This window comes from Astatotilapia calliptera, chromosome 11 (assembly GCF_900246225.1).
Source record: "Astatotilapia calliptera chromosome 11, fAstCal1.2, whole genome shotgun sequence".
NCBI classification, from domain to species: Eukaryota; Metazoa; Chordata; class Actinopteri; order Cichliformes; family Cichlidae; genus Astatotilapia; species Astatotilapia calliptera.
In genome coordinates this window covers 9,115,810-9,254,064 of record NC_039312.1, presented here as the reverse complement: position 1 = coordinate 9,254,064, position 138,255 = coordinate 9,115,810, and the positions used below count along the sequence as shown (strand labels likewise).

At 38.9% G+C, this 138,255-nt stretch overlaps 2 protein-coding genes and 1 pseudogene across 3 annotated transcripts; 1 reads left to right on the top strand and 2 right to left on the bottom strand.

The window, feature by feature from the left end:
- The first annotated feature begins 274 nt into the window (after positions 1-274).
- Positions 275-3,132, top strand: LOC113032059 (pentraxin fusion protein-like; annotated as a pseudogene).
- Positions 3,133-3,168: 36 nt separating this feature from the next.
- LOC113032058 (uncharacterized) lies at positions 3,169-9,387 on the bottom strand (the record flags this gene model as incomplete). The annotated part of the gene is made up of 17 exons (XM_026184711.1): positions 9,256-9,387; positions 8,869-9,151; positions 8,497-8,642; positions 8,110-8,392; positions 7,740-7,885; positions 7,353-7,635; positions 6,980-7,125; positions 6,593-6,875; positions 6,220-6,365; positions 5,833-6,115; positions 5,450-5,595; positions 5,063-5,345; positions 4,690-4,835; positions 4,303-4,585; positions 3,931-4,076; positions 3,544-3,826; positions 3,169-3,319 (listed from the first exon to the last, which is right to left on the bottom strand). Coding segments are annotated over exons 1-17 (3,525 nt in total), but the record flags the coding sequence as incomplete, so codon positions are not given.
- An 18,071-nt stretch (positions 9,388-27,458) lies between these two features.
- LOC113031504 (uncharacterized) lies at positions 27,459-76,808 on the bottom strand. 2 transcript variants are annotated; one of them, XM_026183632.1, is made up of 30 exons: positions 76,733-76,808; positions 39,501-39,565; positions 38,929-39,211; positions 38,680-38,825; positions 38,293-38,575; positions 37,909-38,054; positions 37,522-37,804; positions 37,273-37,418; positions 36,886-37,168; positions 36,637-36,782; positions 36,250-36,532; positions 35,866-36,011; positions 35,479-35,761; positions 35,096-35,241; positions 34,709-34,991; positions 34,460-34,605; positions 34,073-34,355; positions 33,689-33,834; positions 33,302-33,584; positions 33,053-33,198; positions 32,666-32,948; positions 32,282-32,427; positions 31,895-32,177; positions 31,646-31,791; positions 31,259-31,541; positions 29,256-29,401; positions 28,869-29,151; positions 28,486-28,631; positions 28,099-28,381; positions 27,459-27,873 (listed from the first exon to the last, which is right to left on the bottom strand). In XM_026183632.1, the coding sequence occupies exons 2-30, from the start codon at positions 39,562-39,564 to the stop codon at positions 27,693-27,695; spliced, it is 6,105 nt and encodes a 2,034-aa protein (XP_026039417.1). In that variant the 5' UTR covers position 39,565; positions 76,733-76,808; the 3' UTR covers positions 27,459-27,692. The 2 variants fall into 2 exon arrangements, with proteins under 2 accessions (XP_026039417.1, XP_026039418.1); XM_026183633.1 differs by lacking the exons at positions 28,099-28,381; positions 28,486-28,631.
- Positions 76,809-138,255: the final 61,447 nt, after the last annotated feature.

The following is a 138,255-nucleotide window of genomic DNA, read 5'->3' as shown; positions in this document are numbered from 1 at the left end:
TCTTTCTATCAATATTGAATATGATGCAACTTTTCAGAGACTAATGTTGCCAGACTTGGACAAGTGGCTCAGTCTTCAACGTATGGGAATGCCAAACCCGAAAATGCCATTGATGGGAATCGTGCCAGCAACTACAACCAGGGATCCTGTGCCCATACAAACAACGACTTGAATCCATGGTGGAGACTTGACCTTTTGAAAGACATAAAAATCAACACTGTAACTATCACCAACAGACAAGACTGTTGCTGAGAGGATCAATGGAGCTAGATCCGCATTGGAAATTCACTTAATGACAATGGCAATGCGAATCCCAGGTAAATGAGCTACTCATCTTTGAAACTTTGTCATAACGTCATATATGTGGCAATCATTAATAATGTTTATAAAAACAAATGCTACTTCTACACCGTTTTTTAGTTAAGTCCACAATACAATTTCGAGCGCATCTAACTATCTGAGAGGGACATTTATACAAATTTTTGTTTTACATTAGTCTTATGTTACTTGTTAATCTTTTTTCTTGTCATTTGTTTTCAGATGTGCTGTAATCTCATCTATCGCTGCTGGGGCATCACAAACCTTTGCATGCAATGGAATGGAAGGTCGCTACATAAACATCGTTATTCCTGGGAGAACAGAATACCTGACACTTTGTGAGGTGGAAGTTAATGGTACACTTTCAGGTAAATCTTGTCCAATTCTTCTCGTGTGTTCCACGTTTAATGAACACATAATGGGTTTTGAAGTTCTTCTTATCATATTATTGCTAATATTTGCAACTTTTCAGAGACTAATGTTGCCAGACTTGGACAAGTGAGTCAGTCTTCAACGTATGGGAATGCCAAACCCGAAATGCCATTGATGGGAATCGTGCCAGCAACTACAACCAGGGATCCTGTGCCCATACAAACAACGACTTGAATCCATGGTGGAGACTTGACCTTTTGAAGAGTATAAAATCAACACTGTGACTATCACCAACAGACAAGACTGTTGCCCTGAGAGGATCAATGGAGCTGAGATCCGCATTGGAAATTCACTTAATGACAATGGCAATGCGAATCCCAGGTAAATGAGCTATTATCTTTGAAACTTTGTCATAACACGTCATATATGTGGCAATCATTAATAATGTTTATAAAAAAATGCTACTTCTACCCCTTTTTTAGAGTTAAGTCCACAATACAATTTCGAGCAGCATCGTAACTATCTGAGAGGGACATTTATACAATTTTGTTTTTACATTAGTCTTATGTTACTTGTTAATCTTTTTCTTGGTCATTTGTTTTCAGATGTGCTTAATCTCATCCATCGCTGCTGGGGCATCACAAACCTTTGCATGCAATGGAATGGAAGGTCGCTACATAAACATCGTTATTCCTGGGAGAACAGAATACCTGACACTTTGTGAGGTGGAAGTTAGGTACACTTTCAGGTAAATCTTGTCCAATTCTTCTGTGTGTTCCACGTTTAATGAACACATAATGGTTTTGGAGTTCTTCTTATCATATTATTGCTAATATTTGCAACTTTTCAGAGACTAATGTTTCCAGACTTGGACAAGTGGCTCATCTTCAACGTATGGGAATGCCAAACCCGAAAATGCCATTGATGGGAATCGTGCCAGCAACTACAACAGGGATCCTGTGCCCATACAAACAACGACTTGAATCCATGGTGGAGACTTGACCTTTTAAGACATATAAAATCAACACTGTGACTATCACCAACAGACAAGACTGTTGCCCTGAGAGGATCAATGGAGCTGAGATCCGCATTGGAAATTCACTTAATGACAAGGCAATGCGAATCCCAGGTAAATGAGCTATCTCATCTTTGAAACTTTGTCATAACAGTCATATATGTGGCAATCATTAATTATGTTTATAAAACAAATGCTACTTCTATCGTTTTTAGAGTTACGTCCACCATACAATTTCGAGCAGCATCTTAACTATCTGAGAGGGACATTTATACAATTTTTGTTTTACATTAGTCTTATGTTACTTGTTAATCTTTTTCTTGTCATTTGTTTTCAGATGTGCTGTAATCTCATCCATCGCTGCTGGGGCATCACAAACCTTTGCATGCAATGGAATGGAAGGTCGCTACATAAACATCATTATTCCTGGGAGAACAGAATACCTGACACTTTGTGAGGTGGAAGTTGATGGTACACTTTCAGGTAAATCTTGTCAATCTTCATCTGTGTGTTCCACGTTTAATGAATACATAATGGGTTTGGAGTTCTTCTTATCATATTATTGCTAATATTATGCAACTTTTCAGAGACTAATGTTGCCAGACTTGGACAAGTGGCTCAATCTTCAACGTATGGGAATGCCAAACCCGAAAATGCCATTGATGGGAATCGTGCCAGCAACTACAACCAGGGATCCTGTGCCACAAACAACAGACTTGAATCCATGGTGGAGACTTGACCTTTTGAAACATATAAAATCAACACTGTAACTATCACCAACAGACAAGACTGTTGCCCTGAGAGGATCAATGGAGCTGAGATCCGCATTGGAAATTCACTTAATGACAATGCAATGCGAATCCCAGGTAAATGAGCTACTCATCTTTGAAACTTTATCATAACAGTCATATATGTGCAATCATTAATTATGTTTTAAAAAAAATTCTACTTCTACCCCTTTTAGAGTTACGTCCACCATACAATTTCGAGCAGCATCTTAACTATCTGAGAGGGACATTTATCCAATTTTTGTTTTACATTAGTCTTATGTTACTTGTTAATCTTTTTTTCTTGTCATTTGTTTTCAGATGTGCTGTAATCTCATCCATCGCTGCTGGGGCATCACAAACCTTTGCATGCAATGGAATGGAAGGTCGCTACATAAACATCGTTATTCCTGGGAGAACAGAATACCTGACACTTTGTGAGGTGGAAGTTGATGGTACACTTTCAGGTAAATCTTGTCCAATTCTTCTTGTGTGTTCCACGTTTAATGAATACATAATGGGTTTTGGAGTTCTTCTTATCATATTATTGCTAATATATGCAACTTTTCAGAGACTAATGTTGCCAGACTTGGACAAGTGGCTCAATCTTCAACGTATGGGAATGCCAAACCCGAAAATGCCATTGCCCATTATGTGTTCATTAAACGTGGAACACACAAGAAGAATTGGACAAGATTTACCTGAAAGTGTACCATCAACTTCCACCTCACAAAGTGTCAGGTATTCTGTTCTCCCAGGAATAACGATGTTTATGTAGCGACCTTCCATTCCAGTGCATGCAAAGGTTTGTGATGCCCCAGCAGCGATGGATGAGATTACAGCACATCTGAAAACAAATGACAAGAAAAAAGATTAACAAGTAACATAAGACTAATGTAAAACAAAAATTGGATAAATGTCCCTCTCAGATAGTTAAGATGCTGCTCGAAATTGTATGGTGGACGTAACTCTAAATAACGGGGTAGAAGTAGAATTTTTTATAAACATAATTAATGATTGCCACATATATGACTGTTATGACAAAGTTTCAAAGATGAGTAGCTCATTTACCTGGGATTCGCATTGCCATTGTCATTAAGTGAATTTCCAATGCGGATCTCAGCTCCATTGATCCTCTCAGGGCAACAGTCTTGTCTGTTGGTGATAGTCACAGTGTTGATTTTATATGTCTTCAAAAGGTCAAGTCTCCACCATGGATTCAAGTCGTTGTTTGTATGGGCACAGGATCCCTGGTTGTAGTTGCTGGCACGATTCCCATCAATGGCATTTTCGGGTTTGGCATTCCCATACGTTGAAGATTGAGCCACTTGTCCAAGTCTGGCAACATTAGTCTCTGAAAAGTTGCAAATATTAGCATTAATATGATAAGAAGAACTCCAAAACCCATTATGTATTCATTAAACGTTGAAGACACAAGAAGAATTGGACAAGATTTACCTGAAAGTGTACCATCAACTTCCACCTCACAAAGTGTCAGGTATTCTGTTCTCCCAGGAATAACGATGTTTATGTAGCGACCTTCCATTCCAGTGCATGCAAAGGTTTGTGATGCCCCAGCAGCGATGGATGAGATTACAGCACATCTGAAAACAAATGACCAGAAAAAAGATTAACAAGTAACATAAGACTAATGTAAAACAAAAATTGGATAAATGTCCCTCTCAGATAGTTAAGATGCTGCTCGAAATTGTATGGTGGATGTAACTCAAAATAACGATGCAGAAGTAGCATTTGTTTTATAAACATAATTAATGATTGCCACATATATGACTGTTATGACAAAGTTTCAAAGATGAGTAGCTCATTTACCTGGGATTCGCATTGCCATTGTCATTAAGTGAATTTCCAATGCGGATCTCAGCTCCATTGATCCTCTCAGGGCAACAGTCTTGTCTGTTGGTGATAGTCACAGTGTTGATTTTATATGGCTTCAAAAGGTCAAGTCTCCACCATGGATTCAAGTCGTTGTTTGTATGGGCACAGGATCCCTGGTTGTAGTTGCTGGCATGATTCCCATCAATGGCATTTTCGGGTTTGGCATTCCCATACGTTGAAGACTGAGCCACTTGTCCAATTCTGGCAACATTAGTCTCTGAAAAGTTGCAAATATTAGCAATAATATGATAAGAAGAACTCCAAAACCCATTATGTGTTCATTAAACGTGGAAGACACGAGAAGAATTGGACAAGATTTACCTGAAAGTGTACCATCAACTTCCACCTCACAAAGTGTCAGGTATTCTGTTCTCCCAGGAATAACGATGTTTATGTAGCGACCTTCCATTCCAGTGCATGCAAAGGTTTGTGATGCCCCAGCAGCGATGGATGAGATTACAGCACATCTGAAAACAAATGACAAGAAAAAAGATTAACAAGTAACATAAGACTAATGTAAAACAAAAATTTGTATAAATGTCCCTCTCAGATAGTTAAGATGCTGCTCGAAATTGTATGGTGGACGTAACTCAAAATAACGATGCAGAAGTAGCATTTGTTTTATAAACATTAATAATGATTGCCACATATATGACGGTTATGACAAAGTTTCAAAGATAAATAGCTCATTTACCTGGGATTCGCATTGCCATTGTCATTAAGTGAATTTCCAATGCGGATCTCAGCTCCATTGATCCTCTCAGGGCAACAGTCTTGTCTGTTGGTGATAGTCACAGTGTTGATTTTATATGTTTTCAAAAGGTCAAGTCTCCACCATGGATTCAAGTCGTTGTTTGTATGGGCACACGATCCCTGGTTGTAGTTGCTGGCACGATTCCCATCAATGGCATTTTCGGGTTTGGCATTCCCATACGTTGAAGACTGAGCCACTTGTCGAAGTCTGGCAACACTAGTCTCTGAAAAGTTGCATATATTAGCATTAATGTGATAAGAAGAACTCCAAAACCCATTATGTGTTCATTAAACGTGGAACACACGAGAAGAATTGGACAAGATTTACCTGAAAGTGTACCATCAACTTCCACCTCACAAAGTGTCAGGTATTCTGTTCTCCCAGGAATAACGATGTTTATGTAGCGACCTTCCATTCCATTGCATGCAAAGGTTTGTGATGCCCCAGGAGCGATGGATGAGATTACAGCACACCTGAAAACAAATGACAAGGAAACAGATTAACAAGTAACATAAGATTAATCTAAAGTAAAAGTTTGTATAAATGTCAATTTCAGATAATCAAGGTGCTGCTCTTTATTGCCTAATTAACTTAACTCTAGAAAAACAGAAGTAGAAGTAGAAATCTATTACAATTTTAATTAATGATTGCCACATATATGACAGTTATGACAAAATTTGAATCAAGTATAAGGTGAATAGCTCATTTACCTGGGATTCGCATTGCCATTGTCATTAAGTGAATTTCCAATGCGGATCTCAGCTCCATTGATCCTCTCAGGGCAACAGTCTTGTCTGTTGGTGATAGTCACAGTGTTGATTTTATATGTTTTCAAAAGGTCAAGTCTCCACCATGGATTCAAGTTGTTGTTTGTACAGGCACAGGATCCCTGGTTGAAGTTGCTGGCAAGATTCCCATCAATGGCATTTTCGGGTTTGGCATTCCCATACTTTGAAGATTGACTCACTTGTCCAAGTCTGGCAACATTAGTCTCTGAAAAGTTGCAAATATTAGCAATAATATCATAAGAAGAACTCCAAAAACCATTATGTGTTCATTAAACGTTGAAGACACAAGAAGAATTGGACAAGATTTACCTGAAAGTGTACCATCAACTTCCACCTCACAAAGTGTCAGGTATTCTGTTCTCCCAGGAATAACGATGTTTATGTAGCGACCTTCCATTCCATTGCATGCAAAGGTTTGTGATGCCCCAGCAGCGATGGATGAGATTACAGCACATCTGAAAACAAATGACAAGAAAAAAGATTAACAAGTAACATAAGACTAATGTAAAACAAAAATTTGTATAAATGTCCCTCTCAGATAGTTAAGATGCTGCTCGAAATTGTATGGTGGATGTAACTCTAAAAAACGAGGTAGAAGTAGCATTTGTTTTATAAACATAATTAATGATTGCCACATATATGACTGTTATGACAAAGTTTCAAAGATGAATAGCTCATTTACCTGGGATTCGCATTGCCATTGTCATTAAGTGAATTTCCAATGCGGATCTCAGCTCCATTGATCCTCTCAGGGCAACAGTCTTGTCTGTTGGTGATAGTCACAGTGTTGATTTTATATGTTTTCAAAAGGTCAAGTCTCCACCATGGATTCAAGTCGTTGTTTGTATGGGCACAGGATCCCTGGTTGTAGTTGCTGGCACGATTCCCATCAATGGCATTTTCGGGTTTGGCATTCCCATACGTTGAAGATTGAGCCACTTGTCCAAGTCTGGCAACATTAGTCTCTGAAAAGTTGCAAATATTAGCAATAATATCATAAGAAGAACTCCAAAAACCATTATGTGTTCATTAAACGTGGAAGACACAAGAAGAATTGGACAAGATTTACCTGAAAGTGTACCATCAACTTCCACCTCACAAAGTGTCAGGTATTCTGTTCTCCCAGGAATAACGATGTTTATGTAGCGACCTTCCATTCCATTGCATGCAAAGGTTTGTGATGCCCCAGCAGCGATGGATGAGATTACAGCACATCTGAAAACAAATGACAAGAAAAAAGATTAACAAGTAACATAAGACTAATGTAAAACAAAAATTTGTATAAATGTCCCTCTCAGATAGTTAAGATGCTGCTCGAAATTGTATGGTGGACGTAACTCTAAAAAACGATGCAGAAGTAGCATTTGTTTTATAAACATAATTAATGATTGCCACATATATGACTGTTATGACAAAGTTTCAAAGATGAATAGCTCATTTACCTGGGATTCGCATTGCCATTGTCATTAAGTGAATTTCCAATGCGGATCTCAGCTCCATTGATCCTCTCAGGGCAACAGTCTTGTCTGTTGGTGATAGTCACAGTGTTGATTTTATATGTTTTCAAAAGGTCAAGTCTCCACCATGGATTCAAGTCGTTGTTTGTATGGGCACAGGATCCCTGGTTGTAGTTGCTGGCACGATTCCCATCAATGGCATTTTCGGGTTTGGCATTCCCATACGTTGAAGATTGAGCCACTTGTCCAAGTCTGGCAACATTAGTCTCTGAAAAGTTGCATATATTAGCAATAATATGATAAGAAGAACTCCAAAACCCATTATGTGTTCATTAAACGTGGAACACACAAGAAGAATTGGACAAGATTTACCTGAAAGTGTACCATCAACTTCCACCTCACAAAGTGTCAGGTATTCTGTTCTCCCAGGAATAACGATGTTTATGTAGCGACCTTCCATTCCATTGCATGCAAAGGTTTGTGATGCCCCAGCAGCGATGGATGAGATTACAGCACATCTGAAAACAAATGACAAGAAAAAAGATTAACAAGTAACATAAGACTAATGTAAAACAAAAATTGGATAAATGTCCCTCTCAGATAGTTAAGATGCTGCTCGAAATTGTATGGTGGACGTAACTCTAAAAAAGGAGGTAGAAGTAGAATTTTTTTTAAACATAATTAATGATTGCCACATATATGACTGTTATGATAAAGTTTCAAAGATGAATAGCTCATTTACCTGGGATTCGCATTGCCATTGTCATTAAGTGAATTTCCAATGCGGATCTCAGCTCCATTGATCCTCTCAGGGCAACAGTCTTGTCTGTTGGTGATAGTTACAGTGTTGATTTTATATGTCTTCAAAAGGTCAAGTCTCCACCATGGATTCAAGTCATTGTTTGTATGGGCACAGGATCCCTGGTTGTAGTTGCTGGCACGATTCCCATCAATGGCATTTTCGGGTTTGGCATTCCCATACGTTGAAGATTGAGCCACTTGTCCAAGTCTGGCAACATTAGTCTCTGAAAAGTTGCAAATATTAGCAATAATATGATAAGAAGAACTCCAAAACCCATTATGTATTCATTAAACGTGGAACACACAAGATGAATTGGACAAGATTTACCTGAAAGTGTACCATCAACTTCCACCTCACAAAGTGTCAGGTATTCTGTTCTCCCAGGAATAACGATGTTTATGTAGCGACCTTCCATTCCATTGCATGCAAAGGTTTGTGATGCCCCAGCAGCGATGGATGAGATTACAGCACATCTGAAAACAAATGACAAGAAAAAAGATTAACAAGTAACATAAGACTAATGTAAAACAAAAATTGGATAAATGTCCCTCTCAGATAGTTAAGATGCTGCTCGAAATTGTATGGTGGACGTAACTCTAAATAACAGGGTAGAAGTAGCATTTGTTTTATAAACATAATTAATGATTGCCACATATATGACTGTTATGACAAAGTTTCAAAGATGAGTAGCTCATTTACCTGGGATTCGCATTGCCATTGTCATTAAGTGAATTTCCAATGCGGATCTCAGCTCCATTGATCCTCTCAGGGCAACAGTCTTGTCTGTTGGTGATAGTCACAGTGTTGATTTTATATGTCTTCAAAAGGTCAAGTCTCCACCATGGATTCAAGTCGTTGTTTGTATGGGCACAGGATCCCTGGTTGTAGTTGCTGGCACGATTCCCATCAATGGCATTTTCGGGTTTGGCATTCCCATACGTTGAAGACTGAGCCACTTGTCCAAGTCTGGAAACATTAGTCTCTGAAAAGTTGCAAATATTAGCAATAATATGATAAGAAGAACTCCAAAAACCATTATGTGTTCATTAAACGTGGAACACACGAGAAGAATTGGACAAGATTTACCTGAAAGTGTACCATTAACTTCCACCTCACAAAGTGTCAGGTATTCTGTTCTCCCAGGAATAACGATGTTTATGTAGCGACCTTCCATTCCATTGCATGCAAAGGTTTGTGATGCCCCAGCAGCGATGGATGAGATTAAAGCACATCTGAAAACAAATGACCAGAAAAAAGATTAACAAGTAACATAAGACTAATGTAAAACAAAAATTTGTATAAATGTCCCTCTCAGATAGTTACGATGCTGCTCGAAATTGTATTGTGGACTTAACTCTAAAAAACGGTGTAGAAGTAGCATTTGTTTTATAAACATTAATAATGATTGCCACATATATGACGGTTATGACAAAGTTTCAAAGATAAATAGCTCATTTACCTGGGATTCGCATTGCCATTGTCATTAAGTGAATTTCCAATGCGGATCTCAGCTCCATTGATCCTCTCAGGGCAACAGTCTTGTCTGTTGGTGATAGTCACAGTGTTGATTTTATACGTCTTCAAAAGGTCAAGTCTCCACCATGGATTCAAGTCGTTGTTTGTATGGGCACAGGATCCCTGGTTGTAGTTGCTGGCACGATTCCCATCAATGGCATTTTCGGGTTTGGCATTCCCATACGTTGAAGACTGACTCACTTGTCCAAGTCTGGCAACATTAGTCTCTGAAAAGTTGCAAATATTAGCAATAATATGATAAGAAGAACTCCAAAACCCATTATGTGTTCATTAAACGTGGAACACACGAGAAGAATTGGACAAGATTTACCTGAAAGTGTACCATTAACTTCCACCTCACAAAGTGTCAGGTATTCTGTTCTCCCAGGAATAACGATGTTTATGTAGCGACCTTCCATTCCATTGCATGCAAAGGTTTGTGATGCCCCAGCAGCGATAGATGAGATTACAGCACATCTGAAAACAAATGACAAGAAAAAAGATTAACAAGTAACATAAGACTAATGTAAAACAAAAATTTGTATAAATGTCCCTCTCAGATAGTTACGATGCTGCTCGAAATTGTATTGTGGACTTAACTCTAAAAAACGGTGTAGAAGTAGCATTTGTTTTATAAACATTATTAATGATTGCCACATATATGACGGTTATGACAAAGTTTCAAAGATGAGTAGCTCATTTACCTGGGATTCGCATTGCCATTGTCATTAAGTGAATTTCCAATGCGGATCTCAGCTCCATTGATCCTCTCAGCACAACAGTCTTGTCTGTTGGTGATAGTTACAGTGTTGATTTTATATGTCTTCAAAAGGTCAAGTCTCCACCATGGATTCAAGTCGTTGTTTGTATGGGCACAGGATCCCTGGTTGTAGTTGCTGGCACGATTCCCATCAATGGCATTTTCGGGTTTGGCATTCCCATACGTTGAAGACTGAGCCACTTGTCCAAGTCTGGCAACATTTTGACCTTAATATTTAAAAGATAGAAAGATGCACAGAATTACCAAATGTAATTACCAGTGGTGTAAGTAATTTCACTAAAATATCTACAGTCAGCTTCTTTAATTGAATTTTTCTTATAATCTTTTTGAAAACACTTTTTCACTGATCTAATTAAAATATATAATTAAATGTGAATTCTTCAAATCAGTTATTTACTTAATATCTTTTCGTTTGTTAAATTAACCAAGTCCTAGAATTGTAATGAATTCACGTTTACTTATTATATTTCTTAGATACATTTTTTAATCTCACCCAAATTTCCACTCAGCTTTCCTAGAATAGACAACAAGACAAATATTCCAGCCGTAGTCAACATCCTATAGACAAAAGAAAACATTATTTCAGATAAAGTTTATCATATTTAATCTGGAGTAGAGGATTTTACAATTTTTGTTAATGGTTTGCAATTTGCAATTCCTTCTAGAGTAATTTTTTAAATACAATTGTAAATTTTTAAATTATAACAGTAATTAAGACTTGATAAGGTAGAATATTTCCAAAAATATATTAGTTTGACAGTGGAAGGTTATTAATGATATTACTGTCACATTTAAGTTAAGTACTTTTTTTGTTTTTTTCCTTTGGTTTTTTGTTTTCTTTTTGTTTTCTTTTTTTTCTCTTTTCTGGTAATATATATATATATATCTATATAGATATATTTTACAAAATACATGGAAAAGCATCCTATTCTACCAAGGAATTACCTTCAGTTGTAGTTAGGAGTCTCATAGGAGGTTCAATCTGCATTTTCACAAACTGAGCCATTATTATATATTCTTACAGTGATCATGTGATCATGTGACATCATGTTCAAATAATAAATGTTATTTTTGTAACTTTGCTTAGTTTCATATACACCCTTGTCAAATACCAGGTGACTCCCTTTTTCATAACAGTGCTGTGCATACAACAGAACTTTTTGTCACGGACCCAACCAGACAACCTCACTTACTGTATTTCTCTATTCTGAAAACATCATGGGATGTCATGTAATAATTCAGAATTTCCTAGTTGTTGCCAGAGGCGGAGCCAGACATTTGAAACACCCGGGGCTTAGCCCTAAATGGTGGTATGCATGTGGGATTTTTTTTTTTTTTTTGGGGGGGGGGGGGGGGGGGGTAGAAATGACTGAAAGATTAATTGGCTCTGTTTTGAGTTTTGTTCAAGAAAGAATGACTCCATATAGGGAAAAATATATATCACATGTGCAGGACACCTAAAAGTAGTTTTTTAATTAAGGAGCAAGGCAGAACAAGGTCAGGGCTGTATCAAGACACGAGGACTAAACCCCAATTCAACCAGACCCAGAACTGATCCAGAATTAAAACAGGACTACAACAGTTCAATATCAGGACTACTTAGGACTTAACCAAGACGGAATCAGAACTAGATGATAGTAGCACTAAAAATCATCATAGACCTGCACTACACTTATTTTTTAATTCTACCAAAGTCCACTATTTAGATTGAGAAAAGTTTATATAATTATTTAGCCTTGTTGTGCAAAAAAGCCTGCATAACTTAATAAATGTAGAATTTGAAAAATAGCAAACCTAAAAAGAAACACTAGGTACGAGATACATGCGTACCTATGATACGGTGATACTTTTGGTAAACAACCATTTGACTAACATGTGTGTCTCACCTGCTCTTGTTCCATCTCTGTTCTGTCCTCATTCTCCTCTCTCTCTCTGTTCCTTTCTCTCCCTCTTAGGCAAGGCAAGGCAAGGCAAGTTTATTTGTATAGCACAATTCAACAACAAGGTGATTCAAAGTGCTTTACAGAGACATTAGAAACAAGAACAAATAAAAACATGATTTAAAATTGATTAAAACAAGCAAATAAACTAACTAACTAATTAACAAACAAACAAACAAACAAACAACAGTATATAAAATCAAAACAGATAAAATCAGAACAGTAGATAAAATCAGTAGTTAAATGTAAGTTTTGAAATTTAAGCTTAAAGTGTGGATTTGGTGCTTTATTCAAATGCAGCTGAGAACAGGTGAGTCTTCAACCTGGATTTAAATAAACTGAGTGTTTCAGCTGATCTGAGGCTTTCTGGGAGTTTGTTCCAGATATAAGGAGCATAAAAGCTGAATGCAGCTTCTCCGTGTCTGGTTCTGACTCTGGGAACTGATAAAAGACCGGATCTTAGTGCTGACAATCATCAAATATACAGTTGAAACCAGATATTTACAAACTCTTCAGATCAAAACACAAACACTTTTTTAATTGTAACATCAAATCAGACTAAATGTTTATTTTTTTAGATTGATAAATATAAAAAACATATTTGTTAACTTTAAGAGTAAAGAGATAAATTGTCTGTATTTCTTAATTGTAAATGGCACCAAATTGTATTCAAAACTGAGCCACACTTATGGAGCTCCACAATTATTTTCCTGGTGTTTTGGTTGACATCTCTTGATTTTCCCATTTCAAAGAAACAGGCTCTGTGTTTTGCCTTATATGCATCCACAGTTGTGCCACCAATTTACTCAGATGGACTCTACTAACCTATCAGAAGCTTCTTCAGCTCAGAATAGAATTGTCTGGAGTTTTCTTATTAATTAACAATAAACTTAATGTACATGTACTCCTAAATTTGATCAAAGTGATAAAAATACACAGCTCTGTCTCTCTTTATTCTGACATTTAACTAATTCAAAAGATATTTCAATATTTATTTATCCAAAACAAAACAAGTTTACTCTAAATTGATGTTTAACAGTAAAAAAAATGTTCTTGTGTTTTCCATAAAGTGTATGTAAATATCTGGTTTAAACTGTGAATATACTGCTGTGTATTGAAGTTCCTCTTGTTTTGCATAGAAATATACTGAACAAAGCATAATATATAAAATACTACCAGAGTTTTTTCTTTGAAAGAAGCCCCTTATGTCCATTCTTGTATATCAGTACATTACTGAAACCGATTTATTTAGCTGTGGAGGGTAACAACTAGAAGTGGGAATCGCCATACATCCCACGATACGATATTATCACAATACTTAACGCACGATACGATATTATTACAATTTTTTAAAATATTTTGCGATATTCGAATTCTGTACATAAAGGTAAACTTTATCAATATTCATTTTATCTAATATCAAAGTCTCACACTCAGTCTTTCTCTCATTTCAGTCAGTTTTAATGTTGACAAACTGAACGGTTTGTATTACAGTCTAGTCCAACTTAACTGAATGCAACCATCTGGTACAATTATAGCTATTCTGAACTATGCAATTTTTGAAAACTATGCAGCCCCTTCAGCAACTGAAGAATTTGAAAGTAAATTAAAACAAAATATAATTTTACATTAAATAAAAAAGTTTTAAACTTAATTAAAATAAAAAAAATGTCTTAAATTAAAATAAGTAAACTGTCATGTTTATTGCTGCCAAAAAAAAGTTAATCTTTTGCTCAGAAAAAGGATCAACATGCTCTGAAGTCAGAGCATGTTCCATTCCACAAAAACTTTTTTTGTAACAAAATATCGATTTCTGCTGTCCCTGTATCGATACATTATTAGAAAACAAAATATCATGATACTACACAGTATCGATTTTTTCCCACACCCCTAGTAACAACTGAAAATATGAAATAAACAAACATGTACGCTAAGATTCTCTAAAAAAACAGCATTGTTGTTCTTCAGCTTTTCATTTCGCCATTTGTTGATTCACTTGAAGAGCAAGTAGCCTAACGTAATAATGGGTCAAGTGATCAGTTTGATATCTTTTGTGATACACCTTCATATTTACATTATTTGTACAGTATGAATGATTTGCTTTGGTACCTGGTCAAACTTCAGTTCTCCTCTGTCTGCCTGGCTCCGTTTCTCCAACAGCGCACTCGTAGTCAGCAACTGCCCCACCCCACTTAGTGCCTGAGTTCAGATCATACCATTATTAGGGGGGATTTACGCACAGTCGTAAATTCCCACAGTGTGCACTATGTGCTTCGAATATTGTGTGTAGTTTTTTGTTTTATACAGTTGTCAGCCAGGCATCTAACTATGAAAAAATTACCCCGGGCTTCTGAGAAAACAACCCGGGCTTAAGCCCAGTAAGCCACCCCCCCGCTCCGCCACTGGTTGTTGCCATAACTATTTGCCTAGTTATAAACTAGTTTAAAATATATTGATTAAATGTTTTGAACACTTACACAATTTAAGGAGTAGATTTAAGGGGAAAAAATCCCAACAAGAATAAAATTTGTGCAAAACTGATTTTTGTCTCGTTTTTAATTTTCTTGTTCTTTACCAGTACTACAGTGTTTTTTAAGGTCTGTCTTTAACACACTTTATTGCTATTCCTATACCAGGATACCGGACAATGTATGCATTGTGGATGACGTCAGTGCTGAGGAGGATGTGTGGAAGTGCTTCAAAAAGGTGAATGCATGCAAAGCTACTAGTCTGGATGTGAATCCCAGCTGTGTCCTCAAGTCATGCTTGAGGTCGAGCTGGTTGGAGTGTTTCCACACATCTTCAACCTTTCCCTCTCTCTGTCTGTAGTCCCAGCCTGCTTCAAAACAGCCATCATCGTCCCTGTACCCAAATCCTCCACCATCTCATCACTGAATGACTGCCGACCAGTAGCCCTGACCCCCTTCGTGAGCAATACTTTGAGAGGCTGGTCAGGGACTTCATTTGCTCTGGACTACCCAACTCACTGGACCCTCTAAAATTTGAATACCACCCCAACAGGTCCACTGATGATGCCATAGCCCTGACACTACATACTGCCCTCTCGCACATGGAGAAAAGGATGCTGTTTGTAGATTACAGCTCAGCATTCAATACCATCGTTCCCTCGAAGCTGGACAGACAACTGCAGAACCTAGGATTGAGCAGCTCTCTCTGCAGCTGTCTGACAGATGCCACACACATACTGGTGCTCCACAGGGGTGTGCACTGAGCCCTCTCCTATACTCACTCTACACCTACGACTGCACGGCCACTAGCAACTCCAACACCATTGTGAAGTTGGCGGATGACACAACAGTGGAGGGTCTTATCACCAAAGGTGATGAGACAGCCTACAGGGAGGAGGTCAGCGCCCTGACACAGTGGTGCCTGGAGAACCATTTCACCCTCAAAGTCACACAGACAAAGGAGTTGATAGTGGACTTCCAGAGTTGTAGAGAAGCACACACCCCCATCACCATCAACGGCGTTGCTGTGGAGAGAGTGAGCAGCTTCCATTTCCTAGGTGTACATCTGGCAGAGGATCTCACATGGTCTGTTCACATGAACAAAACAGTGAAGAATGCGCAGCAGCACCTCTTCTTTCTCAGGAGACTGAAGAGATTTGGCATGAGCCCCCGCATCCTCAGGACCTTCAACCGCAAAGCTCTTCAGAGAGTGGTGCGGTGTTCTGAACGGATAATTGGAGGTGAGCTTAGCCCCCTCCAGGATGTCTACAAGAACTGGTGCCTGAGGAAAGTGGGGAAGATCACGGACCGGACACTTCATAGACACCTTACCTTCACTTACTGCAACTTTGACCTTTTCAGCCTCAGTCTTGCCTAACTTTATGTTATTGCTGTCACATTTAAGTTGTACTGCTTTTTTTGCTTTTTGTTGTTGTTGTTGTTTTGTTTTGGGGGTTTTGTTGGGGGGAGGGGGTTAAAAATATATATCCAGTATAAAATACGTGGAAAGATGGAAACATATTCTCCCACGGACTTACCTTAAAGCATAGATATGTGTCTCAAAGTAGGTTTGATCTGCATTTTCATATACTCAGCCATTGTTATATATGCTTACTGTGATCATGTTCAAATAATAAATGTTGTTCTTGTAACTTTGCTTAGTTTCATACAAACCCATGTCAAATACCAGTTGTCTGCCTCCCTTGAAGGTGACTGTCACTCCACATACATGTTGTTTGTAACCCACATACAATGAGGGTACCACTTTAAGGACTGATATGAGGAGAGATGGACAGCCTGCCCAACCAATCGAAATGCACAGGTCCCAGTATGCTTTGACCAATGGCAGAGCAGCCTGCCGCTGTATGTCCCACCCATGTGCTCTGTGTTCGCTGCTATGTGTGGAGGTAGTTGCATGCTGGCAGGAGAAAAGAGAGACTGAAGCTTTTGAGCAGGAAAAAGTATTAGATATAAGTTGCAACCAAGTTCGCTGGTTATCAGCTACCTTTCATGTTAAAAGAAGCCACAGTGAGTAAACAGGCGAATGCTGCAGTTTTCTGGCGATTTTAGAAAGTACCGTGTGGAGCTAAACTGTTAGCCTTCATTAGCTCTAGTTGTTATCAACTGCCTGAAAGTTCATCTCAATCTGCTTCCAGAAGTAAGGTAACACTTGAAGCGCAACTTATGTTTATTTTCCTTCACGTCGTATTGCAGTTATTAAAGAGAAAAACAACATGTCCTGTTACGTTATTTAGAGCCCCGCATACCATTGTATTCGGCCGTGATGCACTGAGATCGGTGAGCACATATTGTATGTCTCAGTTAAGTCTGTTTTGCATTTTATTGTTGAGAAACTGAATTTATCTGAATTGTTTGATTAATAACTGTCGTATATGCACTGACTTTACTTGGTTTAATGCATAGTTTGTGTAAGAGAGATGTTTTATTTTTGCAAATTTGAGTATTTTAATTGCAAATTGATGTTGAATGTGATTTCAACAAAATCCTAAATTGTGAATTATAGCTTGAACAGCATAATTAATATTTGAATTGCTCTTCTGACCCTGTCTGTTGACAGGTCAGGGTTTGAAATAGATGGCGAGCCTTCCCACCTGGACGTAGAGAGACTGAGATTCACTTCTTTTCCACTTGATGATCTGCTGCACCTTGCTGTGTGGTAGGACTGTATCACTCTGTTGTGGAAGTTTTCCATTTAAATAAAGCCTGCAGACAAGCGGTGAGTGGTAGCTAACATTCTTTAATCCAAACACACAAAGAACAGAACACCAAGCTTGTGGAGAGCCTGCATGACCGCAGGGCAGGGTCAGCAGAGTCTCACTGAGCCTAGCATGGCTGTCAGTTAAATACCTTCTTCAGGAACAAAAGGCAGTACACAGCTGTTTCACACCTTAAGGTTCACACTAAGGCTGGGCGATATGACCCAAAATTCATATCTCGATATTTTTTAGCTGGATGGCGATATAAGATATATATCTCGATTTTCTTTTTTTTTTTTTTAAGCCATAAGTTAAGAACAAAAAGAGAGTTCTTAGTCACGCTGTGTCCCAGATGTCACACGGGCACTTTTATTTACATACAGCGTAGATGTACATGAAGAAATTACTCAAAAATAAATTATCAGCATTTATTAAATAATCATGGTCCATAAATAAAAGAAAACAATGTTGTTTTTGTGCATAACAAAAAGCTCACAATTGTGCAGTCAAAATGTAAACTAATAGACGCTGAGCATAATAACAAAGAGACAGATTTCACAGCTGCACCACGTCTCTGAACAGGTGCCATTTGTGGTCCTTATACACACACAGTACGTATCACTCCGCGAGGCTCCTCCTCGGTAGCCGTAATCCTCCGACAATCCATCAAGCGGTGCAGCTCCGTAGCTTAGCAAAGTCATATTAAAACATTTTTTGACAGATTGCTGAGCGCTGTGTACCACATAAAATCGGTTCGCGGTCAGTAAGCACAACCAGAATTCATACATAAGGCGCACTGTCGATTTTTGAAAAAATGAAAGGATTTTAGGCCGTGCCCCTCCGGGCTGCATGTCGTTAGCGCGGTTAGCTCGCTAGCGCGGTTAGCTCGCTAGCGCGGTTTGCTCGCTAACACGTTGACGCCATCCAGCCCCACGCACGGTAACTCGCTAACGGAGATTTTCCGCTTTCATCTTGTCATTGCCTGCAGGTGAAGCTATGGGGGAGGGGGAGTTGTGTTCAGTGAAGGAGAGGTGAGGCCGAGTAACGTTGCGTAGAGACAAAAGTGGACGAAAGAGAGGCAAACCTGCGGCTCCACAAGTATAATTATAACGTAACATAGACTATATTGATATAAACGATATTGTCACATCTTATATCTCGTATGAAAATATATCGATATTTTTAAAAAACTCGATATATCGCCCAGCCCTAGTTCACACTCGCTGGCTACTAGGGCTGGGCCATATTATACCGTTCACGGTAATACCGGTATAATGTTAGGCAACGATAGGAAAATGAAATATCGCGATAGAATGGGAGTAAAACGCGCATGCGCAGTGCCTTTGTTTTCATACGCACATGGCCGATTGTTGAGTGAAACAGATGAACCAGAATTGGTTTGTAAAAATGGTGCAACTTCCGTGATGTGGAACTGGTTTGGTGTTTGTCCGTCAGATACACAACAAAGCACATTTTTTTGCAGAACATGCAAGCGGCCGTCGTTATTGTCGTATTTGTCGGACTAAGATGCTCTTAAATCTGGGAGTAATCTGGGTCCTAAACTCCGTATGTTTCAGGTCAAACAACACTGCAGCATCACTTAGAGTTAAAAACTGTCTAAATTCTTTCATCTTTAATAAAACGATCAGCATTGCTGCTTTACCAGGTGTAACTATAAAGTTTAACTTCCAGGCATCCATGAAAACAAAATGTATTACATTTAACGGAGTTAGAAGTTAGCAGGAAGCTAGCGGAAGTTAGCTCGCTAGTTTCGCTAGTTACCTAAGCATGATATAGCATGTTCTGACTGAGAGATTTCTGAAAAAAATCAAACGTACAGCTCTGCTATCACTTCCAACATAAATGAAGACAGGAAACTAAACAGCAGTGACGTTTGTAGGGTTACTGAAATTGGGCTAGCTGGTATATAATGATGTGCTACGTGATCGCTAGCGACACAGCTATGTTAGCATAACATAAACAGTGAAGCTGGAGGACGAACACTAACACTTTTCCACTTATAAAAGTTAACGTGAAGGTTCTTCATGGTTAGAGACAAATGCAATCGCATGGCAGGATACTGTAAACGGACCAAACTTCAGTCAGGAGAACAACTGAGATAATCCATCCACAATACAAGGTTAGTCATTAATATACTGCAACAACATGGGAATAGAGCAGCTGCCAGAGAATTCAACATTAATGAATCAATGGTACAGAAGTGGAGGAAGCAAGAAGAATGAGTTTAATAAAGTTTGATTTATCTGACTGCTTTGTTTCGCTTAATGTGCCTTATAATCCCGTGCACCTTATGGTCCGAAAAATGCGTACTGCACACTGCAGTTTAATGTTGCAAAGCACCTCTTTTTAACTTCAGTGGATATTATACATGGTTATGCTCAGGATATGTCAGCTCATTTCTACTGGAAATGCCTTTTGTTTAAACTTTCAGCAAGGAATTTGCATTTGCACTGTTACATTTTTATAAAGCTTTAATGTACATAAAAACCAGCTTCTTGTTTAAGTGAAAATAAATGGAAGGTTGTCTTTTTGCGCTAGTAATGTTGTGGAGTTGTATTTTGTCTCGCATCAATTATATCGTCGGTTATATCGTTATCGCAAATTTTCAAATATATATCGTGATAAATATTTTTGGCCATATCGCCCTGCTCTACTGGCTACCTTCTTGAAGTCCTTGAAGAGACAAAAGACTCTTCGTGTGGAGTGTCTGCTTCCCCCCAACTTCCTTACTAGACCCCCACCATTTGTCTTGCGGTATGTGTGTCAGACATGTTAAAATCCAGTGGCACCAAGGCATTATACAATAAAATAATAATAAATAATAATAATAATAATAAAATAAGTGTTAATACATAAGTAAAAGAAATTCCTATACACACTCACACTTTCACGCACAGCTGGTTATACATAAGACCACTGACTGACATTCTCTCACCCCTATTTTCTTTCACACCCTGGGAATTTTTTGGACACTACCCCTTGGACATTTTTTATTTGGGACTTTAAATAATGAGCTGTTGTGTAGAACATTCTCCACATGTAAAAAAGAGTGTGAGATTTTCATTTGAATGTACATTGGATTTGTGTAACTGTTTCTATAAGAGTTAAGGAGTCATGTTACTAGGGTGCACCCGAACATTGAAACCCGAGCATTGAAACCCGGACATTGAAAACCAAAAGTAACACTTGGCCAAGTCATTGCTTTAGTAGTTTATGTGTTTTACTTTTCTTTTAATTTTTGTAAGCTTCCTTTCTACCATTGTAAAGTGTCTTTAACCTGTGCTTCTCAACCTTATGGTTTATTTCACTAAAGTTGGCTGGTTCTTTTGAGTTACATTCTTGTCTCTGTGTCTCATTTAAACTCACCCGTGTGCTCGTATAGTCGAGCCTATTGGCCCATTGATATATTCTTTTCAACAATTCCCCTTACTGTGTTACATTTGCTATATAAATTAAACAACATTACAAAAAAATAGATATATTATACTGAACATGTTTATTTATTTGCATTGCATGCCTTCACTCTGCTCTCCATCTCGATTAGGCTTAGGTCAGGTGGCCAACATGGCACCTGTGTGTTTGGCACGCCATCTATTGCTCTCTTTTATTTATTTATTTATTTATTTTTTTATTGCTTTTAGTCAATTTTGTGCAACATGTCAGCCCTACATTGTTTTATGATCGCCAGACATTATTGGAAATAGGCTTATCTACCCAAGCTTTAGTTCGGTTTGGAAATGACAACCAAGGCTTTCTGCCTCCCGATTTGGAAGTAACACCACCACACTGGCGTTCCTTACCACTGCCACTGGATGTGCGGAAGCGACGCAGGAGACGGGGTAACCGTGGAGGTCGCCTCGTCAAACTGAGATTCCACGCCACAGCAGCAGCAGACGGGGCTCTCAGTAGCGCAACAGCAGCTGCTACAACGAGACTATTTCCAGCGATCCGGAGGTAAAAGACTTTGTTTCATCTGCCTTTCCGGTGCACGGGACTATGTTTACATCGGCTATTAACCCCTCCTCTGACAGTATAAGCATGGTTAGTTCCGAAGAAAGAAGCTCAAAGACTGTTGGTGCATCAGCTGATCACACTTCTCTAGAGTTTGTAAACCCTGAAGGTGGTGCTCTAGTGCCTGTAAGCTACAGCTTTAGCACACTTAAATCTGCGAGGTCAGAGCACTGTTTCTCATCCGCTCACTCAGGGCAGGGAATTAATCTCTTGCAGACTGTTCTTTCTAGGGCCGCCTCCCAGGCCCCTTGTGCTCTAGGGATAGCTGCGGCTCAGCACTCCCCTGCACCTGCCTCAGTTCCCCAGGTGAGGGGGGCTGGCGCCCAGCTGTTCCCTGTTCCGGTTTCCGGATCGGCTGAGGCTCTGCTGGTCCCTGCACCCGTATCAGCTCCTCGGGTGGGGACAGCAGCCGCCCAGTCCCTGCCGAAACCTGTGCCAACCCCTGAGGTGAGGCCCGCCAGGACCCAGCCGATCTCTGCACCTGTACCTACTCTTCAGGTGGGAGCGACTGGTGTCCAGCAGGTGCCTGCACCCTTCATCCGCATTGCAGGCTCAGGGGAACCTACACCACCACCTGTCCTACATCTGCTCCCACAACCATCACTACACTCAGCTGTTTAGGATGCTCCTCAGTCAGTCATTCAGCCTTCTCCCCAGAGCACAGTCCAGCCTTCTCCCCAACCGCCATTACTACCACTCAGTCGCCCTTAGCTCCATCATCCACACTACCACCTGCTTCTCTTCCACCACAACCATCACTACACTCAGCCATTCAGGCTGCTGCTCAGTCAGTCATTCAACCTGTAGTCCTGCCATTAATCATGTCAGCACAGAAACAAGCTTTGAACACAAGATCCATAGAGGCTGTGTAAAGATGCCCCTGAGACAATCCAACACATAACAGCAGAGTGCAAGATATTAGCAGGCAGGGCATACATGGAACACCATAGTATACAGAAATATCTGTGCTGAGTATGGCCTGGAAATCCCAAGGTCAAAATGGGAGACGCCCCCTAGGGTGGTTAAAATTGACTTCCAGATACAGACGGATAAAATGGTGATGGCTAACCAACCAGATATAGTAGTGAAAGACAAGCAGAGGAAGATGGCAACAGTGATAGATGTAGCAATACTGAATGACAGCAACATCAGGATGAAGGAACACGAGAAGCTGGAGACATACCAAGGGCTCAGAGACAGTGGCGTTTCCAGCGGGGTGGCCTGGGGGGGCACAGGCCACCCCCCCAACCAGACTGGCCACCCCAGGTTAACATAGCTGGACTGGCCATCGGGCATACCGGGCATATGCCCAGTGACTTATTTTTTATTTTTTTTTGTAACGGCATGAACAATGAGAGGTGGTGGATTGGCCAGATGCAGGTCGATGTGTAAAAATAACTCAGTTGTTTGGTGGTGGCTATGGCGGGGCTTCCACAGAGGCCAGCAGGTGGATGAGGGAAGGGGAGGCAGGAGGAGAGCCCCGAGGCAGCCGCCAGTCCGAGTGTCAGGTGAACTGAACTTCAGGTAAGAAGTTATGGCCTGCAGTCTATCTGGGTCAGATATAAACCAAGTTCAGGTGGAGTTTATTTTCGTTGTGCTGACTTTTTACAGTCAGTTACAATAACTCGTACTGCTACTAGCTAGCATGACGGAGTTTCTATACAGCTGGGTGGGTGCTATGATGTTACTGATAGTGAACTTTATTTTATTCATAAGTTTAGTTAGTAGAGTTGCCAACGGCTCCTTAAAAAAGTGGAATGGTCCCTCATTCAGAGAAAATATTATGCGTTTCGTATTGAGCTGAGAAGAGACACAGTTTGTCCCGTACTTTCGCTATAATGAAAAAAAGGCACAAAGCTGGAGTTATTCTGTCGTTACGCTGCACAGCTGCATCTTCTTCTCTCATTCTCTCCCCCTCCCAGCTGATCGGCTTTTCTCTTTTGTTTGTTTATCGCCCACTTTGCGCCAGAAAGAGGAAACCAGCAGATGTCGCGCTAAACAATAGCAGGACGTTTAAGCTTGATCAGCTGTTGTTAGAATTTATTTAATATTAATTTCTAGTATCAGCTGATGTTTGCTGGAGCCACAGCTGTAAAACTGCTGGTCATGATATCGGTTTGGATATGTGGTGAGAGGGAAACATGAAACCAGGAGATGTCCTTACTGAATCATCAGAGCTGAACAGGTGATGGAGAAACAGGTTTACCTTTTAGGTCACATGAATGAGTTGAATGGAAGTTATGAACTGTTTCTGAGAGACGAATAACACCAGCATCCTTTTCTAAGCAGCTGACAGCTGGTAACTGTGTAGGGGCGGGTCTAGGAAAGTTTTGCCAGGGGGCAAAACGTTCCTAGATCCGCCCAGGGGGCCAGGTAGGGCATTAACAGGGAAAGGGGGGGGGCCACAAAGAAATACCGGCTCTACCACCTGGCTGTAGTTCAGGTCAGCCACTAATCAGAAGGTCGGTGGTTCGATCCCAGGCTGCCTCCTGCCTGCATGCCAAATATCCTTGGGCAAGATACTAACCCCATGTTTGCCTACTGGTGGTGGTCAGAGGGCCCGGTGGCGCCAGTGTCTGGCAGCCTCGCCTCTGTCAGTGCACCCCAGGGCAGCTGTGGCTACAATGTAGTTTGCCATCACCAGTGTGTGAATGTGTGTGTGAATGACTGAATGTAGTATGAAGCGCTTTGGGGTCCTTGGGGACTAGAAAAGCGCTATAAAAATGCAGGCCATTTACCATTTACTTTCTTATTCTCATTTAAAATATCTAGCTTTTATTAAATAATTATCTAAATCTTACAACCAAAGTTTTTATCTGACTTAAAATGTATAGAAATCATACATATACCAACAAGACAGTGTACATCACTGTCACAACAGCGTTTGTTTTCATTCAAAGGCTTTATGGCTTTAATACCTGGTGGGCCGGTCTCTAGTCAAAATGCCCGATTTTCTGTCCCAGTTAATACTGGCAGTGTTACCATGCCAGCTGACTGTATTTCATCATCAGCCAGTGTTGTTCTTTATCAATATTACCAAAGCTTACCATAAGGCAGCATAGAAAGTATTTACTTGCTTTCAGGTTTTATTCAAATGTTAGTCTTTTCAGTTGTTTCCCCACTTTTTTCCTGTTTCAAAATCAAACACCAGTTTGTGAGAAGATTATCTTCTTTTTTTAATAGGCAGATAAAGTTTTACATTGGCATTGGCTAATTTGTCAATTTGTTTGTTAGAGATGTTTGTATTTTAATATTCAAAAATGTTTTTGCCCAAAACATATGTGCACTATATGTCAGTAAAAATACTATGCAAATATTGCTGTCCTTGAATGCTGAGTAAACAGTGACAAAGCACTGATTGTATCTCTTGTACTCTATCAACATAGTATCTAAAAACTTTGCACCGTAGTGGTTAAAATCTCATTCTAATAAGAGTTAAAAGCGCATTCGGTTATTAGGTTTATAGGGTTATTAAATTATGGTTAACGGTTGGTAGAATGTTTTTTAAACATTATCTGCCAATTACATCTGCCACCCTTCTCCAAATCTGTGCCCCTACCTGGCCCCCCCAACAAAAATTTTCTAGACACGCCACTGCTCAGGGAAGAGCTCAAGAAGATCTGGAGTGTGAAGGTAACAGTGGTCCAAGTGGTAATTGGAGCACTAGGTGCAGTGACTCCCCAACTAGCTGAGTGGCTCCAGCAGATCCCACGAACATCAGGAGCGCAGTCCTACGAACAGCTAAGAAACTTCGCAGGACCCTCAAGCGCCTGGGCCTCTGGTAAAGGACCTGAGCTTGAAGGATAGACCATCTGGCTTTATGTCAGGACTTCTTGTTTGTAGAGGACGAGTCTGAATTTGAGTTCTGAACTAGTCTGCCAGATATCTGGACAATTTACCAATTCACCAACCAAAATCGATTTGAGCATGAATAACTCGATATCGATTCATTAAAATCCTGAATCAATTTGTAAATATAAAATTATTTTCCCCAAAACTCCAGAATCTACAGAATCCAGGTCAAACCTCACAAAATTCCAACAACCACCAAACAGCTAAAACAGTAAATGAGAGCAGGAACACGGATTCTGCACAAAGACATAAACACAAAGTGCGGACCCGGTGACGCATCACAATCAGTGAGATGTTGGCTTTCTCACACGGACACGCTGTTGGGGCTAAAAGCCGACAGCTCACAGATTCTGATGTTTTGCCGGGTCTGCGCTTTGTGTTTACGTCTTTTTTGCACTAGATTCGGAAGCTCCAGGTTTCATCACTCTCCAAACAATATTGACTGAACCAGCAGCAAAAGAAGATCCATTTCGGTTCACATAAACATTGTCATGAATTCCCTCTTACTTTTGCTGTTGCTTCCACCACGATAAAATGACACTTCATGTACAGCTCTTTCTCTGTCTCTCTCTGTGTACTCCATCTAAAAATCTGTTTTCTGCATTATTCGCTTGCTTATTAACCACCAGTCTACCATTGTTTACAGCGCTGTCAGCCGCTGGTTTTTTTTCTTTTTCTTTTTTTATTTAACTGACTTCCGACAAGTAAGTCTCAATACTGAATAAATGTAAACTTTTTAAAATTATGCGAAACTGCAAAATGCTTGGCTGTGTCTCTAATAAAACCTCTATAACTTTGCTCTGCTTCACTTCAGCAGCACCAGGTAATGTTTATATGTTGATTTATGGTTTTCTTCAGTTTTGTTTGAGTGCAGAATATTTTTAAGGTTATCTGATTTAAAAAGCCAGGCCAGTAAAATCTCCTTCATGTTTTTCTGTTTTATCCTCAGTTACTTTGACATCTGCTGTGATGCTTACACCTTTGATAAAGTCTCACAAGTGTCAGCTCTCTTTTTATAGATATAAAAATCTGAATTATAAAATAATATTTCTGGCTGTCTGAGGCAAAATTTCCTCGATTCAAATCAAACCAAATCGAATCGAATCATGGATTGAATCGATCCATGTGAATCGGAATCGAATCCATTCTAAAGATCAGTGACGATACCCAGCCCTACTCTTGAGGTTTATAAAAAGGTGAAATACATGGGTCACTTTATTACTGATCAAATGAATGATGACGATTAGATATATATATATATATTTATATAGACAATGTTGTAAGCTCTATATCCAGGCAAATACCACTGCATGTAAGTTCAGCTTCTGTTCAGTGGCTTTGCTTAAAGCAGTGGTTCTTTTCTCAATGAGTACCACCTCATAAAATATATGGCTCTTGAAGTACCACCCTCATAACTGACATTAAAGTACAGTAGTATAGGTCTATTTAACTCCACATACAGTTTACGGGAGACAATTTTATTTCTTATATGAATGTTATATATTTCAACTGTCATAAAGCGGATGTGACAAATGATGATAATAATAACAAATGTACTGGATTAAAACATCCACGCTTTGTACATTAATGCTTTGTATTTTGTTCTATTTAATCTGAACAAGAACCTAAAAAACAGTCAGTGATCACTGCTGGCCTCTCTTGGTTGAGAACCACTGGCTTAAAACGTATTGCACAGCACTATATACTGCTTCCTTGTGGTCATCTTACAAGCAATGCAGCATCCAGAAGCTGCATGTTGCATATAATGATGCAATGAGAATCCTGCGTGGGATACCTAGAGGGGTAGTGCCAGTCAGATGTTTGTACCTGTGGGTATTTGGACCTTTAACAAAGTTAATGTTCACGTTTCGGGAACGACAGAATGGTGGTTCTCTAAGGATTGATTGATTGACTGATGGGTAGAGCAAAGGATTCTAACCTTTCAACTATTTCTCTGCAACGGGAACGAATGACTCTTCAAACGTGTGCTGCACCAATATTTATTTGGTGTTTAAACATGTGCATGGAAAAGAAACAGAAAGTGTAATATGTTTTGTAAAATATTACATGTGATACAACAGATAAAGGTAAAATTTATTTATGAAGTCATATATGAATGGAAGCATTCAGTAAAAACTGATTGATCTAACTAAATGACCCTTATTGTCACACACCTACTTTAGAACTTAAGGAATACTAGAAGACTAAATAATTTTGTTTAGACCCAGCCACACTCAGATTCATAGTAAGAATCGAGTTGTGTACCATCAACTTCCACCTCACAAAGTGTCAGGTATTCTGTTCTCCCAGGAATAACGATGTTTATGTAGCGACCTTCCATTCCATTGCATGCAAAGGTTTGTGATGCCCCAGCAGCGATGGATGAGATTACAGCACATCTGAAAACGAATGACAAGAAAAAAGATTAACAAGTAACATAAGATTAATCTAAAGTAAAAGTTTGTATAAATGTCAATTTCAGATAGTTAAGATGCTGCTCAAAATTGTATGGTGGATTTAACTCTAAAAAAGGAGGTAGAAGTAGAACTTTTTATAAACATAATTAATGATTGCCACATATATGACTGTTATGACAAAGTTTCAAAGATGAGTAGCTCATTTACCTGGGATTCGCATTGCCATTGTCATTAAGTGAATTTCCAATTCGAATCTCAGCTCCATTGATCCTCTCAGGGCAACAGTCTTGTCTGTTGGTGATAGTCACAGTGTTGATTTTATATGTCTTCAAAAGGTCAAGTCTCCACCATGGATTCAAGTTGTTGTTTGTACAGGCACAGGATCCCTGGTTGTAGTTGCTGGCACGATTCCCATCAATGGCATTTTCGGGTTTGGCATTCCCATACGTTGAAGACTGACTCACTTGTCCAAGTCTGGCAACATTAGTCTCTGAAAAGTTGCAAATATTAGCATTAATATGATAAGAACAACTCCAAAAACCATTATGTGTTCATTAAACGTGGAACACATGAGAAGAATTGGACAAGATTTACCTGAAAGTGTACCATCAACTTCCACCTCACAAAGTGTCAGGTATTCTGTTCTCCCAGGAATAATGATGTTTATGTAGCGACCTTCCATTCCATTGCATGCAAAGGTTTGTGATGCCCCAGCAGCGATAGATGAGATTACAGCACATCTGAAAACAAATGACAAGGAAACAGATTAACAGGTAACATAAGATTAATCTAAAGTAAAATTTGTTTAAATGTCAATTTCATATAATCAAGGTGCTGTTCTTTATTGCCTGATGAACTTAACTCTAAAAAAAACAGAGATAGAAGTAGAAATCTATTACAATTATAATTAATGATTGCCACATATATGACGGTTATGACAAAATTTGAATCACGTATAAGATGAATAGCTCATTTACCTGGGATTCGCATTGCCATTGTCATTAAGTGAATTTCCAATGCGGATCTCAGCTCCATTGATCCTCTCAGGGCAACAGTCTTGTCTGTTGGTGATAGTCACAGTGTTGATTTTATATGTTTTCAAAAGGTCAAGTCTCCACCATGGATTCAAGTTGTTGTTTGTACAGGCACAGGATCCCTGGTTGTAGTTGCTGGCACGATTCCCATCAATGGCATTTTCGGGTTTGGCATTCCCATACGTTGAAGACTGAGCCACTTGTCCAAGTCTGGCAACATTAGTCTCTGAAAAGTTGCAAATATTAGCATTAATATGATAAGAAGTACTCCAAAAACCATTATGTGTTCATTTAACCCAGAACACACGAGAAGAATTGGACAAGATTTACCTGAAAGTGTACCATCAACTTCCACCTCACAAAGTGTCAGGTATTCTGTTCTCCCAGGAATAACGATGTTTATGTAGCGACCTTCCATTCCATTGCATGCAAAGGTTTGTGATGCCCCAGCAGCGATGGATGAGATTACAGCACATCTGAAAACAAATGACAAGAAAAAAGATTAACAGGTAACATAAGATTAATCTAAAGTAAAAGTTTGTATAAATGTCAATTTCATATAATCAAGGTGCTGCTCTTTATTGCCTGATGAACTTACAGTGGGGCAAAAAAGTATTTAGTCAGCCACCGATTGTGCAAGTTCCCCCACTTAAAATGATGACAGAGGTCAGTAATTTGCACCAGAGGTACACTTCAACTGAGAGAGACAGAATGTGAAAAAAAAAAAAAAAAAAAAAATCCATGAATCCACATGGTAGGATTTGTAAAGAATTTATTCGTAAATCAGGGTGGAAAATAAGTATTTGGTCAATAACAAAGATACAACTCAATACTTTGTAACATAACCTTTGTTGGCAATAACAGAGGTCAAACGTTTACTATAGGTCTTTACCAGGTTTGCACACACAGTAGCTGGTATTTTGGCCCATTCCTCCATGCAGATCTTCTCGAGAGCAGTGATGTTTTGGGGCTGTCGCCGAGCAACACGGACTTTCAACTCCCGCCACAGATTTTCTATGGGGTTGAGGTCTGGAGACTGGCTAGGCCACTCCAGGACTTTCAAATGCTTCTTACGGAGCCACTCCTTTGTTGCCCGGGCGGTGTGTTTTGGATCATTGTCATGTTGGAAGACCCAGCCTCGTTTCATCTTCAAAGTTCTCACTGATGGAAGGAGGTTTTGGCTCAAAATCTCACGATACATGGCCCCATTCATTCTGTCCTTAACACGGATCAGTCGTCCTGTCCCCTTGGCAGAAAAACAGCCCCATAGCATGATGTTTCCACCCCCATGCTTCACAGTAGGTATGGTGTTCTTGGGATGCAACTCAGTATTCTTCTTCCTCCAAACACGACGAGTTGAGTTTATACCAAAAAGTTCTACTTTGGTTTCATCTGACCACATGACATTCTCCCAATCCTCTGCTGTATCATCCATGTGCTCTCTGGCAAACTTCAGACGGGCCTGGACATGCACTGGCTTCAGCAGCGGAACACGTCTGGCACTGCAGGATTTGATTCCCTGCCGTTGTAGTGTGTTACTGATGGTGACCTTTGTTACTTTGGTCCCAGCTCTCTGCAGGTCATTCACCAGGTCCCCCCGTGTGGTTCTGGGATCTTTGCTCACCGTTCTCATGATCATTTTGACCCCACGGGATGAGATCTTGCGTGGAGCCCCAGATCGAGGGAGATTATCAGTGGTCTTGTATGTCTTCCATTTTCTGATGATTGCTCCCACAGTTGATTTTTTCACACCAAGCTGCTTGCCTATTGTAGATTCACTCTTCCCAGTCTGGTGCAGGTCTACAATACTTTTCCTGGTGTCCTTCGAAAGCTCTTTGGTCTTGGCCATGGTGGAGTTTGGAGTCTGACTGTTTGAGGCTGTGGACAGGTGTCTTTTATACAGATGATGAGTTCAAACAGGTGCCATTCATACAGGTAACGAGTGGGGGACAGAAAAGCTTCTTACAGAAGACGTTACAGGTCTGTGAGAGCCAGAGATTTTCCTTGTTTGAGGTGACCAAATACTTATTTTCCACCCTAATTTACGAATAAATTCTTTACAAATCCTACCATGTGAATTCATGGATTTTTTTTTCACATTCTGTCTCTCACAGTTGAAGTGTACCTCTGGTGCAAATTACTGACCTCTGTCATCATTTTAAGTGGGGGAACTTGCACAATCGGTGGCTGACTAAATACTTTTTTGCCCCACTGTAACTCTAAAAAAAACAGAGATAGAAGTAGAAATCTATTACAATTATAATTAATGATTGCCACATATATGACGGTTATGACAAAATTTGAATCACGTATAAGATGAATAGCTCATTTACCTGGGATTCGCATTGCCATTGTCATTAAGTGAATTTCCAATGCGGATCTCAGCTCCATTGATCCTCTCAGGGCAACAGTCTTGTCTGTTGGTGATAGTCACAGTGTTGATTTTATATGTCTTCAAAAGGTCAAGTCTCCACCATGGATTCAAGTTGTTGTTTGTACAGGCACAGGATCCCTGGTTGAAGTTGCTGGCACGATTCCCATCAATGGCATTTTCGGGTTTGGCATTCCCATACTTTGAAGATTGACTCACTTGTCCAAGTCTGGCAACATTAGTCTCTGAAAAGTTGCAAATATTAGCATTAATGTGATAAGAAGAACTCCAAAACCCATTATGTGTTCATTTAACCCAGAACACACAAGAAGAATTGGACAAGATTTACCTGAAAGTGTACCATCAACTTCCACCTCACAAAGTGTCAGGTATTCTGTTCTCCCAGGAATAATGATGTTTATGTAGCGACCTTCCATTCCATTGCATGCAAAGGTTTGTGATGCCCCAGCAGCGATAGATGAGATTACAGCACATCTGAAAACAAATGACAAGGAAACAGATTAACAGGTAATGATTCCCACATATATGACTGTTATGACAAAATTTGAATCACGTATAAGATGAATAGCTCATTTACCTGGGATTCGCATTGCCATTGTCATTAAGTGAATTTCCAATGCGGATCTCAGCTCCATTGATCCTCTCAGGGCAACAGTCTTGTCTGTTGGTGATAGTCACAGTGTTGATTTTATATGTCTTCAAAAGGTCAAGTCTCCACCATGGATTCAAGTTGTTGTTTGTACAGGCACAGGATCCCTGGTTGAAGTTGCTGGCACGATTCCCATCAATGGCATTTTCGGGTTTGGCATTCCCATACGTTGAAGACTGACTCACTTGTCCAAGTCTGGCAACATTAGTCTCTGAAAAGTTGCAAATATTAGCATTAATATGATAAGAAGAACTCCAAAAACCATTATGTGTTCATTAAACGTGGAACACACGAGAAGAATTGGACAAGATTTACCTGAAAGTGTACCATCAACTTCCACCTCACAAAGTGTCAGGTATTCTGTTCTCCCAGGAATAACGATGTTTATGTAGCGACCTTCCATTCCATTGCATGCAAAGGTTTGTGATGCCCCAGCAGCGATAGATGAGATTACAGCACATCTGAAAACAAATGACAAGGAAACAGATTAACAGGTAACATAAGATTAATCTAAAGTAAAAGTTTGTATAAATGTCAATTTCATATAATCAAGGTGCTGCTCTTTATTGCCTGATGAACTTAACTCTAAAAAAAACAGAGATAGAAGTAGAAATCTATTACAATTATAATTAATGATTGCCATATATATGACGGTTATGACAAAAGTTGAATCAAGTATAAGATGAATAGCTCATTTACCTGGGATTCGCATTGCCATTGTCATTAAGTGAATTTCCAATGCGGATCTCAGCTCCATTGATCCTCTCAGGGCAACAGTCTTGTCTGTTGGTGATAGTCACAGTGTTGATTTTATATGTTTTCAAAAGGTCAAGTCTCCACCATGGATTTAAGTTGTTGTTTGTACAGGCACAGGATCCCTGGTTGAAGTTGCTGGCACGATTCCCATCAATGGCATTTTCGGGTTTGGCATTCCCATACGTTGAAGACTGACTCACTTGTCCAAGTCTGGCAACATTAGTCTCTGAAAAGTTGCAAATATTAGCATTAATGTGATAAGAAGAACTCCAAAACCCATTATGTGTTCATTTAACCCAGAACACACAAGAAGAATTGGACAAGATTTACCTGAAAGTGTACCATCAACTTCCACCTCACAAAGTGTCAGGTATTCTGTTCTCCCAGGAATAATGATGTTTATGTAGCGACCTTCCATTCCATTGCATGCAAAGGTTTGTGATGCCCCAGCAGCGATAGATGAGATTACAGCACATCTGAAAACAAATGACAAGGAAACAGATTAACAGGTAATGATTCCCACATATATGACTGTTATGACAAAATTTGAATCACGTATAAGATGAATAGCTCATTTACCTGGGATTCGCATTGCCATTGTCATTAAGTGAATTTCCAATGCGGATCTCAGCTCCATTGATCCTCTCAGGGCAACAGTCTTGTCTGTTGGTGATAGTCACAGTGTTGATTTTATATGTCTTCAAAAGGTCAAGTCTCCACCATGGATTCAAGTTGTTGTTTGTACAGGCACAGGATCCCTGGTTGTAGTTGCTGGCACGATTCCCATCAATGGCATTTTCGGGTTTGGCATTCCCATACGTTGAAGACTGACTCACTTGTCCAAGTCTGGCAACATTAGTCTCTGAAAAGTTGCAAATATTAGCATTAATATGATAAGAAGAACTCCAAAAACCATTATGTGTTCATTTAACCCAGAACACACGAGAAGAATTGGACAAGATTTACCTGAAAGTGTACCATCAACTTCCACCTCACAAAGTGTCAGGTATTCTGTTCTCCCAGGAATAATGATGTTTATGTAGCGACCTTCCATTCCATTGCATGCAAAGGTTTGTGATGCCCCAGGAGCGATGGATGAGATTACAGCACACCTGAAAACAAATGACAAGGAAACAGATTAACAGGTAACATAAGATTAATCTAAAGTAAAAGTTTGTATAAATGTCAATTTCATATAATCAAGGTGCTGCTCTTTATTGCCTGATGAACTTAACTCTAAAAAAAACAGAGATAGAAGTAGAAATCTATTACAATTATAATTAATGATTGCCATATATATGACGGTTATGACAAAAGTTGAATCAAGTATAAGATGAATAGCTCATTTACCTGGGATTCGCATTGCCATTGTCATTAAGTGAATTTCCAATGCGGATCTCAGCTCCATTGATCCTCTCAGGGCAACAGTCTTGTCTGTTGGTGATAGTCACAGTGTTGATTTTATATGTTTTCAAAAGGTCAAGTCTCCACCATGGATTTAAGTTGTTGTTTGTACAGGCACAGGATCCCTGGTTGAAGTTGCTGGCACGATTCCCATCAATGGCATTTTCGGGTTTGGCATTCCCATACTTTGAAGACTGACTCACTTGTCCAAGTCTGGCAACATTAGTCTCTGAAAAGTTGCAAATATTAGCATTAATGTGATAAGAAGAACTCCAAAACCCATTATGTGTTCATTTAACCCAGAACACACAAGAAGAATTGGACAAGATTTACCTGAAAGTGTACCATCAACTTCCACCTCACAAAGTGTCAGGTATTCTGTTCTCCCAGGAATAATGATGTTTATGTAGCGACCTTCCATTCCATTGCATGCAAAGGTTTGTGATGCCCCAGCAGCGATAGATGAGATTACAGCACATCTGAAAACAAATGACAAGGAAACAGATTAACAGGTAATGATTCCCACATATATGACTGTTATGACAAAATTTGAATCACGTATAAGATGAATAGCTCATTTACCTGGGATTCGCATTGCCATTGTCATTAAGTGAATTTCCAATGCGGATCTCAGCTCCATTGATCCTCTCAGGGCAACAGTCTTGTCTGTTGGTGATAGTCACAGTGTTGATTTTATATGTCTTCAAAAGGTCAAGTCTCCACCATGGATTCAAGTTGTTGTTTGTACAGGCACAGGATCCCTGGTTGTAGTTGCTGGCGCGATTCCCATCAATGGCATTTTCGGGTTTGGCATTCCCATACGTTGAAGACTGACTCACTTGTCCAAGTCTGGCAACATTAGTCTCTGAAAAGTTGCAAATATTAGCATTAATATGATAAGAAGAACTCCAAAAACCATTATGTGTTCATTTAACCCAGAACACACGAGAAGAATTGGACAAGATTTACCTGAAAGTGTACCATCAACTTCCACCTCACAAAGTGTCAGGTATTCTGTTCTCCCAGGAATAATGATGTTTATGTAGCGACCTTCCATTCCATTGCATGCAAAGGTTTGTGATGCCCCAGGAGCGATGGATGAGATTACAGCACACCTGAAAACAAATGACAAGGAAACAGATTAACAAGTAACATAAGATTAATCTAAAGTAAAAGTTTGTATAAATGTCAATTTCAGATAATCAAGGTGCTGCTCTTTATTAGCTAATAAACTTAACTCTAGAAAAACAGAAGTAGAAGTAGAAATCTATTACAATTATAATTAATGATTGCCACATATATGACAGTTATGACAAAATTTGAATCAAGTATAAGATGAATAGCTCATTTACCTGGGATTCGCATTGCCATTGTCATTAAGTGAATTTCCAATGCGGATCTCAGCTCCATTGATCCTCTCAGGGCAACAGTCTTGTCTGTTGGTGATAGTCACAGTGTTGATTTTATATGTTTTCAAAAGGTCAAGTCTCCACCATGGATTCAAGTTGTTGTTTGTACAGGCACAGGATCCCTGGTTGAAGTTGCTGGCACGATTCCCATCAATGGCATTTTCGGGTTTGGCATTCCCATACTTTGAAGACTGACTCACTTGTCCAAGTCTGGCAACATTAGTCTCTGAAAAGTTGCAAATATTAGCATTAATGTGATAAGAAGAACTCCAAAAACCATTATGTGTTCATTTAACCCAGAACACACAAGAAGAATTGGACAAGATTTACCTGAAAGTGTACCATCAACTTCCACCTCACAAAGTGTCAGGTATTCTGTTCTCCCAGGAATAATGATGTTTATGTAGCGACCTTCCATTCCATTGCATGCAAAGGTTTGTGATGCCCCAGCAGCGATGGATGAGATTACAGCACATCTGAAAACAAATGACAAGAAAAAAGATTAACAAGTAACATAAGATTAATCTAAAGTAAAAGTTTGTATAAATGTCAATTTCATATAATCAAGGTGCTGCTCTTTATTGCCTGATGAACTTAACTCTAAAAAAAACAGAGATAGAAGTAGAAATCTATTACAATTATAATTAATGATTGCCACATATATGATGGTTATGACAAAATTTGAATCAAGTATAAGATGAATAGCTCATTTACCTGGGATTCGCATTGCCATTGTCATTAAGTGAATTTCCAATGCGGATCTCAGCTCCATTGATCCTCTCAGGGCAACAGTCTTGTCTGTTGGTGATAGTCACAGTGTTGATTTTATATGTTTTCAAAAGGTCAAGTCTCCACCATGGATTCAAGTTGTTGTTTGTACAGGCACAGGATCCCTGGTTGTAGTTGCTGGCACGATTCCCATCAATGGCATTTTCGGGTTTGGCATTCCCATACGTTGAAGACTGAGCCACTTGTCCAAGTCTGGCAACATTAGTCTCTGAAAAGTTGCAAATATTAGCATTAATATGATAAGAAGTACTCCAAAAACCATTATGTGTTCATTTAACCCAGAACACACGAGAAGAATTGGAAAAGATTTACCTGAAAGTGTACCATCAACTTCCACCTCACAAAGTGTCAGGTATTCTGTTCTCCCAGGAATAATGATGTTTATGTAGCGACCTTCCATTCCATTGCATGCAAAGGTTTGTGATGCCCCAGCAGCGATAGATGAGATTACAGCACATCTGAAAACAAATGACAAGGAAACAGATTAACAGGTAATGATTCCCACATATATGACTGTTATGACAAAATTTGAATCACGTATAAGATGAATAGCTCATTTACCTGGGATTCGCATTGCCATTGTCATTAAGTGAATTTCCAATGCGGATCTCAGCTCCATTGATCCTCTCAGGGCAACAGTCTTGTCTGTTGGTGATAGTCACATTGTTGATTTTATATGTCTTCAAAAGGTCAAGTCTCCACCATGGATTCAAGTTGTTGTTTGTACAGGCACAGGATCCCTGGTTGTAGTTGCTGGCACGATTCCCATCAATGGCATTTTCGGGTTTGGCATTCCCATACGTTGAAGACTGACTCACTTGTCCAAGTCTGGCAACATTAGTCTCTGAAAAGTTGCAAAAATTAGCATTAATATGATAAGAAGAACTCCAAAAACCATTATGTGTTCATTAAACGTGGAACACACGAGAAGAATTGGACAAGATTTACCTGAAAGTGTACCATCAACTTCCACCTCACAAAGTGTCAGGTATTCTGTTCTCCCAGGAATAACGATGTTTATGTAGCGACCTTCCATTCCATTGCATGCAAAGGTTTGTGATGCCCCAGCAGCGATGGATGAGATTACAGCACATCTGAAAACAAATGACAAGGAAACAGATTAACAGGTAATGATTCCCACATATATGACTGTTATGACAAAATTTGAATCACGTATAAGATGAATAGCTCATTTACCTGGGATTCGCATTGCCATTGTCATTAAGTGAATTTCCAATGCGGATCTCAGCTCCATTGATCCTCTCAGGGCAACAGTCTTGTCTGTTGGTGATAGTCACAGTGTTGATTTTATATGGCTTCAAAAGGTCAAGTCTCCACCATGGATTCAAGTTGTTGTTTGTACAGGCACAGGATCCCTGGTTGTAGTTGCTGGCACGATTCCCATCAATGGCATTTTCGGGTTTGGCATTCCCATACGTTGAAGACTGACTCACTTGTCCAAGTCTGGCAACATTAGTCTCTGAAAAGTTGCAAATATTAGCATTAATATGATAAGAAGAACTCCAAAATCCATTATGTGTTCATTAAACGTGGAACACACGAGAAGAATTGGACAAGATTTACCTGAAAGTGTACCATCAACTTCCACCTCACAAAGTGTCAGGTATTCTGTTCTCCCAGGAATAACGATGTTTATGTAGCGACCTTCCATTCCATTGCATGCAAAGGTTTGTGATGCCCCAGCAGCGATAGATGAGATTACAGCACATCTGAAAACAAATGACAAGGAAACAGATTAACAGGTAACATAAGATTAATCTAAAGTAAAAGTTTGTATAAATGTCAATTTCATATAATCAAGGTGCTGCTCTTTATTGCCTGATGAACTTAACTCTAAAAAAAACAGAGATAGAAGTAGAAATCTATTACAATTATAATTAATGATTGCCATATATATGACGGTTATGACAACAGTTGAATCAAGTATAAGATGAATAGCTCATTTACCTGGGATTCGCATTGCCATTGTCATTAAGTGAATTTCCAATGCGGATCTCAGCTCCATTGATCCTCTCAGGGCAACAGTCTTGTCTGTTGGTGATAGTCACAGTGTTGATTTTATATGTTTTCAAAAGGTCAAGTCTCCACCATGGATTCAAGTTGTTGTTTGTACAGGCACAGGATCCCTGGTTGTAGTTGCTGGCACGATTCCCATCAATGGCATTTTCGGGTTTGGCATTCCCATACTTTGAAGATTGACTCACTTGTCCAAGTCTGGCAACATTAGTCTCTGAAAAGTTGCAAATATTAGCATTAATGTGATAAGAAGAACTCCAAAACCCATTATGTGTTCATTTAACCCAGAACACACAAGAAGAATTGGACAAGATTTACCTGAAAGTGTACCATCAACTTCCACCTCACAAAGTGTCAGGTATTCTGTTCTCCCAGGAATAACGATGTTTATGTAGCGACCTTCCATTCCATTGCATGCAAAGGTTTGTGATGCCCCAGCAGCGATAGATGAGATTACAGCACATCTGAAAACAAATGACAAGGAAACAGATTAACAGGTAATGATTCCCACATATATGACTGTTATGACAAAATTTGAATCACGTATAAGATGAATAGCTCATTTACCTGGGATTCGCATTGCCATTGTCATTAAGTGAATTTCCAATGCGGATCTCAGCTCCATTGATCCTCTCAGAGCAACAGTCTTGTCTGTTGGTGATAGTCACAGTGTTGATTTTATATGTCTTCAAAAGGTCAAGTCTCCACCAGGGATTCAAGTCGTTGTTTGTATGGGCACAGGATCCCTGGTTGTAGTTGCTGGCACGATTCCCATCAATGGCATTTTCGGGTTTGGCATTCCCATACGTTGAAGACTGAGCCACTTGTCCAAGTCTGGCAACATTTTCACCTTGATATTTAAAAGATAGAAAGATGCACAGAATTACCAAATGTAATTAACAGTGGTGTAAGTCATTTCACCAAAATATCTACAGTCAGCTTCTTTAATTGAATTTTTCTTATAATCTTTTTGAAAACACTTTTTCACTGATCTAATTAAAATATATAATTAAATATGAATTCTTCAAATCAGTTATTTACTTTTACTATCTTTTCGTTTGTTAAATTAACCAAGTCCTAGAATTGTAATGAATTCACGTTTACTTCTTATATTTCTTAGATACATTTTTTAATCTCACCCAAATTTCCACTCAGCTTTCCTAGAATAGACAACAAGACAAATATTCCAGCCGTAGTCAACATCCTATAGAGAAAAGAAAACATTATTTCAGGTAAAGTTTTTCATATTTAATCTGGAGTAGAGGATTTGACAGATGTACAATATTTTTTTAATGGTTTGCAATTTGAAATTTCTTTTAGAGTAATTTTTTAAATACAATTGTCAATTTTTAAATTATAACAGTAATTAAGCCTTGATAAGGTAGAATATTTCCAAAAATATATTAGTTTGACAATTGAAGGTTATTAATGATATTACTGTCACGTTTAAGTTAAGTACTTTTTTTGTTTTTTTTCCCTTTGGTTTTTTTTTTCTTTTTTCTTTTTTTTCTTTTTTTTTATTTCTGGTAATATATATCTATATATATCTATATAGATATATTTTACAAAATACATGGAAAAACTCATATCATCCTATTCTACCAAGGAATTACCTTTAGTTGTAGGTAGGAGTCTCATAGTAGGTTCAATCTGCATTTTCACAAACTGAGCCATTATTATATATGTTTACACAGTGATCATGTGACTGACAGTTGTTTAAAGAATGAAAATTTATGTTCAAATAATAAATGTTATTCCTGTAACTTTGCTTAATTTCCTATACACCCTTGTCAAATACCAGGTGACTCCCTTTTTCATAACAGTGCTGTGCATACAACAGAACTTTTTGTCACGGACCCAACCAGACAACCTCACTTACTGTATTTCTCTATTCTGAAAACATTATGGGATGTCATGTAATAATTCAGAATTTCCTAGTTGTTGCCATAACTATTTGCCTATAAACTAGTTTAAAAGATATTGATTAAATGTTTTGAACACTTACACAATTTTTGGAGAAGATTTAAGGGAAAAAATTCCCAACAAGAATAAAATTTGTGCAAAACTGATTTTTGTCTCGGTTTTTAATTTTCTTGTTCTTTACCAGTACTACATTAAATATATATATAATATAAAATACATGAAAAACTGGAAACATATTCTACCAAGGACTTACCTTAAAGCATAGGTATGTGTCTCAAAGTAGGTTCGATCTGCATTTTCATATACTCACCCATTGTTATATATGCTTACTGTGATCATGACTATGAGTTGTTTAAAGAATGAAAAATCATGTTCAAATAATAAATGTTGTTCTTGTAACTTTGCTTAGTTTCATACAAATCCATGTCAAATACCAGGTGTCTGCCTCCCTTGAAGGTGACTGTCACTCCACATACATGTTGTTCATTAACGTAACTACAGATTTGCATTATTTCTTTGTCCACAATCTTATTTTCCCATTACATGACATATTTTCTGTCTGCCTTTATGCATTAATTTCTTGTGCAGTTCCTTTGGCTTTTAGCTACAAACTACATCCTAACTGCAAAAGAAACAGACATAGTTCAGGTCTGCCATTGCAAATATGCTATTTATCGTGATGCTATTAGCTGGCAGCCTGATTGTACTATTGTACCATTCTGTCAGGCTGCCATATCTGATGACATGCCTTGTATTAGCATGGTGTCTGTGCAGATGTTTGAGAGCTGGAGTTCTCCTAGAAGTACAGTGGGGCAAAAAAGTATTTAGTCAGCCACCGATTGTGCAAGTTCCCCCACCTAAAATGATGACAGAGGTCAGTAATTTGCACCAGAGGTACACTTCAACTGTGAGAGACAGAATGTGAAAAAAAAATCCATGAATCCACATGGTAGGATTTGTAAAGAATTTATTCGTAAATCAGGGTGGAAAATAAGTATTTGGTCAATAACAAAAATACAACTCAATACTTTGTAACATAACCTTTGTTGGCAATAACAGAGGTCAAACGTTTACTATAGGTCTTTACCAGGTTTGCACACACAGTAGCTGGTATTTTGGCCCATTCCTCCATGCAGATCTTCTCGAGAGCAGTGATGTTTTGGGGCTGTCGCCGAGCAACACGGACTTTCAACTCCCGCCACAGATTTTCTATGGGGTTGAGGTCTGGAGACTGGCTAGGCCACTCCAGGACTTTCAAATGCTTCTTACGGAGCCACTCCTTTGTTGCCCGGGCGGTGTGTTTTGGATCATTGTCATGTTGGAAGACCCAGCCTCGTTTCATCTTCAAAGTTCTCACTGATGGAAGGAGGTTTTGGCTCAAAATCTCACGATACATGGCCCCATTCATTCTGTCCTTAACACGGATCAGTCGTCCTGTCCCCTTGGCAGAAAAACAGCCCCATAGCATGATGTTTCCACCCCCATGCTTCACAGTAGGTATGGTGTTCTTGGGATGCAACTCAGTATTCTTCTTCCTCCAAACACGACGAGTTGAGTTTATACCAAAAAGTTCTACTTTGGTTTCATCTGACCACATGACATTCTCCCAATCCTCTGCTGTATCATCCATGTGCTCTCTGGCAAACTTCAGACGGGCCTGGACATGCACTGGCTTGAGTGACTTATGTATGTATGTATGTATATATATGTATATATTGTACTATTCTTAGTTAGCGTATTGTCTGTCTTGTCTTAATGTTGGTTTAAAATGGAGCACTGTAAAAAAAAATAATTTCCCCCAGGGATCAATAAAGTATTCTGATTCTGATTCTGATTCTGATTCAGCAGCGGAACACGTCTGGCACTGCAGGATTTGATTCCCTGCCGTTGTAGTGTGTTACTGATGGTGACCTTTGTTACTTTGGTCCCAGCTCTCTGCAGGTCATTCACCAGGTCCCCCCGTGTGGTTCTGGGATCTTTGCTCACCGTTCTCATGATCATTTTGACCCCACGGGATGAGATCTTGCGTGGAGCCCCAGATCGAGGGAGATTATCAGTGGTCTTGTATGTCTTCCATTTTCTGATGATTGCTCCCACAGTTGATTTTTTCACACCAAGCTGCTTGCCTATTGTAGATTCCCTCTTCCCAGTCTGGTGCAGGTCTACAATACTTTTCCTGGTGTCCTTCGAAAGCTCTTTGGTCTTGGCCATGGCGGAGTTTGGAGTCTGACTGTTTGAGGCTGTGGACAGGTGTCTTTTATACAGATGATGAGTTCAAACAGGTGCCATTCATACAGGTAACGAGTGGGGGACAGAAAAGCTTCTTACAGAAGACGTTACAGGTCTGTGAGAGCCAGAGATTTTCCTTGTTTGAGGTGACCAAATACTTATTTTCCACCCTGATTTACGAATAAATTCTTTACAAATCCTACCATGTGGATTCATGGATTTTTTTTTCACATTCTGTCTCTCACAGTTGAAGTGTACCTTTGGTGCAAATTACTGACCTCTGTCATCATTTTAAGTGGGGGAACTTGCACAATCAGTGGCTGACTAAATACTTTTTTGCCCCACTGTATAATGCTGTTGTGTCTGTCCTCGATGCAGTTTCCATTTTACCATAATGCACTTGTCCTTTTGTGCAATAAAAATTCAAATACTGTACATATTCCTGCTGTAGACAACACCTCTATTTTCGTCCTCGATGACATGAACTGAAATCAGCTGGTTATAGTGCAAGTGCAAATGGAACCGATAAACAGAATCATTAGGCAAACAGACTAACAAATCAAAGGAACTACACAGCTCCATCCCTTATAGACTCCAATTTGTTCATATAAATGGGAGGTCCTCTTTTCTTTATCGATACATGAAGCCAGATAACACACACTGTAGGAAAGTCTTTTAATTTCATGCTTCTAAATCCAAATAAATTCACTAGAAATATATTGTCTAACCAGGTGTTTAATCTGGATGGCAAGCATCTGGTGCCTAACCAGACAGACCATGGCTTTCACTCTTTGGCTCTGTCAAATTGGGCAGATTGACATTGATATAAGTTATACGGTGTGATTTTTTTCCCCTATTACCTCAACCTGATACTGCTGGAGACTTCTTCTTGTCAGAGGGGAATTTTTCCTTCCCACCAAGTACTTACTCAAAAGAAGGTTCCTTTGATTTGGGTTTTTTTCTCTGTAATATTGAAGGATCTATACCTTGCGATAGTGCTTTAAAGTGCCTTAAGGTAATTGCTGTTGTAATTTGGCACTATCTAAATTGAATTGAACTAAATTGAATTGAATTAAAAAGTGACAACATGTGCATTGGACAGGCAATAACAAGGCAACTCCCAAAATGGAACGGTTTACCAGGTGGTGGCTACAGTTCATTGCTCCTTCTACCTCCTGACTGATTTTTCTTCCACCCTCTGAGGTTTGTCGAGAAGGGAAATTATTTTACTGCTATAGTTAAATAATTGTCATCATTACCATTGCATTAATAATAAAATCTGGAGGTTCTTGATTCAGGGGTAGAACAGTGTGTGTCTTTCAGAAAGGCTAAAAGTCACAGGCTGACAGGAAACAGGCTTGCAGAGAGTTTGCACAAGCAGGAAGTTATTTTAAGCAACAGTATGATCATTGCTTTAACAATGTAACAGATAGCTTTAAGAAGGCCTTAAGCAGTTATGACTATTTCATACACAAGGCATATCTGTGCTTATTAAAGAGTTGGAGCTCGGTCAATCAATTGGGGGTCGGAAGCTTTGTTCGGCGCGATGTTCGGACAATCTATTGTGCAAGTGACTTGGAGCCATAGAAGGAATCGCAATACATGCTTACAAAACACTTATATCAGGTCATTTTATATTAAGGTTTTAGTAGAGGTTCTTGGTTAAAACATTTATTTAGTAGAAGACATACACATAGTCTCAGTGAGCTTCTGGTCTGGTAAAAGGTCAGAAGTGCAACAGGTGAATTGAGAAAGAGCATTTGAGGACGAGACACAGACAGTAGGTGAAGAGGTGACACAAAGAGCATGTGAGGTCAACACACACACACACACACACACTTTAAATTAGATTTATTTAGAGGAGAGGTTAGTTATGTTTGGCTGTAACTGCAAAATTGTCTTGGTAAAAGAGGAACCGTTTCTTGGTGTCTCGGCAAGAAAGAGGAACAAGACAAGAACTGAAAGGTACACAGAAAGTACCAAGCCATGAAAATAGAAGATGATTTTCTGGGTGAAAAGTCATGATGATGTTGATCTGATCTATGTATAAAATGTATCTGTGACGCATGAAGGGGCGTCAGTAAATAAACCCTGATGCTATAAAATATCTGTTCATGCTTTGATTAAGTCGAAGACTACTTCCTGTCTGCGTACAGAGTTGTCTTCCCACGCGTGTATTCATTAAAATCATCGTTTGACTTCACCCGGCCGGATCGGTGTGGTTATTCTTCGATCACCTCTTGTACCCTTCCTCAATATTGAATCTTAACATTTGGGGGCTTCGTCCGGTTATTGAGGAGGGAGAGTTGGAGGTTTGGACGGAGAAATCCGGGGTTTTAGGTGGTCTGACGGGCAGACAGGAATTCCAGTGGTCTAAGTGAGTGGGCATAAGCCGGCTTATCCAAAAGGTAAGGCACTACCTGTTGAATTATTTCCAAAGTGTGCCAAATTGGACATGATAAAATTTAAGTCTACTCACTGAAGTTACTGGTGGATGTCTGTTTTGATTTTGATGAAAATCTCATGAGTTGAAGCAGTTAGAGTTCTGCTAAGAAGAAATGAAAGCAGTAAAGTCTGCTAAAGCAGTTTGAGTCTGCCAGGAAAAAGTTTAAATATTGGGTTGAAGTCCCAAAGAAATTGAGTTAGAGTCTCAAGTAGTTTGGTAGGGAATTGGTTATTGTGTTGGTTAGAGTCCAAATTTGGTCATAAGAGTGGACCTGAGCGGTCATTTTGTGAGTTGGAGTCTCCATTTGACCACTAGGTTGCACCTGCTTCAGTTATACACTTGTTTCGGGTGTTGATTGTTGTTTCAAAATATTATAAATTATTCTAGAACGGCAGTTCGAGTCTGCTAGGAAGCGCAGAGCCCGGAGGTTACGCTCCCTCCTTGTCGTGGACGCGCGACATTGACCTCTCGGCGAAGAGGGTTAGTTCAGTGTGGTTTAGCTGTGGGGTACAGGGCATCCCGGAATTAAGCTAGGAGTTAGAGTCTCCTTACCGTTTGCAACGGTATCTGCGCTTTTTTGGCCAGCAGAAGTGGACTTCGGGCGTGTAACTTTAACCTAAAACTTCAAAGTTTGGGTTGGTTGACGCTTTTAAATTGAGTTAGGGATTTTAGAAATGAGGCCAGAAACAGTTAAAGTCTTGATACTGGTTAATTGGTGGGCGGTTATTTTAAATTTGTCTAAATTGGTTAGGCGCGAAAGCTGACAGATCTGACAGTGGTTGTAAATATAAGACGTCGTTGTAATATAGAATAAGAAAATTTGGTGTGAGAGATCTTTGTGTGTCGAGTCAGTAATGCACTGACTGCCTGCTGCTATTTTTGGAGGTGTGTGTGTGAGTGAAAATGCAAATGAGTAAGCAGTGAACTGTTTAAGCCACAGTTGGTTTTACAAATACTGCTGCAAACACTGTAGAGTGTGTGTTTAAAATGCCATTTATGTTTAGTAAAGGACTATAAATAAAGTTTTGAGTTGCCGTAGGGGATGCATAGTAACTGACTGAGTTTGGATGTAGATATATAAATAGATTGAGTGCACTGTATATACTTAAGACTAACACATCACTTTCAGTAGTAACTTTTCTCCAGCATTAGTTGCTGGTGGGTTTTATTTTTTCAATTTCTTGTGTGTGCGGTGAGAATTAATGGAGGTTTCAATTTTTTGTTTGTTTGTTTTTTACTTGCTCTTTTTGATTATGACAAGCATGTCTAAAAGACTCTTAGGAAAGTGTTTTTAATTTGAGAGAGGCATGAGTGATGTTATAAGAGTTTAGTTTATTTAAAAGGTGTGTGTGAGAGGATTATGAAATCATTGTGTGAATGATGCTACATTTTAGGTCAAAAGTTAGTAGAATTACAGAGGGTTTGTAGATTGTAAATACAAAATAAGTTTGATTAGCCTGGAGAAACAGCAAAGCAGTTTGAGCTGCTCTGAGCAGCTGCGTGCGGTGTGTGTGTAACAGGAAATGGTGTGGGTGACAGGAAGTTTGCATGCCCATATAAGGTGATGTGTGAACAGAGGAAGTATGAGAGAGAAGTGTGTGTGTAGGCAAAAGGCAGAGTGTGTGCGTGAAATAAGGGAGTATTGTTTTTACATCAAGGTTTAGTAGAGCTAAAGTAGAACGTCACAAACAAACAAAAGAAGGTAAAATGAAGAGAGAAAATAATGTGGTTCCCTGACCGGGAGAGAAAATAACTGACAATTACATTAATGAATAGAAAACACACATACACAAAGTGCCATATGAGAAATTATTCTAGGAAGGAGTCAGAAGTAAGATAGTTTAACATAAGATGCAATGAAGGAAGCAGCTTACATTCCTTTAATTCCCAGAGCCAGTGTGTTCCCTCCCCTGCCCACTTGGGCCCCGTATCAGGCGAGTATGGAAGGCTGGATAGCCCATGACGGGTAAGATCCCACCTCGAAACCCTGGGACAACCTAAGGCAGGCACAGTCACGATTACTCTCGGCTTCAGTAAGAAGACGGGTCCTGACGGGTAAGGCCGCTGGGCTAGGGTGGAGGTGGAAAGTGGCAAGTGGAGCCCTACCTTCTGGCTGAGGACAAGGAATGCTGCTATTTAAGGTAGGAAATCAGAATTTGGGTTAGTAAATTTGGGGAGGAGAAAATTGACTGTTTAAAGGCAAAATTATGAAGGAGTCTGACACACTGTAAAAGCACCATATGCAAATTCACACACACAAACAGGAAATGCATTAAACTTATAAAGACAAGACAAGCTCATGGAGTTTAATGCATAGACACTGATTAAACCTGGCTAAGAACACAAACATAGGCAATGAAGAACAGCTTTGATTTCTTTTTGATTTCTAGAAGTAGTGGTTATAATGTAGGCTTACACATACAGATATTACATAGGAGGTATTTTTAGGATAAAAGGGGGAGCTTATAAATAGAAATGATTTTTATACATATTGCATTTTGTGCTTTTAAAGGAGTTGTGGCTCAAATTTGTCTCTGGAGGGTCACGAGCCTTTGGCTAGCGCTATGATTAGCCAATCTACTGTGAGGATAATATGAGTTCATGAAGGATTGCACACGCTTACAGACACAGAGTTAAGAAACACACATGACAGTATTGATTCCAGGCAAAAGGCCTTAAATTCATTTAGCTTTTAACTGAACTTAAAGAAGGACCAAAGAGGAAGGAAAGCATATATTTTGGTTAAGTCTGATAAACTAGAATTAGGAGGTATTGTTACATTAAAGGGAGCAAAATGAAATAAAAAGGCTATACCAAAACAGGTGATAACATAGGAAATGTGAGGTTTTAAAATGAAGTTAGTGTTAACACATAGGAGTTGTTTCAAGGCAGCATTTAGCTATGATGAAATGTATACAGGAGTAATTGCTTATATGCTTAAACTTAATTGATTAAAGTGGTTGTTTTCTTTTGGAGTAGATTAACTTGCAGCAGCGACAACTTGTGCACAGGATGTTGATGATCAGATAAGGGAAAATAGAGCGAGCAACTGGACGTGAAAGCAGGGCTTAAAGAGTTCTAAAGGGATGAGTAACGTTGAAGAGTATAGATAAATACAAGTAAATAAGTTAAGAAGATAATTAGGATCAGGCTTTTGATTAAAGAGTCCCAGATAGGATAAGTTAGGGAGATGCAAGAAAAGGTGTTTTGTTTCCTTTGCAGAAGATCTCGGCGACCACAGGAGGGGCGAGGATCCTGGAGATCTCGAGGTTCGAGACCACCAGAGAAGGGTCTGCGTGAGGACACAATGTATTGTGACCTCTGGTGTTCCAGAGGTCATGAGTGGGAGTGTCGAGAAGGGAAATTATTTTACTGCTATAGTTAAATAATTGTCATCATTACCATTGCATTAATAATAAAATCTGGAGGTTCTTGATTCAGGGGTAGAACAGTGTGTGTCTTTCAGAAAGGCTAAAAGTCACAGGCTGACAGGAAACAGGCTTGCAGAGAGTTTGCACAAGCAGGAAGTTATTTTAAGCAACAGTATGATCATTGCTTTAACAATGTAACAGATAGCTTTAAGAAGGCCTTAAGCAGTTATGACTATTTCATACACAAGGCATATCTGTGCTTATTAAAGAGTTGGAGCTCGGTCAATCAATTGGGGGTCGGAAGCTTTGTTCGGCGCGATGTTCGGACAATCTATTGTGCAAGTGACTTGGAGCCATAGAAGGAATCGCAATACATGCTTACAAAACACTTATATCAGGTCATTTTATATTAAGGTTTTAGTAGAGGTTCTTGGTTAAAACATTTATTTAGTAGAAGACATACACATAGTCTCAGTGAGCTTCTGGTCTGGTAAAAGGTCAGAAGTGCAACAGGTGAATTGAGAAAGAGCATTTGAGGACGAGACACAGACAGTAGGTGAAGAGGTGACACAAAGAGCATGTGAGGTCAACACACACACACACACACACACTTTAAATTAGATTTATTTAGAGGAGAGGTTAGTTATGTTTGGCTGTAACTGCAAAATTGTCTTGGTAAAAGAGGAACCGTTTCTTGGTGTCTCGGCAAGAAAGAGGAACAAGACAAGAACTGAAAGGTACACAGAAAGTACCAAGCCATGAAAATAGAAGATGATTTTCTGGGTGAAAAGTCATGATGATGTTGATCTGATCTATGTATAAAATGTATCTGTGACGCATGAAGGGGCGTCAGTAAATAAACCCTGATGCTATAAAATATCTGTTCATGCTTTGATTAAGTCGAAGACTACTTCCTGTCTGCGTACAGAGTTGTCTTCCCACGCGTGTATTCATTAAAATCATCGTTTGACTTCACCCGGCCGGATCGGTGTGGTTATTCTTCGATCACCTCTTGTACCCTTCCTCAATATTGAATCTTAACAGGTTCCAGAGATACTCCAGCTCCTGCAGCATGGCACATCCATGTGTGCCATTATTTGTTGTGTTTCCCAAACAAGTCATGCTAGATGACATTTTAAACAACATAAAGTATACATACAGTACAGTGTCTCTGCCAATTCTGTGTTTGAGTAGCACAGTGTTAGGCTGTGAACAGGTCCCATTAACTGATGGCAGGCCTTCATGCCACCCTCACAGAGTCTGTCTCTCACCTGTTGTTCAGAAATATGTGCAGAAGTAGCCTGATGGAGGTCATGTTATAAGGTTTGGGAAGTGCTCCTCCTGTTCCTTCTTATACAAAGGAGTAGTTATCTACTCCTGCTGCTCGGTTGATCCTTTTCTATAGTCTAGCTTCCCTCATGTAACAGCTACTTTTCTGGTTTCCTTGACAATATAAACATTGTGTTGGGAGCTGATGGCACAATTGAAAGAGATGGACTACCTAGAGTAAGTAAACAGAATGGGCTGCAGGTACTATCTAATGCAACCAGCTGTGACAAGGCTCTTGGCCTCAAAGGCAGCTCTGGAACTGAATTGGAGACTCGGCTTCGGACCCTTGAAAAACCTGAAGCTAACCAGGCCCCCACTAAGCTAACCTGAAAGTAGTGTTAGCTCTCCCCTGGCAAATTGTCCCCAACGGCCAGGAAAGCAATATGGCTAGGTGACGGTAAGGAGGAAGCATAGTCTTATCTGTCTGAGACATTTTCCCCACGTGGTGACACACCTGCTGGGGATCAAACTCTGGTAATCGGTGATTCTGTTTTCAGACATGTAAAGCCAGAGACACCCTAACCCTAACCATGGTCAATTGTCTCCAAGGGTCAAAGCAGGTGACATTGAGGGAAATTGAAAACTGCTGGCTAAGGATAAAGGTAAATTCAGTAAAATTATAATTCAGTTTGGCAGTAGTGACACCTGGCTACGTCAATCGAAGATCACTAAAACTGAAATTGAATTGGTGTGTAACTTTGCCAAAACAATGATAGACTCTGTAGTTTTCTCTGATCCCCTTCCCAATCGGACCAGGAGTGCCATGTTTAGCCACATGGTCTCTTGAGATTACTGGCTATTTGATTGGTGTCCAGAAAACAATGTGGGCTTTATAGATAATTGGGAAACTTTCTGGCGGAAACCCAGTCTTGTTAGGAGAGATGGCATCCATAACTCTTTGGATGGAGCAGCTCTCATTTCTAGAAATCTGGCCAAATTTATTAAACCCCTTAAAACGTGACTATCCAGAGTTGAGGCCAGGAAGCAAAGTTGCAGTCTTACAAGCCTCTCTGCAGTTTCTCCCCTCCTGTTATCACCCCCAGAGCCCCCATGCCCTTAGAGACCGTGTCTGCTCCTAAACAGACAAGCAACAAACTAAAAATTGGCAAAAAACATGAAAAATCACAAAGAAAGAACAATACAGTATCCACATCTGCACCAGGAAGAACTGTTATTATTAAACATTACTCGATTACATCAATTTACTCTGCCTTACAGAAACCTCGTTTCTGGCTTGGTCTGCAGGGTAGGTGGACGGACACACCTGAGCAGCATCCACAATCACGCCTCAACAGCTTAAAAGTCTGTACTGGGTCCTGAGCTATATTCTTGTTGGTGTGTGTTCGGTTGGCGGCTGAAAAGCTGCAGCAGCGTGTAAACAAGCAACCATAATAAAGTGTGCTGAAAAGCGTTGAGATGTGGTTGGGTCTGTCATGGATTGTTTACAGTATCATCAACTTCTACCTCACAAAGTGTGAGATGTTTTTTTCTTCCTGGAATCACAATGTTTACGTACCATCCTTCCATCCCATTACACATAAACGTTTGGGAGGCCTTATATCTTTAAACTATGATCACCCCAACCGGTCGCAGCAGATGGCCGCCCCTCCCTGAGCCTGGTTCTGCCGGAGGTTTCTTCCTGTTAAAAGGGAGTTTTTCCTTCCCACTGTCGCCAAAGTGCTTGCTCATAGGGGGTCATATGATTGTTGGGTTTGTCTCTGTATTTATGAAGCGCCTTGAGGTGACTTTTGTTGTGATTTGGCGCTATATAAATAAAATTGAATTGAATTGAATTGAAAATTGAATCGTCTGTAGTAAACCCAACTTTTTTTCCATCCTTCCATCAGCTTTCAGAAGGGATGCAGGGGGACTGGAGCCTATCCCAGCAATTATAGAGGGTGAGAGTGTACACCCTGGGCAGGGCACTCGCAGATACATAGAATAAAAAAATGCAGAATAATTAGGGATCATTCTGCAATATGAAAACACATCTAGAAGTCCAGGAGTGAAAATAGATCCAGTCTGTATAAGAAAATCTATTATTTTGGTGGTGGCGATCGTGGCTCAAGAGTTGGGCGTTCGTCTTGTAATCGGAAGATTGCCGGTTCGAGCCCCGGCTCCGACAGTCTCGGTCGTTGTGTCTTTGGGCAAGACACTTCACCCGTTGCCTACTGGTGGTGGTCAGAGGGCCTAGTGGTGCCAGTGTCCGGCAGCCTCGCCTCTGTCAGTGCACCCCAGGGTGGCTGTGGCTACACTGTAGCTTGCCATCACGAATGGGTGGATGATTGTGTACAGGGAGTGCAGAATTATTAGGCAAGTTGTATTTTTGAGGAATAATTTTATTATTGAACAACAACCATGTTCTCAATGAACCCAAAAAACTCATTAATATCAAAGCTGAATGTTTTTGGAAGTAGTTGTTAGTTTGTTTTTAGTTTTAGCTATTTTAGGGGGATATCTGTGTGTGCAGGTGACTATTACTGTGCATAATTATTAGGCAACTTAACAAAAGACAAATATATACCCATTTCAATCATTTATTTTTACCAGTGAAACCAATATAACATCTCCACATTCACAAATATACATTTCTGACGAGGAGGGAAATTATTTTACTGCTATTGTTAAATAATTGTCATTGCATTAATAATATAATTTGCAGCATGGATATTGCATTCCAAGGTTTAAACAGTGTCTCTTTCAGAAAGACTGAGTTGCAGGCTGACAGGAAGTTGTATGCAGAAGTGAAACCAGGAAGTTATTTTGAGCCGCAGGCTAAGACGAGACTTTAACAATGTAACAGATAGCTTTAAGAAGGCCTTAAGATCAGATCATTTTATATTAAGGTTTTAGTAGAGGTTCTTGATTAAAACATTTATTTAGTAGAAGACATACACATAGTCTCAGTGAGCTTCTGGTCTGGTAAAAGGTCAGAAGTGCAACAGGTGAATTGAGAAAGAGCATGTGAGGTCAACACACACACACACACACACTTTAAATTAGATTTATTTAGAGGAAGAGGTTAGTTATGTTTGGTTGTAACTACAAAATTGTCTCGGTAAAAGAGGAACCGTTTCTTGTTGTCTCGACAAGAAAGAGGAACAATTCATTTTAAGATAAGAACGGAAAGTACCAAGCCATGAAAATAGGAGATGATTTTCTGGGTGAAAAGTCATGATGATGTTGATCTGATCTATGTATAAAATGTGTCTGTGACGTATGAAGGGGCGTCAGTAAACAAACCCTGATGCTATAAAATATCTGTTCATGCTTTGATTAAGTTGAAGACTACTGGCTGTCTGCGTACAGAGTGTCTTCCCACGCGTGTATTCATTAAAATCATCGTTTGACTTCACCCGGCCGGATTGGTGTGGTTATTCTTCGATCACCTCTTGTACCCTTCCTCAATAATGAATCTTAACATTTGGGGGCTCGTCCGGTTATTGGGGAAGGAGAGTTGGAGGTTTGGACGGAGAAATCCGGGGTCTTAGGTGGTCTGACGGGCAGACATGAATTCCAGTGGTCTAAGTGAGTGGGCATAAGCCGGCTTATCCAAAAGGTAAGGCACTACCTGTTGAATTATTTCCAAAGTGTGCCAAATTGGACATGATAAAATTTAAGTCTACTCACTGAAGTTACTGGTGGGTGTCTGTTTTGATTTTGATGAAAATCTCATGAGTTGAAGCAGTTAGAGTTCTGCTAAGAAGAAATGAAAGTAGTTAAGAGTCTGATAAGAAAAGTTTAAATAATGGGTTGAAGTCCCAAAGAAATTGAGTTAGAGTCTCAAGTAGTTGGTAGGGAATTGGTTATTGTGTTGGTTAGAGTCCAAATTTGGTCATAAGAGTGGACCTGAGCGGTCAAATTGGCCACTAGGTTGCACCTGCCTCAGTTATACACTTGTTTCGGGTGTTGATTGTTGTTTCAAAGTATTATAAATTATTCTAGAACGGCAGTTCGAGTCTGCTAGGAAGCGCAGTGCTCAGAGGTAACGCTTGCCAATGTCAAGGACGCTTAGACATTGTCCTCGAAGAGGGATAGTCAGTTGGTCACTGTGGAGTTTGGGGCACTCCAGAATAACTAGGAGTTAGAATCTCCTTACCGTTTGCAACGGTATCTGCGCTTTTTTGGCCAGCAGAAGTGGACTTCGGGCGTGTAACTTTAACCTAAAACTTCAAAAAAGTTTGGGTTGGTTGACGCTTTTAAATTGAGTTAGGGATTTTAGAAATGAGGCCAGAAACAGTTAAAGTCTTGATACTGGTTAATTGGTGGGCGGTTATTTTAAATTTGTCGAAATTGGTTAGGCGCTAAAGCTGACAGATCTGACAGTAGTTGTAAATATAAGACGTCTTTGTAATAAGAGATCTCTGTGTGAAAGGAGTCTGAGGCAATGCTGCTGCTATTTTTAGACGGTGTGTGTGAGTGAAAATGCAAATGAGTAAGCAGTGAACTGTTTAAGCCACAGTTGGTTTTACAAATACTGCTGCAAACAGTGTTGAGTGTGTGTTTAAAATGCCATTTATGTTTAGTAAAGGACTATAAATAAAGTTTTGAGTTGCCGTAGGGGATGCATAGTAACTGACTGAGTTTGGATGTAGATATATAAATATATTGAGTGCACTGTATATACTTAAGACTAACACATCACTTTCAGTAGTAACTTTTCTCCAGCATTAGTTGCTGGTGGGTTTTATTTTTTCAATTTCTTGTGTGTGCGGTGAGAATTAATGGAGGTTTCAATTTTTTGTTTGTTTGTTTTTTACTTGCTTTTTTGATTATGACAAGCATGTCTAAAATACTCTTAGGAAATTGTGTTTTGAGTTATATTCTTCAACTCTAGTCACAGTTTAAGTGTGAATGCGGTGACTAGAAGGTTTTGAATGATGAATAAAGGTGTGAGAGGTATTTCTTTGGTGATGTAAAGTAGGATGTCTTAAAGTTTGGAAGTGTTTTTAACTTGAGAGAGGCATGAGTGATGTTATAAGAGTTTGAGTTTCTTTTTCTTTCAGTTTAAAACACATAAGTACATACACTTGGTACACCGGTTTACTCTTTGACTTTATTAAAACAAACGGTGTATTTGAGTTTGAATTTCAGTAATTGTATGTTGATATGGTAATTTAGTTTTATGTTAGGTGAAGGAGATGTCTATCTCTGCGTCTTGCAGGATCGAAAGTGAAAGTTGAAGGTTGTGATGTGAATGCTGTGAGTACTCGATTTGAATGATTCTGTGTGAGGTGTACAAAATACTAAATAATAATAACACTATGAAAGTTGATAGTAGAGTGAGTGCAAGGTGATGTGTGAACAGAGGAAGTCTGAGAGAGAAGTGTGTGCGTAGGCAAAATGCAGAGTGTGTGCGTGAAATAAGGGAGTATTGTTTTTTACATCAAGGTTTAGTAGAACTAAAGTAGAACGTTACAAACAAACAGATAAATAAAGTAAAATGAAGAGAGAAAATAACTGACAATTACATTAATGAATAGAAAACACACATACACAAAGTGCCATATGTGAAATTATTCTAGGAAGGAGTCAGAATTGAGATAGCTTATTATAGAGATAGTTTAACATAAGATGCAATGAAGGAAGCAGCTTACATTCCTTTAATTCCCAGAGCCAGTGTGTTCCCTCCCCTGCCCACTTGGGCCCCGTATCAGGCGAGTATGGAAGGCTGGATAGCCCATGACGGGTAAGATCCCACCTCGAAACCCTGGGACAACCTAAGGCAGGCACAGTCACGAATACTCTCGGACCTGACGGGTAAGACCGCTGGGCTAGGGTGGAGGTGGAAAGTGGCAAGTGGAGCCCTACCTTCTGGCTGAGGACAAGGAATGCTGCTATTTAACGTAGGAAATCAGAATTTGGGTTAGTAAAGTTGGGGAGGAGAAAATTGACTGTTTAAAGGCAAAATTATGAAGGAGTCTGACACACTGTAAAAGCACCATGTGCAAATTCACACACACAAACAGGAAATGCATTAAACTTATAAAGACAAGACAAGCTCATGGAGTTTAATGCATAGACACTGATTAAACCTGGCTAAGAACACAAACATAGGCAATGAAGAACAGCTTGCTATTTTGTATGAATGATACAATGGTGTGAATGTTTAATAAAATACATTTGAGTTTGTAATTGAGGAATAGAATAAGCCATATGACAAAGGGAGTTATGAAAACGAAAAAGGGATTAAAGTAGTTTTAAAAAAAGAGTGACTTAGGAGTGCTCTCGTACTGAGTGATCAACACTAGTGATCACTGTTGGAAGAAATAAAATGATTTAATGAGTTGGGAATGTTTAAACATATGTTTCTGTTGTTACAGCTTCTTGAGAGATGATTCAGTATGCAAATTAGCTGGAGTGTGTGGTGACGAAAGAACTTCCTGAGTGTGTGTGTGACTGTGACTTTCAGGAAGAGGAAGCATAGCAGAGACGAGAAGTGCAGATTGGGGTAGGAAATTTATAGTTTAGTGATTATATGATGTCGTAAGGGGGTTTTATGCTGAATTGAAGTATGTTATAGAGCATAAGGGGGTGATTTTTGTGTGCAAATTGAGTGGTTTTAATGAGACTTTTGGTGTATTGAGGAGGTGAAATTATGTGGTGGCAAGATTTGTGTGTTTAAGGTTGTTGTGGTGATGGGTTGATTCTGTCAGGTAGGTTGTTGTTGTTGTTTTGTTTTTAATAGAGGGAGTTTTAGGAAACATGGACATGTCTAAAAAAATTGGGCCCATTATTTTGTAACAGTGCACTTAAAGAAAACCTGTCAGGTGATTTTGTTTTGTTTTTATGAGCTAACAATCAGCTCTATTTTTCATTTCTGTTTTAAGCAGGCCTGCAACAGTGAATAACGGCGCTGAAAATTCTCGGGAGGAGCAAATATAAGGGGGCTTTCCAGATTACAATTGGCTGAGGAGAGCTACCTGTGGGGACTGATCAAGGTCGTAAGTCCCTGTAAAAAGGATTTTATGCGAGTCAATCCAGTCCAAAAGCATGAAGAAATATTTTCCTATGGAAAATAAAAATGACGGAGCTCATTTTGCTGAGGGTGGAGAATCTGACGCGGGAAGCTCCACCATTAGCAAATACATGGTGTGACTGCATGTGAGTGAATGTGAGACTGTATGTGAGTGAGGATGAATTAATGTGGACAAACAATTTGCTTTTACCAGAAAAATTTCTGTTTTGCTTTGTTGACTGGGGTTAGATTATGAGATTATAGTATATTGTTGGGAGAATGCCAAATGCTAAAAGGGAAATATTTTTTGATGTAACTCAGTTACCATTACTTGTAGAAACACATGACTGATAACTGTTCTGTTTTAAGTTTATTTTTATGACATAGATTGGATCATGAGTGGGGAAAACTGAGCAGTTTTAAGTTTTGTATAGTATCTTGACACATGAAATGTATCAGGATAAAGGGGGGTTTAGGGTTTAATAATTTAATTGTTTAATAATTTAGGATCATTTTAGGACCTTTTGGGTTTTTGATCATTTGGATATGGTAAAACTGAAACTGGTATTTTTAAGTTAAGGTTAAAGGATTAAAAGTGAACTTGTCACGGTTTGCGAGGCAAGCCGTGTGGAGTTGTAGAAAAGGACCCAAAAGGCGGCAGCTCTGGTGCAGGTGAATATTTATTTACAACGGTGGGCACAAAACAGCACTGGTGGAAAAACAAGAAACCGGAAAACTGGGTAAGCTAATAACACAAACCAGAAACAAGGATGCAGGGAGGTCCGGGGAAATACACACAGAGAACACAGGGAGATTACACACAGGTGGAGAACACAGGTGACACTGATAAACATAACGAGACAGGGCAGGAGTGAACACAACATTACGCATACTGACGAGAGACTGTCAAAGTAAAACAGGAAGTACACAGAGGTTCAGACAGGAGGAGAAAAAGCACGGGGAGAACACAGACATAACAGGCTGGGGGAAACATGGAATAAACACAAAGAGAGACGAGAGCTCATAAATACACAGAGGGGCACAAGGGGGTAAGAGTCACAAAGGGAAAAACACTTAGGGAACACCACAACAGGACACCTCAGAAAACCTGGCCTAAATAAGGAGCGAAAATACAAGGAACCAAGAATACTGGGCCAACATGGCCCAGGACCATGACAGAACTGAATCTTGTTTAGAAGATACAATGCCGGTTTTTCAAAGCTGTGAATAATTCTTAGAGGGAAAATTAGTGAGGGTTGAAGGGGTAGAACAGCTTTGATTTCTTTTTGATTTCTAGAAGTAGTGGTTATAATGTAGGCTTACACATACAGATATTACATAGGAGGTATTTTTAGGATAAAAGGGGGAGCTTATAAATAGAAATGATTTTTATACATATTGCATTTTGTGCTTTTAAAGGAGTTGTGGCTCAAATTTGTCTCTGGAGGGTCACGAGCCTTTGGCTAGCGCTATGATTAGCCAATCTACTGTGAGGATAATATGAGTTCATGAAGGATTGCACACGCTTACAGACACAGAGTTAAGAAACACACATGACAGTATTGATTCCAGGCAAAAGGCCTTAAATTCATTTAGCTTTTAACTGAACTTAAAGAAGGACCAAAGAGGAAGGAAAGCATATATTTTGGTTAAGTCTGATAAACTAGAATTAGGAGGTATTGTTACATTAAAAGGAGCAAAATGAAATAAAAAGGCTATACCGAAACAGGTGATAACATAGGAAATGTGAGGTTTTAAAATGAAGTTAGTGTTAACACATAGGAGTTGTTTCAAGGCAGCATTTAGTTATGATGAAATGTATACAGGAGTAATTGCTTATATGCTTGAACTTAATTGATTAAAGTGGTTGTTTTCTTTTGGAGTAGATTAACTTGCAGCAGCGACAATTTGTGCACAGGATGTTGATGATCAGATAAGGGAAAATAGAGCGAGCAACCGGACGTGAAACCAGCGCTTAAAGGGATTTTAAAGTGATGAGTAACGTTGAAGAGTATACATAAATACAAGTCAATAAGTTAAGAGCATAATTAGGATCATGCTTTTAATTAAAGAGTCCCAGATAGGATAAGTTAGGGAGATGCAAGAAAAGGTGTTTTGTTTCCTTTGCAGAAGACTGATCTCGGCGACCACAGGAGGGGCGAGGATCCTGGAGATCTCGAGGTTCGAGACCACCAGAGAAGGGTCTGCGTGAGGACACAATGTATTGTGACCTCTGGTGTTCCAGAGGTCAAAAGGGGGAGTGTCGAGGAGGGAAATTATTTTACTGCTATTGTTAAATAATTGTCATTGCATTAATAATATAATTTGCAGCATGGATATTGCATTCCAAGGTTTAAACAGTGTCTCTTTCAGAAAGACTGAGTTGCAGGCTGACAGGAAGTTGTATGCAGAAGTGAAACCAGGAAGTTATTTTGAGCCGCAGGCTAAGACGAGACTTTAACAATGTAACAGATAGCTTTAAGAAGGCCTTAAGATCAGATCATTTTATATTAAGGTTTTAGTAGAGGTTCTTGATTAAAACATTTATTTAGTAGAAGACATACACATAGTCTCAGTGAGCTTCTGGTCTGGTAAAAGGTCAGAAGTGCAACAGGTGAATTGAGAAAGAGCATGTGAGGTCAACACACACACACACACACACTTTAAATTAGATTTATTTAGAGGAAGAGGTTAGTTATGTTTGGTTGTAACTACAAAATTGTCTCGGTAAAAGAGGAACCGTTTCTTGTTGTCTCGACAAGAAAGAGGAACAATTCATTTTAAGATAAGAACGGAAAGTACCAAGCCATGAAAATAGGAGATGATTTTCTGGGTGAAAAGTCATGATGATGTTGATCTGATCTATGTATAAAATGTGTCTGTGACGTATGAAGGGGCGTCAGTAAACAAACCCTGATGCTATAAAATATCTGTTCATGCTTTGATTAAGTTGAAGACTACTGGCTGTCTGCGTACAGAGTGTCTTCCCACGCGTGTATTCATTAAAATCATCGTTTGACTTCACCCGGCCGGATTGGTGTGGTTATTCTTCGATCACCTCTTGTACCCTTCCTCAATAATGAATCTTAACACATTCAAAAACAAAACAAAAACAAATCAGCGACCAATATAGCCGCCTTTCTTTGCAAGGACACTCAAAAGCCTGCCATCCATGGATTCTGTCAGTGTTTTGATCTGTTCACCATCAACATTGCGTGCAGCAGCAACCACAGCCTCCCAGACACTGTTCAGAGAGGTGTACTGTTTTCCCTCCTTGTAAATCTCACATTTGATGATGGACCACAGGTTCTCAATGGGGTTCAGATCAGGTGAACAAGGTGGCCATGTCATTAGTTTTTCTTCTTTTATACCCTTTCTTGCCAGCCACGCTGTGGAGTACTTGGACGCGTGTGATGGAGCATTGTCCTGCATGAAAATCATGTTTTTCTTGAAGGATGCAGACTTCTTCCTGTACCACTGCTTGAAGAAGGTGTCTTCCAGAAACTGGCAGTAGGACTGGGAGTTGAGCTTGACTCCATCCTCAACCCGAAAAGGCCCCACAAGCTCATCTTTGATGATACCAGCCCAAACCAGTACTCCACCTCCACCTTGCTGGCGTCTGAGTCGGACTGGAGCTCTCTGCCCTTTACCAATCCAGCCACGGGCCCATCCATCTGGCCCATCAAGACTCACTCTCATTTCATCAGTCCATAAAACCTTAGAAAAACCAGTCTTGAGATATTTCTTGGCCCAGTCTTGACGTTTCAGCTTGTGTGTCTTGTTCAGTGGTGGTCGTCTTTCAGCCTTTCTTACCTTGGCCATGTCTCTGAGTATTGCACACCTTGTGCTTTTGGGCACTCCAGTGATGTTGCAGCTCTGAAATATGGCCAAACTGGTGGCAAGTGGCATCTTGGCAGCTGCACGCTTGACTTTTCTCAGTTCATGGGCAGTTATTTTGCGCCTTGGTTTTTCCACACGCTTCTTGCGACCCTGTTGACTATTTTGAATGAAACGCTTGATTGTTCGATGATCACGCTTCAGAAGCTTTGCAATTTTGAGACTGCTGCATCCCTCTGCAAGATATCTCACTATTTTTGACTTTTCTGAGCCTGTCAAGTCCTTCTTTTGACCCATTTTGCCAAAGGAAAGGACGTTGCCTAATAATTATGCACACCTGATATAGGGTGTTGATGTCATTAGACCACACCCCTTCTCATTACAGAGATGCACATCACCTAATATGCTTAATTGGTAGTAGGCTTTCGAGCCTATACAGCTTGGAGTAAGACAACATGCATGAAGAGGTTGATGTGGACAAAATACTCATTTGCCTAATAATTCTGCACTCCCTGTATAGTGTAAAGCACTTTGGGGTCCTTAGGACCAAGCAAAGAGCTATACAAATACAGACCATTTACCATTTATTTTCCTATGCTGAGGTTTGTTGAGAAACGTTTGATGACCATCCTGCTGAAATAATAATTGTTTGGGATTTTTTTGTAAGTTTGCTTACTGTTATACACAGTCTTGTCAAATGTCAATATATCCAATTGAAGGATATGTTAAAGAGATGTATCTGTTTCATATTTACATTTTTATATAAACCGTTCATCAACGTCATCATCATCATCATCAAAAACAGCAGCAAGAATTCTACAATAATAATCCATGAACTGAGCAGACTAGTAACTGGACTTTAGGGATAAGAATATTGTCCCATTCCTATCTGATAAAGAATTCTAGCTGCTCAATAGTCCTGTGTCTTCTTTGCCATATCTTTTATTTCACGATGTGCCCAGGCAGTCTGCAGGCAGGCCGTTGCTGTTGTAATGCCATATGCAGTTTACCATTGTCTTGCTGAAAAATACCATAAGAGATATGCTTTACTGAAAAAGATATACTTTGGATAGGTACGTTTGTTGCTCTAAAAACTTTATACACCTTACATCATAGATAGTGCCTTTCCAGATGTGTAAGCTGTCAGTTTAAGGCACTAATGTTCCACCATACCATCAGAGATGCTGACTTCGTAACGAATGCTGATAACAAGCTGGATGGTGCATCTCCTCTCTGAATGGACCCTCTCCTCTTTAGTCTGGATACCAAATCCATGTTTCCAAAAACAAAATTCAATTTGTTTGACCACAGAACAGTTTTACAATTTGCCTCAGTCCATTTTAAATAAGCTATGACCCAGAGAAGAGGAGGTTTCTCGACCATGTTCACATATGACTTCTTTGCATAACATGCTTTACCACATTTATAGATGGCACAGCCAACTGTGTTCATAGACAGTGATTTCAGGAATTGTTTCTTAGCCCACTGCATGCCATGTATTTAAAAAGGCATGACAGAATCATGCCTTAAATACATTTTCACCTTAGCGCCTGAAACTCATGGGCATCCAGTATTGATGTCCTTGTGCACAGAGATTTCTCCAGATTCTCTGAATCTTTTAATAATATTATGTACTCCAGATAATGAGATATTCAAAGACTTCTCAATTTTGAGGAGCATTATTCTGAAATTTGTAGAATTTTTTTTTAGACTTTTCACTGCTGCAATATTCAAAATAAGGTAATATTTTTCATGAAATAGTAAAGTTTCAGTTTAAACATTTGATATGTTTCTATGTTCTATAGTAAATAGAAAGGGTTTTATGAGATTATTTTATTTATTTACATTTTACAGCGTCTCCCAGTGTTTTTGAAAGATGGATTTGCTTTCACAGTTGAAGATGGTATGTAAAATTGCTGACAATTGTTTGGTTTGGTTGTAAATATTATTACACATGATTTATTTTTCACCATAATAAAAACAAACAAACAAAAAATTTGATTCTGACTCTATTTGATAGATTGTGAAAAAGGTTAGACGAATCTTCAATTGAATGACAGGAACATGGTGCTTCCTTTGGAGTTTATGCCATGACACTTCAGACCAATTTCATTACAGATATGTTACACACAGTATAGTCGATTGATCAAGACACCAAATTTTTCAATGTACAATGTTAATGTAGTGAAGAGGCATATTCTCAAAAAAAAGAAGAAAAAAAAGTACCAAGAAGAAAACTAAATATCTGAAATTAAAGCATAAGTCTCCCTATTTGGAGAGTTGTATAACTAAGTGTCATGTTGACTGAGCGTCCCACAAGAAATATCTGAAATTATTATTTGTTTAAGAAGTTTTTGTTTTGTTTGTTTTTTTTTACTGTTATTGTTGTAGTAGGTATGAAAGTACAAAATGCAAAATAATTAATTTGATTAGATGACTCCACAAGGACAATTAACAGAACTGTATCACGAGTGTGCAGATGAGAATTCCAGCAAAGCAGACTCAGTTTTCAAAAAGAAACAATTTGCATAAAAATAGCTTCATATATTTGTTAAACCTGAGAAGATACCATATATTCGATAGAAGCAAGCAAGAAAGGAAGAAAGATGACGAGGAATGTTCAGAGGGAATATCAATGAAAGAACCAACTCTCCAGGGAAGCACTCTGCTCAATTGCTTGCTCTCAGGTCCTCCCTAATGACATCTCTAGCTCCAGATTGCCTCCCCCGCTCAAGTACTTGTTTCACTCTATTGTCCCAGAGAGATGTTCCTATCATGGGGTGTTGAACATGTGGAGGTGGAGTGATGTAGTCAGACAATCAAATGATAGGATTTTCTCTTCCAATCATTTTGTCTTTTTTCTCTCCCTGGCTTTGAATGCGCCAAAGAGAAGACAAAGCATTGCTAGCTGAAACTGCCCTTATGCCCTTTGACTTTGGGTCCAAAAAGATCACTTATATTTTCAAATGATCTGTTTTTATGGTCTTTCTCCTTTCCAAATATAAGATATATATTATTTCATTTCACACAGGATTTCAAAACTGAAATCAAATTTAAGAAGAAGAGGAGGAAAAAAATTATTGCAAACATTATTTTGTTTTAGAATTGTCTGGTCCTTTTTAATAGCAGTTCTTTAGGACAGAATTAGAGTTTAAATTTTGACACATCATTAGTGTTTACACTTCAAGTTTAAAATATGAAAAATTATGATTTGACAAACAGTCTATAATGAGCCTAAAAAGACAGGAATCCTAGAGGCAGTGACCGTTGTTTGCTTTCTGTAGAAGTACCACCCACATTTAGATAAGGTTAAGTGGGATTAAAAGACTGTGTCACCAATGACTGACATGTGATAAGTAACAAAGGGACGGCATAGTTTCAGTAGAATGCACAAATCTCTTTGTCATTTGTGTTGAAGAGCAGACATCAGTGGGTGTGCCCTACACTCTTACTGTGCATCCAAGTAGTCGCCATAGGCTTTACCACTGCAGCCACAATGTTTACTTTAAGGGACAGAGTCATATACATAACACTTTTTATGGTTTCACCAACATTTTGGCTTGGTTTGCAATTGTTTGTGGACATATCCATATGCTCTAATTATTTCTTCTTATCCACCGGGACATTTGTTGTCATGCAAAAAATGACATAAATAGCATTGAAAAATATATTTTCATTTTTTTAAAGCTATTTAAGATGCTAACACAACGCAATATCTTATTACAGTATAAAACCACATTATATATTGTCATAAAATAAGGCAATATATAATGAATCAGTATTGCATAGTACAAAAATATGTGCACAAGTTTTCTCAGTATCCCTATTTTAAGTAAATATAGTGTTTACTTTGCATTAAATATTTATTTGTGGTCTTCAATAGAATGCTCAACAAATATATTTTTGAATGTTACATGTGAGAATATTCTTTTTTAACTGTTTGTTGATGTTATTTCTTTTTTCTACTTGGAAGGTAGGGTAGCTTTAATAATAAGAATATAGGCCAGGCATATAAATAGACATCGCTTCCGCCTGAGCCTGTTCAGGCATTATTTGTAATATAGATATAACTCTTTCATTAATTGTTTTGCAAAGTCTGTGTAATATGTAATTAACTGCTTAAAACATTAAAAGTCCAGCTAAGTAGATTCTTTGTTAATCCAATAAGCATCGCATATTTCTGTGTAATTCGAGTAGATTTCTGGTGTGCATTATTTACCAATAATTAACAGAAAAAATACCTTCCTTTTCTAATGTCACTTTATACACTGGAGCAGCAGTTTCACCCTAAAGGTCAAAAAAAAGATGCAAAAATGAAAATGAAACAAATTTGTTAACTTTTTTAAATTCAACACATTTATAGTAAGTCATATCAACTTTTGCTTATTAGCTACCAAGATCCTGTAAAATGCATACTGTTTAAAAACAGTTTTGTCTTAAGTTTTATCTTGTAATCATTAAAAAACATGATCATACCCAAGGCTTTGTACACCCTTTTTCTAAATAGTGTTGTGCAAACTACAGTTGACTTTTTGTCATGGTCCAGTACATTCCTAAATGATCGCTGAGCTTATTATATTTACTCTCTTCTAAAAAAAATGTGAAGACTCTGTCTGTGCTTTCATAAAGATGTTAAGGTGTGTCTTTATGAAAGCACCATTGTAAATTGCAGTCTAGCAGCCAAGAGATAATATGTCTAAGTTCCGAGGTTGACGTGCACAAACAATTACTTTAAACCATATTGCTGTACAGACTTACAAATGAACATAAAAGTGCACTAAATGCAAACCAAGGATCAGTATATTCCAAAACAAAAAACAAATGAAAAAAAAAAAAAAATATATATATATATATATAAAGCAGCTGGATAGCGTAGTGGTTAAACTACACGCCTTTGGAACAGAGGATCGCAAGTTCGATTCCTGCCTGGGGCGTCTGTATCCAGTAAGGGTCCTAAGGCTAGACCCCCTATGCTAAGCAAGCCTACCGCAGACATGAGCGAGACAGATAAATATGAAGGCATGCCGGCTCGGACGTCGCCCGGATCAACAAGGTCCGCGTCAGGTGTTGAGGAACCAGGGCACCCTGACGAAAAGTGGGCTACTGGAACAAGAAGGCATCGGTGGGCAAGGGACGAAAACAGGAAAAAAAAAAATATATATATATATATATATATACAGTATGTATATATCTATATATATATATATATATATATATATGAAATAAGCTGTCTCATAATCCCTATTCCTTTTTGTATGAATCTTTCTACATGCTGTATATTTTCCTACACTCATCTTGTCTCACTCCCCTTACATACACTGTCTGTGTCACTCTTTTCTAGCTCCCTTCTCAATTGCTCTCTTCTAGCTCCTTAATCCTCGTACTTCTATAGTGCACTGTTTGTCACCACAACCTGCACCCCCCTTGGTGTCTACACCCTTCCTGCTTTTTCCTCAGCTCTGAGCAGGGTCAAGTGCAGACTTTTGTCTCAAAACATGTGGAGGGAATTAATTGGTTTCAGTGTTTGGCTCTCTCCAGCTGGCTGCTTCTACAAGGCTGTCACCTGGCTCCACTCCTATTTCTTTTGCATCACTTCTCCTTTTCACATATTCTCACTCCTCCTTATGTTCATTTTTTTTATTCTTCTACTTTTCTTTCTCTTTCCTCATCTTTGCGCGCTCGTGGTGTCAGGGCCCCCCTTGTAAGATCAAGGCCTCTCTTGCACCTGAAGGACCCTTACATTGTGTCTAATAAGAAAGGATAATGTGTAGTGCTAGTTGATAGACATATATCATAGAAAATTGTGAGAGCTCTGTGAATTATTTTGTGTCCCTTCATTCTCATATCTTTACCCATCACTCACAATAACATGAATTGATCCTCCAGTTGTCCTTACACCATTTAAGCACACATTCTCACTTTCACACCCCAAAATCAGAATAAAGAATAATTAATCTCCCCTGTCCAACTTTTCTTTTTACACCAACTACCAGACCCCATTCACCCTGTCACCCAAGACATACACCCCATTCTAAGAAAAACAGATAAGTCAGACTGCATATTAATTGGATTTAAAGGCACAACCACGTGCCTGGCGTTCTCCTTGTTTCCATGACAACTGAATCAGGATCCAGAAAGATTTCAGGGCCAAATGGAGTTTTGTGGGTGGGCGTCACCCCAACAGAGGATAAGCATAATTACAGTGAGTCACATAGACAGCCAGAGAATAGTGAAGTCTGTAAGCAAGTGCCCCAGCCATACAATAATAATCTGTTTTATTTTTTGTATGAAATTTGATGATCTGTAGTCTAAGATTATCTATTTAATTATCTATCTATCTGTCTAAATATATTTGCATTTACTTTTGCTTCCAAGCCTTTTTTATGTTTCAGAAGAATAATCATGCTGCTGAGTCACTTATCTACATGAAAGTGCTTGAGCTCTGCTTTTATCGTCAATGTTGGTTTAGAAGAGATAGTATTTAAACAAGTATGTGTACACATCCTGTGTGTTTTGAGGGGTTTTTTTTTAGATGTTAGATAAAGCATACAATGCTTTATCTAACATCTCAATATTATATGCAGTGTCAGGAATAATGGCCCCACCCATTTTTTTGTCCCAAGGATATGAAGCAGCAGGGAGGCAGACTTTCTGCAAACACACACACACACACACACAGAGACAGAGAGAGAGTAAGGTAGCTCAATGTTTTATGCATGAATTTGGTTTAATTACAGTGATCCTATTTGCATAACCTTTCCTAGTTTGATCAGATATGCTCATCTATATTGCAGCCCTCTGACACTGACTGTTGATAGGTTAATTCTTGTGCATATGTATTTGCGATTGTGATGCGTGCGATTATCTATATAAAATGTTCAAATATATTATCCCATCTTACTATGCACAAATGGTAACATTTCCTCGCTCCTAAATGCCACACTGATAGTGGAAAATATTTCCACTACTTTTTGGGGTGCTATTTTTAAAGTAGTTAATTCAAAGGAAATTGGGGGAATATTTAGGACGAAATGTAAGAAAAAGAACTTGCTGATTTCCTCTTGGGCATTCTCTCAAGGGAATTGTATATCCCTGCATGAGACTACAAACATCTTCAGAAGTTTATTTTAATTGCTCAGAAGTGCCTTTTACACAATTGGATCAAAGACTCCCCACCAGGTGTTACCCTGTGTTGCAAAGAGATTTAAAGCTGATTTGACCCGTTTCTGAATTCTTGACCACCTTCTCTAGATTTTCTGGAGAAGAAAACTAGCAGACCCAAAAAACTTACTTGCATTTTTCTAAAGGCTCCTTTCACAACCTTATTCATGGAAAGATTGCTGGTTACCCTAAACAAATATACACAAATATATAGACAGTAACATAGTTATTTGAAGAACAACAAAGTTTTTCTAATTTTGCCTATGAACATCACCACAGTAAAGTGGTGTTCAAACAATTGAGATGTGATCAAACTGCTGACTTTCAAGGGTTTAACCAAAATGTTGAATTGACTTCAGGAATTAGTGCTTCAGAAAATGAGCAACTAGGTATAAAACTTGGGGGTATGGTGTTGTTCTGTCACTTGTTATCTCAGTTATGAAGATCGAAAAATGTGTTACTCTAGACACAAACTGATTTTATATCTATTGTGTAATCTGAAATCTCAGACTAAATCTCTGACTAATCTATTCAAATCTCCCTCCATCCATCCATTCGCTTCCGCTTATCCTTTTCAGGGTCGCGGGGGGCGCTGGAGCCTATCCCAGCTGTCATAGGGCGAGAGGCAGGGTACACCCTGGACAGGTCGCCAGTCTGTCGCAGGGCCAACACACAGGGACAGACAACCATTCGCACTCACGTTCACTCGCACATTCAGACCTAGTGGAAATTTGGATTATCCAATTAACCTATCCCCACTATTCAAATCTATCTATTCAAAACTGTTAACTTTGTCGTAAAGAGGGAAAGAGATTGGACCCAAAATGCAGACTCGGGCAGGCAGAACTTAACTGGAAGGAATGAATACAACTGGGAAAAACTAGGAAGTAAACTCACAAACAGAATACACAGCCAAGAATGAGGAACAACACCAAACCAGATGGATTCAGGGCAGAGAGGAAACACCTGGGGTACACGGCTGAACACAATCAACTGAAGAGACAGGGGAAGCACAGCGAAATATAGTACAAACCGAACAAGTGACTGTCAAGGTAAAACACGAAGTATACAAAATGCAAGACAACAGAAACCTACAGAATAGATAAGAAAACTAAAACAGCCAAAGAACATAAACAGCGGGATGAGAGAGCACACAGAGAATTAAATGGAGAAACAGACAACTAGGCAACATGAAGACAAGTGTTCCTGTGTGTGCTCTTCACAGGAAGGCACCCATAGGAGGTGATGCTGGGGAGGACACACAGTGGCAAGAACCAGACAAACAGGACACTGAGACAAGAGTAGGGTATGAAAAGGGACCTAATAACAAACCAGACAACCCAAACTGGACTAAACTTAAAAATGCTCTTCTTGCAGCATTTTTCTGTTTGCTGGTGTGTTTTTAAGGTACAGTCAATTTGACATCTCAGTTTTTCTACCTTGTTTTGAAGTAGATTCAGTGTATTGCAAGTATTGTTGGATGTAAAAGATACTTTCGTTTCAGGGACCTTTTACATGATCAGGACTGACTAGGTTGGATCTCTGGTCTTTGACCCTAATTCAAAAGTAACTTTGATTGAGAACCACTGATCTGTTCAATCCTCAAACTTTTCTCAATGAGTACCACCTCATAAAATATATGGCTCTTGAAGTGCCACCCTTATGACCGACATTAAAGTACAGCAGTATAGGCCTATTTAACACCACATACAGTTTACACGAGACAATTTTATTTCTTATATGAATGTTATTTATCTTAACTGTCATAAACAAGATGTGATAATAATAACAACTGTACTGCATTAAAACATTCACAACAGTTGGGATATCCAATCTTTAAGTGATGACCTGATGAAACCTGCTTCTGGGTCCAAACTACTCCTGTTGTATTTTTAACATGTTTTAATGCTTTATATTTTGTTGTATTTACTCAGAACAAGCCCCTAAAAAAGTCAGTGATCCCTGTTGGCTTCTCTCGGTTTTTATCATCACTATACATTTTAAAGCTCAGTTTTTAAAACCTTACAATGTAACTACAGCCATGAAGCAGTATATTAATGACTGCAGTTGTTCTCCTGACTGAAGTTTGGTCCGTTAACAGCATCTTGCCATGCAGTTACATTTGTTCATCTTCCAGCTTCAGTGTTTATATTATGCTAACCATAGCTGTGTAGCTAGCCACCACACAGCACATCATTACAGATCAGCTCGCCCAACTTCAGTAACCCTACAAATGTCACTGCTGTTTAGTTTTCTGTCTTCATTTATGTTGGAAGTGATAGCAGAGCTGTACGTTAAAATTTTTGCTGTGGCGGTTAAGCTGTAGGATTTTTGGCTTCATGACCCTCCTTCATGGTTCGTGCACGTCGAAACTCAGTTTGCCCTTCGTGGCGTTTCAGCTGACAACACGAAATACCATCATGTGGTGGCCTTGCTGGATACACTTTCCACCCGGCATGTGATGACCCTCCTCCAGGACCCTCCCACCCAAGGGAAATACACCGCTCTCAAGGTGCTGCTGCTGTCGCGCTACTCCCTCTCTGAAACAGAATGGCCAAGAAATTCCCCTCCCTCTCGGGCCTGGGTGATGGTACTGCACTCGAGCTCATGGAGAGCATGCTGTCCTTGCTAGGAACGGATGACGGCAGATTCCTCTTCACTCACGTCTTCTTCCAACAGTTGCTGGTACGAGCTGGTGTCGCCAACTCCCCACTGCTGGCCGCGAAGGATTACCACTCACTTGCAGAAGAAGCGGATTGCATTCTCCTGGCTACCAGGAGCTTCGCCATCCAGGGGATAGTTCCCTATTCACCGCCTCCCGCACCCCTACCAATCCTCCCTGGGGCCTCCAACTCATCAATGGTGGCTGGGATGGTGGCACGACGGAAAAGGGCCGTGTTTTTACCATCAGCGTGACAGCGCTGTGCCGCCTTTGCAGGGAAACAAGCCCACTAGCACTTCGTAGTGGCAGCGACCGCTGGCGATAAGGAAAGGCTACTCTTTTTAAAGGACTCACACTTGGGGACACGTTTTCTGGTTTTTTCTGGTATTTAAAAAAAATTGGAGCTTTCCCGCGTGCCACTAGTGGTACACGTACCACACTTCGAGAAAGACTGGAATAGATATATGGATGGGGCAGATTGGTGGACTGAAAAATGAATGTTAGATATGTGGATGGGTGGATGTGCTTTTAGACGTGGCTTTCCATCTGCATTCCTGTCAAGTGTGCGTAAATAAAGACACAGCCTTTATTTTTGTATGCCTATGTGTCCAATATGGTATTTTCTTATCATAGAGGGGAAGAATTGATTACTGCTTGGACCATTTGTTACTTCAACAATATAGTACCTGTATATGAGATATATATAACATGACAATCCGCAAAGAATGGGAGACATCCCTGAATTTTGTCACAGGCTTGATGAATGTAAAGTATTTAGGTAGAAAGGTGGCATTTTAGGAATAAGGTAACTGTAAAAACCTGTGGTAAGACTGACATCCTTATCCCCTTTTACATGTATTATTATAAAATGGATATCGGTATGTCACCCTTATACATGCTTTAAAAATATGCCAAATAATTTTTATGTGTGTGTGATTTTTGTAATTTAAGATACCATTACAAATAGAAAGCAATACCACCATAATGACTACATGTCAAATAACAATCTTCACTGTCCCTTGAGCATTCTAACCATATAAACCACAGATGGTGTAATTACTTTTGCTTAGCTTACTTATTAAACTTAATTTGTGCTAAATTACTGTTTTGTTTAATAAACAGGGATGTTCATTGCATTTAAATAAGTGACATTTTAACACTATTAATTTCTATAGCAATCAGTACATTTTATGTTATGTCCATTATCATTTATCATTTAATACATTTTATGTGCCATTTATACATTTAAAAGTGGTTATTCATTTTGATAGTTTGATTCCTGTAAATCCATTTTGTTTTTGTCTTTACTCTTTTTCTACTTAGGTTTTTTCTGAGGTTTAAGCTGTAAATAGCAAGAACCATAGAGGGAAAAACTGAGAATGAGTCATTAATTATGGGACAATGGTTTGGTGAGGGGCCATTGAGTGCAATCTATGAATTAGGAGCTGGCCAGCAGTTCCATTTGCATAATACTGGGGGACTAAATTGCAATTCTAGCGATCTATTGAGAAACACTTGTGGGGCAAAGCTAATGCATCCAAGTCAAAGGAAGTTAAGCCCACATTTATAATAAATTATCCCTCATCTATGCAATCACTTGAAGAAATGATTGCTCTCTTTTATCTCATTAGCGTTTCCTCTCTATTTCTCCCCTGTGCCTTTCTCTTAGTTCCTTTTTCCCCACTTCTTTACTGCATTCCTTCTCTGTGCCTATTCACATTTGTATTTGACTCAAATGCATACCGTTAGCAAAGTACGCTCCAGTGTTTACTTCCACCATTCCTGAGGTCACTGCTCCTCTCTGCCATTTAGGTGAGTCTCTGTCCCTGTGCATTTAGTGAGGCAATGACAGGAGATGCATGGTAATAACATCAATTACTCTGAGCTTTTTCTTAGAACATTCCGCTGATGTAAAAGCAACATAAATGTTTATATAAATTAGGGGCTTTTAGAGGTTCCAGGTTTTTGTATTAATCCTGCAGAGGGGGGAAAATTCCACAGGGCAAAAGATCAAAAACGTATATGTTACGATTAATTTTAGCTTAAAACTTATGCATCTTAGATATTGTTGCTAAACACATTACCTTGTCCAAAAAAATGTGCAAATTTGAAAACAATCAAATTAAGAAAAAGCTAGCTAACCTTTTCTAACTTCATTAGAGAAGGTTAGAGAAATGTTTTATATGTACAACAAGAAAATTATGGGATTCAAAAACTGTCACAGTTTGCAACCATGTTCGGTAACTGATGAGGACCCAGGAACAGACACAGGCGAGGAGACGGTATTGAACTTGAAACAAATGGTGAGCTGTTATTATGGCTAATAGACGGAGACAAAAACAAAGCAGCAAGGACAGTGGCGAAATTAAACTAGAACCTAAACTGGGAAAACTGGAAAAACTGAACACTAAGAAAACTGTGACTCAACTGTGATAACTAGGAAGACAAGGACTAAGAACACTAAGAACACTTTGCTATGAATACTATGAACACACTATGAACATGGCAGACTAAATACACACAGGAGGTGATCAGGGGAAGTGGAAGCACATGAGGAAACAGCTGACCCAAATGAACATCATGACTTTCAAAACAAAACAGAAAACATAACGAGACGCCGACATGACACAAGCTTGACAAAATGAAACGCGCAAACATGAAACATGACAGGTTTAGACACACGAACCAACAAGAGAGACTTAAACACAGGGGGTGATAACACAAAGGGATCTAATAAACAAAAAACTACAACTGAGCAGCCTAGCCCATATGGAAAAGATATGTATAAATCTTATAAGGTTTGTATCTGTCTTGTGTGAAACTTGTATGAAAAGCATACAAGAGTGAAAACGGATATAAGATCCCTTATATCTATATAAATGAAAGTTGTATGTTTTGGATACTTACTAAAACAATATATGAAAGTAATGAGAAAGTGGCCACTTTCATGAGTAAATCATATAAGCCTTATATGATTCACTATATGAAGTAGGCCACATCTTATGCAATTTTTTTTCTATTTCTTTTCCATATGGGAGGAGCTTAACATGACAAGATGAACTTAAAAATAAACTATATAAAAATACAAGGAAACTCAAAACACTGGGTCACACGACCCAGGACGATGACAAAAAAACCCACAGTACAACCTAACTTTTAAAATCACTACAAGAACATGTTTTGTCTTAATTTATCACACCGAGTAAATGGGTTCAGTTTGTATTGACTTTGAATCTTTAAATAAGATCTTCTAATAGCTAGATGAATATCAGGTATTAAAAGAAAGCATTTAATACATGGCCAATTAAATTGCAAATGCCATATAACCAAAGCATCCTTAAATCAGTTTAGTGCAAGAAAAATCCAGTATGAGATTGTGTATCTTTAGTTGAGACATCTGGAATCCTGTCAGTGTAGCTGTAATTAAAGGTTACGGCAGCCAAGGCCAACCAGCAGGGGTCTGCCTCCCTCAACCCATGATGCATATCTAACCAACCATTCATCCTCCACTGTCCCTCTGCATTGCCCCTAATCTAGTTTGATGTTTACTAGGAAGCAATGTGGACATGGGGCTTTCCTTAGGAAACTATGTGCCAGCAATAGTCCAATCAAATGGCAGGGCATTATAGTTCATCTTAGTGTATATCTTAAAAAGATATTCAGATGATTTAAAGCTACCCAGCATCTTACAGATAATGTAACCTGATTATATTGAAATGGTTTGTCTTTTAGTGAATGAGGGAAACCACCTAAAACTGGATAATTAGTTGGATAGCAAAACCTGCACTATTTCACAAGAAACTACAGTTGAAGTGCTTTCATTGCCAACATTATTGTTTGTAAAAGCCTAGAGCTACTTCTGTCAATACAAGTATGAGACACAGGCAGGCAGACAGGATTAGCTAGGGCGAAGTGTGATGTGAAAGTCCAAACTATCAGGGAAAGTGAGGTGTCAGGCACCAAGTGCCAAGGACCTAAAGATGCCACCACTGAATGAAACAAAACAAAACAAAATCTTTTCTTTAAACTTTGGCATTTTGCTATTTCTGCAAAGTTTGTCATACAAACAGCTTTTAATATTTTAAAGACAGGCTTGTTCATATATTCCATACTTCCTAGAAATCTTTATACATTTTTTGTAAGGTAAGACAAAAACTGGGTGTTTATTGCAGAACTAGCGAAGCGCCAAATTAAAGAAAAGATTTTATTTTTTGTTTCGTTTTTTTTTTCCCTGCACAAAAACAATTTGACTGTGCAGCCTTCTCACACTGATTCCATATTTAATACCTGATTATGTTTCTTAGATTTTTTTTTCTGACAAAGCTTGGATTTGTTATAGGTTTTGTCTATAAGTTGAGAATAACTAGAATGGCCTATGTGTATCAGGATATATTGGACACAATGTAATGTGTCCAAAGACAGAGGATCTGCAGCTAAAATCCTGAGAATGATAGATTTCTATTTGATGTGACATTGTGATTCTAAATGCATGAATATGTCTTCACCAAAACCCACAAATCACCCTTATTGCACATGCACATATTCTGAAAACACACACACACACATACAAAAACCCAGACTACTTTATGTAATAGTTATTCGTTATCTGGATTCACACTAGCAGGAAAAAATATTGCTCCCCTGCTGAGTTGTAACAACAGTGAAAACTCTGTTGCACTTCTCCTCTTTATCTACTGTTTCTGTCTTCCTCTTCCTACATTACACTTTGTCATTCTACGCACTTTCAAAGTTTGTGTTAACATAAGCCTAAAGGTACTACTCATATTTCCTCAGTCTTATATATGTTAATGCACAAGGGCACAACAATAGTGCCAATTTAATTAATCTTTAACAACATTTATTTAAAAGTCTGGAAACTGGAAAGACTGGCTAGATATGATTTTCATTTTACAACTCTTAAATTAATTATTTGCAGGGTTGTAAAAGAAACTCAGAATTTGATAGGGCCTTTGTTTGTTTGCCTGTTTGTCTAATCATGTAGTTTTGTTTACTAGACTCTTGGACTTAATGAAGAATGAAGAAAAAAAGGTGATGTGTGTGTGTATGTGTTCCTGTTTAGCTATCTTTGTGAGGACCGATATCTGCATTGTACTATACTTGTGAGAACCAACCGGTCCTCGCAAATTTGAAGGCCTTTTTGAGGCTCAAAATGTGGTTTTAGTGTCAGGGTTACAATTGGGTTATGGTTAGGTTTAGGGTAAGGGTTATTTAGGGAGTCATTTTCAATGGTTAGGGTTAGGGTAAGGGGCTAGAGAGACAATTATGTCAAAGAAGGTCCTCACTAAGATAGCTGAACGGTCTTGTGTGTGCGTGTGTGTGTGTGTGTGTGTGTGGGGGGGGGGGGGGGGGGGGTACAGTGAGTATTGCAAAAGGGACAAACTGCAAATTACAGAAAAAATAAAGCCAGAAAACACACTGGAGAAGCAGTGACTACAACACAGAAATGTTTTTCAACTCTGTGTTGAGAGTGATGAATGGAGAGTTGTGTATGCCAGGTTCTCTTATTAAGGTGGCAACAAGTGCAGCTATTAGTACTCCATTTGGACCATATCCAATCATACACACATCACACCTACAAACACATGCACAATGTCTGCCCTTGCAGGTGTTTGGTTTGCTAACAAGCATCATCTCATTATTCTTTTAGAGAGCCGATTAACTGCTGCAATCATAACAATAATGATCACCAATCAGCCCATAAATACCACAACACCTTAATTCAGAAGCGTGTACCTTGTCTTGACGACATTTTAATATTAAACTTTTAACTGTTCTCTTATTACCTGCCGTGCAGCTGTTTGTTTATACTAGTGAGAACCCTCCTAAACACACACACACACACATTGGGCGTATGTTCCAAAGTTACTTAGTGAAACATGGTTTTTACATCTCAAGATGAAAAAAGAAAAATATACTGCATAAGTGCATCAATCTGACCATGCAGGAAGTATGTGGTACCATGGGATTTACCCTTAGTTTATTTCTATGAAGCAAGTAAGTAGGCGAGAGGAAATCAATGTCTGGTGACAGCTAGTCAATCTTAGACAGTGCTTACATTCTACTCTGCTTGAAAGGGTGGATCTTCCCATATCTTCCCACATATGTTCTTTACAACAAATCCTATGGAGCTCAAGACAGAGAAATCTTCATGTATATCGGACAAAGTCGGAATAAATTGCCTGACAGCATCACTAAATAACTTTAAAACCTGCTGTACTTCCTTGCAAATTGGGTTTGAGTTGACAATGTAATGAATCCTTTGGTGGATGAGCATTTTCCTTTTCCCTTTTGAGTTCTTTTCCAGGACTTACATGTTGACAAAAAATACAATTAATAAAATAAATAATAAAACTACATGATAATGAAAATAACACAGGCTCTTTAAGACTGCAAAAAATCAAAAACATACAAAAACTAAATCGTTTTGCACTTACCTCCTGTTGACTTATTGGAAATGCGCTCTCTAGAGCAAAAAGCTATGATTAGTTTGCTGCTGTTCAGAAAAAATGTTCAGCAGCTAGGTTGTCCTTGTCATCTATTGTATCTTGAGTCAAAACACCCAGATGATCAGTAGACAATCAGGTCATCATAGCCTTAAATGCTCCACTGAGATAACTTATTTTAGGCCTCGTCAGCAGTCAAAAATCAGTTACATAAGGAAAGATTTACATGTTGTTGGGCCTGTGGTGCATGGCTAGAGTGTAAAACAGTAGAAAATTTGATGTATTGCAAAACTGGCTGTAGTTTGCAGGTCCTGAAAGAAGCTCTTTAGCATGGAACAGGAGTTTCATTACACACGAAAAAGCAGTTTAATAAAGCAGATGATATGTTTCTGTGTACATGTAGGAGTTGATTTATCAAACAGTATCAGTAGTGATGCAAAGAAAAGTTCAAAGTTTGAACCTTTTACAATTTTTGAACTCGTTTTATACATTTTGGACTTCATTAAGGTTTTTTGGGGATGCTGTTTTCATTGAAGTGGAGCTTCTTATGTCTACAAACTATTGCATATTTCATTGACATTCTGACTCAAACAAACATGACTAAATAGAAACTTGTTTAATAATAACAAGCTGATATAAGATTAAATATGTTATTGTGCTCTTGCATCAAGGGCAAAGATATAGTCTGTTTTATGTTATGAAGGCTCCAGCTTTATTTTAATATCGTTTAAATGTGGGATACAGCTCAGGTCAGGTTTCCAGGGTGGATTCTTGAATTGTTTTCCAGTTGTGGGGACACCAACAGAAACACTTCTTTTGAAAGCTATGCAAGTTTCTGCCTACGATTTAACTTGTATCACATTAATGAATAAATGGTTGAATAAATACAATAAAAAATCAGTAATATAATAATAATAATAATAATCCCACTTTTACATTGATCTGTTCTTTCATGGTACGTGGCAGAATGATTTTTTATTTATTTATTTTTTTTTGCCTGTCCCGTTTGGATCTTTAGCCATCAGCATTGTTGTCTGAAGGCCAAGAAAGATGCCAAGCGGATATACTTTCCCAAGTGGATCATCATGGCCTTGCCATATTGGTCCATTTGATTGACCTTTATTATAATTATGTATTTATTTGATTTGATTTTGGGTTGTTACAGACGGGACAGACATGACTGGGGGATAGGACAGGGAGAAAGAATGAAAGAAAGAGAGGGAGAGAGAGAAAAAAATAGAGGGGAGAAGAGATGGTGAGAAAGGGGGGAAGAAAAAAAAAGAAAAAAAACAAAACACCTGGATCACCTGTATGGAGATTAAAAAAACAGAAGAGAAAACAAACAAAAAAGAGCAACATAAATACAACACAATCACAATAAACTAGCTAACAGGAGATAACAGTAGATACTAAATATTAAATGTTATTGTGCAGCACGCATGATCGACAGCGCACAATGTGCTTTGAGGTAGCAGCCAAGAAAGGTGTAGTTTGTGTCTGTGAACACCCGTGTGTACACCTGTGTGCACACCTGTGTGGATCAGCATGCTTGTATTCAAATGGTTTCTCCATGTAACAATCTGCTAGGGAGTGTGGGGAGCCATAGCTCCGTCCCCCAGGGCATAAAGCAGTTATGGAGGAGATCCAGGCCCCAGACATCCAGAGGCCCCAGTGTACGAGGACCCAAGGAGGACCACCAAAGGGGCAACCGTGCCACCCTCCTGGGAAGAGCTGAGGAGAGCCCCGAACAAGAGGTCACCCAGCAGCCACGGAGCAGAGACCAGAGGGGGCTGCAGTGACGTGCCCACAGGCTCTGCCGGCAGCCAGCTGTGCCAGAGAGGACCGAGCCTCAGGCCCAGAGGCCTGAGGGCACCCCACCCCCCGGAAGAGGCCCAGCCAGGCCACAGGCGCCAGGCCCCACCAATCAGCCACCAGGAGTGAGTCGGTACATACATGAGCGCCCAGCCTCAGACACCAAGAACCACCAACACACCAACGTCTGAGGGTATCAGCCACCGGCAGGGAGTGTGGTGAGGGGAGATAGGCCTCAATACCTCGGAGAGCCTGAGATATTCCCAGAGAGGTGGAGTCTAAGGCCCAACCTGACATATAGACACAGACGAACAGGCGCACGCAGACACAAATGTGCATTCCCACCCCATATACACAAACATACTCGGCACTCACCCGGCATGGAACAGGAGTTTCATTACACACGAAAAAGCAGTTTAATAAAGCAGATGATACGTTTCTGTGTACATGTAGGAGTTGATTTATCAAACAGTATCAGTAGTGATGCAAAAAAAAGTTCAAAGTTTGAACCTTTTACAATTTTTGAACTCGTTTTATACATTTTGGACTTCATTAAGGTTTTTTGGGGGTGCTGTTTTCATTGAAGTGGAGCTTCTTTTGTCTACAAACTATTGCATATTTCATTGACATTCTGACTCAAACAAACATGACTAAACGAAAACTTGTTTAATAATAACAAGCTGATATAAGATTAAATATTTTATTGTGCTCTTGCATCAAGGGCAAAGATATAGTCTGTTTTATGTTATGAAGGCTCCAGCTTTATTTTAATATCGTTTAAATGTGGGATACAGCTCAGGTCAGGTTTCCAGGGTGGATTCTTGAATTGTTTTCCAGTTGTGGGGACACCAACAGAAACACTTCTTTTGAAAGCTATGCAGGTTTCTGCCTATGATTTAACTTGTATCACATTAATGAATAAATGGTTGAATAAATACAATATAAAATCAGTAATATAATAATAATAATAATAATAATAATAATAATAATATATAATGATATAAAGTATGAATAAAGTATGATAAATCAATCAATCAATCAATATAACAACAACAACAACAACAATAATAATAATAATAATAATAATAATAATAATTACACTCTTAGTAATCCCACTTTTACATTGATCTGTTCTTTCATGGTACGTGGCAGAATGATTAAAACATTGTTATATAGCTAGTTATTTTTCAAGTTTAGCCTAGTTTCTGTCTCTCCCTGTAATTCCAGACTGACTGATTAATGTCAGTTGAGGAGATGGGCCATACAAGAGTAAATATTTATGACAGCAGTTCTGTGTGGTTGCAGCTGTTTGAAGAATTCATTTGGGATGACACAAATCCCTTTCTGATAGTACTGCTTGGTGTAATAATTGTTAGATTTTTTTTTTTTACTAATAAATATTTGCTCTGGAGTCTTGGGCATATATTACACAGAGTCATTTCTAAATATTGGCTATTATAAACAGAAAATCGATTATCTAAACATTGCCTGATAGTTACATTTAAGCAAAACTTTTTTTTCACTATAATAATCAGTACTAGTTATGTCTAGCTTTGGTCCATGGTGTTAAAAATACATTATACACATCACATTTTCTTTGTGCAGTCAGTAGTCAGTCAGGTCAATCCCTGTAGGAAGTCTACTTCGAAATCAGTGACCTTCATTCCAATGCCTCCAACTGCTATTTTGACAACTGCAGCCCAATCTGACAGGTTAGTTCAGACTATTATGCTCTCACTCTCTGGTGAGCACCGTGTATTTACTGTGTATAGAAATTATCTGCTTATCTGCTTCAGTTTGAAATTTCATTTCTAAGTTGCTGACCTTCATTTACTGTCTCTTGCTAAAGAAGCACTGTATTAGCTGTAGTTAAACAATGTTGCTATAACGGCACCCTGGGAGTGAAAATGCAGAAAACTTCAATATCAGAATCTTACAAAAACAACTCACATGTGAAGAGAATAAATAACAGTTAGCCATAAATAATGAGTTGTACCTAATTTGGCAAAGCAATAATATAATCAGGGAGTTCAAAAGTAGCATCCCAAATGCAGATTTGGTACATTCTGCCTGTGATTTGATTCCAGATTGGATATGGATACCATATTCATTTTTAATTTTGTGTAGGAGCTGGAGATAGGAGTATAAGAAAGAAAGAAAGAAAGAAAGAAAGAAAGAAAGAAAGAAAGAAAGAAAGAAAGAAAGAAAGAAAGAAAGAAAGAAAGAAAGAAAGAAAGATGGGGAGAGAATGCAAAGCTAGTTGAGGTGACAGATCTCTGAAGCCTTGGAGCAGAGCCCAGTTGTCCTCTGTGTATGATTGGTTGGGGGGTAGGTGATGTCAACCCCTGACAGGTAATTTGGTCTGAACCAGGCTCCCCGGGGTCAAAAATGCACATAGACTAAGCTAACACATACAGAGTCACGCACTCATATACACATACGCTGGCTCAATTCTAGCCCAAATCCCCATGGCTACATTATATTTATGTGTGCTCTTCAGAAGGACACTAAACCCAGGGAAAGCAACAATGTTTTAGCATCACTGGACAAACAGTTCATAATAGCCTTTCAGCTTACTGCCATTCAAGTCATCTGAAATTAGCTAAAATCTTATACCTTGTATAATATCGACTAAAGTTAAAAAGAGGTCCTTTGCAACATTAAACTACAGTGTCCCAAATAAAAAAGTCAAATACTTATTTTTCAGATCATAAGGTGCCTGGGATTATAAGGCACATTAAGCGAAACAAAGCAGTCAAATAAATCAAACTTTATTCAACTCATTCTTCTTGCTTCCTCCACTTCTGTACCATTGATTCATTAATGCTGTATTCTGTCACAGCTGCTCTATTCCCATGTTGTTGCAGTATATTAATGACGAACCTCGCATTGTGGATGGATTATCTCATTTGTTCTCCTGACTGAAGTTTGGTCAGTTTACAGCATCCTGCCATGTGATTGCATTTGTCTCTAACCATCAGGAACCTTCACGTTAACTAATTATCAAGTGGAAAAGTGTTACCGTTCATCCTTGAGCTTCACTGTTTATGCTATGCTAATATAGCTGTGTCGCTAGCGATCACGTAGCACATCATTATATACCAGCTAGCCCAACTTCAGTAATCCTTCAAACGTCACTGCTGTTTAGTTTTCTGTCTTCATTTATGTTGGAAGTGATAACAGAGATGCACGTTAAAATTTTTTCAGAAATCTCTCAGTCAGAATATGCCAGAGGTGGGACCAAGTCATTGTTTTGCAAGTCTCAAGTAAGTCTCAAGTCTTTATCCTCAAGTCTCAAGTCAAGTCTCAAGTAATGTCAGGCAAGTCAGAGTCGAGTCTCAAGTCACTGGTGTAAAAGTCCAAGTAAAGTCACAAGTCTGAAATTTTGAATTTCAAGTCCTTTCGAGTCTTTAAAAAAAAAACGAAAAAAGCATGTTGCAGTTATATGCTAAATGTAAATATTAGACCATGTAATTTTTAAATCTGTGTTTTTCTCAACACATGACAAAATAGTGAACTTAGAAAATATACACAAATTGTGAAATTGCACCTCTTTAAAATGCAGCTCAATTAAACCTAGCTCCAAGAATAATTTTCACCGACAGTTCTGAGATAAGCTGCATGTTATTCTTGGATGCGGTTGTAGGACTGGCTTTAAAATCGCATGACAAAAATATCATACATAAATAAATGATTTTTTTTTAAATATCATTTAAAAAAAAAAACTGCATCACCAACGTAGCCTGGAAAACATTTGCTAGTTAGATGAAGTCAGCTATCTCATCGTAGCATATTTATATGCATATTTATAATTATACGGTTCTTGGAGTGAGTGCATACACTCATGAAGTTTAGTAACTTCAGGTCACTGCAACAAGCCCAGGTACAGTTTACCGACGGATGGGTGCAGGACCTTGAAATGCACCGTGTAGAACGAAAGACCATCGTACGTATCATAAGTTTACCAGTCTCACAAATCGTCGTCATAAATACACATTCGTTAACCGTTTATTAATAGGACCTTTGAGCTCAATGGTAATTAATTAGCAGTGGAAATAATTTCTGGTAGCATCACAGAAATGTAGCAGTGACAATAATATTGTATGCTGTAATCGCACTGGACAATTAGTGATACAAAACAACTGTTTTATCCTGTGAATAAAAGTATATGTTTTTGTCAATGTACCATAATAACAGAAGCGAAACGCAATATTGTGTCAAGACAATTCATTATTTATGCACAATAAACAAAGGAGCATAGCGCGACAATTTCTGTTCAGCGCCAGACTTGCTTGTAACCTATATCACCAATTATGTTAAGAAAAATGACGTATTAACTACAACAGCAGACTGACCTTTGTGGAAATGCTTGGAGCAGACTAACCTGTGAGCTGGAGTGTTCTGGGACGTTATATTTTGTCTTTGAATGGCTGCAATCCAGTCGCCTCTTTGTTACTTCGGAAACATGGCTCGAACAATTTCTCTTCAACGACGTAATCCGATAACAATCGATCTCTTTACTCGTCGGCTTCCCGTGGCTGTCATGCGACCGGCTATTGTAGTTAATAATACAACAGCTTCTTGACATTTTTGTGTTTCTTTTTATCGCTGTGTGACTGATTTCAATTGAAAGCCTGCGTGCGCTAGTACCGCTTGCCACGAGTTCCCAGAATCCTTTGCGGTTCTACCCGTGAATGACGTCACATTTTCAATCTCTATATAATATGCATGTTAAATTTTATATTTGGGGTAAAATATCAAGTCTTTTCAAGTAAACCGGTTCAAGTGAACGGTATAATATGGCCCAGCCCTAGTATAAATAACTTTTTTTTAAGGCCAAGAAGGGAAAGGAAGGTTCAAATGGTTAATGCCTAATTATTGTTTATATCATCTATGTACTGTAGTAAAGATGCATCATGAGGGACTCTTCATCAGTGGCTGTAGCTCAGGAAGTTGAGCAGCTCAATTACTAATCAAAAGGTTGGTGGTTTGATCCCAGGCTGTTCCAGTTTGTGTGCCAATATCCTTGGGCAAGATACTAACTCCAAGTTCCTCTCAGATGGACTGGAGTGTGAATGTGAGATAGAATCTTAAGCATAAAAAGTGCTTGGGCGAATGAGGCATGTTGTATAAAGTCTTCAGGTATAAGAGAAAAGCTGTACATTAGAATCAGGCAATGTAACACAAAGTTTGTTTGTTTTCCCCTGTTGGCCAAGCAATCTTTTTAAAATTCTATCCCATTTAATTTTATTGATTTGTTTTTGTTATCATTAAAAAAAAACAGTGTTACCTTTTCAAATTAAATGGATCAGAGGCATTTGATTTATAGTAGACTTCTCTTCTACAGCAAATAAAGCACATTACAATATTTAAAAGAAAATTACAAAAATAAATACATAAAAGAAACAATTCAGCAGAGTAAGTAAGATTATATATGATTACATATGGTTTGTAAGCGTCTTTCCATCAAATGGTTTTTATACTCTTGTAGGAAACGTGTGACAGAGGTTATGTCGCTAATGCAATATTAGATGTCGCTCTAAAAAATTACCAACAGATCTGCAGTGTGAAAACAGGGTGAGGATATGTCTACTGGTTTATAGACTTGGTCAAACAGTGCTGCTTTGGCTGGGATTCTTGCATGTTGGCTTTGGTTTGCAGAATCTAAATAAGAAGACTGTTAATGACTGTCATTAATCCTCTACAGCTCATAACATACTGGATTGGCTGTTTTTGAATAGGCAGTAAACTGGAATGGTGATTAAACATGAAATTGAAATAAATTACTATACCAGTAAAACCTTACCTGTAAAACAAAAGGGAAAATGAAAACATAAAAACTACAATTTTATGGTTTATCTTTTAGTAATTATACATTTTCATACTCTGAAGCTGTGTTAAAGTTCACCTCACGCCTTTGTCAAAAATGCTATATTCATCAGTTAGCTAATTAAAGAAGCACAAGCGTTTTCGGAATTTTCCTTAACAGTTGATGGTTTATTTTAGTGAAGTTGTAGTTGAGATAATAGCCTACAGGGAAAATGTGTCCTTTACAATTAGGATTTGGTGTTGTTATTGTTGTTGTTTCAAGTTTAAACATATCAATTAACTCATTCACTGCCATTGACGTCTATAGCCGTCAATTGCAGTGAATGAGTCAATGGGTTTAACTCATTCACTGCCAATGGCTGGCAGTGAATGAGTTAAAAAAAGCTATGTGAATACCAAGACATATAAGCAAGACCATCTAAAGAGAAATTCACAAATTCTATCCGAAATAACGTCCTATATATAAATCCTGCGGTGTGAAAACATGTCACCATATACAGTGGGGCAAAAAAGTATTTAGTCAGCCACCGAATGTGCAAGTTCCCCCACTTAAAATGATGACAGAGGTCAGTAATTTGCACCAGAGGTACACTTCAACTGTGAGAGACAGAATGTGAAAAAAAAATCCATGAATTCACATGGTAGGATTTGTAAAGAATTTATTCGTAAATCAGGGTGGAAAATAAGTATTTGGTCACCTCAAACAAGGAAAATCTCTGGCTCTCACAGACCTGTAACGTCTTCTGTAAGAAGCTTTTCTGTCCCCCACTCGTTACCTGTATGAATGGCACCTGTTTGAACTCATCATCTGTATAAAAGACACCTGTCCACAGCCTCAAACAGTCAGACTCCAAACTCCGCCATGGCCAAGACCAAAGAGCTTTCGAAGGACACCAGGAAAAGTATTGTAGACCTGCACCAGACTGGGAAGAGTGAATCTACAATAGGCAAGCAGCTTGGTGTGAAAAAATCAACTGTGGGAGCAATCATCAGAAAATGGAAGACATACAAGACCACTGATAATCTCCCTCGATCTGGGGCTCCACGCAAGATCTCATCCCGTGGGGTCAAAATGATCATGAGAACGGTGAGCAAAGATCCCAGAACCACACGGGGGGACCTGGTGAATGACCTGCAGAGAGCTGGGACCAAAGTAACAAAGGTCACCATCAGTAACACACTACAACGGCAGGGAATCAAATCCCGCAGTGCCAGACGTGTTCCGCTGCTGAAGCCAGTGCATGTCCAGGCCCGTCTGAAGTTTGCCAGAGAGCACATGGATGATACAGCAGAGGATTGGGAGAACGTCATGTGGTCAGATGAAACCAAAGTAGAACTTTTTGGTATAAACTCAACTCGTCGTGTTTGGAGGAAGACGAATACTGAGTTGCATCCCAAGAACACCATACCTACTGTGAAGCATGGGGGTGGAAACATCATGCTATGGAGCTGTTTTTCTGCCAAGGGGACAGGACGACTGATCCGTGTTAAGGACAGAATGAATGGGGCCATGTATCGTGAGATTTTGAGCCAAAACCTCCTTCCATCAGTGAGAACTTTGAAGATGAAACGGGGCTGGGTCTTCCAACATGACAGTGATCCAAAACACACCGCCCGGGCAACAAAGGAGTGGCTCCGTAAGAAGCATTTGAAAGTCCTGGAGTGGCCTAGCCAGTCTCCAGACCTCAACCCCATAGAAAATCTGTGGCGGGAGTTGAAAGTCCGTGTTGCTCGGCGACAGCCCCAAAACATCACTGCTCTCGAGAAGATCTGCATGGAGGAATGGGCCAAAATACCAGCTACTGTGTGTGCAAACCTGGTAAAGACCTATAGTAAACGTTTGACCTCTGTTATTGCCAACAAAGGTTATGTTACAAAGTATTGAATTGTATTTTTGTTATTGACCAAATACTTATTTTCCACCCTGATTTACGAATAAATTCTTTACAAATCCTACCATGTGGATTCATGGATTTTTTTTTTCACATTCTGTCTCTCACAGTTGAAGTGTACCTCTGGTGCAAATTACTGACCTCTGTCATCATTTTAGGTGGGGGAACTTGCACAATCGGTGGCTGACTAAATACTTTTTTGCCCCACTGTAGCTTGGTCAGGTCACTTGTGCTTTGGCCTTACTGTACTTACTAACTGCCTGGTTTCTATCTGTCTATTTGCTGCTTGGATAAATTTGGCCTGGCTCGATTGTGCCCTATCTGATGCCCAATTATTTTCTCCTAGCCAGCACCCCTGAACTCTTATCCTAGTAGATCCCATGTGTGCTGTAGCACTGTCACTGAAGGTTGGCCAGGTCAGTACTGTTTCAGTGAGGCGCAACATATCTGCTTGCTTTGTCTAGATTGGGCACATCAAAAGTTATGTGTGAACAATCATAGACAAAAGGAAAATTCCTGCAGTTAGTTCTCTAGTCAATTTGACCTTGTGGACACGGGTAATGAATGATAAAAGAACACCCCATAGTGCATTTTAGTGATGCACATTGACAGGGAACTCGTGCATTGCCTGATAGGAAGAATGCAAGTCAATGTCTTAATAAAGGCCTGTTGCAGCTCTCAGAAACTGACACTGTATGCAGTTTACCCTGCAGTTTACACAACTTTGTATTGAAGTCAATCAAGTGCTTCTGCTTGAAAAACCAGTGTTCCAGAGGCAATTAAAATTTTACAAGGAACATTGCATGTCAACCTCAACAGATGGTATCGTGCAGAACTGATATCAAAATGACATAAAACTGAAATAAACTTCTGATGAAGGACATGAGTAGAAAGATGAAAAATGGCAATCTTTTCTTTCCCCCATACTGAAAAGCAAATAAACATATTTACAGAGATTAATCATCTCCAAAAGTTTTTGCAATTATTTACACAACAGAGTTGGACATTTGGCATTGACAAATATCTGTGGTGTGCTCTTTGGCATTTTATATATGACATGCAAGATTAAAAAAAAAAAAAAAGAAAAAAAAAACTAGAACCGTCTAGAAGGAGAGGGCTCTACTGAAGTTACAGTTCCTGATAATGGTGTAAGAGAAATTTCCTCATCATCATCAAAATAACTTATTCTTAGAGAATTTCATCATGGCAAGCAAGGCAAGCACTGTAAAACCAAAGAGAACATGATAGCTCTCCTTGCATCTCAGAGTTCTGCCTCATACACGTCTTACATTGTTTGTTTAAAGTAGAGGTGAGAATTTAATGTGTTAATTGCGATTAATTAATTTGAAAACACATGTTAAAAAAATAATGCATTTAATAGCACTTTGCATTCCAAGCAAAGAGGAATTTTTGTCAATGCACGATTTCCTGGTATACTGATTACACTAATGCACACATCAGAGCTACAAAAAATCAGACGAAAGTGTGCTGCCAGGAGTGATCTGAGGCAAATTTCATTTCAAAAGACTACCTGATGGAAGCCTTGATAAAAACGTAGTTTTGTGCAAACTGTGCAAAAAGGAGTTTGCATACCACTTCAATGTTACCAATCTAAATGCACCAACCAAAGCGTACCAAACAAAAGGTGTCGGCAGCCCAAACTTCATGAAATGACTGGTTTCAGGACCAAAGTTAGTAGGTCAGCGGTGGAATTCAACATTAGATATGGTTTCTCGTCTACTAAAGAATCCAGAGGCTAGTTTTGCTGCTTTAGGCAAAAGCACAAGCAAGTAATTTTTCCATCAGAGCTGATAAAACTCCAAAAGCTGGCGACTGTCCTTGAGCCATGCAGGTAAATAAAACTATTTTTTAACTTATTTATACTGTTTCTTCAAAAAGCCCTATAGTTGACAGTTATTATGTAGATTAATAATTGCTTTCTGTCTACTACAGGTTTGTGACTAAGCTTCTTGGAGGTGAAACATATGTCTCATGTTCAGTGGTTTTACCTGCTTTCTGCCACCTGCATCCCACCATGGAGGTCTCTGATGATGACTCAAACTACACGGTGAAATTTAAGGCTCCCTTCATAAAGGACCTATCTCAACGCGTAGCTATACTCAACCGTCAGTGGCTCAAGATAGCTACTGTATTTGCCCCACGCTTTAAGGATTTAAAGTGCCTTGCAAGGGGAGAGTGAGAAGAGGTTTGGACCAGCCTTGAGGCCCTGCTGCAAGAACAGTGTAAAGATGCCACCGCAAAGGAGCCAGCAAAGACAAAGAGTCTCCTCCTCTCTGATAGGTTTGTAGCTTGAACCTATTCGCTGGAACGTTGAAGACAATATAATTACACAGCAAAGCAAGACACGAAGTAGGCAAAGTTCTTCATGATTCTCGTGCATGGGAGAGAACCGGACAAACGCCGTTCCTTTGCTTGACCCCAGTTGCTCTCGTCCGCTCCCCCGTAACACTGCTCTTTTATTGAGGTTACATGAATATGCATAGGTTCATTAACATACGACGTCTACATACAAACAAAGAGTACCTTGCCTGTGTGTGTGTGGGGGGTCAGAGTGTGACCCCATAAATGACTTCCCTAAACCTGCTGGTCTGGAAGTCCAACAGTTCATCTATATGTGAAAAAGCACTTAGACTAAAACTGACATAGCTACGTTAATCCTACAGTAAAACAATAAAACAAGGTACGACCTCTTCCCATGCTCCCAGGATGTAGCCTTTGCAGCCTGCTAAAGATCACACATCCTATCACTACACAATTGATTATACACCTCTAAGCATATATGGTTAAATATTTCTAAGCATAAATGACAAAACCTAACACTCTCTTCATTGTCTTCAGACTCTAATTCAGATGAGGAAGCCCCGTGTAACAGGATCCTGAGTTGGTAGAGCAGAATCCACCATCAGTGAGACAGACTGCCCACTGCAATGGTGGTCCAGTTGAGCAGGGACCCACCCACAGCTGTTTGTCCTGGCCCACAAGTATTGGATTAGTCCTGCCACTTCTGTTCCATGTGAGAGACTGTTCTCACTTGCAGGTCATATTGTAACAAAAAAATAGAGCTGCCTTGAGCTCTGAAATTGTGAGCAGGCTAGTTTGTCTAAGTAACTGGCTGATAGAGACAGACTGTAAATAAGCATGGAGGTATTTTGAGTCCGTTGGGTTTGTTATTTTTTGCACTAAAATGTTCGATGATCACACTGTTTTAGCCTAATGTACAAAATTATTTCCTTACTCCCTTCCTCTTTCTCCCCACTGCTTCGTCTGTATGCCTTGCTTTTTAGTCTGCTGTGCTTCAGGCAGATCACACTTCATGTCATTGAAGTGTGACTAATGTTAGGACACACAATACACAACCAAAAACTCTTTGATCATAATTAACAGTAAAACTGTGCACAGCAAATAAAGAATGAAAAAGTCAAGGAAAGCAGGAAACAGAAAGAAAAATTAGAGTATTATTGCTTGTTACTCTATCTTCCTACCCCATCAAGCTAAACAGTCCCTCAAAAGTCAAGAAACTAGACTAGATGTACAATACACAGCGCAATAATTTTTTTAAAATTTAAATTATGTCAGTTGCAAACACAGATTACTAATTTCAAGCATTTTTTGTTTATTTAAATGTGCTGTCAGTTTAAATAATATGCATGAAACATCAAAGATTCAAGATCTTTTATTTGCATAGTTATACAATTACCACATGCAGTGAAATGTGTCCTGATACACTCCTCGAATGTGCAAAAAGAGAGAGAAAAATATATAAAGTAAGTACATATATACAAAGAGGACATTATGTGCAGCAAGTGAGTGAATTATATATATTAAGTAAATTAAATAAAACAATCTGGAAATTTACAGTTCAAAATTTGGGAATGCACATTGTGTTAGTGGGGTGTTAAAGTGACTTGCAAATCACTTCAATATTGTTTAAGCATCAATAATAAATACATTAATAATTAATGTATGTTAATTAATAATTTAGTGAGGGCACATTCCAACTAATAAAGACAGTGTCAAAATAGGACCCAAAACACAGGACTCTTCACTGCAACAGTGCGTTAATTTACAGTGCAGGAAAATAACAATAAATACCTGTGTGCTCCCTTGACTCCCATGTTGTGTCTTTGTGCTCTCCGCTCCCGTGTTCTCCCAATCCCTGTGCTTGCTGCCCTCCTGTTTCCACGCTCCTCCTGGGGGAAAGAATGGTATTATTTCCCCCAGGTATTATACCAGAGTCAGCCATCAAGAAGGAAGGAAGGAAGGAAGGAAGGAAGGCAGGCAGGCAGGCAGGCAGAGACAGGCAGAGACACAGGCAGAGACACACACACACACACACACACACACACACACACACACACACACACACACACACACACACACACACACACACACACACACACACACACACACACACACACACACACACACACACACACACACACACACACACACACACACACACACACACACAGACTTTAAGACACTGCCATGGAGTCTTACACAGCAATCCAGCATCAAGGAGCCCTCAGCCAAACTGTTAAATAGCTCCCTGACGAGGCTTGATCAACTTCAGGTGTGTGTGATTCTCCTCCGCAGGTGTGGCCAGGCTCCTGGCTGACACACCCACCAGGGCTGAAGAACAGGTGCTCTGCCACACCCACACACACACACTATACACAAACACAAGGAAACAGGACAGCAGCACCAAAAATACACATGTCCATACTTATTCAAAGACCCAGGTCCGTGACAGACAGGGCGCAGATAGCTCTCCTGCTGTGGGGTGATATGACTGTATGCTGTAAGGAAGCATCTTCTCTTTGTACATATGACGGTTTTCTGGAACGAAAGAAAGGCAGCTGGGAAAATGCTTTAGTGTAAAAAGTGGAAGCTGGGGAGATGAATATTGTGACGTGTACTGTGCAAGTAACAATGATTGTTGACCATGAGAAAAAGAAAGCTTCTGCCTATAGCAAGCCTTTTATTAAAATATATATAACACCCAGCACTCCCCTGCGGGCAGTTTATCCTTCAAGCTCGGGTCCTCTACCAGAGGCCTGGGAGCTTGAGGGTCCTGCGCACTATCTTAGCTGTTCCCAGGACTGCGCTCTTCTGGACAGAGATCTCCGATGTTATTCCCGGGATCTGCTGGAGCCACTTGCCTAGCTTGGGAGTCACAGCACCTAGTGCTCCCATCCTATTCATGTAGCCCCCTTCCGCCAGGGTTACTTGCGTAGTAGCATTCCAACAACGCCCTGTTTTCATCTCTTGCCCAACAATGCCTTCTTGTTCCAGTAGCCCACTTTTCGTCAGGGTGCCCTGGTTCCTCAACACCTGAATAAGCAGAAGAGAATGGATGGATGGATCTCAAGTAATTAATGAGCACATTAAAACATATTTAATGGGACAGAAATGCCTTGTACTGATCACATTTTTACAAATGTGGAGTAGCTTCTGAGAAAACAGAAGTAGTGAAGTCACCATCAAAAGTCATCCTTAACAGATCTTAAAGAAAGCTGATTTCAGTGTCACTAATAACACCCAGCCCTGATTATCACCAAACCTGTTGAATCACATGAATAGAACCTGTGGAGCACAGTGAAGTAGGGTTTAAGCTCTCAAAAAGCAACCATCGACTCCAGCAAGCCAAAGTGAGAGCCATTAGCCATGAATGGACAAAGGTTGGAACGGTCAGTGTTCATGATTTAGTAACGAAAAAGAGATTTGGAAAACAGGGAATGGGAGAATTTTGAAGCTAAAACTATAGCTGACCAAAAAGAACACAACAGTTGTCTAATATTTGTGAAAAACTTCTTGACAAGCCCCAAGACAGAAAATATTCTGAAAACTAACACAGCATTTCATAACACATCATAAGGTAAACACGATAGTGAAAATAGTAAAAATTGTGATATTATAATAAATGAAATTTAAAAAAAAATCTAATGGGTCAAAATTTATTGGAAAGTGTTACAAACACTTGAAGTATAAAAGGGTTTTAAACAAAGGAAAAGTTAAACCAGTGCTACCAAAAAGAGGCAATATGAATATGGTACCTACTTTTTTATGTCCAGCTCTGCTTACAGTATTTAACGTTGTAACATTAAAAATTAGGCAGTCTGTTGTGTGCTGTGTGGCTTACCATATACTTGGCTTTTCTATACCAAATTCTAATAGGTTAGTTTACTAAAATATCTAATCACTGAACATATTTATAGCCTCTAAGGATTATAAAAGCTAATTTAAAACCATGCAATGTCTAGGTTATATGGCCTGGGGCATATGTTACTTATTGGAGCACAAATTAGTCACACAGTGAGGCAAATTAAATCCGAAATGACCATGCAAATGCAAATTAGGGCTGCATTTAGACATACATGTAAACACAGAAGAACGCAGACACAAATTTAGAGAGAGTGCTTCATATTGCTTGGGGATGTTAGATATGAATTCCTAAGAGGTAGCCTACTGTAAAATTGTCATGTTAAGCTAATGATGTAGGGGACAATATTAAAATATAATTATTTGTCTGGACTCATCATGTGTGCTTATGAGAAGTACTATAATGTACATATAACAAAGATTAAATAGCATATAATGTGTAACATATATAAATTATGATTTAATGTGAGATATGAATTAAATTGCTTTCTTAAATAAATGCTCAAAATATAACTCACATAATGAAATGGCCACAGAAGTTTGTGTGGCTGATAGCAAGACTCTTAATGAATAATTTTGCTTTTTTGGTTATAATGGTATGGCAGTCCAGTGGCTATAGCAGACAAAAGTGTACATATGTATACATATGTAGCTTTATACATACTTTATACTTACTTCATAATAAAATGTAGTACATACATAACAAAAACAAGTTTCAGCATATTAGAATATTTTAGAAAAATGTCAGTGAGTGTGAGAAAAAGAAAGTCATGTGATTGTAATGCAAGCCTACAAACAGGATCTATTGTTATAAATATTTATCATGTTCTTCCAGCATACTGTGCTGTACTGAGCTGTACTAAGCTACTGTAAAGAGTGATAAATGTATACTACTTCCACCAATTCTGTGATTAATTATTAACTCTCCTCCAATTCAAATGTTAGCTTGGATAGCATGGCTTTTTAAATATTTTTAGTAAGATTTTCTAAAAATGAGAGACCAGAGAGACCACACAACACTGAGACACAACTGGGTAGACCAGAGGTAAAAAAAACAGACTCAGAGACCACATATAAGAGACAGACAAAATAATGAAACTAGAATTCAGGAAATTTAAATAACAAACTCAGAGGCACTAGAACATAACATATTCAGGAACAAGAACTTACATTATCTTATAACGTTCCAACAAACACGCCAGTATAAAACTCAAAATACTAAGTCAAAGACTCAGGACCATGACTCTCTTAACTCCAGCCACAAACAAAATGTGAAAATAAATACTTTTTAAAAAATTACTTTAAATTGGCTAATTATTTTATGCATATTCTTTGCATATTTTCTGTCTCTGAAAATGTCATATTATGTATGTATTATGTCAAATGTAGTATCTGAGTATACAAAAGTGTGAGTTCTTTTGAAACAACTGCATTTTTCTTCTGGCACATGTGGTCGAAGTTTACTCTTTTTGTCTAGATGCAAATTTGTCGAGTCACATTACAGCACGTTTTGCTTTTGAACTGCAACATTTTTAAGAACTACTTGGAATGGGGAAAAAAAGCAGGAGTCTGAAAAAGATAAGTGCTCCAGTGAGTATCTTTCTACAGGAATGAACAGGAAGCTCTAATGGAGAGTAAATGGGGGGTTAGTGATGGTCAGGGGTAAAGTACACAGTAGAAAAAGTTGGCTGATAATTGAGGAGTGGAGTCTGAGCTCTTCTTGGATATTTCTCTCAGCAGGCAGGAAGTGAAGGGGTTACTGGTGGGCCAGAGGAATCCCAGGTGGTTGCAATACATCAACAGCCACCATGCACAGCCACTTTCAGTCAAGTGTTGCAAAAGTAATGGCAAAAGACTCCAGAACCACAGACAGTGTCAGGAGTATCTTAGCTGGACTAAGGAAAAAAGAACTAAACTGTGGCTTAATGGTCCAAAGTCCTCGTTTCAAATGAAAGTAAATTTGATTTCATTTGAAAATCAAGATCCTAGAGTCTAGAGAGACACAGATGTAAGGTGTTGAAATGCCAGTGTAAAGTTTGTGCAGTCTGTTAGGATTTGTTGTGCCATGTCATCTGCTGGTGTTGTTGGTGGTTGGTCCACTCTGTTTCAACAAATCCAAAATCAACACAGCTGTCTACCAGGAGATCAGGTCAGGATTCCATCTGTTGAAAAGCTTTATGGCGATGCCGGTTTCCTTTTTGATTAAACCTACCACCTGCAAACAGTGCCAAAACTACTTCCAAATGGTTTGCTTACCATGTTATTGTCATGTGAATTTTATTGTAATGTACTTAATTGATAAGCTGACTCACCTGACCTGAACCCTACAGACGATTTATAGGGCACTGATAAGAGTAAGATGTGAAATACTCAGCCCAAAAGTACAGATGAGCTGAAGACTGTTATCAAAGCAACCTGGCTTTTAGCAACACCACAAGCTGAATGCCTCTGCCTCACACTTTACTGATGCAGTAAGTCATGGTAAAGGAAACTCAATCAAGTACTGTAGAATAAAAAGCGTACTCAGAAGTTCCACATTTAGTAAATCCTTTTTTTGATTGCTGTTTGGGAATATTCTAATTACATAAGATGCTTGATTTCTGATTTTCGTGAGCTATAATCATAACAATTTAAACAAAAGAATATCGGAGATGATGCCTTTTTGAATTAAATCATGAAAAAACAACTTTTCACAATATTCGATTTTCTTTTGAGCTCCACCAATATATTGTAGGGTCTTTTTCCCATCCTTTTTAATTGCCTCCCCAGTGTTCTTTAAATTTAACTTCCCCCTTCCTGTCCCATCTCGCTCTTACTCTTACTGTTCACTGATCTATCCTCACATTCTTTTTCTTTCTCTGTGTCATTCGTTCAGTGCCAGGTCTTGGTGGTTGGTGGTTCCCTCTCTCCAGATGGCCCACTCTGATCATTTATTGATGACAGGAGAACAGAGGAAGGCATTCCCAGCTGCTGCTGCCTGGCACCCCATTCATTGTGCAAGTGCACATGCACACACACACGCGCACACAAAGGCTCAAATATTTGAACAATGACTCGGATCCATACATGCATGCAGTTATTGGATTTAAACCCTATCGCACACAGACCTTTTTTCTTTTTTTCTTTCTTCCCTGTGCCTTCTTTTTGCAGTGTCACACATTTTTGCATTGCCGCCGTCTAATGTTAGGCATGAATCTGTGCTGTACTTTTGCATTTTCCCTCTCCTCTCTCTTCCTGCCTGCAGCTCTCCTCCTTTCACCTCCTGCTGTGGTGTTACTGACTCTGTCACACAGGAACAGACAGAAGGAGAGGCGGGGGGGGTCAGTGTGCTAGGCTGTGTACAGTGAGTAAAACTGCAGTTTGCTAATGTTACAAGTTAATGTGCTGCATCTTATGAGAATCTTAAAGTTTATGTTGAAGAAGAAAGAAATGTCATTTTGACCTATTTTTATAGAGTGAGAATATCCTGTACTGGCTTTGTTTTTTGAAAGGCTGCAGTGTTTTGTTTTTATTTTAAATAAGGAAATTGACCGCCCACAGTGCACCTGGCTTCTGCAATTTATATAAAACACTTCTTTGTTTTCCCCTATCACTCTAGTGCTGTGCATTCGCAACCTGTGAAAACTCTTATACAAATTTATATACCAAGTTTGAGCGCCTGTTTTTGTGGAAATGTAATTAAAACTTTGATTATGTTTATCTTGAATAATTGTGCAAACTTCTGAGGTGAAATATAATCCTATCCTGAATCATGTCTGAGTAGCAGTGTAAGTGAAAGTTAGTTGCTGTATTTAGTATTTATAGCGTTTGGGGTTTTTTCTGTTTAGAAAGATGAGTACCATCTCCCTCTGTTCACACACATTGTTTTTTCTACATCTACATACAAAGCATTTTTTAAAATCAGTTTTAACCCTTAGATGCACACGTGGGGTCAAAAATGACCCCATGTGTTGTTTTTCTTCAAAATCTTTAAAATGAAAAGTTGTAATATATTCATATTCCAGGTATTCCTCATAAAATATGTTTGTAACATGAGGCTATTTGCATTTTTATTAATTTTTTCATAAATTTAAAAAAAAAATGCAGTTTTTGTATCGCTACCCCACTCTTCCACAAGTGGGGTCATAAATGACCCCAAGCAGTTCCTATGGAATCTTCTATGAAACTTTCATTCTTAGCAACTCTGACTGTCCCACTTACACTTCTGATGGATCAAGAATTAATTTTTACACAGTAACATACATGATTTATAGTCAGGGCTGCACATAAGTGGTTCGCAAGTGTGCATTCGCTGTCAAAATAAAAGTATTCCCGGAAATTCATAGAATATGCGCTTCTTTTGCGGTGGAGGAACGCCAAAGTAATTGCTTACAGAGCTTGCTTCTTCGACATCTTTAGAGTTCTGAACAAATGTCTGTCCTCCTCCAGAACATCTAATGTACGCAAACGAGCGTTCCAACTTCTTATCTGGTGCGTGTCTTTTATTTTGACAGTGAATGCGCACCTGTGGACCATTTATGTGCAGCCCTGTTTATAGTTTCCTGTGCATTTCAAACATTGTCCTTTCTGATTTATTTTTTTAATATTTAAAGTAACATGGCTGCTATGAGGCCAGCTGTGGACCTTGCCCTATAAATGATCCCGGACGGATGGGATGAAGAGCCCAATTGGAGGCATTGACTCAGAATCTGACATCTCAGATATAGAGGACCCAGACTACTGTCCCCTCCCACTGGACAAGGCCAGTCAGACACAGAGGAGTCCTCTGATGAGTCCTCTGAAGAGGAAATGGATATTGAGTCTAACAGAATGAGGCCCTCTTACTGCTTTAGCCACAATATTCTGAATTAGTCGGCAGGGGCTTGCACCTGGGTTTAGTACTGTCTCCCCAATAGATGCATGGCAGATGTTCATGTCTGATAATATAATGGAAGAGGTGCTGACATGCACAAACATGGAGGCACAAAGAGTAGCCACAGACAGGGGAAAAGAGTGGAAAAATGTAATCAAACATAAGCTCCTGGCCTTCATTTGATTGACCACTCTTGCAGGAAGTGAGAAGAACTGGGATGTACCAGTCGGTGTGTTTTTTGGGAGTCCTCTGCATAACCCATTGTACAAGGCCACTATGTCAATTCAAAGATTTAAAGATATTCGCCGTTTCTTGCACTTTGATGACAAGAGGACCAGAGCCTATGGACTGAAAACAAACCACATGGCAGCTTTCCACTACATATGGGGCCTGTTCCTAGTCAACTGCAGGCAGAAATTAATTCTCAGTGATTGTGTTACAGTGAATGAACAACTTGTGCCTTTTAGAAGGAAGACCCAGCTTCTGCAGTACGGTATATGCAGAGCAAGCATACAAAAGTGATACAAGTGATACAAAAACTGCAATTTCTTAAAATTAATGAAAAAACTAATAAAAATGCAAAGGGCCTCATGTCACAAACATGTTTTATGAGGAATACCTCAAATATGAAAATATAACAACTCTTTGATTTAAAGATTTTGAAGAATAACAACTGAGTTTATACCAAAATGCATTGTTTCTATTTAGGATCATTTTTGACCCCACTCGTGGAAGAGTGTAGGTATTGGTAGGTTGTGCATCCAAGGGTTAAAGTACACTCAAACACTATTTGACTCATAGGTTGGAGGAGCCAGAGATCGAAACACTGACTTTCCAATTAGTAGATCTCTTTCTTTAGTTCCTAAGCCACAACCTCAAAAGGTGGACAAGTAGTCCAGAACCACTTTGGCAGTTATTTTTTATTTTGTTTTGCTTTATTTTTTTGTGGGAATGTAGTCTGTACATGAGAACTTTGTTTTATGTTTCTTTACAGATTACGTCTCATCTTCTTACCTCTATCCACTTTCTGTTGCAGTCTCTTTTGTTCATCTTATCCTTTCCCAGATTGTGTTGGTCCAAAAGTTTTCAGGCAAAACTGAAATACAAAGTCACAGCGCTATGAAGACAGTCAAATTCTCTACGGCAGTTTTCAAAGCATGGTTATTTCAGTTTCAAGTTGTGTGAAGGACACATGGCATGCATGTTTGCTTCTTCTGTCCAGGGCCAGAGAGATTTCTCTGCTGTCCTCCCATATAGCTCGGTAAGAAAACTTGCTGAAATGATATCCTTGAAAGAAGTACAGAGTAAGTATACGACATTATATGTACAGCAGTATGTCCAGGTTCCATAAACACATGTGTCCTTCTGGTGACTGTGTCATGAATAGCCTGAACTGAACATGCTGTGACTTTGAAGTTACACAAGGGAGACTTGCGTGATATACAGCTGGCTTCAGCTGGGTACCCCAAGAGATGCATGAAAACACAAGCGCACACACACACACACACACACACACACACACACACACACACACACACACACACACACACACACACACACACACACACACACACACAGACTCGAGTATTTCATCTCACATATGCAAACTCACAACAGCAACTTCTCAACCCCAGAGGTGCTATTTGGAGGTAACACGCACTGTTACACTAGAAGAGTCATCCTATATCACAAGTCCAGAAGGATAGTGAAGGAGGAAAATTATGTATTTTTTTGTGTTAGACACATAAAATAATAAATTTCTTTAGTGCAATATATTAATGTTAACTGTAGATTCTGGATGCATTTTCACTTTTCAAAGCACCTGGAGTTTTAAATGTATTTCGGATTATGAATGTAATATTAAAATCAATTATCATGTTAATCAATCATGTCTTCTTAGTAGCTTTCCCCCACAGATGATTTATGTATTCATTTATATAATCTAGTGATGTAAAGAATAAAATGGTATATACTAGCACATGGTCAGAAATGTGCTGTGGAGGCTCATTCATTAAGAGCATGCTAGGAGTCCTCTAGGTGGCACCGTTATCATGTTGGAAGTTAAAAGGCTGTGATTAAGACAACAGTACTTCCAGCAGCAGTAATTCTGACATGATAAAAATATAGCTGTGCAGATAGAAATTGTGTTTAACTTAAAGAAAGAGATCTTTTAGGCTTTTTTTTAAACCTTCAATCCATTAAGGAAAATTAGAGTTAGATATCACCTCAACAGTGAACCATGGAAAATGTAACAACTATTTTAATATCTTTAAAGACAATCTATATTTGTTACTTAAGTGTGTTAGGCATTCTTGTCTGATGGAATGACAATCCACCTTAGTGGGGTCAATTACTTGACAGCATGGGATTTGTACTGAGAGTTGTTCTGTTCAATAATTTTGAGTTGGTACACTCCTGCAAGATCACTGAGGTCTGCAGATCAAATGCTCCTAGCTGTCCCAAGGTCCAGATTAAAGCACAGAGGAGACTGGGCCTTTGCTGTGACTGCTCCTAAATTGTGGAACAAACTGCCGCTTCACATCGAGACCTCCCCAACATTAGACACTTTCAAAACCCATCCGAAAACCCACTTTTATTCCTTGGCTTTTACATTAAAATGACTTTGTACTACTTTTATTTATCTTGTTTCTTACTCAAATCTTCTCATTTTTTACTACTTTTTCTTAAATTTTATGTCTTCATGTTTTCCTCTGTTTTTTTTTTTTTAATCTCTTTAGATTATTTTAAATGTATAGCAACTTGCTCAACAGTTGTTGTCTGAAATGTGCTATATAAATAAATTTGACTTTGAATTTATGTTTATCCCAGTGGCTGTGCTGAGTCTGACCCCATGCTGTCAGTATACCAGACAGTATGCTTAAAAAAGACATGCTTAAATAGCAGAAAACTTAAAAGCAAAATTTTTAAAAAGTTATATTTTACATACAAACTTTTAAATCACAATCATTTTTAACTAGACTGAGTATAACTCAATGCCATTCATCTGTTGCAGATTACAGTAACATTTAACTTGTCATTTCATTGTATATCACTGCTACTTGTAAATACTCTATTAAAAGTAAAATACAGCTGTGACGATTTGGTGCAATTCTTGCCATAGATAACAGATTCTGGTCTCAGGAAACATCTGCATGTCTGTGAAAACGGTCTGTGACAAAGGTTAGAGTTAGAGGTGGAGGACAGGATGACAAGAACACATTTGGTGCGCGTCTGTGTGAGTGTGTGCCGATGTGAGTGTGTGTGTTCACCTGCATGTGTGCATATTTAGCAACTGTGAAAAGGTTGACTGCTGTAAGAACCCTGCTGTGGTTTAATCCCTTTACAGGTCAGTAGGGTTCATATGCAGGGACATGTGGTTTGTATAGACATATATGCGCATGGTTTTCACCTACAAACAGGTATTTCCATCTACTCATCGAAACGCTTCAAGGTTGGTCAGAGTTGAGCAGCACAGAGGGCTCACTGTATGTTAAAAGCCAAAGCTACATTCCTGTCTGTCCCATTGGACCTTTAATTGCTCACAGCAGCACATGGATAGTAAAATACCCTGAAAAGTACCACTGTCTCAGAGTGTGAGAAAGTATGCCTAAGGATATGACTTCAAGTCATCCATATGAGCATGTAGTTTGCAGTTTTTCATATTGAAGTTTTTATTGAAAACTCAAAACTCTTCATTCTTTTTCAGCTTCAAACTTACAGGCAAATGAACTGATATATTCTATGTCAAGTACTGTTGTTCAGGATTCAGCTCTCTCGTGGACTTTCACAGTTTCAGTGAATGGAACATCATCATCTATAAAACATTTTCTTTTTTACATAAATTCTACAAAATCTATTATAGTTTTGAAGCTATACATCTTAAGAATTTTGATGAAGGTTGAATTTTATATTACAATATAACAAAACCTTTTTCTGTCTAAGTTCATGCAAGATCAAACACAAAACAGCAAAGACTTAAAGCAAGCGAGAAAGAGAGCTGTGGGTAAGAAAGCCTGGATATAGACATTCAAAATGAGCTGTACCACTGAAGCACTAGCACATTTCCTACTATGTGCTTGCCTGTGTAATAAGGTTGACATAAATCAAATCTTTGTTTGTTTTATATGAATGATAGCAGTGTCAGTTTCTGGATGCTGACTTTTACTTAAATTACATTTAGGTTTATTTGTTTAATACAAACCTTTAAGAAGTAATAATGTCACTTGTCAAACACAGGTGTTTTGTTTTTGTGCTTAAAGAGAAAGCTTGTGTTTTTTTTCCTTTTTACTGCAGGATGTAAAAACATTAAGTTATGTAGTTTATTTTAATTATGCAATATTTATGATAAAATGTTGCTATCTACACTAAGCTAGTATCTTTGGAATCATGAAGTGCATTTGTTGTTAGCACAGTGAAATCTAGCATGCCTAGTAAATTAGATTGAACTCAGAAAATAGGTCTTCATCATATATGAAATGATCACCAATAATAGTAAAATACTCACAGAGTAATCGATTGGTGATAGAACATTCATTTAAGGTCCCAGGTACTTCTGAAGCTTAGTCCACAGAACAAGCACAGGACCAAAAACATTTGTTGCTATAACATCCCAGTCACACTGTTCATGCATTTACTGGAATGAAGACTGAGGATGATCTGCTCTGCTGCTTTAGGCCAGGCCTACACCTTGCAACAAAATGTTTTAGTAGGGTGCTGATCATTTCCAGGCCCTCTCATCCAAGCTGAAACTTACAGACTTTGAGCTCAATCATAAACAGTGCTTGAGTTTATGAAACAGATGACTGATTAAGATTCTTTTGAAAGTGTTTCAGATGTATTGTTCATGACAAGACATCTAAGATTAGGTGAGAGGAGATGTTTTTAAGGAGCTTGAAAGAAAGAAAAGCGTCTGGACTTCCTTAAGTTGTTTGAAGACGTTTCACCTCTCATCCGAGAAGCTTCTTCAGTTCTAGGGACTGACCCCCCCCCCCCCCCCCCCCCCCCAACAGGCACAATGGAAACTCCCACAGGGCTTAAATCTGGGACTCTCCACCATTTGACCCTAGAACTGAAGAAGCTTCTCAGATGAGAAGTGAAACGTCTTCAAACAACTTAAAGAGGTCCAGACACTTTTCTTTCCAAGCTCCTTAGACTATGATGACCTGGATGACTGAGAACTTTCACAGACACGAGGTGTTTTTGAATTTTTTCAATCAAAAGAGGGCAAAAAGCAAATCTTCTGACCAAAAGTTCTGCTAAACATGTGTCATGAAAAGTTTGGATATTCCCTAAAGCAGTTCAGAGAAAAAAAAGTTTAAACTATTTGCACTGAGATGTGAGTATTTACATTCAATAAAACAGCAGAGGACTAATGACTGTGTAAGGGTAGCAAATAGGGGAAAACTGTGTCTTTAACGTCTTTGGCTAAACAACTTTTTTTTTGTCTATGGAAGAGCGTGTTTTCCATGGAAACAATTTTTAATTTCACAAGCATGCAATAAAACAACAGGTATTTCAGAAATATTCTAGGTATTAAAATCTTATGTTCAAGTATTTTATTAGGGCTTTCACTGAAATCCCAGATTACTTAGTGTGGTATTAAAAATATTTTTTTTTAAAAATCTAATTTACATAGCATACTGTTAGCTGTAGTCCAAGTAGCTAAAAGGATTTTATGAGACTCATCTGTGAGTATTTAACATAAACAAAGCCGCAGGTCTAATGAGAATGAGGGCTGCACACATGCTGGATTTCAGGTCTGGGAGGTCTTTACACTATTTTCTGTATTAGTAATATCATGCAGCTTCCCGGGTGACATTATAAGAGAAAGGTGTTTAAAGAACAACCAATTAAGGTGCAGATGTCACACAGTGCACAAGTTTAGGAACTTGTCTTTCCTATATTATTAAACTTCACTTATCCAACCAATTGCACTGTATAAAAAAGGGGAAAATTTGATTAGAATGATATTTTAAGAAAAGATTACATCTTCTCTAAAGCTATATAAGCTCATTATATTTCGGCAATCTTGTGAAATCACTTCTACCCACCAAGGCTCACTGATTCTAAACACTGAGGCAGAAAATCTGACTTCAGTGCCTGCCAGAGCATGTCATGATGTCATGCTTTGACTTAATGTTACAACTTCAAAGTTAATGTTTCATAATCTCAATAGAAAATCACCAGAAACACAGTTTTTATTTTTATTTTATGACAGATTTATTTCATCTTGCTGTCTCTTCAGCCACATCTCTTCAAGGAAGCCATGGTTTCAGAGGTTGAGAGGACGCAGCCCTTGTAGTTTGTCAAGTGAAGCATGACCTTAAAGTTTTGATCTTTCTATCCAGTGACTGACCTTAAATTATGTTACACTGGAAAAAAAAAATACTGTAGCGACATGTTTCTGCAATCACGAGTGAGGTTTAATGGTGTTTTAAACAAGCTTATCAAATTAAAAATGAGGCTTTATTTGCATGCATTTACATAATTTTCTAACGTTTTCGAAACAGGGTTGTACGTATTTATCAGAAACATTTTCCTTCTCTATCCACTAATTGCAGTGATGTTTTAAAAAAAATTACATACAGAAATACCTTTGATTCACAGGATTAAAGAATGTGTTGTTTGTCTTTCACAGGTAAAGAGCCAGTGTGATGCAATCTCTCTGTAGCACAGTGAAGTAGGGGTTACTAAGGAGGTGTTACTACTACTAGGGGAGTAGGAAAGGCTGGGGCTCTCCAGAAAAACATCTGATGACACTGTGTATGTTAAACAAACAGCAGTGCTCAATTAGAAAATGTGTGTAACAAATGTAAATCAATGTTTCACATGTACTTTATTAGAAGAGACTGTGATGGTTTTGAAATGTGTCCACTATGGAAAAAAAACAATAACTCGTTTTGCTTTTTTCAGCAGTGAGAGTTATAATTCAGATTGACTTCCTCCAAAACACAATATTACAGTCATTTGACTATCAAACAAATCCAACAATATACACTTACCTGCTATACAGTCTTCAGTCAATGGGGGGAGCTATTCCACATAAGATGCAACACAACCGGTTAACAGTGATTTTAAGTTCAAAGTCTGGGCTCTCTTGCAAGACAGGTGGCTATGATGTCAGCTTACATGTTGCATTCCACTCTTATTTATTGCAGAGCTTTCCATACACTTGTTTACAGTCGGAGTTTAGAATAGCACAGAGGGCTTAGCGCAAGGCTTAGAGAGACACATCTGCAGCAGAGCGCACACAACCCGGTGGAGCCAGTAGGTTTTGGAGAGCAGAGCTTGAGTGACAACTGTGTGGCACATGTGACCTGAGGGAATGAATCATGCTTGAGTCAAAAGAGAAGACAGAAGCTGTTATGACAAAAAAGAACATGTGGGGCATCCACCTTTAGTTACTGTTTGTGGCTAAATAGAAAAGCAAAGATAGGAAAAAAACATGCCTATGATTTCCATCTAATAAAGGCCAGGCACTTGGATATTCAGCGTTGCAACTGGACCGAAAAACAGTACATCTACAGTAAACAATTATAGTGAGATCCACTGGTGATGTGTTGCTTGTATTTTAATACACAATCTACAGTATCATAAGATTCTACAATAAAATAATAACAGCAAAGCAAAACATTTTCCCTTAACCTTTCTTAAATGTAATAGCTTTACTGTCAAATATGTTGTGATTTAATTGCGTTTAGTTTGGACTCATCCCAAATCTTTTCCTCTGACAAAGTCATACGTGTGTGTGTGTGTGTGTGTGTGTGTGTGTGTGTGTGTGTGTGTGTGTGTGTGTGTGTGTGTGTGTGTGTGTGTACATGTTTAGACATCCTTGTGGGGACAGACAATTGGCATACCACTATACTTGTGGGGACCAAAAGTCACTTATGGTGACAAAATGCCTGTCTCCATGAGCTTGAAGGCCTTTTTCAGGCTCAAAATGTAGTTTTAGTGTCAGGGTTACAATTAGGTTATGGTTAGGTATAGGGTAAGGGTTAGGCATTCATTTTTGATGGTTAGGTTTAGGGTAAGTGGCTAGGGAGCGCATTATGTCAATTAGATGTCCTCAGTAAGATATGAAAATGAGAGCGTGTGTGTGTGTATGTACCTATTAGAAATTACAACATGTGGGAATCAGCTCATTATCTCCAACATTTATGCACAATATTCCCTCTTCCCAGCCTGAAAAATCTTTGAGAAACAAACTCTTTGAAGGACATTGCCTTTAGGTACATCTGCCTTCAAAGCTGTGCCTCTCCTTTTCTCTCCCTCTGTCTGTCTCTAGCTCTTTATTGCTAAGCCTACACATGTGTAGCAGAGGAACGAAACTTCAGTTTTTTACATTGCCATTAACCAAAACCCTGTACACACACACCACTGAGTGCATGTGCGTATGTGAGCGTGTGTGTGTGCATATGTGTCTATACGCTTCTGTTTAGGCAGCATCATAGCTGAGTTTAAACCAAAATCCTACAAAAAAGTTTGAAATCTGGCTTGGCTGTTGAGCTGTGGTGGGTGCTATCACACACACATACAGAGTTGTGGTGGGAACGCTATCAAAGAGAGCTATGCCTGCAAGGCACAGCAGCCTCAAGCCCAAAATTGATTTACAGAATAAAAGAGAAAGAGAAGTATATGAGGGAAAAAAGCAACACATTAGATTTAGGATGCAGCAAACAGAGACTCGGAGAGATACTGAGAGAGTGTGGTAGATTTGGGATAAATACAAGTATGGCTGGCTAAACAGAAAGCTTGTTAAAATAATATGGCCCTTGTTAAATCACATTTTTCCTTCTTGAGGGTTTTAAGGATTTAAGGATTAACAAGTCTTGCTGCTCTATCCTTCTCGATGCTTCACTTGTGTTAATTTCAACCTTGAATTCCAAAACTTAATTTCACAGCTGAGCTTTGCTCATCACAACATTATCAGCCCATATCTTTATTGATTTATGGTAAGTCAATTCAACAGAAGAATACAAATGAAAAATTACAGCTTAATGCAGGAGTTACAAAGTTACATGTGAAGGTGGTTTTCATTTAGACTACTAACAACAGTGATGTACCCTTGTACTTGAGTCTTGATGTTGAACAAAAACTTTAAACTTTAGTTTCCGGAGGAGAGAACAGACATCTTGCTTGCATCGCTTTACAGTAAACTGTTCAGCATGGATTAAGAAGGCGTTGTTAGCCAAAGCTTACAGTACATAATTGCTTACCTCGTTCTGGATGCACAGTATTTTCCCATAACAACCACCTTCTATTTTACACCCAATCTAGAAGGAATGGGCTGGGCTGGGCTTCCTGTTATTAATGCCACTATACTTGACTATTATCTACACCATGTTTGTGTGTTTGTTTTTGTTTTAATTGGTTGATTTGCACCATTCTAATGCGTTCTTTTTTCCCCATCTACTGGGCACTCCGTTCCTACTCTTCAGTGGCAAAGGGAAACAGAGCAGTAGAATAGAGGCCAAAAAAGAAAATAAAAACAGTTGACCAGAAACAGGATGACCTGCACCTGAAAAACAAACTGAAAACAAACCACTCCAAATATCTAGTCAGCCAATTACGTGGCAGCACCTCTGTGTACTTACATGTGTTGGCAGGATTGAGATAAGCCAAGCATCAGAATGGGGAACAAAGATGATCTAACTTTGAACGTGGCATGGTTTTTGGTACTAGAGAGGCTGGTCTGAGTACTGGGATTTTCCCACACTGGGTGCCGCAGCAGTGTCCCACACTGGGTGCCGCTCCTGTCAGCTAGGAACAGGAAACTGAGGCTACAATTTGCACAGGATGAGCAAATTTGAATGACAGGAGACTGAAAAAATATTGCCTATTCTGATGAATCTCCATTTGCGGTAAACAACATAAACACATGGATCTATCCTGCCTTGTATCAAGAGTTCAGGCTCCTGGTGGTGCATCATTTAACATCATAGACTTCCTAAGTGCTGTTGCTAATCATATGACCACAGTGGTTATGAGCACAGTGTACCCATCTTCTGATAGCAGTTTCCAGCAGGATAATACATCATGTTGTGTCACAAAGTTCAAATCATCTCAAACTGATTTTTTGAACATAACAATGAGTTCCCTCTACTCAAATGACCTCAACAGTCATCAGATCTTAATTCAGTAGAACTCCTTTGGGATGTGGGGGAACAGGAGATTCTAGTCATGGATTTCCAGCTGATAAATCAGCAGCAACTGGGTTTTTGCTATCATGTCAGTGGGGACCAAAATCTCTGAGAAATGTTTCCAGCACCTTGTCGAATTTGTGCCATGAAGAAGTGAGACAGCTGTGAAAGCAAAAGGCGGCCCAACCCTGTACAAGCAAGGTAAGGTAAGGCTGAAACAATGCAGTGCCTGGTGAGTGTAGGTCAATATTCAATTAACACTGTGTGAATGTGTGTGTGAATGGGTGAATGACTGAATGTAGTGTGAAGCGCTTTGGGGTCCTTAGGGACTAGAAAAGCGCTATACAAATGCAGGCCATTTACCATTTTTACCATTTAACACAGTTGACAGATATCACTGTTATATACAATGACTCAGCTCCAGACTCCCAGTTATTAGACTCAGAGGAAAAGAAACTCTCGTAAATCACTTGCATAAGTCAAGCACTACCTGACTTTGAGGTTTGTTTTCACCCTACCTCATGTTTCAGAGAATCGAGCAAAAAAATAAAATAAAAAAATAAGCAAATAAGATAGATTCACTTCTACTCTCTCACTTTCTCTTTCTGACACACAGTCTTTCACATCACTGAGGGTCAGGTTAGAAAAAACAAGGACCAGAGCTCAAGGGCATCGTGGACTAGTAGTTACTATGCAGAATGTCTGTGTGTGTACACATGACATTTCAAAACTTTGAGTAATTTTGAGGTGATCAATAAAACTTTGACCATAACTATGTTCCAGAACACGTTCTTGTGACTTGATGTGAGTGAGCTTCGTACACACACACACACATATATATATATATATATATATATATATATATATATATATATATATATATATATATATATATATACACTCAACAAAAATATAAACGCAACACCTTTGTTACTGCTCCCATTCCCCATGGGATGGACGTAGAGACCTAAAATTCATTCCAGATACACAATATAACCATCCCTCCCAAACAGTGGTCACAAATCAGTCCAAATGTGTGGTAGTGGGCACATCTGCTATATTGAGATAATCCATCCCACCTCACAGGTGTGCCACATCAGGATGCTGATCTGACATCATGAGTAGTGCACAGGTGTACCTCAGACTGCCCACAACAAAAGGCCACCCTGGAATGTGCAGTTTTTTGCGCTATTGGGGGTCTGGGGACCCAGAACCGGTCAGTATCTGGTGTGACCACCATTTGCCTCATGCAGTGCAACACATCGTCGCATGGAGTCTATCAGATTGTCAATTGTGGCCTGTGGAATGTTGGTCCACTCCACTTCAATGGCTGTGCGAGGTTGTTGGATATTCGTGGGAACTGGTACACGCTGTCGTATACGCCGGTCAAGCACATCCCGAACATGCTCAATGGGTGACATGTCCGGTGAGTACGCTGGCCATGCAAGAACTGGGACATTCTCAGCTGCCATCTGCCCTGAACAATGTGAACCATGATTCATCCGTGAAGCGCACACCTCTCCAACGTGCCAGACGCCATCGAATGTGAGCATTTGCCCACACAAGTCTGTTACGGCGACGAGCTGGAGTCAGGTCAAGACCCCGATGAGGACGACGGGCATGCAGTTGAGCGTCCCTGAGACGGTTTCTGACAGTTTGTGCAGAAATTGTTTGGTTGTGCAAACCAATTGTTCCAGCAGCTGTCTGGGTGGCTGGTCTCAGACGATCTTGGAGGTGAACCTGCTGGATGTGGAGGTCCTGGGCTGGTGTGGTTACACGAGGTCTGCGGTTGTGAGGCCGGTTGGATGTGCTGCCATATTCTCTGAAACGCCTGTGGAGACGGCTTATGGTTGAGAAATGAACATTCAATGCACGGGCGACAGATCTGGTTGACATTCCTGCTGTCAGCATGCCAATTGCACGCTCCCTCATTGCTTGTGGCATCTGTGGCATTTTGCTGTGAGACAAAACTGCACATTCCAGGGTGGCCTTTTGTTGTGGGCAGTCTGAGGTACACCTGTGCACTACTCATGATGTCAGATCAGCATCCTGATGTGGCACACCTGTGAGGTGGGATGGATTATCTCAATATAGCAGATGTGCCCACTACCACACATTTGGACTGATTTGTGACCACTGTTTGGGAGGGATGGTTATATTGTGTATCTGGAATGAATTTTAGGTCTCTACGTCCATCCCATGGGGAATGGGAGCAGTAACAAAGGTGTTGCGTTTATATTTTTGTTGAGTGTATATACATATATACCTGTATATACTGCAGTCCAGAAAGAGGTGATATATACCACAAAAAGAGCACCACCTCACCAGCAGTCTCAAATGTTTAAAGACACTCATAGAAGGAAAAGGTGTGAAAAGGAAGTCAAGACCAATGCAAATCTCACATTAGGAGACAACCAGCACTGAGCTGACTTTTTGACAACTTATTGGCGTGAAGATAAGTAGTGCTATTTTGGAAGGCTTGCAACCTCTGAATGTCCTGTAAAACAGGAAATAATATGTGCATAGTAAGAAACACAGTATGATAACCATAACAGAAAAATAACTAACTATATCAGTTGTGTGCTTTCAGTTGTGTGCTTTAGTTTTTACTATACAGATGTAAGAAAATCTAGAATACCAAATGACCAATTTCTAAAATAATTTCGGATTTCATTATAAGGGTCTTTTTGATGCTTTTTAAACCTTTTGTTGCATATTCTGTGTAGTGCTCTTGAAAACACAATCTGGGTTTAAAGTACCACTGAAGCAACCTGATGTGGCAGGCTAATGACATCAAAATGCAGATTGGAAGCTTTGGCTTTGGTACAAAAACACCTCTCAGTGCAGTGACAACTGTACGCTGTATTTCACACACACACATGCGCACACACACATACACAGACACACAGGTGTAAGCCCACACAAGCAGACACACAAACTGAACTGTAAAAGCAACCACTCCTCTACTCACACAGTTTGCACAGTTAAATCAAACTGATTTGCTACCATTGTGAGAGGAAATTAGCATAACAAGGATGGGATCAAATGAGGTAGTTACAGCTTGAATCATAAATTGCAGACTGAGCGGACGTGTGGCTGCAAATGGATTGTAGTTCACATCAGTATTCATGAAAAGAGAAAAGTAAGCTTCAGAATGGTTTGGTTTGTTTTGGTTTGGGGTTTTTTTTTTAACTTCATTCAGCCAGTTTTACATTAACACCCTGAATCTTTTGTCTTGTTCTCTAAATGACCAATGACAATTTCTTGTTAGGTTTTATGACTCAGGGACCAAGCAAAATGTTACACAACACTGTAAAATGAAATTTTTGGTGGGGTTTTTCATTATTATTTGTTTTCTTGTTTTTTGAGATATAATGGGTAACAGATGGATGGATGGATGGATGTTTAATGGTATTGCATTGTTGAGAATATCACCATAAGAATTCATGAAAACATCAAATTAAAATCACCTTTATCCATGCAAATGCACAATAAGTGCATCTGAGATGAATGTTTAAAAGGATCCATTATGATTCATGGGCAATGATCAGCAGTGACAGTCATTTTTCTTATGGTACAATCAGCAGTAAGTAAGCACTGAATGAAGTCAGCAATAATAATAATAATAAAAATAATAATAATAATGGATTGGATTTATACAGCGCTTTTCAAGGCACCCAAAGCGCTTTACAATAGAAATAGAACACACACATTTACACTCACACATGAATTACTTTAGGGGACATCTGTGGCTCAGGTGGTAGAACAGGTCAGCTACCAGGCATGTCAGTGGATCGATCTCCAGCTTCTCCTGTCTGTGTGTTAAAATATCCTCGGGCAACATACTGAGCACTACTGTATCTGTTAAAGTGAATTTTGGATAAATGTTCTAAGGTGTGAATGAAACTTCTGCTTTAGGTGCTCAAATTAAGTAGAAAAGTGCTATGTAAGTACCAGTCCATTTACCATATATTAGAATCCATGCGTACTGTCTTATGAATATGATTCCCCTTTATAAACACTTCTATCTTTCAGCTGATGTCAATATAGCACTTAATCATAGCAAAATAATTGCACATTATTTTGTATTAGGAAGATGCAGATGACTGCCAGAGTATTAATCCCTTTTTAGCATCACAACTTTGATCACTTTCAAGCTGGAAAACAATTATTTATTAATTATCATAGTTTTAATTATTCATAGAAATACTATTTGGATTTAAAAACTGTTTCAGCAAATAAAACTACTCACTTTATTGCTCTGTCTATTTCTCTTTCAAGATTTTTACTGTCACACCTGCCATGGTTCCTAATTTATTCTATATCTTTTCTCATATTTCAGATTCCTCTGCTTCCCGTTTATCTTTTCAGTAGAGAGTGATGATCAAAAAAGTTCCTATCAAAGCAAATTGTAATATTTGGTTGTATGCTCCACTTTCAATAACAGTATGGAGGAAAATACTTTATAGCTATATAACGTAATTAGTTGGCAACATCTACTCGTCCATTTTCTTCTCCTTACCCAGTTCAGGGAAGCTGGAGCCTATCCCAGGTGTCACGGGACAAGAGGTGGGGTACATCCTGGACTGTTTGCCAATATATGTTGCAGCGCTAACACACTGACAAATGGCAACATGGATACAACTCACCATTCAATTTTTTTAGCCAATGGGAGAATAGGACAGAAAGCACCAGGACCATTTGTAAGTGATTATTAAGAGGGAATCCTATAAGTTGCCCACTGCCCACATCTGTGTCCTCTTGATTTTAAGAAGCATAACAGAGCATGAAGCAACAGTGTTCTGCACTTCACTAAATGATTACACACACAGTTACAGTTTGGAAAAATCTACAAAACAACCCTGCTCAAGCTCATCCATTAAAAGGAAGAGATCAGTATAACAACTTTTAACTGGTTAAAGTCTTGTGTTTTGGGGTATTATAGTGAATGAGGAGGAAATGCCAGCATGATGTGAAAGCGCCCATACTAAACCAGAAACAGAAAGTTATGATTCTTTCCTTAATGGATTTTTAAGCATCTTTTTTCCCCAGCAGCCAGAGAAAGCTATCCAGCTTAAAAGCAGCAGCTATCCTATCCCCTCAAGGAGGTAAATAGCATGTCAGTAATGACTGACGGGAACTGAGTAATCAGCGACTGCTCGTAGACAAAAACAAAACTAAGCAAATATAGGACTTAGTCATCAGGTTGAGACAAATACACTCCCCCCAAAAATTGACGTTGCCGGTGTTGTGTCTGCTGGATATGTAAATAGCCACCTATTTTTAATATCAGTGATGTGTAGTATTATGACTTGCTTTGTTGCCCCCAAGTGGCTAAAATTCCACTAAGGAAGAATTCAAAATAAACTCCCACAAAATGAGAAAGGCAAGAAAACTGTTTTGCCAAAATAATAATGTATTGAAATCAGGGCTGATAACATTACGTTATTCACATAATCAGTGTTGGGTTGTGATTTGTTATTGCTCTTATTTACAGCTGATGACAGCATTCCGTTTCTTCTGACATGCAAACAATGTCTTAATAAAAGATAAGAGGTACGTTAAAAATATTTTTAAAAAGTGCTGTGAACCTTGTGAAAGTAATTGTATCTTGATGAAAATGTATGAAAAAGATCAACCCATGAGCCTCCTGCAACAACAACATAGCATTTAATTGTGAAGACTTGTTGTTCAGACTTCATACTGAATTCATTAAATATTAGGTTAGGACTGGTTCTTCAATTTATTAAGTGTTATGAGGCAAAGTGAAGTGGAACCGGTCTAATTTCTTTCTCTATCTGTTTGAAAGTGTTGCGAAAAAGATGTAATTGATAATGCAGCATACTGACCTTTCCAACCCGATCTCAACCGACTGCACACTGAAACACATGCATTTACACACATCCAGACTCCGGTTGAAAAGGAAAAAAGTTTATTTTAATAACTTGCATAGTAAATGATTCAATATCAAAAGGTTAATACCATATTCCTGTGTGACATTTTGCTTGCTAAATATTCACCATCCTGGATTTGGAGAGCCTAACTTTCCATATGAATATGAGGTTATTGAAAAATAAGTTTCAAACTTCCAGTCATGGCTGATATCACAAAGAATCCAGATATTAACTCATAAAAAAATAGAACCCAAAACAGAAACTATGGTCTTAATCAAAAAAGCCTTCTTTGCTTATTCTGCTCTATGGCTGATAGTGATGTCTCTTTGAATGTAATTAAACCTGAGCCTGTAAGGATCAAAAGTAAGCTTGTTATAATACATTCCGAGGGTAATGGAAAAAAAAAATAAAGACAAAGAATAAAATCCACAGATTTTATTGCTTTGAAAATTATATTGGATCTAATAACTTAGAGCTGTGAGGCATCATTACGCCAAAAAAACAAGTGAAGGACAGAACAAGAGAAAAGACAGAGCTGAAAGGAGGAGTCCAGGAGAAGAGAAGAGAAGAGAAGAGAAGAGAAGAGAAGAGAAGAGAAGAGAAGAGAAGAGAAGAGAAGAGAAGAGAAGAGAAGAGAAGAGAAGAGAAGAGAAGAGAAGAGAAGAGAAGAGAAGAGAAGAGAAGAGAAGTAGCAAGTAACACGTGGAAGCAAAAATGTGAGATTAGTGGAGACAACTGAAAGGGCACGCAAGTAAACTGAATCAATAATCCAGAAGGCATCCTCTGTCTTTGTATTTCACTCCAACTTAGAAATCTCAATGAAACCAGTTAATTGCATCAAGCCAAAGAGCCCAAGCTGAGGATGATTAATGAGTGGCAACAAACCACTATGTGTTTATTAATGCTGAATTGATCATTTAGGACAAAGAAATTGTCTTTTGAGGCAGGTACTGTTTGAAGGACAGAGTGTCTTAGTGGCAAAGCTAAACATATGAGCTTGTGAGTTTTTAATTAAGAGCATTAATTTACTTATGACATTAATAAACTGTACTTTGTCAAATTTAGCACATTTAGTTTCCATAAATTTACTGTATTTCAGTTACCATTATTGTTTGCCTTTTATCTCATAAAATGTATTCAATAACTTCACATTAATGAGAATTTTTTTAAACTTGCAGTCATGTGGATTTAGACCACCCACTTGTTTGCTATGAGCAGTGAAAACTCAATGCAATTATTCAACCTACTAGTTCATGACCTCCATTTCTAGAGCCACCATGCTTTAAGTCTGGGTTCATGCAGTTCATTCAAATGATAATCCTCCCTTCAAATAAACAAGCCTAGACTTCCTGCAGACAGCACTTGACAACATTCCATCATCAGTCTTTTGCTCCTCCTCATCGTCACCTTCGCTTTCATAGCTATATGAATGCATTAGGACATCCGTGTGCACAAAATCCCCGCTACCCAGAAACTTAAATTACCACATGCACAGATGCAACTGACTGAAAATCTCCATACGCTTGCTGCACAGGATTAGATCTGAGAACGTGCACTGATGCACACTTAACAAACATCCCCGTCGACGAGCATGAACACATATTCTGACACATGCACTCTTCTCTTTTAAAACCACATGCATTTCTTTGGAACAACAAAAAGAAGAGGGTGAGGAGTTGGGGCAACCACTTCAGCAGCCCTGAGTCTTTACAGTGAGTCACGGTCAAGTCGGCTGGAGAGAGATGGAATATCCTCCCGAGCATGGATTGTGGTAATTGCCTCTGTGTCTGTGTATGGGATAGAAAGAGAGAAAAAGAAAAATTATGTGTGTGTGTGTGTGTGTGTGTGTGTGTGTGTGTGTGTGTGTGTGTGTGTGTGTGTGTGTGTGTGTGTGTGTGTGTGTGTGTGTGTGTTGCCAGCACCACCTCCAGGCTGAACTGATGAGCTCATTATTTTTGCTCCCAGAACCCCCTCCAGTTTCTGGAAACAGCAACACAGCAGAGGGGTCCCTGTGTGCGTGTGCGTGTGTGTGTGTGTGTGTGTGTGTGTGTGTGTGTGTGTGTGTGTGTGTGTGTGTGTGTGTGTAGGACTGTGGCCTATCCTTTGTAGTTCTGAACTATTTGTGAAAGCAATAAGGATAAAGAGAGGTAGGAGATGTAGAAAGGCAAAGAGCAAAGACAAAAGCAAGTGGAAAAGAGGACAGCGGGTGAGAGCTGTGCTCATGTCATCAGCTCTCAGAGATATTAAGTCAACTTACATGGAACAATATGATTAAAAAGGTAATAATGTACAGAAACTAATCAACATGCCATATTCCAGACAACTAAATTTTGTCTTTAGTCAATAATGTGGTGAAAAAAAACCAAGTGATCACAATCAAGAATGTGATAATGAATATGATGATAAGCTTCGAAGATTAAAATATAACAGCTGATAAAAGACTGTGTTGGAATGTGTCAGATGAAAACCAATCACCGAATGCTGTCTCTTCTCTGCTTTTCTCAAAATACACATCACAAAGTAAAATACCAACCAAAGCAGATAACAAACAAACGTTATATTTTTGATGCATTTGTGTTTTCGGTGATCACATTTCAGTGTAAGACCCATTTTGGCACTGTGGTCATGAAATTACATTAAGAGAAAGTGGAATTAGGTAGTGGTAATAGAGAAAAGAGAGTGCTGTTTTTGAACTCTAGCATAATGTTTTTTGACTAAACTGGGACACTTGTGTTTTTATGCTTGAACGATTCAGTGTTAAGTGGCTCAACAAACATTCCCCTTAAAATGGGCAGGTACAAGCACTGGACTCGATAATGTCCAATGAAAAACATTTTAAGACCTTCAGAAAAGTATTACTCAAGACCACTTTTTAAAAATTCAAAGAAAGCCTCACTTTGAAGCTAAATATAAAGCATTGAGGGCTGGCTTAAGACTTTTTCACAGTATTGTAATGCTTCCAAGCAATAATGTACAGCATAGTGTACTGGTTACATAAGATTTTATGCATAGATCCCCAAGTTTTGACAATTTTAAATGCCTGCCAGAGGCTTCCATACAGTGAGTAGGCTGATATATGGCGTTAATCCCCAAAAGATGACAGAGTTACTGTATAATTAGCATTTCACCCTTCTTACTAAGCAAGATTAAGGAGGTCTATATCTAAACCCACATGCATATACACATACACACAAGGCATCAGATCCCTATCATTTTTATAATTAATGCCAATATAATAAAAGGCGGGACGTTGAAATTTAAGACTCTGGGCAAGACAAGACATCATATGGCAAAATTAAGCTGGGTGATAAAAAACAGACACACACCCAGCTGTGCTGGGTTTGAATGCTTTCATGTGGTTTGAGTTTAGAAAAGGCAGCCTTGGTGTGTGCATGTGTGAGTATGTGTGTGCTCAGTCAATTCATTTTTGGCTAAACGAAAATTTGGTTTTAGATTTTTATGATTTCATTATTTTTGCATGATGTAACTTAAATTTATTTTATTACACTTTATTTATTTCTTTTATTGTGTTTGTTTAAAGTAGGTTTATTTTCTTTACCTTAACAAGCTGAGTTCAGATCAGGTCAGCCGAACTATTTCTTGTGATTTAAATTTTCAGATATAAGCATGTGTGGCTATTACCCAGACAGCACTTGTATAATTAAACCCTGCTGTGTTAAAATGTAATTAACACCACCAGTCATTTCTCATATCACAAACTCGCACAAAGACGTAAGCAGTGTGGAAGCGCACTTCATCATATGAACTAAATATTCACAGTAATCATATTCAGGAAGACCTTCCTTGCATCAAAGTCTGTGTCCTCTAATTCAAATCTTCTACTTTCAGTGTATATTTTTCGCTTTATGGACCAAATTTGCCTTTTCTTTTCACAGGTCAGCTTAAAGAAATCGAGTGTGGTCTATTTACTGCCACTGCAATTATTACTTTTTACAGTCTACAGTGAGAACAGCTCACAGTTTTCACCTGTTATATATTATTGATATGTTAAGCCTGGTATAGCCTCAGTTTTGATATTAAATCAAAAAGTATGCATTCTGATAACTGTGTAGAGTGGTGGGCTGTTCTCTTGCAAAGGTTAGTAGAGGGGAAATGCTAACATCATAACGTTATCATTCATCGTCTAGAGTCTGGCCCACATAGTGATTAAATCAAACGTGGCCAAGAGTCAAGCAGCGCTGGAGGAGACAGCCAAGTAGAGGCTGTACATTGTTAAAGACGACTTGCCCATGAACTGACATTAGCTCAGTTGAGAGCTTATTTATAATTGAAGACAATCAACATTGTAGGCTACCTGGAAGAGACAGCGGTGGAATATTACATATGCATTTCATGTATTTCTGCAAATGCCTTGAAGAAAATTTGGTCAACCCTAATACAGTACAAATTAAATCTGTCATCACCTCCAAACTGGAAAACTCCAAGTGGAAAAAATAAGTGCATGCAACGTGCCAACCCCACAGGTACTGGGATAATATCTAATGATTTCCAATTATTTATTATTTCGAATAACCACAGATGTGCACTTTAACGATATGGCAACAATGTCCAGTCCTTGTTCTCCCGAGGCTCCAACATCAGACCTTTGTACGTGTCTGCCCTCGTCAGCAGCTGGAGTTGCAAGCCTCATTTACTAGATTCAGATCAGTTACGCTGCACCACAGAGTAGCTGCTGAAAATACAGGAAAATAAAGATAGCATCTGAACAAACATATAAAAATGTCCTCTAACCATGGCTATTACAGTTCAAAAAAAGCCAATAGTATTACGAACTAAGTATTGTTACATGGTCAAAAGTTACTTATAAAGCAGTTTTTGTTTAAGAGCTGCCTGTTTAAGAATGGCTAGGAAGGGGATGATGTACTGGAAAAATGATGGCAAAAGATTGCAACAGACTACATTACTATGTTACACAGCAGAATTTCAGCCAAGTAGGATAGGGTAGGAGACCTCAGTCCATAAACTACCAATGTCTGTAGCATATGGAAACATAACAGTATGGGAAACAGCAAGAGGATGAGAGGGAAGGGAGGAAACTGGAAACCAATGCAGAAAAGTCTGAAGAGAAGAGAAGCAAAGTGAAGACTGCTGCCTTGTGGGAAACTTGAGCTGTGTGTCTGGCTGTTGCGTAACTGTAATGTAAGTGAGCTGTAAATAAAGATCTGCTTCCCATGACAGAGCAAGTCACTCTGCGTCACTGCAGCATCAAGCTGCTCATTGGAATGCTGCTTTCGTGGTACATCTGAAATTACACTTTCAAGGTAGAGTTCTTTTTCTCTCAAACATCGCATCAACTACCTAAAACTTGTCATTATAGGCTGGCACGACAAACGGCAACACACTGTGGCTACAGTATGCAATCAACATTCCCTCCATTGTTAACATGGTTTCATGTGCTGTGTATTTAAGCTATCACAAAATTATGAGGTCATCTCATCAGTCCTTTGGAGGAATCAGAAAGGCAAACAGAGCAGAGATTTGGTGTAAAACTTTATGGCAACTTCCTGCAGTGGAATAAAAGCTTTCCCTGTCCTTTCTTTAAGAAAATGTTAGCTTTGTTAAGGAGAAATAAAACTGCACTTATACTCTTCTGTACAGTACATAAAAAGCTACCACCATTTAAATGCACCACCAAGTCCACCAAAGTGCAACTTTTAAAATGAATGATGAGGTTTATAAATCTTTTTGAAATCCATACAGAAAAAGTTTAATGCTTTAGGGTGGTGGGGTGGGGTTGACACTTCTTGTTTTTTAAAAAAAGGGTCTATACTCTATAGAAAGAAGAGTTTTTAACCTAAATACATTGAACTGTTAATGGGAGTGTCCAACTCAGAGCATTATAGTTTTTTTAAATGAAAAGCTTGGCTTGTTAAAAATGCAGCTATTAGGGTTATTACAAAAAATGATGAGTAAACTTACCTTCATCCAAAGAATTCTCAGGAAGCCACCATGTCCGGCCAAGAAAAAGTCTAGTCTACTACACAACCCCACCCCACCCCACCACCCTAAAGCATTAACCTTTTTCTTAACCTGAGATGAGAGCACCATCTCACAGACAAGCACATTGTGGTTGTTGGAAAAGGTAGAGGGGACGAGCTTTTGTGTTGAAGCTTGAAAGCTGTTACAAATTCTTTGGCATGTGTTAAGAAAAGCAAACTGGGTTGAATATATACACATCTCTTTTTTTTTTGGTTATTTTTCCATTTTCTTTGTTTTTCCCCAAGAGATATTGCACCCACTGACAGACTGAACTTCATAATACAGAAACTGTGAAGCATATGACTAAAGAGGATTGGAGGGGGAGAGGAGCCTAGAGGAAAGGAGAGGAGGTAAGTTTAGCGTGACAGGCTAAAGAGGAGCTCAGCAATGTTCACATGAACACAAGAAAAATTACAGGGGAGTTCTTTGCAGAAAACTGCCAACTACAGCTCAGAAGGTGCGGCCCCAAAGAAGCGTGCATTTATGTGTTTGATCACATGACTCTCTAGCACTTATGCAGCCAATCAGCTGTAGCGATTCTGGTTCACTGCGAAGTTTACTGGGTCACTACAAATCAGAGGGAAGGCATTGAATGAGATAGGAAAAAGGGAATAAGACTGTTACACTTGCCAGCTTTCTTGAAGGCCTTATTTTTTGTCTCTTATAAATCTCTTTTTTTCATTTATTACTTCTTGTTATAGGAAATATATTTGCTGCTGCTTAGTTTAACTAAAAGAGCAGTGATACACAGATCGCTGTCAGATTCAGTCTCCCATTACTGTGAGTTAACAGCATAAAAATATTATTCATCCTTCACTGTTTCTGAATTCAGGTCCCAGGTGTAAATGTCAGACAGCATGGCAGCACACACCTGAAGTTGTTAAGAAGCTACTGTCAGTATATTTATCACCAATATCCTGCTGAGTGTGTAAATGTGCACATCAGTTTGTCCAACATCTTTTGGTTTCCTGTCTACTTTCCTCCAGCTATTATTGCTTTCTCAACTCTTTTGGACTGCATTCTAGTGCAGTCATTTTCTCTATCCTCTAATTTCTGTCTCTTTTATTCTATCTGTGTTTTTTTTAGCTGCTGTCTTCTTCTCTGACCCCTGCCCCTTCTATTTTCCACGTTTTTCTATGTTTGCTGTTATTTTAATCAGCCAGCCTGTCACCACACTGTCACTATCTGAGATGTCAGGGAGGAGCAAAATAAAAAATTAAAGAGAAAGAGAGAGAGAGGAAAAAAAGAGCTCAGAAATGGGTGAAGAGTGAGGAATTTTTGCGCACTATTTTGATTTTGCTGAAATTGATGTTCAAACGGCTTCTTGCCTCCCTGTAAGACACCTTTTCTGCCGAATGATATCCAAATATACTGTCTGTGGGGAAAGAGGGCTGGGGAGTGGGCAAGAGGCATGAGAACAACACTAGATGAAAAAGATAGATCCTGCAAAGGAAGGAAAAGAAATCACACAGATCAAGAGTAAAATATCAAGAGAGTACAAGATACCAAAAACACAGGTACACAATAACAAGCTGAGATAGCACAGAGATAAGCATGAATCATAAAAGACAAACTTGATTGGGATGAAAATGAGACAGAGAGAAGGAGAACTAATATATGATTACCTGACTGCACAAAGACACCACACACATTCCTTCACAATTTAAGCATATTTCACATATAACATATTCTTAACTTATTCTGTGCCATATGCTTGTCTTATTTACTTACGACTTTGCATGCAAACAGGGCTGTGGATATAATTTAACTATAATTTCCTCCTGCTGTTTCACTTGCCTGCATCTTATTGCCGGCCATATGGCCAACCAGTGTGGCATTCAGTTTACATACAGTTTGCCTTTATTTCCAACATCTCCATCAGATAACATTCAGCACAATCACGCTCGATATTGGCCTGGCTATTCTTTCTCGCACAGCACAATGTTTTTCTGATTACCATCGGAGGCAATATGGTGCATTGCAATTCACTTGCAAATGTTGCGTGTATAAGACCGCATTAAGCTTTTATTGAAGACTGGAAACATTTTTAATATAAGGACAGATAGCGAAGGAGGAATAAGAAAAGCACTTCAATAATACAATTTGGTGTTCAGCAGCAATAGAATACTCCCTCCTGTGCCACAAATGCAGTACTCTACACTGGCCTGTCAAACCAGCTTTTATTATGAGAGGCGGCAAGAGAAAGACAGAGAGACAGCATCTGAGAGAGCAACGATTACAGTATTTTCTTTTTTTTTGGGGGGGGGGGGGGGGGGGGTATTTCCTGCCACCCTGTGTATGTTTATAGAAACATGCAAGCATGTTTGGTTGGGTTTGTCCCAGGTCTTTTCCCAGATGTTCTCTTTTGTTCTCACAGATAAACAGGAAGTGTGTGTGTTTCCTTAAGCTGTAATGCTGCAGGTGACAGGACTGGGCATCTGAAATACTAGATGGACAACAGTGATGGTGTTTTCATTTATTTATTTTGCACTTGCCTTGAATTTTAATCAGGTCTCTGCAGTGAGTTTTGCTCCATGTTTTGTGCTTTTCCTAAGTCAGAATCACACAGACTGTATAACGAAACAACAAAGTTATGCAGTGATACGATGATTAAAACCAGTTTCTTTTCTGTGCTGGTGAAGCTGATGGTGATGACTGCATTGTATGGTTCACCAGTCACTCCACAGCTAATTATGTGCTATTCATTATAAAACTTTGAGAAATTAGTAAAAATACTTATCTCAACCCGGTTTTCATCCAATGAATAAATAAATATATAAATATCAGAGTATTCCATCAGCTTGACACACAGTTCACTGGGTTTGTTTATTTGTTGGTAAATGCAAAGTATTATTGTGCTATCACCTGTTGCTTGGCATCTGTATTATGTGAAATACAATATTGTTGGTTTATAGAAGACTATAAACTTTATAGGGCTACAGAAAACCTGACCTATTCTTTTATTTGTTCTCGATTTAGGCTAATGGATTATAATGATCCAATGCTGAACTGCAGCCCAGAATTTTATAACATCAGCAGCTGTTTTCGAGTGTAATTTTTTTCCAACTCCAATCTGGCCGTTAACTCAAATTAGGAGGAACTTCTCGCTGGTGTAACTGTTTGCTGTCGATGAACTAGGTCTTGTGAGGTTCAGCTAGCACATTCAATGGATTATTTTTACTGACTTCTACAAGAGCTATGTTCCAGAGGTGAGATTTTGTTGAGGTAGGCAGGTACTTCGAGGAGTAAATAAATAAAAATGTTTCTACATATCAGTTCATATTTGAGATAAGGGGGTCAATATTAAATGCTTATGTTACTGAAACAATGGAACACACTCCATAAAGATAAAGCAATAATCTTGAGTAAAATGCAACTGAAATATGTAAAATCAGTGTTATTTAAAATGACTTAATTACTTAAAATCAGTATTTTGGAACATAAATATTTCTCTGAGTGTAGCACACAGTTTTTTTTAACAATTCCTGAACTGTTTGTCTGTTTGCGCTTTACAACCAGTGACTAAAGACTAGAAGACTGGTTTTAGAAGATTGTCCATGCTAGCTCTGGTTCTTCGGTAACTGCTTATGGGGACGGAGGCTTGCTTCCACACATGCATCATCCACCTGTGATCCAGCAGCAATCAGCAGGCAGGAATTTAAGACCAGCTCATCCTTCCACTCATCCCAAGCCCATCAGCAATTCCTATGGTTGTAACTCGGCTGTTATGTGTATTGTTGTTATTTCCCTTATTGTATTTTGCTGTTTCCTTGAGTGTCCAGTTTTGTCGTTTCTGGAACAACTGACCTGCAGCTGGCTTCGCTGACTATCTGACATCACTCATCCACTCTAGCTACATACGTTAGCCACGTCCACTTCACTTGCCCTCCATTTCAATCTGGATCGTCTGGAAATAAAGGATTGAATCAACCACCTTTTTGTGCTCGAAAATACCACGGCTGCTCATTCAGGGATAGAGGCTGGTCAGTGCTCTGTGTGTGGCCTACTTAGCAAGTTATAAATATACAATAGGGGCAGTACAGACTATGGGTTTTGCAGTTTTACTATTTATGTTCCCTGCCGCCATCTTGGATTGTGAATTCTGGACTGGTGGTGCTTCTTTGAGTTTCTGAATCAGAAATCTGACTTGAAGGGGCATTCAGTTGAACCAGAACTCTTGAACTTTGAACTTTTGATGGAATGGAATGTTTAGCCTTAAACACAGCTGCGCGTGTCATTGTAAATAGAAATACCCTGCTTAAACTAATCAATTAGCATATTAGCATAGCATTTCTGTCAGTATGTTACCGTTTTTAAGGCCTGTGGAGCAGTTCACATAGAGAAGTGTGATTGGTAAATGGTAATAGGCAAAATGGAATGATGGGACTAATATAAAACTAGTTCATCATTAGCAACTCACATAATCATATTGTATATACGTTTCTAGCCAAACATGCTAACATTTTGTATCAGTACATTGTTACACTACTTGAAACAGATTTGCTTTTCTCTCACAACCAAAGATTAACCAAAGGCATTTGAGTGCTTCTTCCCACAGTTTCTGCTGTAATCAACTGTTGGTGATGGTACTGATTGTTTAAAGAGGAAGAGAGCAAAAAAAAAAAAGCGCTAATTGACTTCAGAGAATGTCCACCTGTTAAACGGAGACAATTTCAGCTCATTGTCAGTGATGTAAGTCAATGCAAAGTAATTGGCTGAGGTCCATACAGATGTGACATTCTAATGTTTTGGCACCCTGTTGTTATTGCTTTACTAAATATGGCATGACACACTAATTATGAGGCAAATGACTGGCAGCTTTAATTAAAGGCCGCATTTAGCCATATAAAGTGAACAATTAAATAACTGCTGTCATTTCACATCCAAGGTAATTAAGTTATCAGTGTTTCATTGTCTAAATACTTAGAATACAGGGAATCATAGAAAATACACTGAAGAATGAGCTCTCAAAGCAAACAGCTTTTCTTCCAGATGAAATATATTATTGATAATCTGACATTCATCAATGACAAGAATTAGTGACCTGGTTACACAAGGCTGAGCCTGATTGTAGAGTACTGTAGGTATGGTTTGATTCATAAATACATAATAAAAATGAACTATACACAATCTGACACAAATCTGATCTAGTGATTGATTTGCAGAAAGCATGATGTGAAAAAGAGCCATATTTAATCAGTCAAACAGAAGAACATTTTTATTTTGTTAATATCATTGTTACCACTTGTAACAAATACATCATTCTCCCTTCCTCCTTCGTATTGCCATCCTGTCATAACTTTCTTCTCACTCATAGATTTGTAACATTTACTTGTAGCAGCTTAGCAGCAAATGTATAAGCAGGGGCAAGCTTAGTTGGCTGCCAAGAAGGAGGCCAGATCTCAGTAGGCAACTCATCAAAGATGCAGTAAAGATCTTGTTTCTCCTATAGAAACAGTGTATACATAGAAATGTCTGCAGTGCTGCAGCACCTGTTGGTTTTCAATTCTGCGTTTTGAAGTCTCAAAACAGCATTTTTTTCCACTGCCATGTTAGATTTTTAGGGAAAGATGTTATCATATTTGGACTTGTCATTTGTTATATTGGCTAGCCATCTTAATTTATTAAGTTTTAGTGTGCAATACACAGCCACAAATCTGCTGCTAAAGTTATTTTTCTTACCATCAGTATACCACAGACTAAATAGTTGACATTTTACTTTGTAGATAGCAAATCATTTTATAAATAAAGCAGTTACATTAAATTTTATTGATATAGCACCAAATCACAGCAGCTGCCTCGGGGCATTTTATATTGTAAGGTAAAGATCATACAATACTACAGAGAAAACAGAGAATCCAGAGAAAACAGAGATATTCCAACAAGCGTTTGACCTCCTATGAGCAAGCGCTTTGGTGACAGTGGGAAGACAAAACTCACTTTCCTGGGGCTCAGGGATTGGGAGTCATTTGATAGGACTGGTTGGGGGTGATGGGGAGCAAGACAGGACAAAGAGACACGGTGGAATAATTAAAAACTGTCTGGTTGTTTTTTACGTGTTAGACAAATATAATATTGTATCAAAGTACTCTAGTTATGCAAACATAACATTACATAACATTTGCATCATCATTCTATTTAAATGGTTTTTAACTACATATATTTAGACATAGATTGTATTGCAGCTGTATTGTTAAAAAGCTCAGTGATATTTCATTGTTGAATGATTTCATTATACTAAATGAAAAAATGCTGAGCTTTAGCCATTACAGGAGACAAAGGAAAAAGGCAGAATGAACCAAGCTCAAATTAGAAACATTAAATATAATGTCATCCACATTTTTATGTTGAAGATGTCATAAAATTCAGTGGACCACAACATTTGTATGGTACCCTGTTCCTAATGCATTTGTTTATTAGCTAAGTCTCCAATATTTCAAGTTACTTAGGGGGTTAATCTGTGGGCATGCAGAGTTTCATGTTCAGCTTCATCTTTATATAAAGGTCAAGAGCGAGGCAATCAGGAAGCTGTTAGAAAAGTATAGAGTCATGGAAGAAATCAAGTAGAGTAGCCAAAGGGTGATCAACTCCCAGAGAGGAGCTGGAATGGAGCAGAGAAACTGAGAGAAAGAGGGAGGCTGAACTAGATTAAACTGAGCCAGGCTTTTCAGGTTGAGAAACAGATCAAGTGTACCCTAGAAGTGTTAAAAATGGGTTATGATTGATCTGATGCTGTTGTAAAAGCAACCCATAGCTCAAGTTAGAATCCATGTCATGTCTATCAAGACACAAAAATCATTTGTGTTATACATTTTTTGTTGACTCTGTTTTGGCTCCTCTCATTCGGGCACTATTTTTTTTTCATCCTTAATTTGTGTACTTTTGCTTTCACTTGGTCGGGTCGGGGATGAGTTCCTGCCCCAAGTGGAGGAGTTCAAGTATCTCGGGGTCTTGTTCGCGAGTGATGGGAGAAGGGAGCTGGAGATCGACAGACGGATTGGGGCTGCAGCTGCAGTAATGCGGACGCTGCACCGGTCCGTCGTGGAGGAAGAGGGAGCTGAGTGTAAAAGCGAAGCTCTCAATTTACCGGTCGATCTACGTCCCTACCCTCACCTATGGCCACGAGCTGTGGGTAGTGACCGAAAGAACGAGATCGCGGATACAAGCGGCAGAAATGAGCTTCCTCCGAAGGGTGGCTGGCCTCTCCCTTAGAGATAGGGTGAGAAGTTCGGCCATCCGGGAGGGGCTCAGAGTAGAGCAGCTGCTGCTCCACATCGAAAGGAGCCAGCTGAGGTGGTTCGGGCATCTGACAAGGATGCCCCCTGGGCGCCTCCTGGGTGAGGTGTTCCAGGCATGTCCCACCGGGAGGAGGCCCCGGGGCAGACCCAGGACACGCTGGAGAGATTATATCTCTCGGCTGGCCTGGGAACGCCTTGGTATTCCCCCGGATAAGCTGGAGGAGGTGGCTGGGGAGAGGGAGGTCTGGGCCTCTTTGCTTAGGCTGCTGCCCCCGCGACCCGGCCCCGGACAAAGCGGATGAAGATGGATGGATGGATGGATGCTTTCACTTGCTGTTTGGTAAAATTTGGGAACCAAACTACTTTACAAAGATTGCAGTTTAGATTGTGATACACCCATTTCCAAATCTAACCATGCAACTTTAAAAAATAAATGGCCTGCTGTGCTTAGATCTGACGTCAAGTCAGTTCCAAGCCTTTATTTATTTATTTTCATGCCTCTTATATGGGTCTGGACATGAGTCTTGGCAGACTCTCTCTTCCTCGGATGGATGGATGGATAAATACACAAAAATAATAGCAGTTTTCACCTACAACAGTGACAAATAAGCCACAACAGTAGCACTGTTCTGAGCAGACTTATTATGGATTTCAGTTTAAATTACATGGCACAGCTCAAGTGGAGGGATTTTCGGATCATATCACTTGCAGCCAAAACTTCAGCAAGATACTAGGAACAGGCCACAATAGATACCTGCAGTTGCATGAGGTAGTGATGAAAATTGCCTTCAGGCTGCACTGTAGGAGTGGAGAACAGAGAAGACATGAATTTCTTATGTACATTAGTGACAGGTGCACACTTAGACACCTACACACATACAGTACAGGAAAATATTGACACTGATTTGTACACACACATGCACAAGCACACACATGCAGCTCGATAGGTGGTCTGACAGAAGTGGTTCATTGTGCATGATTGCTCCTAAAATTTCACTGTGTTGCATCAGCCAGCCGACTCTGTTTTGCTAAATTAGTTTGCCCTTGTTTCCTAGAACAAATGAAACAGTAGAGTATGCTGTGCAAATGACATTTAGAAGGCATATTTTATGTAAATATATACGCTGTATACATATAATAAGATACTGATAATAGCTTTTTAAAGATTCATAGAATATGTTCTTTGTCATTTAATACTTTTTTCTGTCATAGACTCCCTCTGCTGTGTATCGTATTGCATATGTAAGTGTTGATATTTCTGTATGTTTGCGCAGTCATGCTGTATGTTTTACTGTTGATGTATCTGTCAGAGATCCTGAATTGTTTCACTTGCTCTGGATTTTCACTTCTGGCTATGATGGATGTGATTCCCTGTACAACTGTACTGCTTGCAATTTCGTGAACTTACATGCAGAGGGGGACTCTTGCTGGAGTATAGACATTATAAGCCAGCTAGCAGCAATTGAAATAACTGTATTCCAGATCGGTAAAGTTGACATCTCTGTCCTATTACTGTATAAGAGTATAAGCAAAATCAGAACAAAGGACCCTACAAGCCTCAGGTAGTTGATGCCTCTATGCCCCTGAGGGGTAGCCTATTGCTTGCAGTCACCAACAAACATATTCAATACTGAATATGTGTCTCGCTGAGATATGTTAATTCCACAAAGCTAGTCGTGTTTGCATCAGACAAAGAGGTGAGCGCTTCCTTTCTGCTGCCGGTCCCTGTCTTTACAAGAGTAATAGCAGATGAAGTATGGCACGCCACTAGGGACATCCTTGTGCTATTTTTGTGCCATGTAAAGATGATCATGATAAGTTTTTGCCCTGTTTGGGAAAACAATATACTGAATACAGAATACAGTCCAGGTGAATAATCAGCAATCATGGTTCAGGCTTCCACTTTTTAGTACTCAGGGTAAATTAAAAGGATTGAAACGGTCACACTAGGAAGAGAAAAGTGCTTCCACAGTCCATCACATACTGCCACTCTAGGACTGAAACAGGGGGGAAAACACGAGGAGGATGTAGATGTAGCGACTGTCTTTCCTCTAAGTAAAAATGAGACGTGTGAAAAACCTTGTGGATGCTACCTTTAATTTTAAGGAGAGTGCAGATGTGTGCCCCACACTGGAGGAATCTCTTCTGCCCGACTTTAGTATCAAATATGTTTTTTTTACATACACAAGGAGCATATATATTGCCCGTGGTGTTCTCCCTCTGGTGGAGCAAGACCTCACTTGAATAGTTTCTCTCTCCTGCTCCTTTCTTGGTGAAGTCACCTGCCCTAACAGGTATTGCAGGGTTACAGATGGCCAGCTTACAAAACAAAGCGATCAACTTGTTAATAGAATTCTGAGAATACAGTCTCTTGATCCAGGGAGCTACTGAGGCCGCTAAGGCTTTCATCCTATCAACATATTACAGTTCTGTTTCACTTGTTAATCTGAGTCAAATATTATTTAGTTAAGACTTAACTACCTACAAGTGTCCAACTATCCTGTAAGTGTCCAAGATAGCAGTATTTTAATGTTTTGGAAAAGATAAAAAAGATTTGGACACTAACCTAAGGATCATGATTTGTTTTTCTTAGTCAGCAGTCACTTTTTGTGATTTTTATTTATTTTTAAACTGCCTTTTATTACATTACACTTAATATGACTATTCAGACTTATCTCCATCTACCCTGTAGCCATTTGATTCTGCGTGTCACAGTTAATTGCAGTTTATCAAAGGTGATGTTGCTTTTCCCACCAGGTTACATGGCAAAGTGGCATGGTCATACTTGGCTAGTGAGAGAGAGCACCTTTGTAAGGTGTTTATTTACAAAACCTGACTGGTTGCCCCGGCCCTTTGATTAAATTTAACTACAGTGCTTTCGATGTCAGGTTGCAAGACATTTTAAAATTAGCTGTGCCTCTTAGTCACACGGTACTTCGTAAAACTGTATTTAAAATAATATGGTGCCTAGAAATTGAATGAGCTACAAAAACCTGTGACGCTACATTATTTCTGTCTGCCCATCCTTCTACTCCTAAACTGTATATGTCTTGTGTTTATGTGTAAACACTCGCTTGAAAAAGAGACGTCGATATCAGTGAGCCAAACTGTTTAAACGCATGCTTTAATAATAACCTTAATAAGCTGTTATAGATACAGCAATACTTTTTGCGAATTGGAACAGCTTCATTGTTTGACCACCGCATTTCATCATGATGACCCTGATGACCACCACAAGCACACATCAGTCAAACAGTAACGTTGTTCTACATTTTAACTTCTTCAGTCTTTATCCTCTTCCCTGTACACCTTTTTTTCTTCACCCTTCATTAGAGGGAAGCCGAGTTCTTAGTTTCCTAATGGGTAAAAGGAAGCCTTGTTTTATACCTCAGGACACACACCAAAAAATATATCTGGATAATGTTGATGGTAATGAAGTGGGGCAGGCTGTTACTGAAAGCCACTGGTTTTCAAAAAAACGTAAAGCTACATGCTTCACGATACCCTTCTTATGCTCACTCGTGGCCCTACATATGTCAGGGCATTTGTACATGGCAGCAGACATCATGTCAAGAATTGTTCCAAACCTGCGACAGTGGATATCTGGGATCACAATATTAGACTGATTCACTTCCAGAGTTATACAGTTGAGAGTCTGCCTCGGGAATGCAATGCTCTGTCACACCCATGGCCCTATAATTTGTTCTATGCCGTTTCTTCCTGATTGTCTTCCAGCTACTCTTCTATCAGACTGATGTGTAGGAGCAGGGGTTGATTTTCCAGTGGAGATAAAGTCTTGATCTAACAGAGAATCTCTGATTAATTGTAACCTTGGTTTTAGTCCCTTCAGAAATCTTTAACTATCAGTGATTCCACACTAGCAGGGCTGCTTCTAAAGGTAAATTGTAGGATGTAGACTGGTATGTCTTAAATAAATATCTTAATTTGACAACAACATGACATTTATAAAGAGCGGAGCAAAGTGATAGTCATTTAAGAACCAAGAGTTCACATGTTCTGTGTGTTTTCTGAGAAGAACATGCCAATAAAGTATGCAAAGTGGGATTTAGGTGTGCGTGGTTAAAAGTACATAAATAGGTTTAAAATGGTGTTAAAACCGTGTGACATTTTGTGCAAGGGTGTGATTATGCAGGTATGATAATGATGCTTTTGAGCATTGTTAGTGTCTGACGCTTGCTTGGTTTGTTTAACTAATTAAATAATTAATCATTTCATTACCTATTCATTTATTTGTTCGTATATTTACCCGCTTCATCAGTCACTCATTGAATCACGTAATGTGTTACAAAGCCTTGAATATCACCATATGTTAATTATATTTTTCGGTCAGGTGACAGTTCACAGCTATGAAACATTAGTATTATTTTTGTTACACTATTATTATTCATAACTCCTGCTGCATTTGGCTATTTTTTCATCGAGGCAAGTGTCTGTCTGACAAAGAGTCCCATCTGCAGACAGAGATTAACATTTCTAAATTTTACTAAGTACTTTTAATGGCCCTTAAGTACAAAATGGACCTCATTATATTTGAGTAAAGGGTCATGCATACATTACTTATCTGGTATCTTTTATTTGAAAAGAGTGGCTTTAATACAAAAGCTGCTCTTCAACAAATATTCAAACATGCGCCACTACACGGTCAAGCAGATGGATCGGTGAGCAGTTCAAGCGACTAAGTTATGAAGTAAATAAGAAAGTGATTGACAACTGCAGAGTCTCTGATATACGAAGGGAATCCCAAAAGCAAGGTCTTCGTTAGAAAATCACTCTGTTTACTTTCTATAATATCTACATGATTTTTAAGGCTGAAGAATTATTTTCTTTTCTACATAATCACCATTTCGGTCGAAGCATTTTTGTAGATGCTGTGGCAGTTTTAGAATGCCCATGTCATACCAGCTTGCTGCCATGTCCTTCAGTAAGCATTGAACGTCATCTTTGACCTCTTCGTCGGAGCAGAATCGCCTTCCAGACAAATGCTCTTTCAACTTAGGGAACAAACATTTTTGACATCTATGCATGAGTGTCCATACACTTCTGTCAAGTGGCGATGAATTTCAACTGGTTTAACACCTTTGGCATTCTCAAATAACTGCGCGAACTTTGCACTTGGTGGTAGCGTTCAACGGGAGCTCCATTTTCAAGGGCTGCCGAGCCAAGATTGAGCATCCCAGCGAAGCCATGCATGCTTGTTTGGAGGAAGCACCCATCACAACAGTGTGGCCAGCAGCCATACGAACAGTTTCTCTACGTCGCCACTGCTTTGGAGACCTTACTTTTGGGATTGCCCTCATATTCAGTTTGTATATATTCGGGCACTTTAAAAAAACTGACAAATTTATGTAGGGGTTTAATGAAAATAGAACATAAACTTAGCATAACAAAGCAGGTTTCTACTAACTGCAGTTGTGTATTGCACCTCAAGGAGAAAAAAAAGTTGTTGTGCTTGGATATAGTGTACATGGTTGCTCCTTCTTCCTGTCTGTGCGCTCAATGAAAAAAAAATGCAGTGTTTTCTTTTTCATTCTGATGTGCACTGATGTGCGTGCTGAGATCAGTGTATAGAAATGCACAACATATACTCACATCCACATGTGCGCACACAGTACTGCCAGGCCTGGTTTCCTCTGTGAAGTTTCGAAATGTGTTTTTCATCATGGTAACAAGAATACGTACAGGCCGTAGCAGCAGTTACTGTATGAGTTTGCCCACAGAATTGGTATTTTTAGCTATTGAAACATCATATTTTCCAAATATATTATATCTAAAAGTTAATACAAGTAATTTTCTTCTTTCTTCTGAGCATCACGGGGCTGTTTCGTTTTAATGTGGTCTTGGCTGTAATGTTTTAGTCTATTCTGTTGCCTTGTAAAGCAAAATGCAACAATGTAGTCTTGGTCACGCATAGATTCAGCCTAACTTTAACACTGTTATCTTTTCTACCAGAATATGTGTGATTCTAAAAGCTGCACATCTTTCTTTTCTCTGTTCTCTTCTGCTAAATTTGATCTGATCTCATTGTCTTTTCAAGCCCATCCCTTCTTTAAGTTCAGTTCTAGTTTTCTTTCATATGATTTGCTTTTCTCTTTGATGGCTCTGCTGTGTTGATCGTTTCTGTTCTGTTCTGTTACTGTTACTTTCTGTTACTTTCCTGTTATTTGCTACATTTTTAGTATCTCTGCATCAGGTGCAATGAGTGACAGTTATTGGTCTGGTGTCAGTGGTTCAGGCTTAGGCGTTACCTCTGTTTAAGGCTGATCTCATTTCCTGCACACTTCCTCTGTGGGGTTAACGGCTGGCAGACTTGTGCACATCCTGGCTGAGGTACATAAGAGGGAAAAAAACAGTCATGGCAGCTAACAAGTGGAAAAAGATACATTCCAGCAATTAATTGGACATTGCAGTCATAATATACTATTACACACTTAATTGTCTCTTACAATTATTTAAGCCTGAAAATATGTACTGGTGACATTTTTTTAATTAATTAATAAATTGCAATTACGTAGTGAGAGGTATTGACCAACAAAACATAAAACTTCAATAAAATCATTCCGGTTTTGGAATAAATTCATGTGATAGGGTAAATATAGCTGTTGCCCTACTTATTTTATTTGATAATTATTTGATGTCAAGCATGTAATTTAAACATTAGTGAGTTTTGTCCTCAAATAGTTTCATTCTTGGCCTGAAACTGTGAAACAAGGACAGCAATTCAACTGACACCTTGCGTGCAGTTAAACATGCGTGCTTGTACGTGTGTTCATCTGATAAGTCGGCTGTGTTTCTCGGCTCTTTACCAAATTAAATTAAAGTTTAAAGCACAGCTCGTGTTTCAAATACCAGTTTGCATGAATGAGGACACAGATGAAAGCTAACTTAAATTATGTCCATAACTTCCTAAGTATCTAATGAATTTATTTTAGTTTTTCTTAAATAGATACTGTGTAACACTACTGAATATTCAATGAGGTACCGTTCAATGGTACAGTGTGATATACCATTTGGACCGTAATGATAGTCCCAAAGTCTTTGTTTTTCCTGTCTGGCAGACAGACTAGGGGCCTTGAGCAGAAGAAGAGGAAGTGCAATAAACTGTAGGTGGAAAATATGGTGGGTGAACAAGTGAGGCGGGGGGTCGCATGTGACGAGGGAAGCTGGTGTTAGTAACCGCATGCAAAGATAGAAGGAGAAAGATAGGCCGGCCTCGAAGTTCGTCCCTAAGCGAACCCTGCTCTGGTATTTCACATGCTCTATGCTGGCTGAAAATGGACATTCTTATATAAAAAACACTTTTTTTCTACTCTTTAGCCATGGCAGTGGAGTTATGGGACAGGATGATGTAGCTAAAGAACCTCTAAAGAACTTCTGGATGGATTGACATAAAATTGTGCGTTGAGTTGCCATGGCGCTGCGCTGAGTAGGAGCCTGCTGCAGCATTTTATAGTATAGGGATTTTTGACTTCATATTTGGTACTGCGATATGAACTTGTTGTTTTTATATTGGCCCTATGAGGATAAAGAACTGGTCAATAAGCATATTGTAAAAGCAAGCCTACGCCTAGGTTTCCCTACCCTATGAGTTAAAAGTCACCTCCGATCAAACTCAAATCAAATTACAGACGTGAGATATTTTTCATCTAAAGTCACCACCATCATTATCGCAGCATACTGAACGAGCTGCTGAACTCTAAACTATTTAAAGAGCTTTAAGATGCAGATGTGGAAGGAAATAATTACCTCTCTTCTCTCTTTTCTCTCTGAAAGCAGAGGAAGAGGCACTTGGTTCTGTACCTCTGAGCATTCCCAGACTGCTGGTATTCTCATATGAAAAGTAAAGCTTCATATTTTCACAAGTCTCCTGAGTGATCATTAAAGTTCTTTATGTTATTTTAGATTTTTTTCTCAAAACAATGCAATATTCATTGATAATCTATGTTGTGACGATGAAAGTGGAAGTCTTTAGATGTTTTGCAGTGCTGGACATACTTCTCCAGAGTTTTACATATTGTATGAATAGATGTTCTTAATGTAGTATTTGTTCCCTTGTGGTTAAATTGTAAAAGCTACTTCTTGAGAGTTAAAATGCACATATATAGAGAGTATATATGTGAATACACTGTTGTGTTGGAACTTTTCCTAGATACACTGTTCAACAAAGAATTTGCAATGTAAAGATATAAAGAGGGAATTTTGTCACCTTTCACCTGTGTGTGTGTGTGCATGTGGATTGTCACTTGCCGAGTGCATGTTATTACATGTGAGTCGCTCCCTTTGAAACTACTTTCTCTTCAGATCAGTGTAAGGGCAGACAAACACACATGTGCACACACGCACAAAAACACAGGCGTGCGCACAGAGACAGAAACAATAGTGACTTTCATCCCAGTAAGGGACTCGACATCAACGGGCTTTTAGCATGTTTTACCAGACTAGCACAGGTTAGTGGCTATGATTGTTGTGACATCCACCACTTCTGAATGTTTCACATAAAATCCACAGTGATGTTCCTATAGCATACAGGAAATGCCACACTGAGGCCCTTTTCCCTTTTAATTACAGGCCCTTGTGCAGACATATTGTTTTTTTTTAAAACAGATTTACAAAAAAGCATTTAAAAAGTGCTTTCATTGGTTTTTTTTCTTTATTTCCATACAACATATTAATAACACAAAAACAGATTGTTATCAAACTTTATTTTGCAGTCAGAGATACAATGAGCTGCGAAATGTAACTCTTACAGATGTGATTGCATATTCCCAGCTTCTAACTCGAACCGCTACATGATACCCGTATTTTTAAAATCAAATTCTAGCAGTTTAAGGCGATGACAAACAGCTATATATGAGGACTTTTAGTGATGCAAATGCTCAAAATGTTTCACAAAAGTTAATATTTATCACTGGCTGCTTTCATTCTTGTTTTTTCCATCGTGCTGTCCTCTTTAACCTCACCCGTCTTCTTCAGTTTCCTGTAAGCTTCTGTGTAGATCTGCACTGTGCAAACACATACATAAGAAACAGATATAAGAATTTTTAATTTTAGTGCATTTAGTCTTTATGGATAAAAGTTTCAATTAATTCAAAAGGGTAAAAGAAGGCGAATATCTTCTTCTTCTCTCCCTTTAGTGGTTGCCACTTTCTCACCACTGAAAATCTTAGGAATACAATTCTGCTGCCGCCTCCTGTTTTCTCAGTGACACGGTCTCCAAATCATACATCATAGCAAGTCTCACTAATATCTTGTAAACCTTCCCTTTCACTCTGGCTGCTGTCTTTCTGTCACAAATCACAGCAAACACTCGTCTCCACCCACCCCACCCTGCCTCCACTCTCTTATTCACCTCTCTTGTGCACTGCTTGTTCTCTGGAATGGTGAACCCCTAGTGTATAAACAACCTTACCTTCACTATCTCTTTCTCTCCTTGCATCTTCACCTTTCCACCTGTCTCCCTCTCACTGTGACACATGAAATGTTGCGCTTGTACTCCTGTTCTTCCTCTTCTCACTGGTGAAAACCTCCACCTCTCCCAGCTCTCTTTCACCTGTTACCTAATCTCACTACACATCACAATTCTTACCGATGATCTGCATGTTTGCGACTCTTCAGACAAGAGGAGGTATGTTTGTGGCCCCCATGTGGCTGAGTTTTAACAAAGCAGAAATATGATGGGTAAAAACAACAGTTGCTATCTTTCGTTGAAATATTTTGGTTACCTTGAGTAACAGGTATTGCACATAGCACATACGTTTATAGTACATACTACTATGATGAGATATTTGTTTGAAACTGGTGGAATATCAAGTTAATTTTTAACCTCCTAAGACCCAAACTCTTCCACGGCATGCATTTTTAATTTCTCTTTGATAGCTGGGCATATTGGGGCACGATTAACGTAAATACAAAGAATTACCAGATCTTTTTTTTTTTACCTTATTTTTGTTTTTAAGAAAAATAAGAGCCACATATGAGGATATTCGTTTAAAAATTTGATAGAACAGTAGCAGTATAATGTCCTCGTAAGTGGATATCAGGCCCTTGTAGAGCAAAATTGAGTATTTTGGTCTAAATAACCCAAAATGTGATGTCCACATATGTGGACGCCAGGTCCTAGGAGGTTAAAGGATCCAAACTACCTTTGTGATAACATTCAGTGCAGCTCAGATTTGGGCCCCAACAGTGCAACATGCTCTTTCTAAATTTCATAGGTTGCCTTGCTTTCTGCCCTTATCTTTTACCACTAGCTGTCCAAAAATAAAAAAAAATCCCAAACTGTCACTCTCCTTACCACGCTGTACTGTTACTGGTTGGAAAAAAGCACCAACCACAGGGCCAGCTTTTCTTATGAAGGATCTGCACCGTAGGGTATCTATGCCCAACTGGCGTTGTCGTCACTGAATCAATATTTGGCGCACAGGGGCTGTGACTATTATCTACAGACAAGAATTCAAAAAGAAAGACGCTGGCATTTGAAATTCTGGGAAAGTTATTGTAGGATCATTACTAAGCATACTGGAAAGTGTAAGCTATAGCCTGAAACAAGTCAGAGTTTCGATGTGAAATGAAAAGAGCCTCATGAATCACTACTCTTTAATACTATGTCATTAAAAAAAAGAAAAAAAAAGAACTGACATATAAATCACTAGATGTCTGTATTATTCCCAGGGGGCATGTATGCTGTGCACAGTCAGGCTGCTTTTCCCCCCAACATGCCAGTCTGGCAGACTTCACATCTGGATCACTGTTATTATCATAGTCATAACATTCAACAGGGCATGGTATTCCAGGCACAATTATACAACTTCCAAAACTGGAAATCAATTTTGGAAATTAAGTTTATGGGTTGTCTATAAGTACAACATATTTTTAGGCCTAAGAATATGCGATTAACAGACAACAGCACTCAGCATGTCTGTACCACATGTAAAAAGTTGAAATATACCATAAGTATACCTAAACGCAAAGGATGAGTAGCTTAGATATATAGTTACAGTACTGACTCCCATAAGATTCACTATGCAAGTGTAGTATAAGATAAGATTTTATACTGATAATAGGGGAATTAAGTGCTATCTTCTTAACTGTAGCCACATGGGAATATATTGTGAAACAAACTAAAGACAGCTATTATGGATTTATCCTACAACATTAATTAGACAAAATTAACTCCAGAATGGATCTCTCATACGCCAGACAGTCAGACAGTCCAACTACTATATATTACTGTGTGTCATCTAGCAGTGAACACTTTAGCTGTGATTCACCATGACATATCTAAACAGCCACTCTGTCTCTTCTACGCACATACACACACAGACACACAACTACAAAGAACAGTTGTGCTAGCATGTATTCCTGCACAGTTCTTAAAATGGAACAACTGTTCACACTTCATTGCAGTAGCCTCAGCTTATCAAACGCATAATCACCGTCTTTATCTGAGCTACTGATGTGTCACAACAACACAATGGAAGAAATGTTACCATCCAGCATATGAATGTCTGGTCATCTCTGTACAGTGTTTGTACTGTCATCATCATCATCATCTTCTTCTTGGCCATGCAAGACCAACAGCAGCCTTAAACGCTCTGTTTCTTACTCACATCATTGGTCTAAACAATTAAAATCAGCCAACGCAACAGTCAATTCAA

Coding starts and splice junctions, on each gene's coding strand:
- LOC113031504 (XM_026183632.1), bottom strand. CDS start 39,564: ATGTTGACTACGGCTGGAATATTTGTCTTGTTGTCTATTCTAGGAAAG. Junction 37,419..37,521: donor AATGGCAATGCGAATCCCAG/GTAAATGAGCTA, acceptor ATTTGTTTTCAG/ATGTGCTGTAATCTCATCCA. Junction 33,835..34,072: donor AATGGCAATGCGAATCCCAG/GTAAATGAGCTA, acceptor ATTTGTTTTCAG/GTGTGCTGTAATCTCATCCA.